Source organism: Anolis carolinensis, chromosome 3, assembly GCF_035594765.1.
Source record: "Anolis carolinensis isolate JA03-04 chromosome 3, rAnoCar3.1.pri, whole genome shotgun sequence".
Taxonomy (NCBI): Eukaryota; Metazoa; Chordata; class Lepidosauria; order Squamata; family Dactyloidae; genus Anolis; species Anolis carolinensis.
This window is the reverse complement of record NC_085843.1, coordinates 208949336-209057794: the sequence shown is the minus strand read 5'-3', so window position 1 is coordinate 209057794 and position 108459 is coordinate 208949336. Positions and strand designations below refer to the sequence as shown.

The window sequence follows — 108459 nt, the reverse complement described above, 5'->3', positions numbered from 1 at the left end:
TGTTCTGATATGAAGCTTCTCTTGCTCTATGTTTTCTGAGAGGTTGTGGGAGGGGCTGCAGACCACGTGATCTGATCTGAGACTGCTCAGACCTCAGATGCCATTTTAGATCTTTCTTAGACTTTGGACTGCTGAGACCAACTCTTGCTTGCTTGATGCTGTAAGAAAGATGCCTTATGTCATCTGCATAGAGAAACTATCTTAAATATATCTGAAACCGAACTGATAAGCTATGTAACTGTGTTATGCTGAACACATGAAGTTGTGAATAAACCAAATATGATATTAATAAACCAAAGACTATTTCATTGCTGTCTCTTGAGTGCATTATATAAAACTAGTTGTTTTATGGGAGAGTAGATATATTTCGGGCACTGAAAAACACCTCTGAAACTCTGCTGCTTCTATGCACTGCTATATTCTCTGTTCCTAACAGATCAGAGACAATAGGTTCAGTCTAACAACTGAAGCCATTGTGTTGCATATTACATTTGGTTGTATACCATATGAGAAGATTCTACTCAAATGGGTTTTTGGCTCTTCTCTGAAAGATCAAACTTATCCAAAAGGTTATGAACTCCAAATGGTTGTGAATGCCATTTTCCAAAAGATTACATAGTATAGTGTTTGACTAGGGCTGTGGAAGACTATGGTTCATATCCCTGCTTAGTCACACAGACCCATTGAGCAAGTCACATTTTTACGGCCTCAGAGGAATAATAATGGTAATAATAGAAATAATAAGAATAATTCAATTTCTTACCCACCTCTCCTCGCGGCTCGAGCTGGGCCACAGAACAATCAAAACACATAAACACTGTAAAAATATCACAAATACACATGTTAAAATGTATTTCTTTAAAAGATACATATTAAAACATATTTCTATAAAATACACAAAAGAGAGATTAAACAAAGGACACAGAATGGCAACCCCACTCTGAACAAATCTTGCAAACAAGCCCGATGATAGTTTTGCCTTTGGATTGCTGTAACTCAGAAATGAGTTAAAGGCAAACAACAGCATTAACAACCAGTTTGGTTAATCATATAAGTTTAAGCTGGGCCACATAAATCAATAATAAATAAAAGAAAAATTAGCAAATTGCTCAAGAAGAAAAATTATACTACTGACAAACAACAAGATTACTTATTTATCTTATCCTGGTGGTTTGACATAAGAAACTCAAGGGACTATTAGTGAATCTACTTAATAAATCAGAAGGGAGGTGTCAGCTTTCTATGGGTGTTTTCAAAATGAGTCAAATTCTGGCTCCTAGGTCAAAATCAGCATTTGGAGAAGTTCCCAGAAGTTGTCACTGAAGATGTTGAAGTATTGATGTAATCAAAACAAATCTACTGCCATGCTATATTATCTAACTATTGTCATAAAGGACATCCCCGCATACAATATATTACAGTAAACTAAAGTTGTGAATGATGTATGAGATCTTGAAATATAAATTAAAAATAGGTCACATAGTTGGGTTGGTGATGAAACAAATAATCAAATCACCATATAAATAAAATGATGCATGTAGAAGCATCCCAAAACTTTAAAAAAAATTAAGCATTAGTTGACTGCCTTTTATGGAAACTATAGTATGAGTAAAAGAATGGGAGGAGATGAACGGAAAAGCCAATATGAGAAGAGAGCAGTACTATGAGTGCTGGCTTTATGATGCCAAAAATAATGCTTGTCTCCACTTCCAAACTATCATTGGTCTGGCATTCCAATATTAGGACTGGGCAACTTGTAGCAGATATATTTTCATTGGCATGGAGCGGGGAAGGCATGTGTATTATGTGGCTCTTGAGAATAAATCTCTGTAACTGTAAGGTCAATGAGGAAAATGGGGTTCATATTAGGACAAGGAGTGAGTTTGGCCATCACTTTAATCACAGCATGGTATGACTTTGTTTTAGCTGGTAGCTCCTGCAGCACATTTTGCATTCTTGGTTTTTTAAAAATCTATAAAGCAGCTATTAAATCTGATGAAACTTACCAATGAAATAGTTAAAATTAGAAACCTTTCCATTTCTAAATGAATAAATGAGCCATGGTGACATAATGGGTTAAATCCTTGTGCCAGCTGAACTGCTGACCAGAAAGTTGGGTTGCTGACCTGAAGGTTGCTGGTTCGAATCCGCGAGATGGGGTGAGCTCCCATCTGTCAGTTCTAACTTGTGGGAACATGTGAGACGCCTCCCAGCAGGATGATAGCACATCTGGGAGACCCCTGGGCAACGTCTCTGTAGACAGACAATTCTCTCATCTCACACCAGAAGCAACTTGCAGTATGTTCTCCAGTCACTTCTGATATGATAAAAAGCATTCTAAACTCAGTAATTTTTTTGTTTTCTGTGCCATTATCTTGTTGGTTTTTTGTTTTACCTACTCATTTTTCTTGGATTGCTCTGACTTGCAGTCATTTTCTTCTTCAGCTTTTCCTTCTCTGTCTCATCCATTAGATTGTGTATTTCATTAAATGTAAAGGTTTTCCCCTGACATTAAGTCTAGTTGTGTCCGACTCTGGGGGACTCCATAGTATATTTCATTATGCACGTGTTTTTTATAAATAAAATTACATTTATATATTTTACAAAGAAGAGTAAAGTTGGATCTACACCTGAAAAATAATCCGGGTTCAATGCACAGTATTCTGCCTTGGCTGGATGGAAATAACAAATGAAATTGTTATAATCCCAACTCAAATTGTGCTGAGAGCCATACATTTCCCCCATCCATAGTTAAATCATTTAAAAAGAGTGCTTCCTCCCATTTCTGAATCAGAATATTTTAGGTCATGCAATTTCAAAGGCTGTGTTGTTTTTATATCTTCCCAGCATGCATAACAACTTCATGTTTTCCTGTCATTCTCACCACCCTCCTGCACTTCCATTGGGAAACTGAACACCTCTTCTTTCAGTTTAGTCCACAACATTTGAAGTTCCCCACATGGATCTCCACTCAACATTAGGATAATGGAACAACTAGTCTGTAAACCAGGGGTCCCCAAACTAAGGTCCGCGGGTCAGATGCAGCCCTCCAAGGTCATTTTCCTGGCCCTAAACTTTAGACTTAGGGTCACCCTAAGTTTGAAACGACTTGAAGACACACAACAACAATCTAATTAACCTGGCTATCTCATCAGCCAAAAATAGGCTGACACTTCCTATTGAAATACTGGTAAATTTATGTTGATTAAAATTGTTCTTCATTTTAAATACTGTGTTGTTCTCTTTCTCTCTCTCTCTCTCTCTCTCTCTCTCTCTCTCTCTCTCTCTCTCTCTCTCTCTCTCTCTCTCTCTCTCTCTTTGCACTACAAATGAGATAGGTGCAGGTACATAGGAATTCGTTCAAGTTTTTTTCAAACTATAGTCTGCCCCCCTAAAAGTCTGAGTGACTTGAACCAGCCCTCTGCTTAAGAAATCTGAGGACCCCGCTGTAAACCTTGCATCTCCAATCCAGAAAAAAAAATCATAGCACTGCCCTTGACATGTTCCACTAAATCTATTTCTTGCTGGGTCTGAAGGAATTTATTTTCCAATCAGGCTATAATCTTCTGCCCTCTTACCTGGGAGTAAGTCCCAGCAAACTCAAGTGGATTTACTTTTGCTTAGGAACATAAAATTAAATTGTTGATTAATTCCAGGGCAGAAGCACTGTTAGAGGTGTGTGACACAAATCTGCCATGTCTAACACGGAGACTCTCCCCTCAATCTCCCTGAAGCTCTGATTTTTCTTGTTGCTCTTGATAGGCAAACTGGACTGTAAACTCCTTGATGATGATGATGATGATTATTATTATTATTATTATTATTATTATTATTATTACTTATAACCCATTTTTCTCTCTCCATAAAGGAGACTCAAAATGGCTCATAAAAAGGAGACTCAAAGTGTTTTTTTTTCTTAGCTATTTACTCTGTTAAATACCTAAGTGATACTTTGTTCAAGGTGAAACGGAGCCTCATCCTCATCCCTTGCCAATGTAGCCCTTCTCCAACTCTCTCTCTTTCTGAAGTAGTAAATTCTTCCCATCCACTGGGCCAAATCAATAATTAAAAATTAATATGGATTACACCTTCACTTCTCCATTGACATCATTGCCACCAGTGATAAGACCCCTGGTCTATCTATCTTAACATGACCTATGGCTGATAGTGAAGATGAGAGAAGTCTTTCTCATCAGCTGTTACTTGATTCTAATTTCATTGGAGATGCTGGGGACTGAAACTGAGACTTGCCATATGCAAAGCAGGTGCTCCGTCCCATAGCTATGGCCATTCCCTTGGAAAGCTTCACAGTTTCAGGCTGGATAAACTGTCAGGATACTCATAGAAAAGCCACCTTTACAATGAATCTTTTTACAAGACTGTGAAAAGTCCTTTCTTTGTAGGATGAACTGAGATCATTGCCCTAATACACGATTTTTGTTCCTGGGTTATAAATGTCATTTCCGAATTGGTTCTATCATGAAAACATGGAAAAGGTTTATTAAACTGCAAAAAACTTTGTTTTTGTGGCACATCCTGCAGCACATTTTGCAATAGCTTTTCAAGGAGTATCTCATTGAGTTTCAACCAATTCAATATAGTTTGTGGCAGCCACAAAAACGAAGTTTCTGGAGTATGACAACAACTTTCAATGTAAGTACTACATAATTAAAGAGGAACTAGGAACAGAAAAATGGTCAAATGTTATTACATAGTGTTATATATCATTCTCTATAGAGTGAAACTGATTGTTGCATTTCATCTGACTATACAGTGTTCTCTCACTTATTGTAGGGGTTAGGTTCCAGGACCACCCGCAATAAGTGAAAATCCGTGAAGTAGGGACACTATATTTATTTTAATATTTATACATTATTTTAGTAGTTATACACTATTTTAAATCTTTATCAACCAATCATGTGTTGATAAATCGCCTCCATCTCCCCCCATTGCCGCTAGAGCTTTTTTTCTCTCCCTTTGGCTTCTCCTTCCTCCCTTCCTTAGGCTGTAAATTGTAATTTTTTTATGATTTATAATACTCTTTTAGAGTTTATTGAAAAACCACAAAACAGCGAATCCATGAAAAGTGAACCACAAAGTAGTGAGGGAACACTGTACTCTTTTCCTACATAGGTGTAGGCAATCTGAGAAAAAGGTTGGAAGTCTCCCCAAGGAAAGAAAATGACAGATGCTCCAAATCAAAGTCTCAAACAGTTTTAAAGTGACAGCGGAATGCACAACATTGACAAATGATGAGAAAGAAGGTGGATCTTATGGTTGCTGGGAACAAGTATATGATTTTCTGATCTTATCAATAAAGTAGCTCAGGAATATTTGACATAGGGGATACAACTCAAATTCATAAAGGATAGGAGCTCTTCCATTTCATTTCTAATCTTTCCTCATGACATTGCCTCAAAACCATTAGCTACAAAACACAGAGATAGCTATAGATTTGTTCAAGCAAGAGCCTATGTCAAATACACTGGTTTATTGTAAACATTAAAGTGATTCTTAAATTACCCAGGATAACACACAGGTTGCTGCTTTAAGCAGTTTCTTAGCTGGGAAGAAACTAGTCCTCTCCGTTCTGGGCTTAAGCTTTGGTAGGAACATGTGTGATTAGAAAAACTCTAGACAGCTGCTTTATTTGTGAAACTATGTAAGTGTTTCTACTGGCCACTTGCTCAGTACAGTCAGGAGTCTGGATAAAGTTGTTTGTTTTACTTTATAAGATTTGCACTTTTTACTCATTTGTCATGGCCCATTTCTGAGGCAGTTTGCAATTTTTTTATAACTTGTTAAAAATATGGATGTTTTTCTATGCACCTTTGCATGCATGAAATATACATTTTTATTTTAAGGGGTACTATTTTTCCCCTAAGCAGTGTCTTTTCATGTGTATGCTGCTTCATAGAGGTATGAACCTTTGTAGACAGTCTCGATACATATTTTTAATGTTAGAGAACTCAACTGCAACACTGAGAGAATAACAAAATTCTAATTATAGTGAATGAGGTCAGTTTGTATTAAAGGTGAACTTAATCTCTCCTTCCTTAGTGAAGTAATTGTTTAATAAATGGTCTTTGTTGAAACAGATGTACACCAGAACTACAAAAGTTAAAAGTAAATACGTTTCTTTTGAGATTCTATAGTTTTGCTGCTTCTTTTTCTGCCAGTGTGGAAGGATGAGGTTAGATTTATTTATTTATTTACATCACTTTTACCCCGCCTTTCTCCCCGAGGGGACTCAAAGCAGCTTAAATAAACAGGCAAAAATTCAAAGCCTAAAAACAATGTAAAAACAACAATTCATATAAAACAATCTACAAAACAACAATTCATATAAAAACAGATACCATTACAAAATAAAATCACATTATATAAAATTTTAAGCATGTATATACTGCTGCTTTTAGTAGAGTTTCATATAGTATATTGGAATTATTTTGATAACGGAGCAAGAGGGCCTTTCTCATCTTAAAGATAATGAAATAATTAAAAAAAAAGATTGGGGGTAGCTCACCAAACTGCATTCACCTGTGTTAGATGAGGTGCAGAGGAACAAGGGAGAAAAAACAGGCAGGAACAGAAATGCAGTTGTATAACTACCATCAAATTACCTTATGGCCTCACTACCTGGTAGCCTTTTTTGGAAATAACATGCTACAAACAATGAGATACTTATAACTAATTTCTTTTTCAATAACCAAGCATAACTAATTTACCTTATCAGTGTAATACAATGAGAGATAATTTGGCCATTCTTGCTTCAAGAAGAAATCATTTTAGTTATAGGGAGTGTAAGTTCATCATATAGAATTACAGTAGAGTCTCACTTATCCAAGCCTCGCTTATCCAAGTTTCTGGATTATCCAAGCCATTTTTGTAGTCAATTTTTTCAATATATTGTGATATTTTGGTGCTAAATTAGTAAATACAGTAATTACAACATAACATTACTGTGCATTGAACTACTTTTTCTGTCAAATTTGGTGTATAACATGATGTTTTGGTGCTTAATTTGTATAATCATAACCTAATTTGATGTTTAATAGGCTTTTCCTTAATCCCTCCTTATTATCCAAGATATTCGCTTATCCAAGCTTCTGCCAGCCCGTTTAGCTTGGATAAGCGAGACTCTACTGTACTTTTGAATATCAGCAGTAGTTTGCAGCATTGTGATACCTGAAGTCCCTCTGATAGACTGGATTGGAGCTCCTGGTGGCATAGGGGGTTAAACCCTTGTGCCTGCAGGACTGATGACTTGAAGGTTGGGTTGCTGACCTGAAGGTTGCCGGTTCGAATCCAACCCGGGGAGAGCGCGGATGAGCTCCCTCTATCAACTCCAGCTCCATGCAGGGACTTGAAAGAAGCCTCCCACAAGGATGGTAAAAACATCAAAAACATCCGGGCATTCCCTGGGCAATATCCTTGCAAACAGCCAATTCTCTCACACCAGAAGCAGTTTACAGTTTCTCAAGTTACTCCAAAACAACTTTGACAGGATTTCTGGATTATGTTGGTGATGCCCTACTCTATTTAACCTTTTTATGTAAATCCAAAGATTCAAGTTCTAAACTAGTGTCTGCTGTTAGTGATAGACTAAATGGGGAAAAACGTACTTAAGCTTAATCCAGACAAGACAGAGGAGCTCTCGGTGAATTAGTAGTTCATCAGTGAAAAGGGACTCAGTTTGTGCTGCATGGTTACACTTTCCCTCAAAATTTAGGTTTGCAGTTTAGATATATTTTAGGGTTGTCATATTCCAGTTTCTCAATTCAGGGCATGTAGTTTGTATTACACGATAGTACAATTGAGGCACCCAAACTACTATGTATTTTTTCCCTTACATTTCAATCTGCATACAATTTTTGCCATTATTTTCTACTGATTATCTCAGAACATTTGTAATGTTTGAAGTGCTGGACTGACAATAGGGAGACACTAAGAAATTCTGCTTATTCAAGGAATTACTCATGACATAGTGGGCCACCACTATCTCTCAATAAATCTACTTTGCAAGACTGCTATGTGAATTAACGGGAAGAAGGAAACCATGTAGAGTGGACATGGACAGTTAGTGAGGGACAAATAAAAGAATAATAATGATAACATGTTGCCAAACATGTCTACAAGTGTTCTTGGTATTCATCAAATACTTTATCATCCTATAGTAAAACTGAATTTTAGACCCTAATTAACTGTTTTGCTAGAATACTGGTACACTGTTTTTTTTTTAAATAAAAAAATCTCCAAGTATATTGCATCAAGATTGAGCAGATTTCCCTAATATGTTTTCAAAATAAAAAACAGCAGCAACAGCAAAAGAGAATTCCAACATGCAACTCTATTTTTAAACAATTGATGAAAAAGCAAGTGTAAAAAATAATTCTGGTACTCTGCAATATCTGTATTTTCTGTAAGCACAGGTTTCATCATGTTGTAGTCTAGCAAGCCAACTGTTTTTCTGACTAGTTCCTGCTTCTGTCTTATTAAAATATATTTTTATTCTTGGTCTTCAATTTTTAGCAATGTGCTAAAAGGGATTTTATGTTCCCTTTTGTTTTCCTAATTTGGGCAAGATCTCTGTTTTTGAAATGAAGCCATCCTTGTCTTTTATTAGCTTCCCCTTCTGCTTGTTAACCACTCTGGCATCCTCTTTGACTTGTTCATACTATTTGCAATCTATGGTGTATATTTTTTTGCTAAGCTTCCCTTACTGTGGTTTTAAATAACCCCCAAGCAACCTAATAATATTTCATCATCTTGATCTTTACTTCAGTTTGTGACTTCCTTTGAACAAAACTTCTCATTTTTATAAGATCTCCTCTTCTTGAAATCAAGTATGTGTGGACATTTTTTCCACTTACACATATGCTGCCTTTGATAGCACATGCTGTTTTGATAACATAAAGGGCCTTTGTAAACAACCCAGTTGTGGCACTTTGATTCCACTTTAGCTACCATGGCTGCACCCTGTGGAAGCCTGGGATTTGTAGTTTGGTGAAGTATTAGAGCTCTCTCGTGGAGAAGTCTAAATAACTAATACGTCTTGTTTACCCTTTGATCTGGTCATTGTTTTAAACGTGTACTCTTACACTCTTACATAATAATGCTAGTGCTCAAAAGCCCAAAGTTTCATTTTACAGCACACAAACAATGAGAGTCAACAATATACAGTTTGCTATGACAAGTTTATTGTTTATGATTGCCAACCTTTTTTATTCTGCTGCAATTGTTAAACAGTTGTCACCTCCAGAAGGGAAAAGGGCTATGGAAGTACCGAGGGGTTTATTGCCTAAAAATGATGAATCAGCATAGAATGGTGTCTATCAGACAATGTCATGCCATACCTGTTGATTGGATAGAATATGGACCAGAGGAGTACTCATAGGACAGTGGTTGCCAACCTTTGGTCCTCCAGATGTTTTGGACTTCAACTCCCAGATATCCCAGCCATTTTACCGGCTGTTAGGTATTGTGGGAGCTGAAGTCCAAAACACCTCGAGGACCAAAGGTTGGAAACCATGACACAGGAAAATATGTCCAATGTCCATCCTCCCATACTTATGTGCCAGCTCCATTACCAGTACCACATTAAACAAGGATCTATCTCACTCCAGGGGATGATTGTGGGACAGGGAGTAATATCATGACTCATCTTCTTGATTGAGAAGATTCAGGCAATAGAGTGAGATTGACAGAAATTTGCAGCTCCTGATGTCGGTGATCTCTCCAGCAGCCTTATCAGATAGGGCAAAATAAATGTCCTAGGACGCTTCTGCCTCAATTCACCCATGGAGCCCCACACTGCCCATCATAGGATGTAGGATGATTTCTGGTGGGGCTCCATTCGTGAAATGGGGTGGCAGCGTGGTAGGAGGCTGCTGATGCCAATACAAAAGCAGCCCTGTGCTCCATAAGGAACAACAGGACTATTTCGGGCATCAGTCATGTGGCAATGCTTTCTACATAGGATGGGGAAGCATTAGCTGCTGGTCGAGGTGCCAGGATTGCGACCCCACTGCCACCCTGATTCGCCACAGAGGCTGGTGAATCATAATGCTAGTAAGGCTGCATGTGATGAGATCCCAAGTCTGAGGAGCTCCAATCTGAGGCAGAGTAGGGTCTACTTTTCAAGATGAAGTGGCAGATGATGAGGACATGTTACCATCATGTGCAGAGTGACAAAGGGACAGGAAGAGATTACACTAATCCAAGTGGCTCATAAACAGGAGATGCTGACTAATTAGGCACCCTGAGGCAGATGTCTATTAATCTCGCAACAGCTCTCTGGTAACTTTATTAATTTCAGTCATTCTATCACAATGACTGGCTGTACTCTTGTGTACTTATATTTTCTTGACTTTAAACTGGCTTCAATTTAATATTCTGCTTTATCTTTTGCTAGCTTTATGCATTTGGACTACTGACATACAATATGACTTCTGGGTTGGCTGATGACCACTCTCTTACTTTTCTCTTCATCCTGCTAGACTGATCTGGACCTTGACTGACAGCCCTTACACTTCAACCACATACTTCTTGGGACACTTGCTGACTGGAGCAGAGAGCATAAATAGAACTCAACCCCTTCACAGCTCTCCAAACCTTTTTTGAAGGTTTCTCAGCCCTTCAGAGCTATGTTTAGGGTATGCTGTGAATCATCATCGTCTTGTTCTGCTGGATGGAACTAGGAGAACCTAGTGGGATTGAACTATTGGACTCCCAATAGGTTCTCCCACACAAACTAATTTAGAATGGATCGTGGCTGCAACTGAACAATTTTTTTCTCCCTGGGATATTTACCCAAAGACTGAAACTCTGTAGGAATGCTTCAGAAGCTGTTGATTTAGCATTATTCTGAATCTACAGCTTCTGTTTACATAAATCAGAAGTCCTACACTGTTTCAGCCATGCCTTCTCGAGGATTTCCAGATGTTTTGAAAACAAACCTCTCCCTTCCTTTTAACACTATTAGGATTGGCAGAATTCACTGGACCTTTTCCTGTGGCTTTTAAGAGCACCCGTACTAAAACTGAATCTGCAACGTTTTTCTCCATTAGTTGTTTTCCCATGCCAGGAAAAGCCTCCTTCACTTAACTTCTGCATGTAAAACTGCCATTAAAAGCACAGGAAGCACTTTTTTAAAAAGTAGAACTTCAAGCAGGACATTTACAAAAGGCCTGGTCATTAGGTGGAGTAGTAAATGCTACAACCAAGGCAAAATGTGCAATGGCTTCTGATATATAAATCAAATCTAAATGTCTTGCAGGTCCCATGGCTGATTTCAATGGCATCCCTCATAATGTCAAAAAACTGCAGTAAAAATACAATCATAACAAATTAAATAACTATATGGTCAATCTTGGCAAAGAAAATAATTTTCTCCTCATTTTTTTTAAAAAAGCATATAGGACATAAAGTGCAAGGTTTTTTTTTGTAGTTTTCTTACATGTTAAGTCCTTCTCTACTTAATAGGGCTTATTCGAAGATAAACATGTACAGGCTGCCCTCAAGTTATGAACAAAGATATGTTCTCTAGGTTTGTTCTTAAGTTGAATTTGTATGTAAATTGGAACAGATACATTTTACAAATGTAATTCCAGATATAGATATATATGCTTTGGATAGCATAGGAAAGGGTTAACAGTCACACCTGTGGTGTTTGTTTTTCTGTCTGTGTTCCTGTTCAGAAGATTTCACCTCACTTTTTGTCCCTGTGATCATTGGATTTTGAAAAATGTGGCTTGTTGTGGGAACAAGGATTGGTGGTAAAGCTTCAGTGGAGACACCACATGATAACTCTACCAGGAGTGAATTTCCCTTCCTAGTAGTAGATTTCTCTAACATCCTGTTGCCTCACCCCTGTTCTTAACTGTGAGTCATTTGTAATGTTTGTAGTATGGCGACTGCCTGTATAAGATTTCAGCTAGAGAAACTGGAATTTGTTTGTTTGGTGATGACTATCTTAACTATCTTAAAGTTCACTCCACATCAACCTATCTCAGTTTTGAGATTGCTCGGGAAAAGTTTTACTTTCATTCCACCATCCTCGCAGGGTGCTTTGCTGAGAACATGAGAGGGTTTTCTTGATGGGGGCTCCCTAGCTAAAGTCCTCCCTTCTACAAAAGGCTAGGCTGGCCCTTCTGTGCTCTCCTTCCACTGACAGGCAGGGTCTTTCTATTCAGATGGCTGTGAGGCCACTAACTCATTTTTTAATCCCAGCTTAGTTTAGCGATTTGAGTGTAAGGCTGGAGATTTGAATTCTTGTTCTGCCATGGAAGCCTATCTTGCTCAAGTCACAGCCTCAGACGAAGGCAAGGGCAAACCTACTCTCAACAAAGAAAATCCCATGCTAAATTAGAAATAACTTCAAAAGGATACAACAATATATTTTAAAGGTCTTTTAGTGAAAGTATTTAAATGTTGTTCTCCTTTCTTGTTATGCTTTTAAATTCTTTTAACTTATTTTAACTCAGCACTTCATTTAAATATGATAGGGGTTCATGAAGCTTTCCTTGATTTGAGTCTACTGGGCGGAGGCTGATAGCCATGAGGAGGATAGCTTTCATAGTGTTCAATCTTATTTCTCTCACAGTTAGCAGCAACTTTCCGTCACACATTGGGGGGAATGCCAACAAGTTTGTAGAGTTTATCAACAGGTGTAGGTTTAAGACATCTGTTCTTCTTAACGTTCCCCCAGCAAGAGCAAGAGTATTCCTCCAGGAAGCTAAACCAGGAAATCCCAAATGGATGCCCCCCCCCCCCCCCATGAAGGTCTGCCTCCAGGGGCAAACCAAGAATGAGCAACTTGGAAGTCCCCAAATAGATTCAGAAGCAGAGTGAGCATATCAAAAGACAACCTGGCAAAATGGCACTACCTGGAAGAATCCTTCACCTGAGTGACTGTGGAGCAGAACAAACAACTCAGCATCTGTATGCTTGCCCACAATGCCTGCCTCATGTACAGAGGAAGAATTGTTGAAAGCTATGACAATGCGATCACTGTTGCCCGTTGGTCAAAAATTATTTAGCCGCTTGTTTTCCCTCTATTTTTACCAGTTTTATACTTATTCATGCAATGCTTTTGACATGAAATAAATAAATATGATAGTTTTTTTTTAAAAAATGACAATCTGAAAAGATTGTAACAAACTTTTAAATCTATGTGATTAGGAAACAGTGTCACAAAATACAGTCGCAGTGACATATTCTTATGTCCTTATCATTTCCATCTCAAGTTTTCATTAATAAAGAATAGCAAGAATTCTATATTTTCCATCCATGCCAATTAAAGTAGGAGTTATGTCCACTCTTTCACTTCTCAGATTGGTTACACTTTTTTGTTAGATCCTTAACCAATCTTTATTAGGTATCAATCTTTAGCAGAATTTAAACCCAAGGTCACTGCGTCCTGAGACTCAGGTAGATCAAGCAATACTTTTTCCATTGTCCACAGGATGTACCAACTACTCCAAACTGCTCTGCTGCCTGGAGGATTCTGGGAATTCTATCCCTTACAAAGAACTTTTTTGATGTTGGACTCAGTTCCTTCATGAGTTATACAGTTCTTTGCATTATTTAAATCCACACAAGTGTGTGATATAATTTGATTCTTTCAGTGTTAACCTGTGCAGATTTTGTGTTGGTGTTTTTAACTGGTCTGAGAAAAACTTACTTGTCATTATTTCCCACACTTCCCTAGTACTTTCCTTGCTCTATTTGGGTAATAGACGAAATCCATAGACTGAAGAGCTTTCCTCACTCTGTTCTAATGCCTAGGCAAAATGCTGAGGACCAGAGCTTCTAAACTTCTATGCTGAAGTATCCATTTCTCTTGTAGAAAGAGATGTTTCTGCACTTGGAAGAGACAGCTTTTGAAAAAGCTGCCAGGAGCTTATGGCCAAATGGGGAGATAATGTCTTGTCCCGCTATTTCAGACCACGTTTTACACCAATTTGGAAAAAACTTTTATACAATATTTTGTTTGGCACCACATTTTCCTTGCCCATACTTTTCTTCTTCTTAGGCGATACTCGTTTTCGAATATGATAGCTTTCCAAGTTCTTGGAAGACGTCTGTGCATGAGTTTTTTTTAAATGTGTGGAGGTTGGTGCACAGTCAATCAACACACAGTCTGCACAGAGTGAGGGTCCCAACCAGTGGTGTGGTTAACACGATGGTGGCTACTCTATCTGTTATAGCTTTCTTTCGTCTTCACAGCTGTTGTAACATTTACCATGTTATCTTCCATGTGATCTGCCATTGATGTATTCAGATTGTGCTCAGTCTGGAACCTCCCCTGCAGCCCTCCCGGGAATGCATGACTGCATTGGTTACGTCTGCAGGTTCATTGGAACACGCAAGCCCCCTCACCATAACATGGTGACAAGGTGATCCTGTTAATGTGGTGAGATCTCCATAACTAGCCACATGTTTTCCCCTTCCAAGCTCACCTCACTGTTAGGTCCACATTTCCCTTCACATTACTTTTGGCTACATAACTGTGAATGTTCCACTTTTAGTGTTTTCTGCCATGTATGCTAAAAAAAAATCTATTAAGTCAAGGTGTGCTAATATTAATACACTGATATGCAAGCCTCTGCACATGAGAACTTCCTTTTTTAAAAGAAAAAAATCATACTGGAAAAGTATCAGCCACATGCATAAAGGCCAAGTTTTTCTCTTAATCTTCAGGGTAAAAGGCAAGGATTTTTTGAAATGGATTAAAAGTCTGAAGAAACACATTGCAAAGGAATAATCACAGACATTATTTGTCAAGATTAGAGTGCTTACCAGGTGAGTATAATTTTCATGTACACAAGCCATAAGGTACCCTCATCCTATGTTTAGACGAGTGACCTTTCCCATGATGAAATTGTGTGTATTTCATCGTCATGGGTTCCCATCCCATTACGCTTCTCCAGTTCCATCTTTAACTAAGGGGTTCTCATTGAAAAATCATGTGTTCACCATTTTCTTAGCAGTCAGTTGGGAACTGGCTTCACCCAACTCAAGGTGCATCATTACTGTTTTCTTTGTCAGGGGACATATACATCAATCACCTTTAATCGTGAGCTCCTTTGGTGTTACCATCTTTGTTGTCAGAATAACATGTTCATGTGGGGGGCCTTCCGCACGGAAGGAAACTCCTCATAGCTCAATTTTTAAAAAGGGAAAGGAAAAAAGCCACTATCCAAACTACTCATATGATTGTCATGTGTCAGATGTAATGTAAATAGATACCTCTTTCATAAGTTAAGGCATGGATGCCTAGGATGGAAAGAGTCAGGCCTTTAGTGTGTGATGGTGAAGAATTGCTTAGGAAAAGGTCCTAAGTGTTGTCCCATATGTACCTCATAACACTAGAGTATCTATCCACTTTAAATCCATTTGCTGCCTCCTGCAGAATTCTAGGGTTTGTAGTTTAGGGAGGCCCAGGAACTCTGACTAGGCAGTTTAAAGGCCCCTAAAATACAAACCCCAGAATTCTGCAAGAGGCAGCAACCAGATTTAAAGTGGATAGATACTCTAGTGTTATGAGGTCCATAGTGAAAGCACCCACTTAGTCTTATATATGGGGCAAGGCAGCCCAAGAAAACCTGCTTACCACCTGCTGCCTCTTGATGGCTTCTGTCCAACAGATGATGAGTTGCTGCTTATGAAATCATTTATTTTTAAAACTCGATAGAAAGCCTGCAGCCTGGCAGAAGTTGCTAATGATCTTGGCCCAGGTATATAACCTCTCCATCTCTATTAGAATCTCTAAAACATTCCGCTTAAGGCAAAGCTTTAACCATTTTTCAGATTTATTTCTAGCCAAACTGTTTTGAATCTGAAGTCTCTGATGATGGCTTAGCCTCTTTGTAGCCTCCACAGCATGGTCTAAAGGCCTACCAGTAATCCAGAGGCATTTATCAACATTTTGCTCTGACAGTTATTTAACCTGGCTCTTGATAGCTTGGTACTTAATGCTGTCTATAATGGCTTGAGACTTAGAATCTCATCACATTGAGGACCGAATCTGCAAGGCAGCGGGGGGAAACTGTTGTCCCACAGCTTGCTTCACCCACTGCACCCCTTACCTCATCCCACACCCAGCTTCTTCCCATTCTTCCCCATGGAACATGGGAAGCCTTCTGTGTTCCCAGGGAAGTGTCCTAGCACATTGACGGGATGCACACTGCCAGGATGCTTTATCTATGGAGTCCCACCAGAAGTAGCCTTACTTCATTTGATAGCATCTGTGGAGGAAGCATCCTTGTAGCATGCTAGGACACAAATTTCTCTCCGTGTAATGAGGTGGTAACACCCTATTTCTGAGCTGGAATTGAATAGAGATGTTTAAGAGAAGAATGGATTACTTTATAAATGTTGGCAACCTGATCCAAATGTGAGGTTTCCAGGTTCTTGTTTCTCTATATCAAAGCTTTCCAAACATTTCATGTTGATGACACACTTTTTAGATGTGCATCATTTTGCGACACAATAATTCAGTTTTACTGGCAAATCAGAGATTAAACCAACCTCTTATAAGAGTCATGGACACATACATAAATTTTGATTCCTCTATAGTAGGCATGGGCAAATGCAGCCCCCTGGGTGCTTACCTCAGGCCCTCCTCATTTTCCCTGTCCTCTTGGCAGAATGATATTTATTTATTTATTTATTTATTTATTACATCACTTCTACCCCGCCCTTCTCACCCATCAGGGGACTCAGGACGGCTTACAATATAAACATACACATTAAAAACAGTTGTCATCAAATTTAAAAATCCATCAAGATTAAAAATTACAATAAAATTAAGAATATCCATTAAAATATACATAATTATACATTTAAATATACATTTAAGGCGCTTTCCATGTTCATGTGGGGTCTGTCAGTAGGTCATATATTCTTATCTCATTTTTGCTGTTACTCATGCTCAAATGCCTGGTCCCATAACCATGTTTTTGTCCTCTTTCGGAAAGACAGGAGGGAGGGAGCCTGCCTGACTTCAATGGGGAGGGCGTTCCATAGGCGGGGAGCCACCACTGAAAAGGCCCTGTCTCTCGTCCCCGCCAGCCGCACCTGTGAGGCTGACGGGACCGCGAGCAGGGCCTCATCTGACGATCTTAAGCTTCGAGGTGGGTCGTAGCGGATATGGTGGCCCACCATGTCCTTATGCCAAAAAGATGGGGGAGGAAGCCCCTTACAGAGAGAGGTCAACCCTCTTGTTCAAGGAGCTCCACTGGCTGCCATTTACTTTCCGAGCCCAATTTAAGGTGCAGGTGCTTACCTATAAAGCCCTGAACGGTTTGGGACCATCCTACCTCCGTGACCGCATCTCCGTCTACGAACCCACGCGTTCACTTCGGTCATCTGGAGAGGCCCTGCTCGTGATCCCGCCTGCGTCGCAAGCGCGGTTGGTGGGGACACGAGACAGGGCCTTCTCCGTGGTGGCCCCCCGACTCTGGAACACCCTCCCCAAGGATCTCAGACAGGCCCCTACATTGGCAGTCTTCAGAAAGAACTTGAAGACCTGGCTGTTCCAATGTGCCTTCCCAGATGAATAGGAAATCTCCAATACCAAGTCCCATAAGCACTTTATTAGAATTAGATTGCATATCACACTCTGCACTTGCCCTATAAGCGTTATATATCACCTGTCACATCAGCACTTTTAATCTTGTACCCATTACTCTGGCCCGGCCCAGTTTTATTGTGTTTTAGCGTATTGTTTATTGCTTGTTGTTTATACTGTTTTAATTGTTTTTAATTTGCCTTTGCTTTGTATTGTTATATTGTGTGTTGAGGCCTTGGCCTTTGTAAGCCGCATCGAGTCCTTCGGGAGATGCTAGCAGGGTACAAATAAAGTTTAATAATAATAATAATAATAATAATAATAATAATGTAGCAGCTGAGAGCCCTCTGGAATGCTCTCAGACACTGTGTGTCTCCCCCCCCCCCCCTCAGCATAAGGACAGTGCAAGCGACTCAGCCCATCCTTATGTCAGGAGGACATTTCAAGGAAGGCATGTGGTGGCTGAGAGCCCTCCAGAGCACTCTCAGCTGCCGCCTGTCTTGCCCTGCTCCTGGGATAATGACAAGAGGGCAGCTTGAGGATTGGGGGAGGAGGATGGGGGGGGGGGAGAGGATCGGGTCAGTTGCTGCATGTCCCGCCTTCCTCTTGGCATAAGGATGGGGCTAATAGCCCCGTCCTTATGCTGGGAGGACAACCTGAGGATGACCCGGGTCCTCCCTTGCCTCCTGCTGGCCTCTCCCTCTCCTGGTCCCTCCTCACACAGCATGTGTCCAGTCCCCGTCCTTTCTGGTCTGGCCCACCCAGCTGGGCCTGCAATACAGCCCCAAGGCAAAACAGTTTGCCCATGCTTGCTCTATAGGCTCAAGTACAACCACCACCACTACCCCCAGTCCAACCTCCAGCCCGGCCACCACTATCTCCAGCTCAACCTAGATATAAGTAAGCTTTTACCACCTGTCATGTGTCTTGGTATTCCCATAACACAAAGAACTTTCCACAATTTATTATGATCCACACAGTCAAAGGCTTTAGAATAGTCAATAAAACAGAAATAGATGTTTTTCTGAAACTTCATGCCTTCCTCCATTATACAGCAGATACTGTATTGGCAATTTGGTCTCTCATTCCTCTGTCTTTTCTAAACCCAGCTTGTACATCTGGCAACTCTCCCTCCATGTATTGCTGGAGTCTGCCTTGCATTACCTTGCTGGCATTTGAAATAAGTGCCACTGTATGAAAGTTTGAGCATTCTTTAGTGTTTCCCTTTTTTGGTATGGGGATATAAATTTATTTTTTCCAGGAGTGGCTGAAATTAGAGAGATTAAAAGGATAGTGGGTTCAGCAAGGGGCAATGGTTTGCGTTGGACTATAAATCTATGAGATCTGGGTTCCAATCTTAGCTCAGCCATGGAAACCCACTTGATAGCCTTGGGCAAGTCACACATTCAGTTTCGTTCCTATTAAGTCGTTTTCAACCTTTGGTAAACTTGCAGTGTGGCAGTTCAAAGTAGATATTGTGGGATTTTCTGCCTTGATATTCCGGGTTTATATGGCTGTGTGGAAGGGCCCTTACAATTCCCCTCAGTTCTGCAGGGCAGTTCTGAGGAGACTGAGGGCAGCAGCAGCAGCTTCCCCGTGACTTCACCGGGCCTTGCTGAGCATGCGCAAACAGAGCAGGGCTCTGGCTAGGCATGAGCGCCCAGGCAGAGAACCAGGAAGAGTAATACGAAGAATTGAGACGGGGAAGGGGACCAACAGCCTCATTAGTTAAAGCAGAGCTTGTACTGCTGTGGCTATTATCACCAAGTTTGCAAACTTGACAAGAGCCCCAGCAGCAGGAGCTCTCCGTTCTCCCGCCCCCCTCCCCTCCTCTCCCAGCCTGTCTGTCAAGCGAAGGCGCGAGAGGCTGTGCCCCAGTTTGCGTCCAATCAGCGCGCGCCGGCTGCGCGTGCAGGGAAGCAGGGCAAAGCGAGGCGTAAACAAGCCGCCCTGGGAAAGTCTCTCTCGCGCGCTCTCCCCGCCTCCTCTGCCTCAGTCGCCTTCCTCTTCCTCGGCATCCTCTGACAGGCTCCCTCCCTCTCCTGTCAGCCGAAGCGCCGCCTCATTCAGGTCCAACAGCTCTCTCTCTCTTTTTTTTTTTTTTGGAGGCGAGAAAGGAAAGGAAGGTAAGAAACCTCCCCCCCCCCCCCCCCAAATATCCCAAACGCGGAGGAAAGTTGCGCGAGGAAAGGAAGGCTGTATTTATCTGTCGTGACAACTTGCTGAATGTGCGGGAGCTTGAGCCTGGTGAGTTTGAAGTGGTCTCAGAGCGGCTTTCGCCCCATAGCGAGAGTTAACTTTCTCCTCAGAGCTGCCCAAGCAAGGCCCTTCTCGCCTTCGCCAGCCACCTTCCTGTTTGTTTGTTTGTTTCGTTTTAAGGAAGCTGGCTGAGACCATGCCTTTCTGTAGGCTAAGAATTCCTGCCTGGGAGAGGAAATGGAAAACAAATATGACTTTGGAAGGCTGGGGCGCTGCGGCTCCCCATCCTCACTTGGCAAAGGCGGCTTGTGTCTGGATCTTGTGTTGTCACCTTTTTTCCCCTTGTAAGAAGCGAACAGGAAAGGTTTGCAGCCTGGAAGGAAAGTAGGATCGGGTCCCTTCTTCAGCTCCCAGTCCAAAAGGCGGCTCCGGGCTTCCGCTTTTGATTAGCCGGGATCATTCTTATATAAGCTGTCACTGGAGGAGGAGGAGGAGGGAGAGGAGGCAGGCAAGCAAGCAAGCAGGCAAGCTCCGCCGGATGTTTTGTGTGTGAGGAAAGAAGGAAGGATTTCCAGTCCATATTCGTGGAACTCGAATTGGGCGTCCGGATCCGGCCGGCTGAGCGGCGCTGTGGCGGACATGGGTCCGTGGATTACAACAACCCACGTGTGTTTTGCTTCTGCCTGTGGCCCGGAGAGGATGACTGAATGGATGAATCATCAGTTCCACGGAATGGTGACTCACCTCCCTCGCCCGCCAATCTCTCTCCTCTCCTCTCCTCCCCCTTCTCTCCTCCCTTTCTCTCTTTCTTATTCACTTATCCTCTCCCCCTCTCTTTCTCTCCCCCCCCCCATATTTAATATTTATTTATTTATTAAAATAGTCACACATCTGTAAGTGTATGTTGCGTACAGTCAGGGCTGTAAACAAGGGGAGTTAGGGGTTCAACTCCCCCTCCCCCCGAAAATTTTCAAGTTTTTTTTTTAAAAAACCTGGTTTACTCATGAATTTTAACTAATTAACCAAATCCCCATGAGTGTCCACTGAAGTTTATCTGTCTTGAGCAGGGGTCCCCAAACTAAGGTTCATGGGGTGGATGCGACCCTCCAAGATCATTTACCTGGCCCCTCGCCCTCAGTTTTAGACTTAGGATCGCCCGAAGTCTGAAATGAATGAAGGCACACAACAACAACAATCATAATTAACTTGGCTATCTCATTGGCCAGAAGCAGGCCCACACTTCCCATTGAAATCCTGATAGGTTTATGTTGGTTAAATATATAATCATAATAATAATAATAACAACAACACAACAATAATAACAACAACAACTTTATTTATACCCCGCTCCATCTCCCAAAGGACTTGGGTCAGCTTACACTGGGACAAGCCCAAAACAATATCACATCAATAATAATAATAATAATAATAATAATAATAATAATAATAACACTTTATTTATACCCCGCCACCATCTCCCCAAGGGGATTCGGGGTGGCTTACATCGGGCAAAGCCCAAACTACATGATCAGATAAAAACAACATGGATACAATTTACAATATAACAAAATAAAAACAAAAAACAATATAAAACAGAGGTATTATAATAAATAATATAAATCAACCATCAATACAATTCCTAGGTGGAGGAACTAAAATATCTATGCAAGAGTACAGTGATGAGATAAAATGCATAGATAATAAAATACTGACCTAATAAATACCAGATAATACCATATGAGGATAACTATCTAATGCTTGTCTCACCAAAGGCCAACCGAAACATCCAAGTCTTTAGTTGTTTCCTGAAGGACAATAGCGAGGGGGCTAATCTAATCTCCCTGGGGAGAGAGTTCCAGAGACAGGGCGCCACAACCAAGAAGGGCCTCTTTCTCGTCCCCAGGAGACGTAGTTGTGAGGAGGGTGGAAGCAAAAGGAGGGCCTCTCAGAAATCGCGTAGGTTCATAGGGGACGACACAGTCACGAAGATAGGCAGTAAAAATAGTAACACAATAAAATCACAGTATAGTAACACATCTTACAAAAGTTAAAATAACTTAAAACATAGACAGTTATCCCAATCAGTAGTCAAGCACCATAGAACATGGGCCATTTTAAGGGGGAATGGAAACCTGAAAGTACATATTCTTCGGTGACTAGGGATGGGAGCTACTAAAGTTAACAAAGTGCATGGAATGGCCAAGGTCTAGGCAAAGATCATGGACAATTATCACTTACAAGACGGCACCTGTGAACATCCACGTTTTCAGATTCTTAGTTTCAGATTGGTTGAAATTGTTCTTATTTTTAAATATTGTATTGCTCTTTCATTGTTGTTTTTGCACTAAAAATAAGACATGTGCAATGTGCATAGGAATTTGTTCGGGTTTTTTTTCAAATGATAATTCGGTCCCTCAACAGTCTGAAGGATTGTGGACCTGCCCTCTGCTTAAAAAGTTTGAGGACCCCTGGTCTTGAATGTCCACAGAAGTTTATCGATGGAGCCTGATTTCTAAATTATTTTGCACTATGGAACTACTCTTCATGATTCGCTAAAAAAAAAAAAGTTTTCAACTCCCCCCCCCCCCATTTTTTTCTGGCTATGGCCCTGCGTACAGTGCAATATTTTCCAGCAATTAGTGTTTCATTATCATTTCTCACATAATAGCTTTCTTTAAGGGCTCACAGTCTTCTATTTAAATAGTACATATAAAGGTATCATCAGCTCTAAGTTAATATCCAATTCCTCCTTGTCTGCAGTGTTATAGAATCCCCTATGTACATTTTTAGTTTACTTACACTTTTTAAATTGAGATGTTGAATCACGGGTTACCAATCATTAACAAAGTTCTCTAATAGTTAAGAGTAATAGTTAAGAGTACAGTTATTTTATCAATTATTAGCAAATCTGTAATGTATTTTTTCCATTCTTCTAAGGGAGGTATCTTTGAGGACCCTTCCACACAGCCCTATATTCCACGATATCAAGGCAGAAAATCCCACATTATCTGAGTGCGGACTCAGATAACCCTGTTCAAAGCAGATATTGTGGGATTTTCTGCCTTGATGTTCTGGATATAGGGCTGTGTGGAAGGGCCCTGAAATTTTCCAATATCCCTCTCTCCTCTTTCTTTCGTTCTTTCTTTCTTTCTTTCTTTCTTTCTTTCTTTCTTTCTTTTCTCTCTCTTCCTTTCCCCCTCTCTTTCTCCCCCTCTCTTTTTTTCTACCCCCTCTCCTTTATTTCTCTCCCCCTCTTTCTCTTTCTCTCCTCCCTCTCCTCCCTCTCTTCTTCTTAGTCTCTATTTTTCTTAGGTGGAAAAGAATGAAAGGCAAAATACAGAATGGGGGACACCTGGCTCGACAGCAGTATGTGTGAAAAATATTTTGGGAGTCCTCGTGGACAACAAGTTAAACATGAGCCAACAATGCAGCTAAAAAATCCAATGGGATTTTGGCCTATATAAATAGGAGTATAGTGTCAGGGAAGTCACTCTATTCTGCCTTAGTCAGACCACACCTGGAATACAGTGTCCAATTGTGGGCACCACAGTTTAAGGGAAATGTTGACAAGCTGGAATGTGTTCAGAGGAGGGTGACTGACCTGGAGACTAGGACACGGAACAATGGCTTTAAACTACAGGAAAGGAGATTCCACCTGAACATTAGGAAGACTTTCCTCAAGTGTGGTGGAGGCTCCTTCTTTAGAGGCTTTTAAACAGATGCTGGATGGCTATCTGTCAGGGGTTCTTTGAATGCAATTTTCCTGCTTCTTGGCAGGGGGTTGGACTGAATGGCCCTATGTGATTCTCTCTCCCTCTCTCCCTCTCTCTTTTTCTCTCCCTGTTCTTTCTCTTGCCCTCTCTCCTCTTTCTCTCTCTCTTTCCCTTCCCCCTCTTCCTTTTCTCTCTCCTTTCTCTCTCTCTTTTCTTTCTCTCCCCCTCTCCTTTCTTTCTTTCTCTTTCCCTCTCTATCTTTTCCTCTCCCCCACTCCCCTATTTGTTGTTCTCTCTCCTTCCCTCCTCCTTTTTTTCACTATCTCTCTTTTCCCCTCTCCTCCTCCCTCTTTCTTTTCTCTCTCCTTTCTTTCCTTCTCCTTTTCCTTTCTCTCTCTCTCCCTCTCTGCTCCCTCTCTTTCCCTGTTTCTCTTTTCTTTTTCCTCTTTCTCTTCCTCTCTCCCCTCCCCTCTCTTTCATTCTCTCTGTTTCTCCAACCTCTTTCATTTTCTCCTTTTTCTCCCTACCTCTTTCCTGCTCTCTCTCCCTCTCCCTCCTTTCTTTTCTCTCTTTCATTTTCTCTGTCTTCCCCCTTTCTCTCTCTCCTGGCCCTTCCACACTGGGTTATCTGAGTCCACACTGCCATTTATTCCAGTTCAAAGCAGATAATGTGGGGTTTTATTCAGCTGGGTGGAAGGGTCCTGAGGAATAAGGAAAGTAGCCTCCTGTTGCAGTCTCATACAGCTCTTGCCTAGGTTTTCAGAAATCAATGGGAGGTGACTCCAGAGGCAGTAGGCATTGGACTACACTGTTGTTAGTCTTGATGGTATTTTACTGCTACAGGTTGAATATCCTTTATTTGATTTTTCTGGTATCAGAAGTGGTTTGAATTTTCATTTCCTCCCAGATTTTGGAATAACAGTCAGCCCTTCACATTTGCTGGTGTTAAGGGGGTACAACACTTCCCATGAAATGTGAATAAAGAAACTGCTTTTTTATCCTGAGGGAACACAACTCAAGGAATTTCTTACAACAGGATCTTATGATAGACTTGCGCGGAAGCCAGCAATAGAATCATATTGCAGGACATAGAGAATCCTGCAAGAGGTCTTCTAGATAGAAAGTTCTCAGCCTATCAGCATGACTGAAGGAACTTCGCCATCAAATCACACCAGAGGGACTAGAGATCACAAAAAAGCTTTTAAATCAAATTTGTCAAAATCAAAACATTTATGTTTCACATATACATAGCCTTTGGGTAATTTTATGCATTTTTAAAATAATTTTGTGTATGAAAGTTTGTGTTTATCAGAAAGCAAAAGTATCGCTTTCACAGCCACCCATGTAGACAATTTTGGATTTTTGGAGTATTTTGGATTTTGGAAGTCTGGATGCTCACCTTGTATTGTTCTTTTGTGTTATCCTCAAAACTGTTTAAATATAATTAGAGTCTGCTTTAATAGCAGTGATTTACAGTATTAGTTGTGGTGTCTTTCTTTTTAAGCTTTTGCATCAGCCTCAGGACATTGCAAAAGGACTTAAAAACTGCTTTAATGTTAACCTGTAGTTTAGAACTGGATGGGTAAATTGTAATCTTCAACCTGCCCAGATCTGAAGTACAGTAGAGTCTCACTTATCCAAGCCTTGCTTATCCAAGCTTCTGGATTATCCAAGCCATTTTTGTAGTCAATGTTTTCAATATATCATGATATTTTGGTGCTAAATTCGTAAATACAGCAATTACAACATAACATTACTGCGCATTGAACTACTTTTTCTGTCAAATTTGTTGTATAACATGATGTTTTGGCGCTTAATTTGTAAAATCATAACCTAATTTGATGTTTAATAGGCTTTTCCTTAATCCCTCCTTATTATCCAAGATATTCGCAGTAAGACTTAAAATCCAATGGCCATGCTGGGTGGAGGATACAGGGAGTTGTAGTACAAATGATAACTTTTCCAATCAATGGTCAAATAAGACACACACCTCTGAAAAAAAATTAAAGGAGGAAAATTTGGAGTCATCACCAAAACATGCCACTTTTCCCTGAGTGAAGAGAACCCTGCCTTTCCTTGAGCTGAAAAAAACCCCAGACAAACATGGCGTGAGAGGCTGCTGCATCAGGAGGCACTAATAGGCCTTACCAGGCCCGTAGCCAGGATTTTGTTTCGGAAGGGGCTGGGATTTTGGTGGGGGGGGGGGGGGGGGCTAAGTCTGAGCGGGAGAGGGTCTACCCTAGCAAACCTTTTGTATAGTTATCCCAATACCCCCATGCATATGGGATATATTGAGCATGGTGATCAGATCATGATATGAATAAACATAACAGTTTAAATAATAAATGTAAGGCCTTCTCACGGACCACCCTGAGAATTTCAGGGGGGGGGCTGAAGCCCCTCAAGCCCCCCCCCCCCCCCGGGCTACATGCCTGGGCTTTACTGATCCCACCAAGCTTCTGCCACCTTTCATTCGAGTCATAATAATTCCACTACTTTCTTCTGCGTGCCAGTGTAGTATTAACAGGGGGAACTCTTTAACGTGTCTCCTGCAGGAGAGATGGTGATTCCTGTCAAAAAGCAGAAAAAAAGACAAATTAGCTTGGTTTAATTCATGGTTTGAATTGGAATGCAAAGGTAAGCATGTGATTGTGAACTAGGATCACAGCTTTTTATGGAAGCTGGGGAAGTCCACTTATCAGTCAACATATATAGGAGTCTTCTCCAAGTCGCCAGCTTCCTGGTATATTGGTTTATAAGCCTCATCACCTACAGCCAGCATGACCTCATGGGAGATGTGGTTGAACAGACATGGAAGGTACTACAGTGAGAAAGGCTGATACTTTCTCCCTAATTCTTAATTCTGCTGGTAGATGAACCCAGTTTTTGCAGCTTACCAATCTGAACATTTTGCAAAAAATATAAGCCGCAAGTTGTTCTGCTAAGAGGACAGAACTACTCACAGGTGACTCAGGAGGCAGGAGTGACATTAAATATTACAACAATACAGGTCTCTTTCACAATTCATAATCATAGCTTTTTGATTTCTGTGGCCTCTGGAAGTTGTTTTCTGGTGAGGCCATAAAGATTCCTGGCAAACTATCCCAAATTCCTCACCAAAAAAAATATCCTTGGATTCCATAGGATGAAGCTGTGGCATTGAAGCGCTATCACTACATAATGTGAAAGAGATCTACCATGTCTGACAAGATGGTACTAAAAATCCTGTTACATTTGCAACATGGACAAGTTTTAGAGTTCTGATATAGTGGAGTCTACTACAATGCTGTTCTTAACCTGAGAGTTCCTCAGGCATATATTCCAGAATCCACCTGCTCTTCCGCTTGTATCAAGCCAACTTCAAAATGTTTTCACATGAGACATCCTCAACTTGATGTCCTTTCAGAGGCCTGGATTCAATTATGGTGGCTAAAAAGGATTTCTCATTGATGCCCTGCAAACTCGCTTGTCCTCTGTAGCCACCATTCAAAACACACACCCTTTTGCCAGGTGCTGGAATCACTGTCTCTAGATGAATCTGATCAAGCTTCAGCTTGTCTGCGGAATCGATCATTTTAACAACTGCAGTATGTTTGTCAATTGTCTCCTTTACCACCGCCTTCCTTTTGTACTATTTCTTGCCAAGTTTCTTGGTAGTGATTTTGACCACAATGTCAGGCTGTAACCAATAGTCTGTTCTGGCCGATTTTTTCTTCTTCAAACTGTGTGATTTTGTCAAGGGCTGATTTTTTTTTCCTTTTGGTCTGCCCTGGGCTGAAAGGAGGCTCTTTGCGCATCACCGTGGGTCCAGTTCCTTCTGCCTTCAGAGCACTGGATCCAAGCAAATAGGCCCCTTGGATATGCAACTGCTGATTTCCTTGCCCTTTTGTTCAAACTTAATACAACTTTTTCTTCCTCATTTTCTCTGTTTAGTTCTGTGAAGACCAGCTCCTCCTGTTCTTCCCCCTCAAAGCGTCTCCTCACTTGTTCCTCATTGAACTAGGGTGTTTTCTCTTTATAGTCAAGGCCCTGTGTTTTTCTTCTTTTTTTTTCTATCTACCAATTATTTCAGGGTCTGTTGATGTACTGCATGTCACCAACCTTAGGGTGTTTCATCCACTACACAATAGGTGTATCCTAATTTATTTATTCTTTATTTTTTTGTGTACCCAAAGGTATATCGGGTCCAATATTCTAATTTTATAGTGGTCAACCAGAGAAACATGGGAAGTCAATGGTAGATTGTGTTCTCTAAAAATTGTACACAGAGGTAAATATCTGTGTGTGTGTGTGTATAGAGAGGGGGGGAGAGGGAGAGGTATATATCTTATGTATTCATGATTGTCGTTAGTAGTCATTATCTTCCTTAAATATATCCACGTCTCTTTTAAAGCTGTCCAAATTTGACATTTAACTATATTTTCTATAGTAAACACCACGGTTTAATTATGAGCCATGTAAAAAAGTGCAACCTTTATCTATGCCAAATTTTCCACTCTCCACCTTGAGTGGATAGCCTCAGATTTTAGTATTATGCGCTTCCTCCACACAATGCATAATTTTATGTATCTCTGTCATTTGTCTCTTTATTCACTTCTCCTATAAACTAAACATTTTAGAACATCGTAATCTTTTCATAGGAGAGTTGTTTCAGCCCTTTGATAACTCTATTACCCTTTCTTGAACTTTTTCTAGTTCTACAATATCCTTTTTATGTACAGTGCTTAGAACTGTACATAGTAGACCCACATATTACATGGGTTTCTGTTACATAGTTACATAGTTTTAATTATATGGAAAGCCCCTCTAATGCTGCTTGGGCTAGCTCATGCTCCTTGTACAATCCTATGTTTAGTGTTAATTGGGTATATGCCACCTACCCCTTTCCTGCACTGTTCACAGGTGCGGCTGGCGGGGACAAGAGACAGGACCTTTTCAGTGGTGGCTCCCCGGCTATAGAACGCCCTCCCAAATGAAATCAGGCAGACTCCCTCTCTCCTATCCTTCCGTAAAAGAGTTAAAACTTGGCTGTGGGACCAGGCCTTTGAACAATAGTAGCAGCATCAATTATAACTACAGTAGAGTCTCACTTATCCAAGCCTCGCTTATTCAAGCCCCTGGATTATCAAAGCCATTTTTGTAGTCAATGTTTTCAATATATTGTGATAATTTGGTGCTAAATTCGTAAATACAGTAATTACAACATAACATTACTGCTTATTGAACTACTTTTTCTGTCAAATTTGTTGTATAACATGATGTTTTGGTGCTTAATTTGTAACATCATAACCTAATTTGATGTTTAATAGGCTTTTCCTTAATCCCTCCTTATTATCCAAGATATTCGCTTATCCAAGCTTCTGCCGGCCCGTTTAGCTTGGATAAGTGAGACTCTATATGTTTCAGGAAATAGTGACAGACCCGGTTCAAACTTGAAACATGCCTAATTGTATGTTTACACGTGTCTTTTATGAATGCTTTAATGTAACTTAATTTTAAATTGTATTGAAATGTTATTGTAATTTTTATATGTGTGCTTCATATTTGTAAGCCGCCCTGAGTCCCCTATTGGGTGAGAAGGGTGGGGTAGAAGTACTGCAATAAATAAATAAATAAATGTTGTTCTTTGGATGCCTCACAAATAAAATGTAATGAAATCTGTATCCTTAAGAAAGCACTGGACTGTGGAGGAATAGTTGGTAGCCAAATTCATGGGTGGTTTGAAGGAATGCCATTCTCTGGGGGCCCTGTGTTAGGCAAAGGGAGGCTTGAATTATAAAAAGGGGCTAGCTTCCAAGTACGAAAACAGAAACTAGATGTCAGCTTGTTGCTTCTTTTGACTTGCGTATTGATATAACAACTGTCACTTATGCTGTGATACCCTTAATGACATCCTGTGTTTGTTGTGTCCTAGAAACAAACTGCAAGAAAGAGAAACACTAAAAGAAATATTAGGTATTTGTGTCTATTCTGCAGATGTCAGGCTATTGCTGATGCATGTTCATACATAGCTGCATGCTCACATGTATATTCCAGCTTCTCAAAACAGAAAATGAAAACTAACTAAGCTCTCATTCCCATTATAAAATGTTTTTCCCCCATTAAAGGTCTTTATTGAATCGGTGGAATGAGTCAAATCAAAGTCTCACTTGCTCTTGTAACTCAGTCATTCAGGGAATAATACAAAGGCATAAAACCAGAAGAACAGGTCCAGGTACCATTTTAAGGTGGCACAGGAAGTATACATAGAATGAGGTGAGCTGGAATTAGACCTATCCAGGGTAAGTGGGCCAGCTGAAATGTAACTCTAGAGCCCTATGATTGTGACTGAACCGCAACTCTGATTAGAAAGTAGTAAAAAAAAACTTGTGAATTTGTAGTTCAAAAAATCTGGAAACCTACAGCTTTCCCACCAATGATTTAGGGGGTTTGTTGGTCAGGTAGTACCAGTAAGAAGAAAAGCTTCATAGGTGAATAATATGTACCATGGCCATGAGAGTTGGATCCCATCCCTGCTTATATTTACCCCTGATGTAATTACAAGTTAGGCTTAGTTTCAGTTGTGTTTCAATATTTAAAGTGTCCATAGAATAAGACTTGTTTTAATTGAGGCTTGTAGAATGTTAGCATTCCTGTTAAGAGATGAACAGTGTGATGAAAAATCCTGCAAAATCCCACATAACTGGTCTTGATTCAAGTATATCTCAATCAGCGGGAAACACATTGCATAATGTAAATCCTACATTTTTCTATATATTGGACTGTATTTGAACTATACTACAATATAGCCTGGAAAATCCAACCTAGTGCCATGGTCTTCAAAGACACTAACAGAAGTAATTGGGCACCCATTCTACTGGTGATAGCATCCTGATTACCTGTCAAATGACAAACACAAATTTTGATGCCTCAGATGTTAGATCTGTTTCTGAGTATATTTGATTCCAAAAATGGCACCAGTTTTCCACTGTCAGATCCAATTTTTTAGGTACAGAACATATGCAGTGTAGCAGTGGTTTTCAACCTCTGGGCTGCTGCCCAGCAGAACAAAAATCTGGTCTGGGGACCTCCTTATTCATTCCTTTCCGCAGAGCTGAGCATTGCATTGGATAGACCACATCAGCTCTAGATTATTAAATATGGTTTTCTGTGGGTGAGCAGATGGTGACTACTGGGTGGCATATGTTCTATATCTGAAACTACAGTGGTCTATCCAATTCAGTTTTCTGAATCAGCAACCCAAATAACCAAACTGAATCTAAAGTTGACCAAAAACTGATTTGTGACCCTTTTGGTACTAATGTTGGAAAGTGGGCCCTGGTCAAAGTGTTCCCTGGTCAAGTGGGCCCTGGTCAAAAAAAGGTTGGGATCCACTGCAGTATACCAATCTTAATTTTCTCGCCTATAAAAATCATGATAACAGTAACTAAGAAACTATAGCTGATGCAGTCTATCCAATTCAATTTGCTGAATCAGTGCCCCAAATAATCCCAGAAACAGGCCTAAAAACCAAGACAGCAAGAATTTTGTTTGATTCAGTTGGTTCTTTTGATAGCAGATAAAGCAGATGTACCAAAGATTATATGGTTTTTAGATTTTGTTCGTCAGATAGCTTATAACAAATAATTTGCAAATAGCAAAAGATATGTAGTTATTAATAATTTGTCATCTGATATTGTGTTTTTAGTATGAAAAATATCTGTGATATCCCTAGTAGTGGGAACTGAGAATATTTCATCAACTGAGTCTGATAATGCTGCATAATCAATTATTTGTTTTTCTTGTAATTGTCTTATGTTCTAAATCAGTCAGAAATTGTGTGCCTTCCCAATGTTGTGGGTCTATAACTCCTAGCATCCTTCATCATTGGCTATGCTGGTGAAGGCTGGTGATATCTGCAGTAAAACAACATTTGAAAACCCACATGACTCCTATTTCTGATATGAATAAATAGTATCATGCTGTTTATTTTGTTCGCATTAAATACAGAAACAGACAAGAAAGGATGATACAGCCATTTACAAGATTACCATGCCCAAAAGGATATAGTTTTTTGTGATTCCATTAAAACAAAGAGGTCAGGGACAATTAGAATAGTAACTCATATCGTGTCTTCTTATATTACTGTTTCATATGCTTTGATGTTGGATGATGCATGACTTAATATTTTTAAGGAATGTTACATGGACTGCACACTGAAAGGTGCAGCCTATCGATAGGGGGTAGTCAGTATTTATGTAGCATGATAGAAACTTGTTAGATGTAATAAAAGCCTCTGAAACGGTCAAATGACTAAACGCTGGTGCATAGCAACTAAAGGAGATGTGGTGTCAACAACATATATATCCAGCAAGGTTCTTTTCTAGGCAGCACAGTCCTGACGTCTGGTGCCTCTGATACTTATGAATGGGAAATCCCTGCTTCCAGTGCTTATGGATGGGATTTCCCCTCCCCAATCACAATGCAGTGCTTTTGCCTATTGTACACAACCAATTCTCTCTATCCTGTTAGAAGTGACTTGAGAACATACTGCAAGATGCTTCTGGTATGAGGGAATTGGCTGTCTACAGACACGTTGCCCAGGGGACACCTAGATGTGTTACCATCCTGCTGGGAGGCTTCTCTCATGTCCCTGCAAGTAGATGAGATGTAGTTGGTGACCCCATGAACTTCCTAGGGTTTTCTGAAACAGCAAATGCTCAGAGTTGGTTTTGCCAGTCCCTTCCTATGAAATATAGCCTGGTATTTGTTGGTGATATCTATTCCAATATTAATGCTGCTTAGTTTCCAAGATTAGATGGGATCTAGTGCTTCTAGAGTATCTGATATTGATTTTTATACCAGATAACAAACATCTCTGATCAGTGCAGGCTAAAGGAAGTTGCTCAAAACAGGTAAATTCCACATATAGGTTTGAATGAAAGGAATAATGCAATATAGTGTTGGCAAGTGTCTATGTGACAGGCCTGGAAGTTTTGCAAAAGTCACAATGAGTGGTACTTTCAGGTATCAGCTTTAAACTTACATTCTGGAAACCAAAATAACATCGTAAGGAGTAGTCAAATGATTTGTTGGTTTCTAGCATCGTTCTTTCAAATTATCTTGTGCCTCATGAATTAGGGGAAAGGCTAATCTAAATATGCATGCAAAGTTCAAAGATTCATGCTCCATTCACCATATATGCTGACTACATGTAGCTGGAAATACCTCAAGGGAAAAACCCTTCTAACAATTATTCATAAGTGGCAATAACTACTGTTGTTCCCACCAACTTTCTTTATTAGAAGAAACAGTTGCTCCTTTAGCACAGGCAGACTTGATCTTACATTTTGAAACAGGTCTTGTACCTTCCCATACTTAATGAGATAAATTGATTGGATTGCAAATTATTAAGAAAGCACAGGAGTATAGACATAGAGACAGCCAAAAAGAGGGTTCCTCCTATAAGAATATTGTCTGAAATTAATTTTAGTGAAATTTCACTCCCTAACTTTCTAGCATTTCAGAAAGTGAGACATTGAAAATAATTCATACCTAGAGCTATATTCATGTTCCATTGGTAAATATGATAACCCTTCTTCTTTTGGTGTCTAAACTATATGTCTAAATGCTCAACTGAAATTTTAAACTATTACAATGCTAGAAATTTGAAAATTGATGGAAAATTTCATGGGAGGGAGCAGAATTTTTATTGCAGAGGCAATGCTGTGATTTCTCCCGACACCTTCCATAGCTACACTTCTTTGTAAGCTTGCATACTTCATTCATCTATATTTATTTATTACAAATATTTATAACCCATCTGTCATTATACATGCCCTTCGCAGTCATTTACAAATAGCATAAAGATGTGTTCATACAAGAAATAATGTATAGATACAGTAATTCCCATGAAACAGTAGGTGCTAATGTGGGAAAGAACATGAATCTCAGACTACATGTGACCTAAAACTTTTTGAAACTGCATGAGCTGCTGCCGTTCTGGCTTCAAATAAAAGTTGTTTACAGACCCTTCCGATGATGTTTAACATTAAAATATCAGTTTGTCAAAACCAGTTATAGTTTTCCTTTTTAATCTGTGGGCATTTCTAACATTCTGTGTCCCAGAGGGTTCCTGGCTGGACCCCTACTCACACTACATTAGTCCACATACTTGTAGCACACAATGGTAGCCAGTTTCATGATAACTTAATCTGTATAGGGTTTTTTTACATCAAGTCCAGCGAACAGGCCAATCAGGGACATGGGTCCACCACTCAGCTATTGACAGTCAGTCAAGCACAAGTAGTGATAAAGCTGGAAAGTATACATTTAACTATATTGTCTAAACCAGTAGTGTCAAACTTGTCCAGGTGTTTTGGATTCCTGATCACTGGACAAGCTGGCTAGGGCTTCTGGGTGTTGGAGGCCCAAACATCTGGAGCACCACAAGTTTGACACCTCTGGCCTAAAGGATGCATATTTTCTTACATGTGGTTTTTGGTTTTACTAAGTTTGCTCATACTTACAATTCAGTTTCAGTAGCCTATAAAATTCAAAGCATGAGTTCTTCCTGCCTCATTAACTTGAAAGTACTTTGACAAAAGATACTCTTCTCTTTGCCATTTTCTTCAGCACTTTCATTCTGTACTATGGAGACATAGCAGCACATTGTAAAGATTCTTGTTTCAGGATTATAAAAGTATCCAAAGTACCCAAAACCTTGTGTGGGAGAAATGTAAGCAGAGAAACTTTCCCTGTATCCAGTGCTCTGTTCAAAAACAGCCTTAGCTAAGGATAATGTATCTCCTTGGAATGAATGCTTGAAATAAGTAATGGACTGAATGGAGAAAAACAGATTGAAACTGAATACAAACAAGAAGGAGACACTCATTATTAAGGATCCTAACCTGGGGCTGGAGATAGGTCAACCAGTTCTGGATAGGGTTACATTCCCCCTGTCTGAATTGGTCTCTCCAGATGCTGGCTCAGATTGATCTAATGATCTGGAGTGCTTGTTATCAACATTGGTTAATACATCCTTTGTAGTACTGGAACACCCAAAGATACACGTGCAGGTAATTCCAGGTTGGACTTCTACAGTGCACTGTACATTGGGCTACCTCTGTAACAAGTTTGGAAACTCCAATCAGTCAAAAAATGGCAGTGAATAATGCACGCAGATCCAAATAGGGTGGCCTTTTGCAGCTGACAGATGGTAATTGTGTCCGCGTGAATTGTTTTTAAGTGCTGGCCAAGGTCTTTAGGCATTGCACCCAGTGTGCCAATCACCACTGGGACCGCCATTTATTGGTTTGTGCCAGTGGTTTTATAGTTCGATCTTTAAATCCTCACATCATGTCAGCTTTTCCGGTTTTTTCTTGTCAATCCTGCTGTTGCCTGGGATTGCAACATCAACGATTTATACTTTGTTATTTTCCACGATCATGAGGTCAGGAGTTTTGTGCTCCAAAACTCTGTCAGTCTGAATTTGGAAGTCCCAGAGTAGTTTTATGGGTTCATTTTCTGTAACTTTTTCGGGCTTGTGATCCCACCAGTTCTTTGTCAGGCAGATGGTATTTGTGGCACAAATTTCAATGGATCATCTGAGCAATGGTTTAATGCCTCTGCTTGTAGTCTATCCACACGATCTTCTTGCAGCAGCTGAGTATGTGAGCCCTCGTTTTGTCGGTTTCCTTGCAGAGTCTACACTTGGAATCTGTAGTCATTATTATCATTGTTGTTATTATTATTATTATATTATATTTTATTTTAAAGATGAAGAAGTCCAGGACAAAATGTTGATTTTGAGGCCTTGTGGTGTTATATATTTGTTTCAATATGTTACTAAATGTATATAGAATAAAAAGGTGAAGTATGTGGTCTGTTGGGAGAGAGGGAATAGATCATTAGAGGAAACTGGTGAGTGACTGAGTTTGAATAAGATTTGGGTGAATTTGACAGTTAATTCTGTTAGACATGGGCAGTTGCTTAATTTAAAGATGTGTTAGAGTTGCAGTTCAGTTTATACTGAGTTAGCTATCAAGTGTCAATCAGGTTTTGATCTGTTTAATTTTAGTCATAAAGGATATGTGATTGACATAGATTAATGGTTTAAGTAAAATTGAACTGCATGCTTCAGTTCCGAAAGTAATCTTGGCTTGTACATTTATCTTCTGTTTAAAAATATTTGTTAATATAAAGACATGTCTCTTGGAATCAGTGCCGGATTTAGGACAGATGAGACCCTGTGCTAGTTAAGTTATGAGGCCCTTTACTTGGGGCCTGAAGGAGACTGATGGTTACATTTGATGGTGATTGAGAGAATAGGACAAGCAGAGATTCCCACATGTGGCATTGGTAGTGGTGGGACACTTAAAGGATGTATCCTCCAGCACTGTAAAACTGATGGGATGAAATGTTTAAAAATTCATCTCATTTAGTGATAGTTGACAGTGTGGGACAAGTAGTGGTTCTCACAGACTTCTTACCTGCAGTCAGTGTTGTGTAGTTTGAATTCTGAACTGTTGTGTGGGAAATCCAGGTTCAGATTCTTGCTCACTGTGAAGTCCTAATCTAATCTTCCTCTCAAGGTTGTTGAAAAGGTAAATGTAGAACATGTTTCATGGATTGCCTAGAAGAGGGTAAGGAGGGAATATAAATATAATAACTATAAAATATCTAAATACGGTTAGGCTAAGTTACTACTTATTAGCAGTTCCTGAGGTTATAAAATCTTTGTAATACTCTTGTGACAAAAGGACCGTAGCACCAGGGGAGTTCAATTAAGTATATGGAGTTCAAGTTAGTGTGATTATGGAAAATTAATTAGCAACAATACAGCAATAGCAATTGATGCTGTCCATTCCATGTGTGAGGGCCACTCATTTCTGCTTCCCACCATATGAACAGTATCAAAGTATGGCTGCCTCTTGACCTGTTGAAGTAAAAAAGTCTCTTTCATCTGGTTGACCCGTCAGCCATATGGCACGAGTTATTTCAACTTTGAAAATACAGGCAGCCCCCAAATTACAAAAATTTGACTTGCATATGACTCCTAGTCAAGAAAAGGGGTGAGACAACAGGAAATGAGGGAAAGCTACCCCTAGGAAGGTAAATTCACTCTTGAAAGAATCATCATAGGAAAAAGGTGTCTCCACTGAAACTTTCCCACCAATCCTTGTTTCCAAAACCAGCCCAATTTTTCAAAATCCAATTGTCACAGGAACAGAAAATGAGGTGAAATCTTCTGAACAGGCACACAGACAGCAAAACAAACACCACAGGAGTATTATATATATTTGGCTGAAGTTACACTTAAAAATGTACCTATTTTTACTTACAAACAAATTCATCTTAAGAACAACCTATAGAACCTATTTTGTTTATAACTTGGGGGCTGTCTGTTTATGCCTAAGGATGTACAAACAAGTCAGTAGCATAAAGTGGGTTATTGTGTAGGCAGTAGAACTGCCAAGATTTTATGACTTTTATGATCTCTGATATGGGCTAGCCTTCTTTGCCCAGTCATCTTAAAGTTATGCATTGCATTTGAGCTCAGAAATCTCAAGAGAGATGCTCCTCTCATCCGGTGAATCTTATATGGGGCTGCCATACATATGCCTATCTTAGTTGCCTGCACGGTTGAAAAAACTGGTGCCAGTTGCACTCACAGTACAAGGACCCTATCTGAAACCATTTAGCTACATACTAAATGTTCTGCAGTAGATCTAGTGTCTATTTTTGAATGACCCCTTTTGAATGACAGAATGACCCGAGTATTTGCTCTGTGGTAAATGGCCTCAGACTGGGATACCTCTCTTGTAAGTGCAGCTGGCACCTTTTCTTCGCATCCTTGGCTCTATTGATACTGAGAGATGAGCCAGTACGCATAATTTTGGGCTGCTCTGCCTTGCTTGGTATGGTTAAGGGGGCAGGAAGAAGAGCAGCACCAAACTACTTGTAGATCCCACCATGTAGAACCCCAATTAGACCACTTTGTTGCATCATCAAGAGTGCAATTGGTACTCACTCACAAGTTAATAAAAGATTTTGAATGCTCCAAATGGCCCCAATTTGGGGCTGGACTTCACACCTCCACATATGGCAGTGGTTCTCAACATGTGGGTCCCCAGATATTTTGGCCTTCAACTCCCAGAAATCCTAAGAGCTGGTAAGCAGACTGGGATTTCGGGAAGTTGTAGGCCAAAACACCCGGGGACCCACAGGTTGAGAATCACTGACATATAGGAACATCCCATAAAAAATGGAATGCTTGGAACCCTAGTGAGAAGCTATAGCCCGTGCCATGCTCCTTATTTTCCATTTGCTATATGGAACGCAGCTGAAATGCTGAAGCAGTAGTGTGCTTAGTCCCTGATGGGGAAAACAAAACTTAACATTGCTAAACAACACTGTCGCTACTTTGGGATCAGTTTTCTCAAGGCTCTGGGGACTGTTTGTGCATTCATGTTTCTTCCGTAATGCAAAAACGGTTTAGCATGAAAGTGCACATTTTTCTGCATAATTCTGCAAATTCCAGAAACTATAGTATCCTAAAGACCAACTGTTTTTAAAATGACCAAGGTAGAAATTTATTCTGATATATTTGTTTTAAGATGTTTAGGCTGTCACCATTAGTTATTCAGATTGTCATCATTTCTGTAAAGCACATTCTTTTCAACACTTAACTATTGAACAGTCCCAAGGGTTCTCTCTAGCTTTGTTACTTCTTTAATTAATTGTGATGTGGTGTCTTTGAGAGCTCAACATTAATAATTATACCTATGTTTCACCGCACCCTCCCCAAAGAAGTACTGGTATGTTTTTATAACTTACACCTCACAAGGTGAAAGCAGAAGGAGGGATCTTGAGAACACAGACTCGTACAACCCCTAATAATTAACTTTTCTTCAAAAGCCCCAACCCTTTTCTTTTCTCTGTTCTCTCTGCCTTTATACATACTTTTCCCCTTGAGCTATGGGAAGCCATTGTTCTGAAGGTCTGACCACAGAAATTCTAAGGGAACAAACATCTAAGTGTAAAACAGGGGAATGAACCACAGATGTTCCTGTGCAAAGCACATCAAAATTCAACTTTAATGAACTTCCTTAGATAAAGTGAGACAGAGCATTAGGCAAAGGGAGGTACAGAACAGGTATGGGAACAGTGACGTCAAAACTTCTTCAACATTCCCTAAAGTCCATGTACCTCCATTTTTTTCCTCTAAATCACCCAAAATCTGATAGAAAAAGCAAGTGATTAGTCTTGGAGCAGCAGTTTACCCTTACATCTACTATTCGCCCACCACAAAACAAGACAGTAAGTTACTTCTGGTTGTCATTCTTAGCTGAAGTGACCTGGTGGGAAGGTGCAGGGGTAGGACTGGCTCCCACTGAAAGTATTCTGTATTTACAATCATTGTTGCATTATTTTCTTGTGTAATGTTTTCTTCTGGACTATTGTATCTTAATAATAATAATAATAATAATAATAATAATAATAATAATAATAAAACTTTATTTATACCCCACCACCATCTCCCCAACGGGGACTCGGGGCAGCTTACATGGGGCCATGCCCAAAACAATACAATGTAAACAGCATATAAAAGAACAGCACAACACAATACAATAAGCAATACAGTAAATAATATCCATTACAAAATAAAACAAGGAGACAATAAAAACAAGGGCAGACCACATGAACATTAAGTTAAAACTCGGGGTGAGAAAGACATAAAAATAAAAACCACAGCGAACAGGGTCATAAGGGAGTGGGGTATTCTGGAGGATAGATATTAGGGGGAGCAACGGAAAAGAAATATAAAATGGTTACTCTCCAAAAGCACAGCGAAAGAGCCATGTTTTCAAGTCTTTCTTGAAGCTTGCTAGTGTGGGGGCTTGCCTAATCTCCGCGGGCAGAGAATTCCACAATCGGGGGGCCACAGCAGAAAAGGTATCTTGCAAACCTGGACACATTTTCTAGCTAGTAAGCTCCAGTTAACACAAATGAAACTTACTTCTGAGTAAATATGCATAGATTGGCTCTGTCTGAACATATTTGGGAAGCCATTCAAATTAGTATGCAAGTAGTGCAAAGGAGCCTTGGGCTTTTCTGAAACAAAAAAAATAGTTGGAAAGTCATATGGGAGCCTTATGTTTTTTAAGGAGAAAAGGTAACAAAGGGTGGTTTTCCTTCTCTCCATTTGGAATGAACTTATCTCCTCATTACAGGTTTTATCTTCATAAAAGCCCTGTGAGGTTGATTAGGCGAAAGATTATGACCATTTCTGGTCCAGCAACTTCATAGCTGGAGATGTAAACCAGGAGGGATGAGAAATTGCCAGCTTTGCTTTCTGGTGCTTTAATGTACACAAGTGTTGTTTCATGCACTTAATTCAAAAATTAAAATTATTAAAAATATAATATATAAAATTACCTTCAGGTTAGTGTATAAAGCTTAAATAAAAGATACATTGATCTCATGTTTAAACCTGGGTCCCATCTCCAAGATACCTTCTTATGTTTAGGTATGTAAATACAAGTATCCCAGAACCTCCTTCTCCCACCCTCCAAAAATTCCAAAATCTAAAAGACTTCTGATCCAAACATTTAGAATAAGGAATATCTAACAAATATGTCCTCAGTCAAGTTTATTGCGTGAAACTATCACAGTTTAGTGTGTCTCATTCACATCTTGGCAGGTGTTTGCCGTTGGGTAGCATAGACAAGGAGCTGATGGTGGTGCCAGTGAGCAGACGACTCATTCTGACCAGCCAACCACTTGCACTTCTCTTTTCCTGGTGATACAAAAATCTCCACTCCTGAACCTGTATCTGCCATCCAAAATGTTGCTTGCACTTGACATAGTAAGAGCTCTGTATTTCCACACACATTGTCCTTCATAACTGCTTCATATGTGTTTAAGACTGAGTCCAGAAAAAGAAACACGACATAGGAAGCTACAAAACAAAGAGACTTTTGGGAAACTGTCCCTTGGCCTCAAATCAGAATTGGCGGGGAGGGAGACTGTGTGACACCGAGTAAAGAGTTTCCCTTTCTCTTTCACTGGTAGAAGAAACTTGTGAAAGTTGGAGACTGACAAAGAAAGGCATGCAGGGAGATGAAAACAAGTGAACAACATTTCTCCCAGTGTGTCAATTTACACTCACTCTTCATCGAGGAGAGAGACAAAATTGGTTCTTTCCTTATGTTGCTGCATGCTGCAGCTACCCGCTTTCATGAGGCAAGAAAATGCAGTTTGTTCCTCATGTCAATTCATACATCTTTTGTTTTTGTTGTGGCATCAGACATTCATTTTCTGTTGTTGTTGTTTGTCTCTGTGTGTGTATGTTACAGGGCTCAAAGATGCCTAACTCTAAAAAGAAGCAGAGGTTAGGAATCATCACCCCATGAGAACCTTTGGATTTTGATCAAATGCCTGGAGAAGTCCAGCAGCCTAGAGCAGGTCACCATCATCCGCTCCTGTGATCCTGTCATCTCCGCCTTCTCAATTCACAGCTCGGGTCTAAATCGTTTTACTGCCACAGCTTGTGCCACGAATGGCTACCCAGAGGAAGCACTCTGTGAAAGATTTCAATCCCTATATCACTTGTTGTATCTGTAAAGGATATCTTATCAAACCAACAACAGTAACTGAGTGCCTCCATACTTGTAAGTAGGACTTTTTTTTAAGGCAACTATCTTTGGAACAAAATGCTGTTTGCTCTATTAATCCTAATGATAGTCCTGGGATTAAGGTGGAAGGTGTGTGAATCATTATGATAATATATTGTAATTATACTGGAGGCATTCACAATATTAAAAGCATTAAAATTGACATTATTCCATAATATTTGAATTTGACAAAAGCTTAAGTAGTTAGGCTATATCATTGGCTACATTGTCTATCATCACTGAGTGGAATTTAAATAGCTTGGATTTTGTACATGTTGCCCTTTTTCTTATATTTGCACATTGTTAAAGAGAGACCAAATATTTCTTTTTAAAGAGGATTACACAATTCTGACATTTTAGACACTACTGGAGTTTACAGTAAAGGCAAAAAAGTATACTTGGCAGATGAATCCTGGATAAAGTTAACTATGATGGATTATTTTAATAACATGTTTGGTCCTAGTGATGTATCTAAGAACCTCATGACATTTGAAAATGCTCCGTTTTAATCATTGTGTCCCATTTTATTATTATTATGAACTGGATGCATACTGTATTCTTGTGGAATGCATGCTCTCCCCCATCATATCTGATTACTATGATTCTTAAGTTTAGAAAATACTGTGCTTTGACTCATCACACCACAGAAGGCTGGCTCCTGTCAGTCCATGTGAATGCCTCCCTACATCACCTTTCCTCCCTAATATTGCACTCTGACATAGCCTGGAAGTCTCAAAATACTTGCGAGATTTTAGCTGATGGAATGCATACCGGTTTTCTGATCACATGTAAAAACAGCACTACAGCAACGCATAAAACAAAAGTAAATTAAAAAAACATGTTTAGAATCCCATGTGCGACTCCTTTCTGCGACATTTTGCAGATGGACTCCCAACAGATTACTGATGGAGTAGGATAAAACGTCATGTGATAGGATCTGTTTGAAATAGTTTTGAAAGAGTCTCAAAAACAGAGTATTTCTCACTTGTGACACGGTTCTAAGAAAGATCCTCCTATGAAGTTTTCATTCTCAAGTCTGTCATTTTTCCACTTTATTCAGAAAAGTAATGTCCTTGATCTGTAAATCTAAACTTTCAGCTGTCTTTGCACAGTAATCATGCTTTCCACATGTATACCAGTCTGTCACAATAAAAACTTAATAAAGTTGAGAGAGAAAGTATGTACCTCAACAGTTGGTTAAATATGCATGGTCTTATAAGCTGACTGGATGAAAAGTTGCATAGGAATAATTTTAAAATTTTTTAACTCTTTAGAGGAAGAATTAAGTCTACATTTAATACACGTGAAAGGGCAATACAAATATATAAAATGTCAGCAAATAAAAGAGTTAAGACTGAGAGCTTTTCGGTACATATTTCATGCTGGATTGCAAGTATTTAGAAAGAAATTTCTTCTCTTCACATTTGGTGATATCCATTGCAGCAGACACAGAGATGTAGACAAATCTTCTTTCTAAGTGTGTTCATAGAATAAGCATGAAGTGCTGAAATTGTTTTTTTAAAATCTTTAAATAAATTACGTAGGACCACCTTCCCTATAATATGTGTTTTTCCTGAAGTTACTGTAACAGAAGTTAGTTTTTCCTCTTAGTGGTCTCTTTGCCTCACACAAATGGACTCAAAACTTTCTAGAGCTGAACAGCTTGGTAGTACTTGTTCCTCTCTTTACCAACCACACATGCTCAAGCATCCCAGACTAATGTTATCTCAGTTTCTTTCTGTCTGTCGTATGGGTCTCTCTCATGCTGATTAGCTAAGTTTTAAACACTTTCTTTCTCCTCATTTCTTTTGTTCTCCTGTTTCTAGATCACTCTCTTACTGTTAATATACAGTATACAAAATATTTCTCTCTACTTCATTCCTTGGCTCCCTCCCTCTATTTTCTTATGGCCTCTTCTTTGTCTTTGTCTAAAGTTTGTGTCACATATGGGTTCAAGATTTCCATTTATGACATTCAGAATGTTTATCTGGGAGAAGAACATAATGTACAGAAGGGCATCATTTCCCAAGGGTTCACCTCTCAGGCATTGAAAAACTGTCTTGAAAAAACACTGCAAGTGACTAAAAGAGCAATGTTGATCATTCTGTTTCTACAACCACACCCTCAGAGCCATGAAAAACAATCTCGGTACCAATTTCTTATAGATTGTCCAATTCCATTATGGTACCAGCATTGACATCCCTGGTTGCACCATCCCAGGTTGCTTCAGGCTTGCATGCACCAGTTCCACATGCTTTAGCTGTATCGGAGACAGAGGATTCTTCACATCAGGCCAGAATTTGTATCAGATCAGAAACCCAGGCCTCGATGCAAATTGCAGAAATTCAGTATTGAAACCCACTAGAAGACTTGGCTTCACAGGAGTCACCTTGTATTCCACTACAGGGAGAATATATCTTCCAGAGGGGAGAGCTTCTGCTCTTGAATGTCCATACTGGTTAGTCTTCACCATACAAGGATTGATGGCAGCAATGTTGGCAGTCACTTACCTTTTTCTTCTAAAGTTTCATCTACCTCAATTATCCGATAACACTTCAGTACTCTTCAGGGTACAATACAAGCAATTGCTACTACCCAACCTGTTCTCAAGTCACCAATCTGGTGAATGAATCCATCAAACCTAACGTCTGCAACTTTCTGGATCCATTCTGTTTTGTCAACAGTGGTGTTCCATAGATAGGGAAGGGTGCTCACTGTGCAGACATGATGGTCCAAGGGTATTAGACACAGAAGTAGAGTATTTTCCTCAAGAACACACTAAAATTACTGACCATGATTATGACTTTCTGTACCTCTGACTGTCATGTATGAGGTGGAGCCATGCAACTATTCTCTGAGGATAATGCTTCAGAAGGCAGATTCATCCAATAACTATCCATTTAGCAAGGGCAGACAATGTCCTGACAGATGCTCTGTATTGGGACAGGGATCTTCAACTTGGATGACTTCTTTTGAGTCAGGTATTCCTATGCATCACTGATACTCTTTGCCACACCCTATTGCAGAGCATGGAGAGAATGTGGCTCCCTAGGAGACACATTTTTCCAAACATAGTCTGGATGTCTTCTGTATAAATTTTCCTCATTTACAAAATTGATGTTTCCAGCTTGCAAAACTGATGCAATTGCTGTAATACTAATTATAATATAATAAAACTTTATTTATAATCCTTCCTATCTCCCCTAGAGAACTCAGGGTGAGTACTGTAGTAGCCAAGGCAATCTTGGTTTGCTCTTCACCCACAATTCATCAAGAATCTCATTGTAGAATTTCAGCAATATCAGAAATTTTAATCCACTTTGAAGATTAAGTATTTCATCCAGATCTCTGAATGTTAAGATGGACAGTGTGAAGAGTGACTGCATGATTTTGCCTATCATCTGTTCTATATGCCTCTAGGAAGGCACAACTTCAGTGTTCTTATAACTACAAATTTTATTTCTTTGCAACATCTAGATCATAAGAACATCTACGAACATAATTTCTCCCTGTATTACATTATTTATTTTACGTACATGAGCAAGTTTGGCATTCTCGTTGCTTAAAGTGCATCTTGCTCCAGTAATGGTCAGCCAGCCAGCTTCCGCATCATCAGATACTTAGTTTATGAGTCCAGTGGTGAAAAGTTCGTAAAAGAATTACAGCATCTGTATTCTACTATCAAGCTGCCAACTCCAATGTGGTCATTCCCATTGGTTCTGTCACATTTTTGGTGAAAACGTTTGAACTTCTTGCTACTCTTATGAACAGACTAATCACCTTTAAGGTGGTTTTTCTAGTAGCAACCACTAGTGCAAATAACCATGTGAGCTTGTTACACTCAGATGTGACAAACCCATTTTCAATTTTCATCCCAATAAAGTAGTATTGCCTACCTGTCTCTCAACTTAATCTCCATCAACATCTGTTCAATGGCTATCAAAATGGGTTGTAGGTAGCAGTGGTAAACAGAACTGATGCCCAGTTTGAGTCTTATTTCTGTTCTTCAGCACTTGGTCTATCATTCTTGGTAAAGCCTTACAATCACTCAGTTGTGGGAGGCACAGATACCATTAAGAAGGCGAACACGTTCTTTACTTGTAACTGCGGTTCTTGAAGTGGTCATCTGTGCCCTCACACAAACATATCTAACAACCCCATTTTCATGCCCCATCATGTTTAGCAGGAGACTTGAAACTGGAGCAATGGTAGCTTGGTGGGTTTCAAATAAGGTCTCTGCAAAACTCAGTTGGCTACTTAAAGAACCACAGTTACAAACAAACGGCTGTACCATGAATTAACCCAACAGTCTTCTGCATAATTGTGAAACCTGAATTTTATAGTGTTCTTGAGCATTATTCAGTTGACATTAATCTACTACTATTGCTATACATCCGTATCTATAAATCAGTAATAATAATAATAATAATAATAATAATAATAATAATAATAATACTTTATTTTTCTATCCCGCCACCATCTCCCCGGAGGGACTCGGGGCGGCTAACAGAGCCCAACACAGAAACAAAGAATAAAAAATTAGAACACATATCAATAACTAAAAACAATAGTACAACAATCAAGTAAAATAATCAGTTAAAAACATACCATCTAATAAAACATAGAATAACCAAGCAAGTTAAGGCAATAATATCAACATCACCACTGTGGATAAAAGGATCGAGCGCAAGAAAATACATAATTCCAAGAGCTTTTGATAAAGTGCATAGACAAGTGTCAGGGAGACGGTTGGGATAATGCGGGGTAGGATAAATTGGAAGGAAATAAAGTGCTGCAAAGTATGCATCAGTTGTAGGGGTCTGTCAAATTGGTGGTTATTCAAACACATGCTGGCTGTGCCATGTCTTCAGCTGTTTGATAAAGACAGACAGGGTTGGGGCCAGTCTAATCTCCCTAGGAAAGGAGTTTCAGAGCCGAGGGGCCACTACAGAGAAGGCCCTCTCCCTCGTTCCAGCAAGCCGAGCCTGCAATAGTGATGGGAACGAGAGGAGGGCCTCCCCTGAAGATCTGAGAGATCGTGCATAGAGGGAAAGGCGGTCGCAAAGGTAGACGGGTCCCAAACTATTTAGGGCTTTATAGGTAATTACCTGCACCTTGAATTGGGACCGGAAAATGAAGGGCAGCCAATGGAGCTCCTTGAACAGGGGAGTTGATCACTCCCTGTAAGTTGCTCCAATAGAGGGAAGTAAATGGATTTTTCTGTAGTGTTAATGATGGAATGCTAGCAAATGACAAGAGTAAGATTTCCAACATTGCATAAATCAGGAAAGGAACTTTAAATGTACATTTGAAAGACAGCTTAATTGGATATGCTCTTTTAAGTGATAGTGTTTAACAGTCATTCCTCCACTTTACATTTAAACCTATGATATATATTTTTATCTGATTTTGCAGTTTGCAAAAGTTGTATTGTACAGCACTTTGAAGAGAGCAATGACTGTCCCAGATGTGGCAATCAAGTCCATGAGACAAATCCATTAGAAATGTTACGGTAAGAAAATTTTATATGCACTATTTATAATTTTTATATGGACAAAGTTTCTGGAATGTTAGATAACTAACATCTATTCAATTAAACAGTTCTTTGCTATATTAAGGAAGTGCTCTTAGCTAAGGCCTTCTGGTTAGTTACTGCTAGATCTACATTTTAAATTGCCAATACTTCATTTTACTTTACAATTTGACTTTACTGAGAGCCAGTATGGTATAGTGATTTGAATTTTGGATTAGAACTCTGGTAGAGTCATGGAAATCCACTGGATGATCTTGGGCAAGCCACAGGCTCTCAGCCTTAGAGAATAGCAATGAGAAATCTATTCTGAATAAATCTTGCAAAGAAACAGTATAACAGAGTCACTGTAAGACAATCTTCCTGCACTTAACAACAGAGAGCCTAAGAATCTTTGTCCGCATTAATAGAGTTCAAAGTGTTTCCCTGGATTTTGAATGTGCCCAAAAACATCTCTGTTTCAACAAATATTGGAGAAAATATTCCTCTACCTGTCTACTGCAAATGTTATTCCATAGTGCTTTGCAACTATAACTATCCCTTAATCTGATGCATAATCTTTTCCGCATTCTCTGTTTGTCCACTCCTTTGTTCTTACTATTGTAAAATAATCTTCTGCCTTAGTGAAGATTGCCTTGCATAAATGTCTAAATATATTTTATTCTTAGTGTTTACATATACACACATAAGTGTTGAAAAAGACAAAAAATCTTGAATGTGATGAGGGACTGAAGGAAAATGGGATGGAGTAATTTAATCTTAAGGATTCGTACTAAATTATCAAGACCATGTGAAGAAGTGAAGTGCCTGTTCGCAGTCAGAGAACAAATGGAGGAAAAACAGAAGAGAAAAAGAAAACAAACTGACTTAGCAGAAAGATGGATGTACCTTCTTGTTTTTGTTTCAGTTGATCTTAGTAACAGCTAATTTTAATGGAATAGTGTCCTTGGAGAAGAAAAGATTATTAGAAGTCCAGTGATGTAAGGATGTAGAGAAATTATCTGCATATGAAGTTCAGGGGAGCACTGCTGTATGCAGAGTGGTAGCATAGCTATTTGGAAAAGGTACACAAAATAACAAGCAGAATCGGGAACTTCTAAAAGTCTAATGTCAAAACTGTGTGCTGGATCAAAACAACAGTCTTGCTTGTTCCTAGTTTCCCTTTATTTACTGTGTTACTTGCATTTCTTCCTTAAATGTGCCAAGGATGTGGGATTCACTTTGTGAAATATATCATTATCTGTATAGGTTAGGAGGAATAATCCACAAACCAATGGGGAGATGAAGGCAGGTTATACATAAAGTTTTATTTATTTATTTATTTATGTCGTCTTTCATATTACTATGGTCTTAATTAATATGTAACTTTATCTGGACAATATTATAACTCTCATTTGAGAAGGCATAGATGGAATATTATAATTAAATGAATTAAACACATGTGCATATAATTAAATGAATTAAACACATGTGTATAATTTTAATCATATTTATAGCAGATAGTACTATCCGACCATGAATACTATTCTTTTAGGTTAAATTTAGTGGCAGTTGAAGCCATATACCTTCAAAAGATTTCTGTGTTGCAGTACCTTGTAACAAAGATTGACGATGCTAGTAAACCATCAGTAGACTTTTTGTGGATTGCTATTCTAGGATAGTGTTCCAATCTGATTGTTTTGAGAGGAAATTCTACCTTTTAGCTGAAAGAATTGCTCATAGAGAGAAATTATTTGGTCTACAATCCTACATTCATTCAACTAAATAGAAATCACCGTGAAATCAGGGGAAAGAGCTGTAATGTAGTTTAATTACAGATTATGACAACAATCTTCTAAGAGTTGACAAATTTGATAAGTAAAGAAGGACATTTTATAGCTAAACTACACATTATTCTTTTGTATGTTTCTCCTGCATGCTCCACCTGTTATGTTTTGATTTGCAAATTGCAACTATTTTGTAAATCAAAAACCCCTATTAAATGTGGGAAGAGTGAGAATGTTAAATTCTTTCCTTTTGATCTTCTGAAAGTCATCTTACCCAAATGAGTTTTCCTATTGTTGGAAAAATGTGTAGATATAATGTGTAGATATATCTGGTAAAACAAATGTGATTTGTTACCACTGAAGAAAAAAAATTCTGTTGAGTGGAGGGCTATTATAGCAGAAAAAAGTACAAAAGGGAAAGAGTTAATATAGTTTCCATTTTTCCCCATGTTGTTTAGAGACAGAGATGCAACCAACAACTCTGGAAAATTTACATGTGAATTTGTGTCACATATAGTTTGATTCTAATATAATGAATTTTACCTAAAGCATCTTGTGTATGCGTGCTTTATCATAAAGAAGGAAGAATTACATAAAAGCTGAATACTTCAGCCCATATAATTAAATGAAATAAACACATGTGCATAATTTTCCTTGTTTTACACAAGTCATTGTGCTAGTTTTACTGTTCTGAAATTCTTCTGAAGCATAGGCTTTGCAACCAATTATACAGTCTCTGATTCTGTTGTAGTATGAATAGTTTAACGTACATTTTCAAGTGAGATGATAGTCGCACTCAGTGTACACTGATCAGGAAACTTCAGACAGATAGAATTAATAAAATTAATATTTATGGTCCTGATCCATCCTAGTGCAGGACCATTGTTGATATTGCCATAGGGTACAAAAAGCCCTATTTTAACTCCTTACTTCCAGTCCTGTGTACACATTTTTCAAATCACCGCTTTGTTCTTTTTCTACGGTCAAGAATTTACATCACCAACAGATTGTCCGTACTGTCAGAGGTTTCATTAGTTATGATAATATGTTACGCCAAGTATTTCATCAGATGGTGGTCCTTAAGCCCAACAGAAAGTGAGGCCAACTGTGGGGCAGTGGGGCAAATCCAGTGGGCAGCAGAGTGTCCCACATTGCCTACATTGCCCCCTTCCCCATCCCACGGGGGGGAAGCGTCACTGCTTGGCTTCCCCCATGTTTTCCCTAGCATGTCCTGTGAGAACACGGGAAGCCTCCTATGTTCTTAGTGCTCCGTCGTAGGATGCTGCCAGGTCCCTGGATGAACAGAGCCCCACCAGAAGTAGCTGTGTGTCATCTGATATGATCTGATAAACTCTATCCTCCCAGTTTCCTGTAAGCATCCTAGGGCACTAAAAAAATCAAGTGTAATGAGGTCCCTAAGGTAAAGGTAAAGGTTTCCCCTGACGTTAAGTCCAGTCATGTCTGACTCTGGGGTTTGGTTCTCATCTCCATTTCTAAGCTGAAGAGCCGGCATTGTCTGTAGAGTCCTCCAAGGACATGTGGCCGGCATGACTGCATGGAGCGCCATTACCTTCCCACCGGAGCGATACCTATTGATTTATTCACATTTGCATGTTTTCGAACTGCTAGGTTGGCAGAAGCCGGAGCTAACAGCGGTCGCTCATGCCACTCCCGGGATTTGAACCTGGGACCTTTCGGTCTGCAAGTTCAGCAGCTCAGTGCTTTAACACACTTCGCCACCGGGACTCCTTAATGAAGTCCCTAGAGTGAGCATATTGCATCCCATGGATCACATGCCCCTTGGTCCACGATTTAGTGGGTTCTTAAGTTTCAGCATGATATTCAGGCAATATTTCAAGCTTTTGAACCATACACAAATAACCCCATTTTTTTTCTTCGTGTACTCTGTGAATTCACACTAATGGAGAGGCTGCGCCTGCGCAGGTCCCAACGGAAACTCTTCCCAAGCTGAAGTTTAAATTTTGGCGGTAGCCACGCCCCTCCGTCCCCGGAGGGCATATAAGGCAGCCCTCGGCGTCTCCTCCCCAGTTCCTTTTTTTCCGCCGCAAGGTTCACTTCGGATTCTCATGTCTACGACTCGCTTCAAGCGCTGCACTCAGTGTGCCGCTAAAATTCCTGATTCCGACGGCCACGCCAAGTGCCTCTACTGCCTCGGAGAGGCACATGTCGTCGGTACCTGCCGCTTCTGCCTGGCCCTAACGGCTCAGGCTAGAAAAAATAGAGCCGCGAGGCGTAGAGCGGCGCTCTACGAAAAATCGCTTGCCCCTGAACCCGCTCCGTCGACTTCGGGCACGAAGCCGCCGCTTAATCCGGGTTCGATGTCGGCTTCAACAGCTAAAGCCCCTTCGGTCTCGTCTAAGGCGTCCAGAGCCTCCAGATCGTCTAAGGCCGCTAAACCACCGTGCACACTCACCACGGCTACGGTGTCGACACGTTCTGGTCGGGTCGGCCCTTCCTCGACATCGAGCTCGGTGGCTTCCGTATCTTCGGCCCGATCCCATCTTGGGGCTCCTCCGTCGACCTCTGCGATGAAGATCGCCCTTAAAAGGGCTCACGAGGAAGCTCGTCGGACCCAATCCGACTCAGCAATGGTCCCTCCCACGCCGGGAAAATCCCTGAGGGTTCCATCAAAACAACCACTCGCTAAGAAGAGGGCAACCCAACGTTCTTCCTCTTCTGCTTCCTCCAAGATGGACGTCCTTTCTTCGGCGACTTCTTCTAGAAGGTCCTCTCCGATCGCTCCTGCTCAGCGACCTCGCCAAACTTCTCCTCAGCAACTTTCTGATGGCGAGTTACAGGACTCACCCCACCACTCCACTCAGACAGTGGTCAGGGTGCCATCTCCTCGACCTGCTGTCTCTCATCGTCCGTCTCGCCAGCAGCTTTTTCCCCCGACCTCGACACCGGAACGGGGTAGACAGACCACTCGCCTGGCTCGAGCGGCCCAGGCCTCGGCCTCCAAAGATACTCGGCCACAGATGGCTTCTGCTCTTGAGGTTTTGCCGCCACCAGAGACTGTGTTGTCATCTCCCCCCCAGTCCCCTCAAGGGGCTGGGGACGATGAGATCGATATAGATCGCCCTGATTCCGCTCTCTCGGCCTCGGTAGTATCCTTAGGCCTTGATCTCTCTCCTCCTCATGACGCCTATGAGGTGGACCCTCCTTCGCCTACCGACAACATTCGGGCTTTCTCCGAACAAATGATTAGAATGGCCGACGCCCTGGGTCTAGAAATCAAACAGACTTCCAAGGCAGTTACTGACCCAGTCTTCAAACGGGTCCAAGCCCAGGCCCCTCCAGCCACGCTGTTGCCGTTTTTACCTTACCTCCTGGATGTCATCCAGTCTTCGTGGAAGACCCCTTCCTCGATCCCTCCTACCTCGAAGAGAATCGAGTCTTGGTATCGTACGGACGACGACTCTTTAGAATGGCTTAAACACCATCCCGACCCAAATTCCATGGTCGTTAAAGCTTCTCAGTCCTCCGGTCGTGAATCCACTACCCCCGCAGACAGAGAGGGCAAGAGGTTCGACGCGGTCGGCAGGAAGCTCTATTCCGGAGCCCTTCTACTTTGCAGAATGGCGAACTATGGGGCCTGTATGGGGGCATACCAGCAGATTCTTTGGGAAAAAGCTCAGCCCTTCTTCTCGAAGTTGTCCGACGAAGACCGGTCGGTTATGTCTACCCTCCAACAAGAGGCCGATTCGTTAGCGCATCATCAAATCCAGATGGCTAAGCATACGGGCGACACGGCCGGCAAGATGATTGCCCACGCCATTGCTATTCGTCGCCACGCCTGGCTGAGATCTTCCGGTCTGTCTTCCTCCTCGAGGCAGGTCATCGAAGACCTCCCCTTCGACGCCATGGGCCTCTTTAACTCTGGCACCGACGACAAGCTAAAAACCAACCACGACTTTAAAGTTCTGGCCACTAAATGCGGCGATCAACCCCAGGTTCACCGCACCAAGTGGTTTCCTCAACGCTTTCGACGCTTCCCGCCTCCTTCTTACCGCCATCAATCCTTCCGGCGTCCCTCGGTATCAAACAACCAAAATCGCCAGCAACCCCGTCGGGCCGCTCAGCCACAAAGACAACGCGGCCGAGCCACCCCCACTGCTGCTCAACCTCTCCGGCGTTCCTGACGCCATCTCTCTTTCCAAAGACTCTTTCTACGGTACCGATGCAGCTCTCATGCCTCCACACCCCTCCCCTTCACCAAATCAGCCTCATGGTCTCTTTCTAGACCGCCTGGCTCCCTTCTTTCACCGGTGGAAATCTATTACTTCAGATGCCTGGGTTCTAAAAATTGTCCAAGAAGGCTATGCCTTGGAATTCGAAGAACTCCCGCCCACGGGTCAAGTCCTTCTCTCCAACCCTTCTCAAGAAATTCTCGCAGAGGTCGACGCCCTTCTCGCCAAGGGGGCTATTCGGCCTTCTCCATCGGTACAGGACCCTCAAGGCTTCTTCTCCAGATACTTTACGGTCCCGAAGAGGGGTGGGGGCCTCCGCCCAATTCTGGACTTACGCATGCTCAATGTCTTCATACGTCCAACCAAGTTCAGGATGGTCTCCATCGCCTCCATCCTCCCGATGCTTCAACGCGGAGACTACTTCGTGTCTATAGACCTTCGAGACGCCTATTTCCACGTGGCGATTCGAGAAAACCACAGGCGCTTCCTTTCTTTCAAAGTTCTCGACCAGACCTACCAGTTCACCGTTTTACCCTTTGGCCTCGCTACGGCCCCAAGGGTCTTTACCAAAGTCGTCGCTGTCGTGGCTGCCCACCTCCGGCTCCAAGGGATCACAGTCTTTCCGTATCTAGACGACTGGCTTCTGGTCGAATCCGACCCTGCCCTTCTCCGACGTCACGTCGACTACACCCTCTGTCTTCTAGAATCTCTCGGTCTTCAATTAAACCACGACAAATCTCACCTCACCCCGTCGAACAAAATCTGCTTCATCGGTGCCCTGTTCGACTCAATTGCTCAAACTGTCTCCCTTCCGTTCGACAGGTTTCTAGCTCTTCGCCAACAAATCATCTTCTGCGAGACCCACCGGAGGGTTCGGGCTCGATCCATCCAAGTACTGCTCGGCCACATGGCCTCCACAGTCTTCACGACCCCGTTCGCCAGGCTTCATCTCCGGCCTCTTCAAAGGTGGTTCATAGACGCTTTCAAGCCATTCCGCCACCCCAACTCGAGGTTTCTCTCGGTCCCGCCTCACGCTCGTCGGTCGCTTCTCTGGTGGAAGTCCCTCTCCAACGTTTGCAGGGGTCTTCCGTTCCACCCGATTCCTCCCTCCACTACCATAACCACGGACTCATCCAACTTCGGCTGGGGAGCCCACATGAAGGGTCTCACTGTTCGGGGCCTTTGGTCTCCCTCCGAGAAGGCAAATCACATAAACTTTCTCGAACTCCTTGCTATCTTCAAGGCTCTGAGGGCCTTCTCACGCCTGATCTCCCAGAGATCTGTACTCATACAGTCAGACAACACGGTAGCAGTCTTTTACATCAACAAACAGGGTGGCACGGGTTCAAGGAAGCTGATGCTCCTCTCCTCCCAGCTGTGGCATTGGTGCATAGCCCGCAACATCCAAATCTCGGCGATTCACCTTCCCGGGATCCAGAACAACTTGGCAGACGCCCTCAGCAGGATGACGACTTCCTCCCACGAGTGGATGCTCGACCCCGAGACTCTTCTTTCTCTTTTTCTCAAATGGGGCTTCCCCACTCTAGACCTTTTCACTTCTCCCGAGAACGCTCAGCTGCCTCGATACGGGGCAAGACTTCCCCCGTCCTCCTCTCCAGGCTGCCTGGGAGACGCCTTCCTTCTGGACTGGTCGGCGGAACCGATCTATCTCTTTCCGCCCTTTCCTCTGATACCGAAGGTCCTGCAGAAACTCCGGTCGGTACCTACGTCGGCGATCCTGATAGCTCCAGCCTGGCCTCGTCAGTCTTGGTTCCCGGCTCTTCTTCATCTCTCCAAGGCGACCTTCTTCACTCTACCTCTTCTGCCACACCTCTTATCCAGGGAGAACGGCCAGATCCTCCACCCGGATCTCCCCTCTCTACATCTCACTGCTTGGAGGATTCTCGCCTGACCTCCCTCCCGCAAAACCTACAGGAGGTCCTCCGCGCAGCTCACAAACCGGCTACAACCAGGGCCTACACTTATAAAGTCTCTCGCTTTCGCTCCTTTCTTCGCTCCCGAGGAATTACTGTTTTCCCAACCTCGGTACCGATTGTGCTGGACTTCCTTATGTCTCTGGCAGACCAAAAACTTTCTCTTGCTTCTATGAAATCTTACCTGGCCGCTCTATCCTGGTGTTTTCAACAACATGGTAGACCATCTCTATTCTCCGACCACCTTGTCAAGACCTTCTTGAAAGGGTACAACAACATCTGCCCACCGACTCAACCTCCTACTCCAGGGTGGAACCTCGAGCTTGTACTTTCCCAGCTTACTGCCTCTCCCTTTGAACCGCTGGCTTCGACCGACCTACGTCTCCTTTCTTGGAAAGTTGCCTTCTTGGTGGCCATAACCTCAGCGCGCAGACCCTCGGAGCTGGCGGCCCTTCGGGTCGATGAACCCTACCTCCGCTTTCATCACGACCGCGCCGTTCTCCGTCCGGACATCACCTTCCTTCCCAAGGTGGTCTCGGCTTTTCACCTTAACCAGGACATCGTCCTTCCCGCTTTCTTCCCAGACCCCTCGTCTCCCCTTGAGCGGAGACTGCACCTCCTTGATGTGCGTAGAGCACTTCTGTTCTACCGGGACCGTACTAAGGACATTCGAAAGACCCCAAAACTTTTTGTGGCCCATGCCCCAGATAAACTGGGCAATCCTATTTCTTCTCAAAGACTGTCCCACTGGATTGCTCAGGCCATTGAACTGGCCTATGAACTAGCCAAACGACCTCCTCCCCCGTCGGTTCGCCCGCGTTCGACGAGAGGTCTCTCCACGTCGACTGCCTTCCTAAGGGGCATTTCCCTGGACTCCATCTGCAAGGCAGCGATCTGGTCCAACTCCCTTACATTTGTGTCTCACTATAGGTTAGACCAAAAAACTTTGAAGGATGCCGCCTTTGCTAGGGCAGTTTTATCCTCATGCTTGTCCTAACCTTCTGCATTTATGACTTCTCTGTGGGTGTTTTTTCTCATGCGACCCTCTTGTTGTTTTTTCCTGTTGGTACATGTTTGCACTGCTCTCCTGACGATCCGTGCCTTATTGCTACTGCCTTCCCCCTTAGGGGAATGATGTTTTCCTGTTTTTTTCACATGTGCTCTTAAAGGGTTATATCATGCCTTACCGGACTGCTCTCGGTGTTTGGCGTGTGTTGATGCAATACCTTAATGGGTCCTTGGACCATGTTTTTTGATGTTTTCATGTTTAATAAACATATGTTTGGACAGTTTCTCGTTGTCAGGGTTTGCTTAGCCCGCCTCCGAGACCTAAGCTTGCTAGTCTCCATTAGTGTGCATTCACAGAGTACACGAAGAAAAAGGACAGGTTGCTTACCTGTAACCATGTTTCTTCGAGTGTACTCTGTGAATTCACACAAGCCCGCCCTTCCTTCCCCTCTGGCAAACCCTCTTCCTTTCTCGTTGCCTTTGCGGCGTAGGAACTGGGGAGGAGACGCCGAGGGCTGCCTTATATGCCCTCCGGGGACGGAGGGGCGTGGCTACCGCCAAAATTTAAACTTCAGCTTGGGAAGAGTTTCCGTTGGGACCTGCGCAGGCGCAGCCTCTCCATTAGTGTGAATTCACAGAGTACACTCGAAGAAACATGGTTACAGGTAAGCAACCTGTCCATCTCCACACCCCCCCCCCCCCACAAAATCCACATTGTCTTAGCTTTCCTCTACACTTCCTTTCAAAAGGGCAACAGAAAGTGATGACTTCCTGTTTCCATTTTGAGAAGGACTTCCAGGGGAAACTGAAGTATTGGGTCTTGCTGTGTGGGTCTGGGAGGGAAATTGAGTTCTGGCCTCATAGCAGACAGAAGGGAGGAAGCGCCTAATTGAAAGAGAAAGTCTGCAGAAAAAGCCTGAAACATATCTTTCTGGGTTTGTGATGATAGTGCTTATTATTAAAAAATCCAAGGATATTATAATCTAGAATTAAAACAACAATGTTATATCAGATAATCTAGGAAACCTCTTTTGATTTATATATGACCTGCATTTAAGGATGAAACTAGAGCATCCTTGAGATGCTTGTCCAGATTCTGTTGTAGCATTTCCAGCAAAGGAGTACTCAGTGCTTCCTAAAGCAATTTATCTCACTGTTGAACAGCGTTTATAATTAGGATAAAAAATTCAAACCAGAATCAGATGGACATGTATTGAAACCACTAAAATGGCATAAAAGTGTTGAATACTTTAAATGTTACGTTTGGTATTACTGAACTTGACATGGGGGAAAATGGAAAAGTGTCTCCCATTTCTGAAGGTTTTTTTGACACCCAGCTTGATAAAGATTGCAAATACTTTTTCAACTGTGCTTCACAGAACTTCGTTCACAAGCCTTACCACCCATGTCATCCAAATTGTCAGAGCCCTCCTGGCTCTACACCAAGTACAATCTGACCAGCAGAAGGTGGAACAGAACTATTAATTCCCAACATGTTGAAACTATGCTCCTATTAATGCTACATGAGGTTGTTTTACTGGTTTAACAGCTGTATCACATTGCTGGCTCATCCTGAGCTTGTGATCCGTTTAGAATGGATCACAAGTACTGCAAGCATTTTAATGTTTCTTAATTATTTAATTTAAAGCCATTCAAATATGAGCAAAAATCATTGAGTTTGAAGCACTGTGATTTCTGATACTATGTAAGAAATTGTTTTCAAATACAAAGAGTATTTCTAATAGTAAGTTCTTCTGCATACGTCTCTCAATATGAATTAACTTATTTTTGTTAAATAACAATTGTGTGGTGTCTCTGGCTGGATGAGTTATATTTCTTTAACTGTTTCTCTTTTAATTTCTGTAATGTTTAGTGTCAATAATACTTGTTAGCCAGTTTAAAATAATTAAGTAAAGCTAAAATCTTTGGACTCCTTACACCGAATTATCTTCTGTTTTTAAGGCTCGATAATACATTAGAAGAAATCATATTTAAGTTGGTTCCACAACTTCGTGAAAGTAAGTTTTTTCCTTTCTTACTTAGATTGCTACCTTTCCCCTCCTACAATCATGTTTTCATTCCAGCATTCGTGATCTGAAATACCACACTCTTATTTTTGTTGTTGTTGCTAACTAGAGGAACTGCACTGTGAAGCTGAATTCTGGAGGAAAAACAAACCTCAAGAAAACGGAGAAGGTATTTATGCTCTTCGAATAATATAACACCTTCTAATATCTGTTGAATTTTTTTAAAAAAAATGTTGTAATGACTACAAAACTAAAGCTGAAATTCTCTCAGTTGCAGTTTTACCTGCATCACCTAGCAAATGTTGAAATTATCCTTTGGAACATTGCACATCTCTTACATATACCTGGCTATTTTTATCTAGCACAGCATATAGTAATGTAAAATTTGTAGAGTTGATTGTCTAATCCAGAAGCTTCATACATGCTTCACCAACACTGTTGGATTAGCTAGTTACAGTAGAGTATCCAACGTTCTGGATTGTCCAATGCAGTCCGCCTCCTGTCTGGATCCACAGGCAGCAAGGATTTAACTTTTTACAGATTTAACTTCCAACAGTGTTGTTACTGCAAGTTCATTTAATCAATTCTATTTTTATTTGTAGTCAATTTTTGGTAGCCAATTTTTTGTAGTCAATGTTTTCAATACATTGCAATGTTTTGGTGCTAAATTCGTAAATACAGTAATTACTACATAATGTTACTGTGTATTGACCTGCTTTTTCTGTCTGTTGTAAAACATGATGTCATAATGCAATTTGACATTTACTAGGCTTTTCCTTAATCCCTCCTTATTATCCAACATTTTCGCTTATCCAATGTTCTGCCGGCCCATTTATATTGGATAAGTAAGACTCTACTGTATATTTATATCCCATGATATAAAGGCTGATAGATAGCAGCTGACTAAGTTACCCAATAAGTTTCATGACTCAGGGGCTCACCAAGATTCCAGTCTTATACTATAAGCTCCATAACTTTCTAGTTCTCTTTGTGCATTACCTATTTGTTTAGTATATATACTAGTTTTCACCCTAGCCATAGTATAACACTAAAAGAAGATATGATTAAGGCCCTATATTGTACAGAAGACATCTAGATTTCTTAATATTTCTATATGTATAAACTTTATTCTCCAAATAAACTTCAGTTTGTAAAATTGTATCTAGTTCTGATCTCAAATATCAGTGCAGAATGTATCTGTTTCTTTTACATATAAAAAGGGAAAATGCTATTGGGTTCAGATGTTCAAATAATGTTCCATGAAGGTATTTCGCAGATATTGAATGCCAAAGCACGGCTCTGGTCCAACTTACCTCTCAGAACGTATCTCCCCCTACGGGCCGTCCCACAGATTAAGATCTTCAAGTGAGGCCCTATTATTGGTCCTGCCACCATCACAGGTGCGGTTGGCAGGGATGAGAAAAAGGTGGTGGCTCCGTGGCTGTGGAACTCCTTGCCAAGGGAGATTAGGGAAGCCCACTCACTCATGTCTTTTAGGAAGCAGCTGAAGACCTGGCTGTGGGACCAAGCTTTTGGCCCATCCTAAGATATGAGTTGATACAACCTGATGGATTCTGTTAATTAATATTAAGTCGAACACGGACTGGCTCTGACTTTGGCTCGAAACTTCCCTGTTATAATGGTCAAATGGTTTAAATTGTTTTAATTTGATTTGGATAGCGGCTTTTAATTGTGTTTTATATTTGGTTTTACTACATCTTGTATTATATGTGGCATTTAATTCTGCCACATATAATTGTGTAAGACCGCTCTGGGTCCCCCTGGGGGAGAAGAGCGGTATATAAATTAATTAAATAAACAAACACAGATGCACAGATGATATTGTTTAGAGCAGAAATCCAAGATCACCTCATTTAGAAATCCCAGTTTCAATGAATCATTTAAAAAGGCACACTCTAAATTGATATATTTAGATCATTAGGCTGAATAATATGTCACCTTTGTTTTTATTTTGCAGAAGAAAATCCAAAATCCCCAAATCCCAAAGATAATAAAGATGAAGATGAAAATCAAGAGGATAAAGACTATCACAGGAGTGACCCACAGATTGCTATTTGTTTGGATTGTTTACGTAACAATGGCCAGTCTGGAGATAATGTAGTAAAAGTGAGTTTTTAAATCATTTCTGATGCTTCTGATCAGGATCGGGGTGGAATTAAGGGGAAGGAGAGGTTGGGGGTGGGGTTACCCAGACACCCATGTCAATTTTCATTTGGGGAAGCCAAATGTAGTCAGACGCTCATGGTGAGAAATGCTCAAAGTAAAGGGAGTTTGTGGTTCATGGGAGTTTTTAAAGGATGCAGTACTAAAGGCACAGTTGCAAAGAAGAAAGTAACGTGAGAGATTTCTATAGAAATCAGGGTGGGTATATAATGTACTCTCAGATGACCTGAGATTTAAGAGATATGCCCAAGAAACAGAAGAATGGGGTACCATCAAAGAATAAAAGAAATGGATAGCCACTATTTGCATGAGGAAACGCTGAAGAAATGTAACCTTCTATAGAATAATCTTATTTCCCGCTGCTCTAAAGATTAGAATATGAACTAATGGATTCAAATTTCAAGAAACGAGATTCCATATTTCCCCCCGACTATAAGTAGTTGTTTGATCTCCATATAAGTGTTATACTGCCAGACTTGTGCCAAGAATGTTCTTTTATATGGTAATCACATTGATTTCAGTTTGCTGTTATCAGGTGCCTTCAGGTAATTTTCAGTTTACCGTGACTCTAAGGCAAACCTATCACGATGTTTTCTGGAGTCAAGAGTATGTTTCCAGACTTTCTACAGTCAAGTAGGGACTCAAACCCTGGTCTCCAGAGTCGTCCATTGCCTGAACTACTTCACCACAGTGGTTTGTACTTGCTGTACCAGCTAAGATTTGCTGCCCAAATCAATAGACCCCCCCCCCCCCCGACTTTCCAGCATAGGCAGAAATAAGCCACAGCAACATATTGTCTCCAGCATTTTGTTGATTGCTAACACAACCATCTACATTCTCTTTTTTTATTTTACCTGCTGATTTTTCTTGGATATTTTAGTAGATCTGTGTTAAATTTATTTTGAAAAAAACACATTACACTTTGCAGCAGTTTGACAATCTAAAGTTCCTGTTTGTTGATAAGCATATTGTTTGACCTTCAAGTGCAAGTGGGGAGATGGGTTTAAAGAAGGGCCAGACTCACCTGGAGCGTCCGTTGCGGGGGTGGGCGCTCCCATGCTTCTGGGGGCCGGAAGGGGCCTTCTCCTTCCCAGAGCCCCCCTTTTCTGGCGGGAAAGTTTCCCGCCACGGCTCCCCCTTGGCCTATCAGCGGCCGGGGCCTGCTCTTTCCTGCAGGCCAGGGTTCGCCGCTGATTGGCCAGGGCAGCCTTTATTAGGCTGCCCTAGAGGCCTGGAAAGCACTGGGCCTTCGTTCTTTGGGTGGGTTTACAATTTTCTCCACAAAACTGAATTTATGGTGGTTTATAATAAGATTAAATGAAAAGCCTAGCTCTCTTGGTGTGGAGTCCCAGAGTCAGGGAGCAGTAACTGGGAAAGCCTTCTGTCATATCTACTCCTTATGTGTCTTTGAAGGTAGCAGTCCACAATTCATAACTGAGATCACCTTTCATTGGTAATGAAACTTTTACATGTATTTGAATACAGACTGCAGCTGAAGTGTGATGTGGAGTTAAGCTATAATATTATCAGCCACTGTAATTTTGTTTTCTTAAACTGTTTTAAACCTCTACAACTAAATTGTGCTCTACTCATCTAACAATTGTTTTTTTTAAAAATTAAACAGATGTGTCCGTTTTCTTCAATATAATCCCAGCTATCTGAGATGTAAATATCTAAGCTTACCTGGTTTTGTCTCCTTTCTTTTAGGGACTGATGAAAAAATTTATCCGGTGTTCTACACGTGTGACTGTAGGAACCCTAAAGAAGTTTCTAAGTTTAAAATTAAAGCTTCCAAGTTCTTATGAGGTATGAATGACAACAAGCCAAAGTTATACACATTCCTAGATTAAGTATAAGTGGATTTAAAATATCAGAACTTTTGATGTGTATTTCTTCCCCCCCCCCCCCTCTTTTTTAATGCTTTTAATGCCAGACATGGAATGTGATACATTTATAATGTGATATTTTGCATTTTTTACTTAGAAGATAGTTCCTATATGTTAAGTGAAGCTTATTACAATGGTATGCACAAAAGTCGACAGACAACTTGAAGGCACATGCATACACACTTGTGTAACATTGCATTTTAATTATTATAATCCAGGGCAAAAAAAAATTAAGATTACTATTTGTGAAAAATAAAAATATATTTGATGTCAGTGAAAAACATTACTGTTTGCACAAACATTTCAACAATAAAAATGAGAGTTTGAAAAACTGTGCTCCTAATTTTTGGTGTTATGAAAAGTGAGCATAATAATGGAATAGGAAATACCTTCTGAAACTGTCAACAAGACATTAACAATCTTAATTGTTTCCAATAGCCAACAGGGTAAAGCCAATGGAAGATTTTTAAAAGTGAATGTTAGAAAAGAATATTTAGTAATAATTTGAAGCCACCTTCATGCTTTATACTGTGCACATAGGCAAGCAGAAATGGTAATTGGAGAGGCATCATGGTACAGTAGTTGCAGGTCTGGACTCGTTATTAGCCTCAAGTGATGAGGTGACAGATATGCCACTGCCCACCCAATAAGGAACACTGTTGGAAATCTGCTGCTGATCGATACAGTTGTTAGAATCAATAATTATTTAGCTCACAACTTTGGCTTCCCCCTCAAGAATTAGAAGAGGGTTATGAAAATAGCTTGAGCTCGTCTAGTAGCAGCCAACTCTGGACTTAAAACTTCCTGAATGCCTGGCTCTGGGTCTTCAGGATCACACTGTATGGAAGGGGCACAGTTGTCGGGGGGGGGGGTGAAATCATCTGACTTAGGACATGAGTGACTTCTCTGCTACTTCTCTTGGACTTTGAAGACTCATTTTGGGAAACTGTTAGTTTATAGAGCCAGTCATTGGTAGAAGTCTGAAGGCTACAGTGGGGGGTGCTCTGTTGCACTTTCCAGCCCACACTGTTTAATCCTCATTCTTCTGTATGGACGGATGTACAGTGAACAGATGAACGGGCAAGCCAGCTCTCATTATAGCTCTCCTTTATCTGGAGTGGGCAGCTACTGGCAGTGCACAGAGGGCAGTATTTCACTCCTGCATCACGCAGCAAAAGAGCTTTGATTGCATCTGGTAGATGGATCACTTGGTTTTCACACAGAAGGTTCCAAACTCAGTCCCAATATCTTTGGTTTATAAAACAAATCCAGTACTAGGAGAGTGAGCTCATGCATCCTAGAGTGCTACCAAAGTACATAATAAGGGAATAGGACAAAAGCATCTTCCTAAAATCAAGCTGCAGTTTTATGTTTTGTTTCATTTAATTTTGAGAAATGTATTTGGACTATTTATTTTATTTGTAGTTTTCATTTTTTTTAAAAATCACAAGTGCATGTGTTTTATATACATGTTAAAATGTCCTTTTCTAATTTGCTACTAAGTCCAAAAGGAATAATAATAATATAATGCTTTATTTATTGGCTGCCCTATCTCCCCGAGGGGACTCAGGGCGGCTTCCAGCAAAGTAAAACACAGTGACATTAAATGCTAGTAGTAACATATAACAAAGACAAACTCAATAATATTAAAGTAACAAGTTAAAATAAACTAACGTAATACATATTAAACTTTACACATAATAAGTTCTTTAAAACACTTAAAATTTGACTAAAATAATTATTTGAGCTAAGATGGTTTACAGCTTACAAATGAAGGTAGATGTCCAACAATTTGGCAGAGGTATATATCAAGATGTAATTAAGGAACTCAAGTATGTTGTGGCTGATCTTGACAGTTAGTGCTAAAATCTCATATATGTCATCTCTTCAGCTACTTCTATACAGTTATTTAACTTTAAGTAACATATTTAGCTGGGACATGTGAGAAAGTGAAAATACGTATAAGCGTGTAAAGGAGCCCATTTTGTACATGAATAATGTGTTTATGTTTCTTATATTTTCCCTCTCATATAATATTTAGTTGTAGAAATCATTACAGGGGTTTCAGGAAATTAGTTTTCCAATTCTAAATGTTATGCTATGATTTGTGGTATTTCTCATTTTCTCTTTAAGCTGGATGTACTATGCAATGGAGAAATCATGGGGAAAGATCATACTATGGAATTCATCTACATGACAAGATGGAGACTACGAGGAGAAAATGTAAATAAAATCCAACTCCTATTGTTTTTTGTTTACTGTTTTTGTGTGCATTTATAGCAGGAGTGGGCAAGTGTGGGTCTCTAGTAGTTTTTGAACTACTGTCACCACTGATTATGCTGTCACCACTGATTAAGCCAAAAACTTTTGTCCACCTATGATTGGTATTTTTTAATTGTAATTTTAGGTTTCTACATCGCAACACATAAATAATTAGAATGGAAAACAACACCTTGATTTTTAGCAAAATTGTGGAGAGCATACATTATGCATTCTCTAAGTTGTGCTCTTTCTATTATTAGAGAAGGGCTTCTTGTATGCCTATAGTCATATCTCACACTGTCTTTCTAGCTTTCCTCTTTTTCCACTATAAATGATAATTCTTAGGCCTTGATTATCACTGTAGCTAAGCAAATACACCCTATAACCCCAGAAACTCTCGGTATCTGTAGTTACAGAGAGTTACAGAGAGACACCTCCTTCTCAGTTCCTTCTCCTTTCTTTTTTGACAAAGGTGATTATTAGTCATAATGCCATATTTTTCCTCTACCTGAAACTCTTTTCTTCTTTGTGAAATGTTTAAAAACCTAATTAACATCAAAGCTGCTTTTTGCCAGAAGAGCAGAAGGAAAAGACCTGGGGTTGTTTTTTTATTAAAAGTTTCTGTACTTGCACAAGAAAGGCACTTTTTAAAAAAATAATAAATTCTGATTCCATTTTGGCATAGTTTGTAACATACCTAGAAATACTATGGTTCATTATTCTACCAATATATAAGGCACAGAAAAAGAAACTTAAAATTAACTTTTAATAAGGCCTACACCGAGTTAACACTTTGTAAAGTTAATCACAAGCATTTGCTACAGTCGAATGTAAAGTTTTAAATAAGTGTATATGTTTTCCGTTTGAATGCTAAGTTCTTCGCATTCTAGAAATGATTTGCAAGTTTTATATTCAGTCCTGTTTTCTCTGGCTAGGTCTGGTGTCTCTGCCTGGCATTTAAAATACTATCAGCTATCAACATTGTGGTTTATCTTGCTGCTGTTTTGGCCTGAATGTCCCCAAGAAAATGTACAACAATTTTGCTCATGGGGTATGGGAAGTCCCTAATTTCTCCATCCTTCCCTCCTCCATTCACTTGCAGTCTTCATAAACATATTCCGAGGGGAGTTAAAAATCTATCAAAAGTACTCCCAACTCTTTGCAGATAATTCTGAGTTGTGGATAAGTTGTAGTTAAGTGGTAAAAGAGCTGGTACAAAATTTAAAAAACAGAAGGTGTTGTTTTTCTAGCATGTGGGAGCTTGGGATCCAAACCTCTAAGTCTAAAGATCGTGGTACCTTTCCAGTTCTCCTAATTTTTCAAAAAGATACTGTCTATAACTGATCTTGGTCCAACAGAAACTGTAAATTGTTCTGTTTGTCTTGTATAGCATACAGTACTGGTCTTAATATAAAATAATTAATTTGTGAAACAAAAAAAATGAATGACTGATAATCATTGTCCAGTTGTGGATGCCTCTTATCTGATCAGAAAATCATCTCCTTCGCAGTTTCGGTGTCAGAACTGCTCATCTTCACAAGTCTGCTCACAGGATGGCTCTTTTTATCAGGTAAGAGGCACTCCCGACTGTACACATTACAGTCATTAAAAATATCCATTGTAATTCAGATCAGATGGGAGGTGGGTATCGTTCATAATCACATACAGGCAGTCCCTGAGTTACAAACATCAGACTTACAAACAACTCATAGTTAAGAACTGGGGGTGAGACAACAGGAAGTGAGAGAAATCTACCCCACAAAAGGGAAATGCCCTCCTGAAAGAGTTACCGTGGGAGAAAGGTGTCTCAACTGAAGCTTTAGCAGCAGTCCTTTTTTACACGAGCCAAAATGTTCAAAATCCAGTTATTACAGGGACAGAAAGTGAGGTGAAATCTTCTGAACAGGGACACAGACAGCAAAACAAACACCACATGAGTGTTAACCCTTCCCTATGCACTAAATATAATTTTAGAAAAGTGAGGGATATTTATTGAGGAATCGTGGACACAATGCAGTTTTCATATTGGGGATGATGTTTTGTAGAGAGAGGCATGATAAAAATGAACTCATAAATAACTTAGCCAGCATCCTGTTCAATAGTTACAACTTGGGCTTATGGTTTTGTAACTCCTGGGAATCCATGCTTATAGCCCCTAACAACTGAACACAAACCCTAAAATCCACCTTTTTAATCTGACCTTGCTCCCTGTCTTGATTGCAAAGAATCATTGAGATAAACAGTTGAAGCAGGACCTTGAGGGGTCTCTCCAGCTGCCTATTTTTGGTGGACGAAAAATGACTGCTGAATTTTGGAGCCACCACTTTCATGTATATAGAAAGGTAGGAAATACTTTTTATTGCCAGTCAGTAGAGCTCTGTGATGCTGAAGGGTGGTATTGTTTTGCTTTTTGGACCCTTCTGTAGCATAGAGAACTGCTACAGTTGTTGCCAAATTAAATCAGCAACTGCAATGTGAGATCAGTGGTGGCACCAGTATAGCTCTTGGTAGACAGGGAATGCAGTCCCATACAGCCAGTCCACTGAAAGTGAGAAGTTGCTCATTTCCAGTCTGACTTACCAAGCCTATGTGATAGGAGATGAAATGAATTCTTCATTTATAGAGGCCCAGCCTTTTGATTGATTCCTTTCAATACGTGTAAGTTGATAAAATAGTGATAACTGAATATATTTTAATAATCAAATTGTTCATGTATTTGTGTCTATGTGCTGTCATTGTTTTTGTTTATTCTGTTTTCATTGTGGTTTTAGTCTTACCCCATGGTACTCCAGTATCGACCCAGAATTGACTTCGGTTAGACCAAAGGGCCAGATCCCACTGAGATTAATACTGCACTGTGTTTACCCATCGACAGATTGCACAATGAATGGATGTGCCTGGATTGGGGGAGGAGAGGTACATAGCCGGAATTTCGGCATGGAAACGTGGACTTTTTCTTCTTCTGATCAACTATTTTTTTCTCCTCTTGTTAGAATAAGCCAAGTGCCATTCTGCTACTGAAACACTCATGAGATATTTGTGGCATCAAAGACTGAAAATTGTAGCCAAACTGTTAAATGTATAGTTAAGAGTCTCAATCTCTGAATATTTTATTTGCCTGTTAGAAAGCTTCACTGGTCCATAACATTGGTTATGTTAGCAGAGATAGCCATCTGCTCTTTCACATGTGATGTTGCGATTGTTGTTTTTCACTTGTATTATTTTACTGAAAACATTGTTTAAAAGAAGTACTGTATAAAAAGGTTATACCTATACCTTAAAATATTTTGTATATAATATATGTTTTAGAAATGTGGTTATTGTGCCACTACCTTTATCTCGTTCAGTTTCTCATAGAATCAGGTATAGCTCACTTATTAGTATGCAGCAGTGTTTTTGTAGCATCTGAAAACTTAGATTTTGTGTCAGCAAAAGTGAAATACAGTCCATCCCATCAACATTGAACAGAAAGGGTCTAATGTATCATAGCCTTTATTCAATTGCACAATATGTGACTTTATAGATAATTTTGACTTGGAGAAGTACCAATTCAGCAGGTAAGGTTGCCTTTTCAGAAAGTTTACTTCAAAAACAAGGAAAAGCAGGAACCTTCATGATTGATTTCTTCCAAATGGTATCTGTCTCTCAAACTATTGTCAACACAAGCTTCCCTTTATGAAAATCTCTTTTCTTCTGGTTTTTTTTTAAAATTTGGCAACAGTGAAAAAAGAACATAGGCTGAAACTGATAGTCTTAATTATGGTGGGTTAGGACTACAGAGTTTTAAGTACACCTCCCTCTGACCATACTGAGTGACGTACAGCAAGATACCATAAAATGCAGTTTTGTGGCATTCACAACCGCATATTATGGTCAGTTGGAATTTAGCACCATTGTAGATCTTGTTGTGACATCTAAAACTGAGATATATTTAGTATGGTTGACTACCTGATTAAAACTTCTGGCCTTTTCAGGGTTTTCTTTTTCATAGAAATCAGTAACATTACAAAAACGTTGATGGTTGCCTTAGTATTCCTTCTAGTTTGAAACATCTTGTATTATGGATATCATTACAGAGATCATAATGTACATTATATACTTTTCTGTCTTCCATTATTTTTCATAGTTAATAGCCAAAATAACAATATAGTTCAGTAGTCCACACAGCTCCCAATAAATACATTCATTTGTGTAGTGAACCAAACATAAGTAATTTAATTTACCTTAACAAGCTATGGTGTAATTAAGGTAGTTTAGGAACTATGACACAACAACTGAGCTTGCAAAAGAAGGGGTGTGAATATAAAACATCATAGACTGTTGTTCCCGGAGGAATAGTGTGAAATTCTTGCAAGATCAAATGTTCCCTTGAGGCTTTATATGAGAGTTCCAGTCTAGAACAATTTAAAAAAGAGCAGACTATTTTGTTTCAAATGCAATACTTGTATAGTTTCCTCTTCCTGCACAGTGTGGTCAGAGCTGAGAAATGCAACAAAGCAGAAGGATTGCAAGGATGGAAAATGCTTCTTTAGTGCTGAGCCACTGTGTAAGATGCAATGTAAGGGTCTGCCCTCCTGTGGTAGAGAAGATGCAGTTGTTTAGTGGTTGGGTTAATGGGAGATCCTGTACAAAAGATCCTATCAACCCTGGCTATTGGGCATGCTGTCAGTGAATGTCAATTTGCATTCAAACAGCATGTTCCCTCTTCCTGGTCTGGGCTTCTTGAAAGGATGTATGCATATCCAGCAAAATCGCATCACTTTTTCTGCCTTTGGACAGTGCCATGTCTAAAACTGTTTCTGCAGTTCCTTTCCATTTCCAAGATATGTGCTGTTCTGCATGTGAAATTACTGTTTATAAACACCAGGTCTCCTGTTCCCTTGGGCTTATAAAACTAAATATGTGGATCTTAGTCAGCTGTTTGCACATTCATGTACACATCAACTTGCAGTATAGACTTGATTTGTTACAAAAATGTTTTCTATCTGCATATTAGCATTTATAGAATGTGTGGAAATTCCCATTTGTATGAGAACTAATTTGAACTTTATCTAGGAGCCCTGCTAACTATGTATATAGTCAAAGGATACACAAATTATTTCTGCATCTCCTACAAAGAATATGGACAACATCCAAAGCAGGAGAAATACCTGCTGAATTCCATTACAGAACTTTCTCATAAGAAATATATGTGAGTCATCACTTGAGATGTTCCCCCAGAGTTTGAAAACTAGATACAGTCACCATACTTTTCAGGACTTCTGAGTAATAGTCAAATCTACTCCTAAACCTATTTTGAGGTGTCCTATTTTCAAGTGTAGCTTTTCATTAGTATTGGAACTAGTTTCTCAATATTGATGCTGTGGAGGGGAATTCAGTTGGCTAGAAGGACATATCAGTTCGTTCCTACCAGTGCTTTGTGAAACTCACATTCAATGTTCACATTTCTGCATGCACACAAATAGCAAAACAGTCTTATTTCCAAATAGATGTATTTATTTTTTAATTTCTTCAGATTTCCTTTGCAAAATTAAAGCTTTTGTTTGACTCATAAGAGGAAATGTAACATTTCAAAGCTTCCTTTCAGCTCATTTCAAAACATTCTAGAACAAATAAATTTTATACTATGTTTATTTTTATTTAAACTTTTTATAATCTCATAGATCAGTAGCTTTTCTTTTCACTGTACAGAAAGGATCACATGAAACCAAGCATCTGTGGTCAAAATACAAACACTTTCATTCCATTTTAAACTAGAACCCCATATCTATGTCATTTTCCTTGATTAATGAGAGTAGATTTTTAAAAATCAGATTTGTCAACTGTGAAACTAAGAGCCTTAAAAAGTTTATTGCACATGTAAACTCCTTGTGGCCTACAGGGTTTCTTTTCTGTTTGTTTCTGATACAGTTGCACAGTGCCTCTGCCCATTTGGAAAAAGGCCACCGCTAGATGTCTTCAATAGAACTTTGTAATGTCTTTATGTACGAATGAAAAATTCTACCCATTTTCATTTTCCAGAACTCATAAACATTTTATTGTCCCAAGAAAAAACTGAAAGCGAAAGGTTAATAATCAAGCTACTGGGCCAGGGAACAATTGCAAGTGAAGACATTCGTATTCCAGTCAAATTATGGATGGGGAGATTTGCATTGCAAGGTGTAAAACAGAACTAGGGGGCACAGTGGTTTCACAAGGTAGGTGATAGCATTGCTATTTGATCTGGATCACTTCTTACAAGCCGAGAATGTCCTGAGGGCTTTATATTCCAAATCATGACTTCTATCACTGAGTTATGAGATGGAATCATAACTCAATGGTAGACCACAAGCATTGCATTCAGAGGGCTTCCTGGTCAGCTGCTGGCATGTTTAATTACAAGGATGCTAGTTACCAGGTAATTAAAAATGATTAAATGAGACAACTGCTGAATGAGTAGACTGTACTAGAATTGAAGGACAAGCAGTATGAAACAGTATAAAGTGTTTTATTTATTTGTTTACATCTAAAAAATCACTCCATGTACATAGATTTGTTTCCTTTATAGCAAATTGGGCATTTTCCCCTCACAGAAGTAAACTGAAAGTTTTGAATCTCGCCTTCGGAATTTGAAGCTACTGTTCTGCATGTTCTGTTCAAAGATTGTAGTAGTGCTGTAGTACTGCTGTGCCTTGGTAATCAAATTCAAAGCACCAAGGGATTGCAACAAGCCATAGGTTATATATGTAGATGGCATTGGTTGAATTGAAGCAGTAGTCTTTAACTTAAATGCTAAAATGTTCCCACTTTTACTTCCCAGTAAAGAATTTTTAGCAAGTTGGTACTAAACAGAATTTTTCCTGTGCCAAATGATTTGCTTTTTTCTTTCCCTGTTTGTCTTTTCTTCTTTGGATGGTGTCCAATTTCCAATGTCTATATAATACAAATCTGTTAAATTAGCATAAATTATATAATATTAAAACATCCAATAGTTCATATTCAAAAAGCCCGTCATCTTAAACTGATTATTAAACTGTTAGATAGAGAAAATGTATAGGAAGAATGCTCTTCTGAATTTTGGGGTGCAAATGGGCAGCTGTTGAACAGTAGTCGCCACTTTGAGTCTCATTTAGGGGGGGTTGATAGGATAAAAATTACGTAGAAACGATAAGAAAAAAATTCAGTGGCTGCTCTTGTCTCTTGCTGAAGCAAAGCATTAGACTAAATGTGCAATTTTATGCTGCATTTATTCATATGTCATATTTTATGTGTATATGTGTTTCTAGAAGTGCAGGCATAGTACCTGAAAAGAGTAAATTCAGACAAAAAATAAAAGCAAGCATATATAGTTTATATGTATTCGCTTAAAAGAACAGAATGATATAGACAGAGGCCAGAATCCTACCGTGCAGTTATAGATCCATAACTAACTATGCAGTGAATTCTGACCCAACTTCCCAATCCCCATTTACCTGGAAGCAGATGATGCAATCAGAGGGGGTCTATTCTCCTGTCGCTTGGGAGGCCGTTGTCTGACATTCCTCCATTGCAACAGGCAGAAGTGAGGCTCCTGTGGCAATTCCTCCTCACCCCAGAAATCACTTGTAACAGGTTGGGATGGAATAATCCATTAATTCCTAAGTCACAGAGGAATGGATCACTGTGAATTGAAGTGGCTTCTTCCTGGTAAGTAGGGATTTGGAGACTCTCCCAGTCCCAGCAAATTCCCTAAACTAGGGGTTGTGTGTAGGGATTTGAGTACCACACGGTTATGAACTCAGAGGTTACACATTCATGCTATGTTTAGCAATTTGAGAGATAAAATAGGAAACCAGTTTCCATATTATTTGTAATGTTAAAGTTTATGTAAGCAAGACTCCTGGGGACTGGTTTCCCCTAAGAATGGAATTAATCTTTTGCCTAGAATCAAGTTTTGTTATTTTTCATCTCATTTTAAAACTGTTGGGGGTTTTTTACCTGCATTATTTTCAATCGATTTAGAATTTATCTCGCAACCCTTAGAGTATATGTTACAGAAATCTCCCTTTCTTCTTTTTCATATATTTGTGTGGGTGCCCTATTAGTTACTTCTTAGTTAAGCGTTTTCTCTGATATCCAGAGGATAATCAGCCAGAAAATATTATGAAATACAGAGCAGCAAAGGCGTTCTGAATAAGACCTGCTTTAAATACATACATTAAATCAATAAAAAGGTGTTTTTTTCCTTTTAATACTGAAGGAACCAAAATCAGTGCTTTGTCAACCTTGTAAATCTACATAGCACAAAATACTAAACTAACTTCAACCTTTTAAAAATAGCTAAAAAATTTAATTTAATCTGATCGGGTATTAATATAGTAATAGATACTTATAGACATGGTTTAGTTTTGCAGCTTTTATGCACTCCTTTAGTAGTTTCTGCCCTTTAGATTAAAAATGAGGCAATGTCAAGTGATGCATTATATATCAGTCAGTTGATTTGTTACATCTTTTTCACACTAGTTACTAATTTCTTTTAAAAACTTTAAAACTACTGAATTTAAAAATTTGCCTCTTAATTGACCAAGAGATTTATTTGTTAAGTTTCAAGAAAACAACAAAACAGATTCTCCTACAGTACACCATCCAAAAGAAAAACGATAATTTATTGAAATGTTTATATTTACATATACTGACAGAGGCATTGTATGCATACTTACGAGGATGCCAGTATCACTGCTATTAATGGGATTGACTTCTGAGTAAGCATACATACCATGGACTTAAATATCCTTATAAAATGTGATCCAAGTAGTTACAAGAAGAGAAGAAAATGAGTAGTGGGGTTTCTGTATTTCCTTGTATCTGGTTGGTGATTTATCAGTTTGTACTGCAACAGATCTTGCCATTGGTATAGTTCTTGATGTGTTATAGCCCATTGCTGATTTTGTTTTAAAGTATGACATATTTTAAGCTTTTTGTCAAAAGTGGTAACATCTTATAAGAAACCTTTTTGTGGTTGTAAAATTTAGCTTATAAATCATTCAAATTGAAGTGAAAAATACCAAGTCATTATTAATGACATAGTATATCCTACTTATTAAAAATATATGTATTTTTGTAATGGAAATGCACTTGTAAATATTTAATTTGTCTATTATCTCTGGTTTGTTCTGGGGAAAATGCTGCTGTTAAGGGGAATCACCTTATTATGTTTAGTTTTGGGCTTAAATGTATTTTTGTTCCTTTGCATTTGTGGCATGTTCATTCTGTACAAAGCTAAGTAGTTACAACTGGGCTAAATGCATTTTATACCTGGGCATAGCCAATTATGTCTTGTTCATGACAAGTCTCATTAAATCCTACCTGAAAGCAGAATATACATTTGATGCTGTTTTCATCTTTAATGTTAGCTTCCTTCTACTTAACAACATTCCTGCTTTTGCTACTCTGTTACAACAAAGTTATAATTTCATTATGAAGGTCACATTCCTGAGAGATCTATCAATGCCATTTACAATAGGTTTGCCACTTATTTGTAACAAAAACATTGGACTCTTTTGAATGCATATGAGGCACAGCTTTGTAAGGCAGGATGGGCCATAGCAAAATCTAGTGAATCAGTGTAAAATGTGAAATAATGTGGCAGGAAAGAACCATAATAAAAAGTAGAAGTGGGCCGTCATGAGCTGGTAGCTGGCAGGCCCGTGGTCAATTTGTTTTTTGACTGATTACCTTGCCAAAGACATTGGTTGGCTCACTAAAATATGGGCTGCTTGACAACCTGGTTCACAAATACATTTGCATGTTCCCCCAATTTTGTTTGTGGAGAAAGCACGATAGATAGGTAGGCAGGCAGGTAAATACTAGGGTTGTGTATTTTGGGTGAATCGTTATCCATTTCTGCTTGCTGGATACTGGAAGCCCCCCCATATCTGTTTTCCAGTGCCTCCCAAAAATTGGTGCGCTGACAAATAGGGGTTTTTGTTCCGCATTTGGAAAAAAACTGTTCTTTTCGGCCCATTGGCGGCATTGGGGGGAACTTAGGCCCCCTTTCCCCGGGAGCCTTTCTTTTCTTCCTTCAAGGGAGCCTGGGTGTTAGCAACGGGGTTAATAAAGAACTCTATCCAGCCCATTATGGGGGGGACTTCCCACAGGCTCCTCTTCCATATCCTTCATTAAGACCTGGATTTCAAAAAGCATCACAGTTACCATGCTTTCTGGATCCTTTCCCTTCTGTTTGTAGAAGAGGAGACTGGGGTTACTGCTTTTAAAAACTGTTCTACTATAGAGGAGAGGCAGGTGCACACGCTTTCTCTCCCAGCACCAGCAGCACATCACACAGGTTTCCAGGGCATTTTAAGGAGACCCACGGAAGGAAAGGATCAGTGGAGCTATCCTCCCTGGACAACCTTAAAAATCCCTCTCTTGCCCGCAATCTCTTTCTGCTTGGGGTTTTGCTTCCTTAAAGCTGTTTCTACTTTCTACTCTAGAGGAGAGGTAGGCTTCTATTTATCTTTGCTGGGATTACTATTATTAATTTTTATCTTTTAGAAGTATTTTCTAAAGGAGAAGAAGGGAAGGAGAAAAAGAAGCTAAAAGGGTGAAAATTCCCAAACGTGTGCGCAGCCCACACAACATCCCTCAGGTCTCCAACTCCCAGTCAGTCCCTCAAATAAAAAAAATCAGGAAAATAAAGGAAAATCAAAAAACCAAGATCGGTTTCTGCTTGCTTTCGTTGTGAGCGGGTTTTCGTACTGGGAGAACCCTTACCGTTGCTCCCAGGGTACTGAAGGTACCGGGGGGAAAATCTGTGCACAAGTCTAGTAAATATTCATATTCCAGATGTAGGGAAGAATGTGGGTTTTTATACCTGCATATTTTGAAAATCTGTTCCCTTGGAAACTGTTCTTGGGAACACACAAGATTTCAGCTGTAATTAGTGTGTGACACATACAAAGTGGAGTTTCCAGCTGTTCTTTTAAAATAGTAAAAGCCACCTCAACTAAAAATGAAGACTAGAACTAGCCTTTGAAAATTCTACAGTAGGAGAATTATTTCTTAATATTTCTTTCCTGAGCCACTCATGAGCCACTAAATACTCTAGAGCAGTGGTTCTCAACCTGGGGTCCCCAGATGTTTTTGGCCTACAACTCCCAGAAATCCCAGCCAGTTTACCAGCTGTTAGGATTTCTGGGAATTGAAAAACATCTGGGGACCCCAGGTTGAGAACAACTGCTCTAGAGTAAGGGAGGAAAGGTGAAATACAGCTGGAACTAAATCTAATGGTCAAAAACTGATACCAGGTAACTTGTGATTCTGAGATTTTATTTAGCTTGAATCCTTGTAGACCCATAGTAGGACTCCATACATGTAAACACATCAGTGGAATACAATAGCAATGGGTCCATCTGACAGCCAAAGTTCCCTTCTGCTTTTTAAGTAATGTCTCTGTATTTTAATATTGTTTTTTAATCTTAACTTCCTTTGAAGCCTAATATATATCTGAAGATAGATGTTAATATTCTCTCACATTTGCTGAAATATGCTGTTATAATCAGTCTTAAAAGGAAGTACATAAAAGTTTGCAGCCAAGAAAAGAGTAGCCAGGTGAAAAACAGAATGAGGATCCTGTACCTTTAATGGTTGTGCAGCTACTAAAGGTACAGAAGCTTTCTCCTAGCCCAAATACATGTACTAGTCGACTTGTCCAGAGCTACTTAGCTTAATAATTTTAAGAAACACGTAATTGACATAATTATATGTCACTTCTGTGACATAATGACTGTTTTTCGAATACTGTATGCAATACTAATATTAATTATGTCCACAGCATCACTGTAAGCTTCTCATAGAAACCACATCCTGTAAGTCCATATGCTGCAATATGCTTCTAGCCCAGTTGGACAAAACCCTATAAAAATCAAGTTGGGCAAGTTGTATAAATAATTTGCTTGTTAGCACTGACTTGCTATTTTCTGAAAGCAATAAATATATCCATGTTGTAACATCTGTTTTTGCAACCTATGTGAAGAGGCATTTTGTTGCACTTTTGTTTTTCTATATAATTTATTTTGTGCTATAAAAAGAATGATTTGGTTCATCTGGAAATTCGTCTCATTTATAATGAATGTGTTTTCTGAGATCATATTATGTAACGTAAATAGCAAACCAATGTCATGCTAATGATGTAAACTTTAACACAGAGTTCACTGGAATGGAAGTTCAAGCTGTGTCCATATTTAACACCAGCCATTTTTACTTGCAGTCCAAATCTTTGCACATGGAATGTATATTAGGGGTTGAATCCATACTAGGGCTATATCCCAGGTCCTGCCCTGGTTTGATCCCTTTAGTGTCACACTAACTCTTTTTAATCTGAACTTAAATTGGCATTGGCAACTATACATTTTCCCCACTTGAAGCCATATCAGTACAAAATACATTTCTTGTCATAGTCATATGTTCACTATATCAGATTATTTTAGGTTACACAGCCGCACTGAAATGTAGACACATATATTCATATCAACCAATAGCATTCCTTCCTTTCCTGTCATTCTGACCTCCCACCTGCACTTCCATTGATAGCCTTGTATATGGTTCCCTCAGGAGGATCCCTTGCCTGCGTTATTCTATTTTCCCCAAGTGACCCATGACTCCTCCATCCTCTCAGTGTGTCTTTCTGTCCGTCACGAGAATTAAAGAGCTCCTCATTAGGCCATGATCTTTAAAATTTACTCACTTGCTCACTTTGGCAGAAGAAGAGAAATGTGTACTTGCCAAGCTGGGTTCTAGGTAACTGGAGAGGGGATGTCCCTTCCTCCTATCCTGTCCAGAAGGTCAGAAGTTGAAAGATCTATCTTTCAACTTTGCAACAAAACATGGTGGAATCTAAAAAAGGGATAAGATGAGGAAAGCAGGAGGAAGGATAGGTGCTGCAGGATGTATATCAGTGATTGATTGAAGAGATAAGGTCTCACTTGCCAATTTGCTGATATTTTTGTATGGAGGTTAATTCCTAGCTCTCACGCACATGTAAAATTGTTATCATGCCTGTGGAGTCCAGGATCTAGTACAATTCTACCCTAGTAGGTAATACAATCCCAATTAAGCTTTGATCCACCAAGGACACTGCAGTAGGAGCAGTTGCCCTAGCCACTTCCCATTGTCTTTGCCCTCCTCCCTCCACATCCATCCTCTACACTTGCCTGCTCCCCCCAGGTCTCTTCTTATTCCCTCCCCTCATTCTGCTGGAGACCCATAATCCTCCTTCCACATACTTGCTCCCCCCTCCCACCACCACCACCAGTCCATCTCCTTCCAACTAATTCCACCATGCTCTTGCAGCAAAACCAAAAGGAGGGCCTTCAGTCAACTTTACAGAACCTACTAGATGGGGAATAAGAAGGCCTTTTCTCTCCAGTCACCTAGAACCTAGCTTGGGAAGCACACATTTGGAGCAGGCTTAGTTTAATCCAAATTGAACAACGTTCAACATCACATTTCCTCACCACCACCCTAGTTTCCTACTCCAAGCTCCTTCCCATCCCAATCAATATACTCCATGTCTTCCCACCCCTCCACACTAGAATCAGCACCCCGTGAACCCATGTAAAAAGTACATCTTTCATGTACACACCCTTACACACAAAGGGGCTGCAAGGTAGAAAACAGGGAAGAGGTACAGGTAATCACCCATCTGTTCAAACATTAATATTAGTTCTGAAAGTGCTACTAACTTTCAATTATTTGAATGTGCAGTTAAGCCATCAAGCATCTAAAATAAATGCTTTCTCTTCAAAAACCAGAGGAATGTCACATGTTCCAACAGAACTAGGATCAAGGTAAGAACAAATTATTTTCCAGGTGTGGATTCAGCACTGGTCACACTGGTTGTACACCTGCATAGTGACTTTTCAGATCTTCCAACAGTAAACTGCTCCTGCACTTCAAAAACTATCCCTGGAGGTCAGAGGACACTTGAGAGCAGCATTCCAGAAGTAATGCTACAAGAGAAAAAATATGTGTTACACACCATTGAAATGCCCCACTGTACTTTCTTTTAATTAGGCTTCTGAATGATTGTTAAGTAGTCTGTTGAACAATCAGAAGGAGGACTTGCCAGTTCACCCTCTGGAATTCTGTGCTTAGAACCTGCATTAAGATATATAACTATGACAAAGTAGTTGTGATGATACATGTATGCCTGTTGATGCTATCCTTCAAAACCCACCATTGAAGCCATACAGTACCACCACCTCCCAAAAATGCTGAAGAATGGGAGAGTCATAATGCATCTAGGGACTTCGTCTGACAGGCAGAAGAGAAGCAGGGGAAGTCTTGGGAAGAGTGGGGAAAACCTTACCCCGATCTCTCTCGGCAAGGTCTATTTTCAGGGATGGCCAGCGATCCCACAACTTTTCTCTCATCTTTCCGCTTTCCCTTGCCTCCCCCCACTTTTTGGAATCAGAAGTTAGTCTTCTCTCTATTTTTGTACCCTGGGAAGACGAATTCCCACGGGTGGCCACCAGAAGTGGTTGTGCATCATGGGATAGCCACCATGGGACTCTGTGTTGCCAGTGTGCGGAAACGGAGAGAAAACGAGGAAAACATCTATGTGATAAGGTCCCTCGTGCTCTCTTGATTTGTTGTTTTTTGCTCTCTCTCTCTCTCTCTCTCTCTCTCTCTCTCTCTATATATATATATATATATATATATATATATATATATATATATATATATATACACTGTGTGTATGTGTGTGTGTGTATATCACGATACAATTATGCTCCCCCACCTCACCCCTATCATACACACAGCTTTGTACAAATACATCTCTGTCAGTTCTCTTGCTTTTAGTTAGTCTAATTTTAACCATTACATACAGTTCTTGGGGGTATGTTTTTCTTAATTGTTCGACCATAATTTTTCTTGGTCATTTGGTGGTTTAAATTTGCTATTACTTCTGCACATGTATCTAATGAATGGCTTCCATGTATTTTCAAATAGGTCTTCTTTTGTTTCTCCTTTTGCTAATCTTGATTTATAGATCAGCTTTTCTGATAGTGCAGTAGCCCATATCCTATTTAGCCAATTCTTTATTAATAAATTCTCTAGGTTTTTTTTCCATGTTCTATTTCGAGCCTTGCAGTACATAGCAAGTGTGATGTAAGATTTTTATTTTCAAAGTCCTTATTCTTATTTTCAAATATAGAGATCAGTAGTAAAGCTCCCCTAAAGTGTATTGTTTCCCCCACTATTTGTTTTATCCATGTTTTATCTCCTGGCTTATTGTTGTGTGCCTTCAAGTTTTTTCTGATTTATAGTGACCTCAAGGTGGGCTTTTCTGAGGCTGAGAGTGTAAGACTTGCTAAAGGTACACCAATGAGTTTTCACGGATGAGTAGGGATTTGAATCCTAATTTCCAGAGTCATATTTCAACACTCAAACCACTAGCTCACACTGGTTCTCTCTGCTGGTACTGGGGTGCAATGTGACATTCAACAGCATAGATTCATACCTTCTGACTGGAAGATAGTTGGAGACTTCATTGTTTAATGCCCTACTCTTCAACTCCTTAGAAATTCCTGTCGGGTGAGCGGCATGGCTTAAATGGTAGGTTTGGAGGGGTACTTAGGATATTTGCAGTGGTGCAATACAGTAACTATACAAATGAATTAAAGCTACAGTGCCATAACTACTGAACAAGATGGTAATGTATATTGGCATATTCGTGTTACGGATTCAACTGAGAAAAAAAGAGAAACTAGGGCTGTCAGAAGAATAGCAATATGAAACTGATCCTACTTTTCTTATTACAAATGACATGTATGCATATGATCTTCCAAAAAGAGAGAGAAAGAATTAGTGTAAATCTAAAGGAATAAAGCCAAATCCACGGATGGGTAATACTTTTGGTAGAATTAATTATATATTCTCAAAATGTGCAAGGTAGCATAAAATAGGGTGTGGACATGAAAGCTTTTAAAAGTTAAGATTGAGAGCAAGAACTTGGGGGTGGGGTGGGGGAGCACTTTGGAAATGAGACAGCTAGCCAAATAAAGGGATTAGAGCCCTAAAATAGTTATGAAAAGAGGTTCCTTTTGTGTGAGACATCCTGGCTTTGCATTGTAGCAGATCAAAATGGGAGGAAATGGTGGGAAACCTGTGAGGGTTGCCCAGTTATCGCTGCCACCCAATGTGCAGACCACCTGTCACACCAGTGTGGTACCAAATGTGGGATCTTTTCGGTAATGTCATGGTTCCTGTGCAAGACTTTAATTATATAATCTGACCACCATTCTTGAACCGCTGTTGACACCAAGTATCTGAATTCATCCACATCAATGACACTATTGCAGCATTCCCAGAGACCAAAATGTATAACAGAAACATTATTTTATAAAAGAAAAGTTCAATATACACGAAAGTTTTGACCCCATGTGGTCATGGAAATCCACTGGGGGACCTTGGCAAGCCACACACTATCAGCTTCAGAGGAAAATACAGGAAAGGCCCCTCTGAATAAATCTTGCCATGAAAACTCTGTGATGGATTTGCTTTAGGGCTGGCATAGTAAGTCGAAAATGACTTGAAGGCATACAACAATTATACAAGAAGTATAATTAACAACTATGACATTTAGTAGAAATTCACTATGGGTGCATTTTCATTTGCTGTTTATGACAAAGAAAAGTGTGTGGCAACGGAGGAGGTTTTAAGGGAGAGACATCTACATTCTGTGAGCCCTGGTGGTGAAGTGTGTTAAAGCGCTGAGCTGCTGAACTTGAGGACCGAAAGGTCCCAGGTTCAAATCCCAGGAGTGGAATGAGTGCCCACTGTTAGCCCCAGCTCCTGCCAGCCTAGCAGTTCGAAAACATGCAAATGTGAGTAGATCAATAGGTACCTCTCCAGCAGGAATTTAATGGCACTCCATGCAGTCATGCCGGCCACATGATCTTGGAGGTGTCTTTGGACAACTCTGGCTCTTCGGCTTAGAAATGGAGATGAACACCAACCCCCAGAGTCGGTCACGACTGGACTTAATGTCAGGGGAAACCTTTACCTTTACCTTTCTACATTCTACTCCCTTTGGAACATTTTTATCAAAGCATCACAATACAAAATGGGTGTGTGTGTGTAAGAGAGAAACACAGAGAGCACCACCAATATGCCCCCTTCACAACCACTGAGGTCTTTGGGATACTTGCTCTATGCACACGTTTTATAACCCAGTCTTGTCCTGGTGCTTTCTAATTTGGGATTCATTTGAACATCACCTCTCAGTAGCTTAAAGACTTCTTAAAACTTCCATACTCTCCTCCCCACTCTGTTTTTTTTTCTCTAGTCATCTAACTTCATAAAGTGTATGATTTATGCAGGAGAACCAGAAAGAAACACAAACAGATGATTCACAGGATGCAGAATGAATGAATGGGTTATTTGACTTTTTGTAAAGTAAGAGAAGCAGATTTCATAAAAGCCCTCAGGTGCAGACATAGGCTCAATTACATGCCTCCAAACTCAACTACTTCCTGGCAACAACTTAAAATGTTTATATGAAGAACACATATATATTTCATTCCAGACAAGAGATTTTAGTGTGGTTCACACAGGATATTTTCCTGGGCAGTGCAGATCTGTTTCTCTTGCTTCACATGGACTTGCACAGCAAAACTGTGCCAAAGCATACACTTGTTTCCCATATTCCTTCATTTTTTTCCTGAGTTGCCCTGCTTTGTGCTTTCTTGGCTGTGTGATCTCTGCCACGTACATTTATTTTATTTTATTTTATTTATTATATTTTTACCCTGCTTTTTCTCACCCCGACTCAGAGAAGCTTCCAAGTCGGCAATATTCAGTGCCATACAAACAACAGACAAATACAATATACACAAGCATTAAAATCATTATAAGTTAAAAATTTAAAAATCATAACATAATTATTAAATTTCATTAATACATAAAAAACAGCAATTAAAACCATGCAAATCCAAAGTCATAGTCCAGGAGCCATTCCAGTCATATTACACTTACTTCATTGCTGCTGATTGCACTGTGTATTCTCCAAAGACTTGTTCCCATAGCCAAGTTTTCAGTTTCTTTCTTAAGGTTGGGAGGGAGCTGATCTAATTTCATTGGGAAGGGAGTTCCACAGCCAAGGGGCCACCATTGAGAAGGCTCTGTGTCTCGTCCCCGCCAGTTGCGCCTGCGAAGGAGGCGGGATCAAGAACAGGGCTTCTCCAGAAGATCTTACATGGTGGTTCGTAGAGGGAGACGTTTTGACAGGTAAGCTGGGCCAGTTCTCAACCTGTGGATAAACTAGATGTTTTGGCCTTCAACTCCCAGAAATCCTAACAGCTGGTAAACTGGCTGGGATTTATGGGAGTTGTAGACCAAACACCTGGGGACCCACAGGTTGAGAACCACTGGTTTAGGGCTTTATGAGACTTTGAATTGTGCTCGGTAGCAGACTGGCAGCCAGTGGAACTGGCATAACAGGGAGTTAACCATTCCCTGTACTCCATTCCAGTGAGCAATCTGGCTGCTGCCTGTTGGACTACTTGAAGCTTCCAAACAGTCTTCAAAGGGAGTCCCACGTAGAGCGCATTGCAGTAGTCTATACGAGATATAACAAGAGCATGGACCACCATGACCAAGTCTGACTTCCCAAAGTATGGGTGCAAGTTTTAATGCACAAGTTTTAATTGTGCAAAAGCTCCCCTGGCCACTACTCACCATTGTTAATATATCAGCCCCATTAGTTTATTTATTTACAAAACTACGAGTACACATTCTCTGTTTTGTTTAGCAGCTCTTCTGCTCCATCTAGTCTTTTTCTCCTGCTCAGATTAAGGCCTACTTTCTTTAATTAGCTTTAATATTGCTTGCCAAAACTCTTTGAAAGCACCTATTATTAAACCTGGCAAATATGCAGAGCATCTCTTTGTTAATGTGTCTGTTTCTTCATCACTTTCAATGAGTGATAATTAAGCATTTGTAGAATGCGTGATGATAACAAATAGTTCTACAGGACATTCTTTTTCTAAAAAGACTTGTTAAAGCTGTACTCCTCCACATAGCTATATATATATATGCATTGTTGTTATATGTTTTAATTTAGAAAATGAGAGACCTTTTGTATAAATAATTCCGACAAGCTGGGGAAGAGTGTTTTTGAATGTAAGAATATTTTCTCTTCCTCTGTTATTTTAATGGGACACATGCCAGGCTTTTTATGAATTATGAATGCAGAAGACTTCTTTCCAAATGAAGTTGCTGGAAGCTTGCCACCAGAATGAGGCATACACATTACAGAATGCCAGTACTTTTTTTAAAGTCACAACTGAATGATTAAATCACATTTTTCCATCAAAGGGAAAATTCCATTGTGAGAAACCGGAGACACAAAGAGCTGTTGCATTAAAAAAAGCACCTGTAGATGTATAAAACCATTCTATTATGATTGAAAAGGGTAAGTAAAAAGAAGCCCTTTCCCAAACAGATTTTGAATTTTGAAATAACAAAGAACTAATAACTAATTAAGGAGAGGGAAGGAAGAGAACATTATATATTCCAAGTAAAAATGGTTAAAATGCAGCTTATGTTTCAATATAAAGATGCAATAGTCATAAGAAAACATATAATAAATCAAAGTCTTCGTTCACTTCATGCTTCCCAAGAAGAGAAGCTGACAAATGTCAGCATTCTGGAAGAAACAATGACCACCAGCATTGAAGCAATGCTCCTATGCCATCAACTCCGCTGGACTGGCCAGGTTGTCCGAATGCCTGATCACTGTCTCCCAAAGTAGTTACTATACTCCCAACTCAAGAATGGAAAACAGAATGTTGGTGGACAGGAAAAGATATTTAAAGATGGGCTTTAAGCTAACTGTGGCATAGACACTGAGAATTGGGAAGCCCTGGCCCTTGAGCGCTCTAACTAGAGGTCAGCTGTGACCAGCAGTACTGTGAAATGGGAGGGTGAAAGGGAGAAACGTGCCAAGAGGAAGGCGTGTCAAACCAAACCTGACTGGGACCACCTTCTATCTGGAATCTGACGTCCTCATTGCGGAAGAACATGTGGGTCAAGAATAGGGCTCCACAGTCACCTACGTACCCACCACCACCACTTGGAAGACCATCATACTCAGACAACAAGGGATCGTCTAAGTAAGTAAGTAAGTCACTTCATGCAGTCTGGAGAAAACCTGTATCCTGCCAAATGTTGCTGGACTAAATTTCCCATCAATGCTGCCCATTGGTCATAGGGACGGGCTCAAAGAAGTTACAGCCCAGCAACATCAGAAGACAGTTTATCTGCTCCCTGCTACAAATTGTGTAAAGGACTGAGAAATGGTACATGATCTAGTGTTCTCCATATGCTTTGTACTATAACCCCCAACATCGGTGATCAGTGACCATACTGTGTAATTTAAGATCAAAGCATCCAGAGAACACCATGAGGGAAGGCCAGTCTAGATTCAGATGTTTCCTGCTAATGGTCTCTAAAATCACTTTGGGCCCATGCAGAGAATTTATTTATTTATTTATTTATTTATTTATTTATTTATTTATTTACAGTATTTATATTCCACCCTTCTCACCCCAAAGGGGACTCAGGGCGGATCATATTGTACACATATAAGGCAAACATTCAATAACATAGAACAGAGACGGAGACAGACGCAGAGGCAATTTAAACTTTCTCCAGCTTCCAGCTTCCTGAGCCACAGGGGGAGCAGCTGCTTCATCATTCACTGCAACAGCAACTTCCTCATTCCAACGGCAGTTGGATGATTTTTATGGTGCCGTAAATTAGCCTTCCCACATATATGTGGTACCTAAATTTCCAACTTGATAGATGCACCTATCTTTCGGGTTGCTTAGGTCAGCAACGAGCAGGGGCTATATTTTATTTTTAATTGTTGGGTGCTCAACCCGACACAGGCTGGCCTCGAACTCATGACCTCTTAGTCAGAGTGATTTATTGCAGCTGGCTGCTAACCAACCTGCACCACAGCCCGGCCCCTTCTGAATAAAGAGAACTAAAAAAAGCCTAGGACTTTTTCCCATACTGCCCCCTGCCCCCATTTCTAAACCCTTAGAATCTATTGAGGGTATGATTTATGGCAAAGCCCTTCCTACGATGCAGGGGAACTTCCTGCTAACTCTGTCATGCTTTGTTAGGGATAGATATGAAACAGTCCCAAAAAAAGAGGGGAGGGAGAAGACAGAGATCATCTTCTGGACTCCAGGACCAAGATAGAAAGGGAGAAAACATCCAAAACACATGGAATAGGAGCTGTCAAATTTGCCCAGGTTGAATCGCTTCAATGACCGGGAGTCAGGAGCATTCCTGTAGGAGCATTGACATTTCTCTCCCAAAATCCTGCTTTATGGGCCTGACATGGTAATTTTTTTAATTAATGTAATCATTCGAAATACTGACATTTCAAAATGTCTTTGTTTTTCCTGTCTGTACTGAAAGCTTCTCAGTCTTCTTCAATAGAGTGCTATCTCTTTAAATCAGTGCCTTCATTCTACTGCAGAGCAGCAAGCCACTTTGATTAGCACTGAATAGCCTTGCCGCTTCAAAGCCTGGCTGCTTCCTTCCTGGGGGAATCCTTTATTGGGGCTTGTTAGCTGACCCTGATTGTTTCTTGTCTGGAATTCCTCTGTCTTCTGGGAGTTGTTCTTTATTTACTGTCCTGTTTTAAGAGGGGTTTTTTAAATACTGGTAGCCAGATTTTGTTCATTTTCATGGTTTGAAAGCTGCAAGGCTATTCAGTGCTAATCAAAGTGGCCAACTGTAATATTCACACTTGCATCGAACAGGCAAGAGTTCTTTCTCACACCCTGGACCTTCCACAGATATATAAACTCTACTTACCTAGTTTCCAACAGACCTCACAACCTCTGAGGATGCCTACCATAGATGTGGATGAAACATCAGGAGAGAATGCTTCTGGAACATGGCCATACGGCCCGGAAAACTCACAGCAGTCCAGTGATTCCAGCCATGAAAGCCTTTGACAATACATTGAAACTATGTGCTTTGTAACGCTACAAGACTAAACACCACAGAAATATGACCCCCCCCCCCCCAATGGGATAGAATCCATAGCCTGTATCAACAGAAAGTTAGTAGTTTGAACAATATTCTCCACCCTATGTGACCCTACTATGACATATCCACAAATTATTGGTTTCTTCTAACCCTCCACGTTTACTATAGTTAGCAGCAAAGATCCACAATGAAAGTGGGATAAACACATTATCTATCTATCTATCTATCTATCTATCTATCTATCTATCTATCTATCTATCTATCTATCTATCTATGTTTGAATGAACACCTCTCTGGGAATCTTTAGGTCCTCCAATGCCACACTATGTTCAATTTCCATTAGAAGCTGACCATAGAATAGCACTATAGCCCGGGCTGTGATGCAGGCTGGAGAGCAAGCCAGCTGCAACCAGCTGCAATGAATCACTCTGACCAGGAGGTCATGAGTTCGAGGCCCGCTCGGAGCCTATGTTTGTCTTGTCTTTGTTCTATGTTAAAAGGCATTGAATGTTTGCCTATATGTGTAATGTGATCCGCCCTGAGTCCCCTTCAGGGTGAGAAGGGCGGAATATAAATGCTGTAAATAAATAAATAAATAGCACTGAGGGACATATAAATGCCTAGAGAAGTGTTCTCTCTAGGGATCTCTAGATCTTCCAGTGCAACAAAATAACTCCTTTGGTTATTTTGGGGAAATATGTTCCATCTGTCTGTTTGAATGACAATCTGTGAGCAACTGTGGTTGGTATAGCTGACTTGGAAAGCTCAGAGAGACTGAGATGGTCCTGAACTTTCGATCTTATGTGTCAAATGTTACAGAGGTGCAACCAATAAAACTGTAGCCTATTTTAGCCCAGCTGCTGTCTTTTTCCGTATCCTGATTCATTCCCCATTCAGTGTACAATCTTGGTAGACCAGCTGGGTGAGAGGTAGAAAAGAAGAGAAGTCACTTTATGCGGATGTCATTGTCAGCTTTATTTATTTCGTGTCAAAAGCATTGCATAATAAATAAGTTTAAAAGTGATACAATAAAGGAATCACAAGCAGCTAAATACAGTAGAGTTCCAATTATCTGAGTTCAGTTTATCTGACACTCCATATTATCCGAGGCGCCACCGGTGGGCTTGGCAAGGAGGGAAGGGACTTTGGCACACCATACATGGAGGAGCATAGAGGAGACCCTCCAGGGGATGCAGAGGGGACAGCCAAACTGGAGAGGAGCCCTTTGAGGAACTTTTGAAACAGACCATTAACAGAGCATCAATGTCATTGTGTTGTCACTGTAGTATTCATCCATCCAGATTTCGTCGCAATTGCTTGTGATGTGTTTTCCTGCAGCATTTTGAGTCCTCTGAATTTTGTCTTTGCTTGCATGACCTCTCATATGTTTCTCTGGCAAAGCACAATGACATCTGAGGCATCCATAGTCTCGGAACCAGAAGGGATATTTATCAAAACAAAGTAGCGGTAGTTCTCCCCAGAATGTGCGCAGAGGACATCAATCTGCACCACATGACTTCTTCTGTATTGCACAATTTCTGGAAAATTTAAGTTTTTTAAAAAAGGGGAGGGAAGAATACTTGATTCCATCACAGAAATTGGTCACCATGCAATAACAAAAATGCAAGGTGGAAAATTGTAGATGGGAGGAGATAGCCTTGTATGATGGGGTACATTAAATCTCTATCTGTAAACGGTGTTGAAATAAAGATTATACATGAAATGCATATTCAATGTCCTGTAATCTAATGAAGTCCAAGGACTTATTTTTAAGTATATAGGTATAGGATTGTGTATGTACAGTGTTCCCTCACTACTTCGTGGTTCACTTTTCGCAGATTTGCTGTTTCACGGTTTTTCAATAAACTCTAAAAGACTATTACAATTTACAGCCTAAGGAAGGAAGGAAGGTGAAGCCAAAGGGAGAGAAAAGGAGCCCAAGCGACAACAAGAGGAGGAGCCGATTTATCAACGCACGATTGGTTGATACAGACTTAAAATAGTGTATAACTACTAAAATAATATATAAATATTAAAATAAATATAGTGTCCCTACTTCACGGATTTTCACTTATTGTGGGTGGTCCTGGAACCTAACCATGAATTCCATAGGGTTTTCTTAGGCAAGGAATACTCAAATGGATTTGTATAGTATTTACTCAGCTAGATTTTTTTTTCTTCTGGCTGGCACTCTGTAACCTCATCCCATCATATTGCATCATATCCTTCTAAAACAGCCCTAAGAAAAGAAGAGATGGTCCTTAAATCAGCTGATAAATATGGTATAAAGGGACATCTTTAAATGCTTGAGATGCCAGAAGATACACTAACCTCTCAAGCATGCTCTCAAAGCAGCTCTTATTGCTTTTCCAAAAAAGGAATAAATGAGTTAAATATTGTTCAATTAAAATAAAAATGTCAAAAGAAAATAACTTAGAAATGAAATTGCAGATGTTATGAGATGAGGTGAAGCTTCGGATAGAGTATGGAACTGCTTTTTTGGGGACAACTCCCAGAATTCCCGAGCCAGCATGCTCACTTCCATGCTTGTTGTATTCTGGGACAAAATGTAACACCTTCCAGCATTAGAGCTTCTCTATTCAATGAACTGGCAACGAGAAGCAGACCTCTCCCTTGCAGAATACACAAACCAGGGAAATTTTTATTCATATTTAAAGTGTTTAAAGGGATAGTGCTTGTGAATGTTTGGAAGTTAATTTCAAAGCCCCAGTCCCACAATATTTTGAATTATTACACTATTTTCCGGGGGGGGGGGGCATGGACAAACAGAGGCAATGCATAGATTTGGAGGAGACATATTCCAGCAGTTGTGGTATACTAAAAGCACTTGCAAGTTGGATTGATGTGAGTTTTCTGAGCTTGCATGTTTCTTCAAGCACTTAGGAAATTGATTGGTGTGATAAGAGGGTCGGCTATTTTGGCATGCTCCAGCTCAAACTCTAGACAGATTTGCCACAGGAGACCCATTTTTGGAGCCATGTGTGATAATGTCCTAAGATATACATGTTTGCATTCCTTACCGTAAGCAATCTCTAACATGTCTTAAGGTGCCAATTACAATCTTCTGTATGTTGTATGGATACCAACAGGCTTGAGTTGTTTCAAGCTTATTAGACAACAGAAAATGCTCTTATCTGGCAGAAAATTCCAAAGCAGAAGTGGATTCTTGTGTCTGGAATGTGTCCAGAGGACGACGACTAAAATGATCAAGGGTCTGGAGAACAAACCCTATGAGGAGCTGCTTAAAGAACTAGGCATGTTTATCCTGCAGAAGAAAAGGCTGAGAGGAGACATGATGGCCATGTATAAATATGTGAGGGGAAGTCATAGGGAGGAGGGAGCAAGCTTGTTCTGCTGCCCTGGAGACTAGGATGTGGAACAATGGCTTTAACCTACAGGAAAGGATATTTCACCTGAACGTTAAGAAGAACGCCCTAAGTGTGAGAGCTGTTCAACAGTGGAAAACTGCCTCAAAATGTGGTGGAGGCTCCTTCTTTGGAGGCTTTTAAGAAGAAGATGGATGGCCATCTGTCGGCGGTGCTTGGAATGCGATTTTCCTGCTTCTTGACATGGGGTTGGACTGGATGGCCCATGAGTTCCCTTCCAACTCTATGATTCTATGATTTCCTTCAGATATTTTTGGTCTATAATTCCTTTGTTCCCTAGCCTACATTATCCAATAGGAAATGACTGTAGGAGCTGTAGTTCCCAAATGTCAGGAGAACCACAGTTGCCCACTCCTGCTCCAGAGACATGAACACAGTTTTATGTATGCTATTTATTAGAACTTCAGTTGAAATCAGTGGTTTTTACTTCCAAAGAATTCAGCTTTAATTAACTCATTTCACACTGAGTCAGCTGTTTGAAATGCCCAGTCCTACGTGTGTTTAATCATCAATAAAAGATTATCCTCCTTTCATTCTTTAGCTCATGCATCAGCAAATGCAGGCAAATTTAACTTATTAAAAAGCATATTAAGTAATCAATTAAGATTTCCTGGATGGCTCTGCTCAAATTCATTGTTTAAAAACCACGCACTGGTGATGCATTTGCTGTTGCAAAGATGTCAGCAATGATCTCAGGGCTTCCTCTGCCAACAATGCAAGCCAAGGCCATTGAGTGAAAGAAAGAACTATCTTGCTGGCTGACACTTGTGATCCAAATCATCAGAGCGGTGCAAGTGTAAATTATAAGGAACAAACAGAGAAAACAAATAATATTGTGCTTCTAACTCTCAATTCAATAATATTTTCAAGCAATGGATGGTTGACTCCATGGATGCAGAATCTGTGAATACGAAAGGAAGACTATACAGTTTTGATAAGCTGTTGGAAACTCAGCCAAAGATAGAGGGCCCTTCCCCACAGCCATATAACCAGAATATCAAGGCAGAAAATCCCACAATACCTGCTTTGGACAGGGTTATCTGTGTCCACACTGCCATATATTTCAGTTTCAAGTAAAAAAGGTGGGTTTTTATTCAGCTGTGTGGAAGGGGCCATAGCTTGTCTTAGCTGTCCCACAGGAGTAGGGGAATAGCTAAATCTCATGACAGCTGTCTCAGGACAAGGAATTAAGTCAGTTGTTTGGACTGGTTAATGTAACTATTTATAATTATTATTTAATTATAGTACAGTAGAGTCTCACGTATCCAACATTCGCTTATCCAACATTCGCTTATCCAACATTCTGGATTATCCAACGCATTTTTGTAGTCAATGTTTTCAATATATCGTGATGTTTTGGTGATAAATTCGTAAATATGGTAATTGCTACACAACACTGCTGTGTATTGAACTACTTTTTCTGTCAAATTTGTTGTAAAACATGATGTTTTGGTGCTTAATTTGTAAAATCATAACCTAATTTGATGTTTAATAGGCTTTTCCTTAATCCTTCCTTATTATCCAACTTATTCGCTTATCCAACGTTCTGCTGGCCCGTTTATGTTGGATAAGTGAGACTCTACTGTAGTTATATTCCACCCTTCTCACCCCGAAGGGGACTCAGGGCGGATTACAATGCACATATACATGGCAAACATTCAATGCCATTATTAGACATACAACATACAGAAAGAAAATAGAGGCAATTTAACATTTTCCAGCTTCCGGCTTCATGAGGGTATGCTCAATTCCAGCCACAGGTTGTAATTAAGAGGTGAATGTATAAAGGAACTGAGCTACATCAAGCTTTTTTCTAGAATGGAAAGGATGCCTATTAACTATAGGTAAAGGTTTTCCCCTGACATTAAGTCTAGTCGTGTCGGACTCTGGGGGTTGGTGCTCATCTCCATTTCTAAGATGAAGAGCCGGTGTTATCCCTAGACACCTCCAAGGTCATGTGGCCGGCATGACTGCATGGAGTGCCATTACCTTCCCGCAGAAGCAGTACCTATTGATCTGTTAACTATTAACTGATGCACAGGAATATTCTAATGCATAGAACCACTAGTGATGTAAAGTTATACTAGAATTAAACAAAAAAAGGGGTGGATTAGGAATTCTTAACTTGTACCTTTAGCTTGTCTAATGAAACATATTGTTTGACTAATGGAAAAATATTCTGTGCAAGGTTGGCTCTCCATATAATTTAATACCCCTTCAAATTTACTAATAAGGGACTCAATAACCCAATGAGTTTAATATTCCTCCCAATTTCAAATGTATCTCTCTATTGATTGGAAAATCTCTTTTTAATGAATGTATTGGAAATTTGGAATACATGACAAAAGAAATCAATTGCAAGGCCACATTTAAAAAAAACCTTTTCCTCGTTTATGATGGAAATACAAGGGTTTACTTCAAGAACTGGAAAAAGTTTGTTGTATATAGAATTCAATCTTTATATTTTGGTCTTTCAGATGAGCAGATCAAGGCCCAATTAGAGAACAAACCAACCCAATGGCTGCAGAATTTAAAATCTCACTTCTCTGCCCATCTTCAAATTATTTATATGTGGCCTTCTGGAGCCTCATCTACACCGCCATATAATTCAGATTATCAAAGCAAATTATGCACATTATGTGCTTTGAAATGGATTATATGAGACTACACTGCTGTATAATCCAGTCCAAAGAAGATAATCAGGATTCTATATGGCAGTGAAGAAGGGTCCCAGTTCAAAGCAGATAATGTGGATTATCTGCTCTGATAATATGGATTATATGGCAGTGTAGAAGGAGTCTGAGAGTTACAAGAGATGTAATCTAGATCCCTTCCACAATGCTCTGTATCCCAGGATCTGATCCCAAATTATCTCCTTATCCCAGATTATCTGGCACTGGAGACTCATATAATCCATTTTAAAGCAGATAATCTGGGATGAGATCCTGGGTTATAGAGCAGTGTAGAAAGGGCCTTAGTGTATGAGAAGGATCTTCATACGCAAATCAAGGATGTTAAATGGAATCTGCTTTAATTATAGGACTTCTTTGTGCAATCTCTGCTTCTGTGAAAAAGTACAGCCGGACTCCTGTGACTACTCCTGACTGGAGTAGACTCACTAAATCAGTGAGATATACCTATGTGTTTACTCAACCATTCAACAGTTGATTAAATGGCTCTACTCTAGTCAGGACTAATCAACAGGATACCAGCTCATGGTAGATTCACATGTGGCAGTATATGTTTCTCAGATTACAGCTGGATCTCCACTGCTCTATATCCCAGGTTCTGATCCCAGATTATCTCATTTGAACTGGATTATATGAGTCTACACTGACAGATAATCTGGGATAAATAGATAATCTGAATTATAGGGCAGTGTAGATCCAGTCTAAGATGCTTTTTGGAATTTGTTGAGAATGTTAAAAATGATTGGGAACATATCTTCATATCTGGTGGTTGTGGTCTATAGTTTTTACTTTTATTCTTTAATTTTAAATAAATAAAATCTTCCACTGCAAGTGAAGTAGTTTCGGAGAGATAGGGTGGGGTACAAATAAACTATTATTATGATTATGATTATTAAATCCAGCTATACATCTGTATGATGTGAAGCACTGAGCAAGCCGAGTTAGTGCCAGCCTATCACAACTCACGGTGAGTTACAGGAACTCAAGGGCTGGAACTGCATGCAGGGAAAGTCTGGAGAAGGAATCTGACACAGTCTCTTTTTTCTAGAGAACATGAAACTCTCCTTCATAAGGATCCTTTGTCTGCTGGCCAGAATAGTTGCTGCTTAACATTGGAGGGAATCCAAGGTGCTTGGCTTTCCAACTGGCTAATCAATTTATGAAAAATTGCTCCATGGAGAAGCTGAGATTGCAAGTTAAGGAAGCAAAGCAAAACAAATGAAACAATAGCTTTGTTTATTAAATATGACAGCCTTTTACTTCTTATGGAAATAGAAATATACATATTCTGTATCCTCCATCAATGCAATGAAGGGACCTAACCACAATTGCCCTTTTAAACGTGCAGGTGGTAATCTGCACATAGATTACAAATATAATACAATATACTGGTACAGCATTTTGTCACTCTTTCTATGATTTTTATCATATCTTCTTGTATTTTTATTATCTGTAATTTATTATGTTGGAGACTCAGCCTGGTGTAGTGGTTTGAGCATTCAAATATAACTCTGGAGACTAGGGTTTGAATTCCTGCTTGGCAATGGAAACATTCTGTGATAGGACAGAAGCACAACAAACTCCGAAGGTTTGTGTTTCACTTACGGAGGACTACAATACACAAAGGATGAGTAACCATCAATTCTAAATAACTAAATTAATCGATGTTTGGAACATTTATTTTGCAATCCCAAGTGTTATAGATTGCTACATGAAGCCAGAGATCATGATTTGTTTATTTCTTGGTGTATTCATGGCATAAATTAAACTTGAATTTCATAGGTTGCATAATCAAAAAAGAAGAAAAATTTCTGGAACGAATCTGCCATTTTTCATGAATTTTATTATAAACAGAGAATTGTTAGAACATTGCAAACAGCATAATGAGTCCTAGAAATAAATAAATACAGATTTAGCACCCTTCCTCATTAAAGAAAATTCTGCTCTCTATCCCTAATCATTTTCTTGATACTCTTATCAGAATTTTTCATTTGACCTTTTCCAGTTTGATTTTTTGTCTGCTACTAAAACACATGAAGATAGTTGCTTAAAATCCTGTGTGTGTATGCGTGTGTGTGTGTGTGTGAAGAAGAAAACACTAAATGCTATAAAAGAAGGAATATCAAATTGCTGAGCTCCTTTATCTGCCTACAGCAAAATTAGCTATACTTGCCTTCCAATTGTATTTGAAAGAAAACAAAATTCATATTTCTGACTCCTCTTTTCAGCAGGGGCTGTTTGTACTAGGTTGGACTCTCCTCCTTCACAATGTATTGATCCCAGAGGCTGAAAAAATCGTATTTTGACTTCACTTCTCAGAATCCCCCACTCAATGTGGCACCTAGATATGGATTTGCATCTTAAATAAATTAATTTTCCAAGTACCGATGTATAATTTGGGTGGCCTCAGGGTACAGAGAATTGTTGGGTTCTGTGTTTTTGCAGCCGCATATGTCTAAATTTCAACAACCGCTTGTGTGGCATTTGATCATGCAGGAAAATGGCAGGACAAAAATCCTACAACAAAATAAATATCTCTTAATGGCTATTCACTAAGATACTGATAACTGGAAAAATCATCCCAGTGATAGTCGTCACATATTATGGATGGCAATAACAATACCAAACCAATGGCTATGCTGGCTTTGGCTGACATTAGTTGGCCTGAAACATGGAGAGAAGACCAGGTTGAAGAAGACCAGATTAGACAGGCCTCCAACTGATGAGAGTTCTTCCCCCACCCTGGACCTTACATAGATATATAAACCTTCTTTTCATAGTTTTTCCCATATACCTCACAATCTCTGAGGATGCCTGCTATAGATGTGGGTGAAACATCAGGAGATAATACTTCTGGAACGTGGCCATACAGCTCGGAAAACACACAACAACCCTGTGATTCCGGCTATGAAAGCCTTTGACAACACAGTGTTAGTAATAATCCTTTGGCTGATGGCAGTACTGGGCTGTGTGATGTGGAAGTGCATCTCTGACATTTGGCAGGAAGGAATGGTGCCCTGCTGCTGCTCCTGGAGAAATTACAGGGCGGGGCCAGTGGGGGGGATATCTTTTGGGAAATTTTTAAGAGGATTTTATTTCTAAACAGAAAAGAAATTTCTAAAAATCAGAGGATGGCCCAAATATTATGAAACTTGGTGCACTAACAGTAGTTGATGTGTCCTCCAAGTGCAGTCATTTTCATCCCGATAGCCTTACAAATGATGGGAAGAGGAGCCTGGGAAGCCCTCCCCCACTGCCGCCAATGGGCCGGATCTAGTCACATTTTTCAGCTGCAGACTGAAAATGGCTATCTGGCTACCCGCCTGTTTTCAGGAGGTGTGTGAAAATGGATCCGTGGATCTCCCGGAATTTGGCCAGTAGAAACGGATCAAAGTTCAGTCAAAATGCACAAGCCTAACAGAGACGGAAAGCAGAATTATTCCATTTACCATTTTTTATTGTTCCTGGCAACACACACACAACACACAATACCCAAATATGCAAAATGTACATCAGCTTTTTCATACTGGAAAAATGTAAAATGTTTGTCAGCATATGGCTAATATGATTTGTTATGTTTTTCTTGCTACAGGAAAGGACACTTAAGAAAGTGTTCACATATTGCTTGGAGTGAGTAATTCCTCAAAACAATGACCATTCTTTGCCACAGATGGAAAGCTGATATACCACTTTTTCAAATGAATGGAGTTCTTTCCATCTGTATTATTTCACACAGAAAGTATTCAAACTATGTTACCAGTAGAGAACTCTGCCTTATTAGGATGAGGCAGACTTTTCAGGGAGGCTGCATTTTTCCATATCTGTCAAGACCCAGGCTGCGGAGCACCAATAACCATGCACAGAGGCCAGAAACTATCTAATATCTTTATTAAAGGAATATATAAAGTCAATAAAAACAAGTGAAGAATATAGTTCAGAAGTAGTCCTTTCAGGAAAGGTCAAATATAGTCCAGGAAAACAATGTCCAATATGTGATATTAGAGTCCAAAGTTATAATCCAAAAACCGAAACACACACTTTGCCAAGCAAAGTGTGGGGAAATGACAGGGTCCTTTAGTCCAATGGAGCTCGACAACAAGGCTGGAAGCAAACTAGATTCTTGGCAAACAAGGCTTGATACGTGGCAACAAGAGGCAAGAAGCAAGAACGAGGTCCGTGGCAAGATCCGGGGACAAGGCAGGCTTGGAACTAGAACAAGGTCCGAGGGAACTGGAGTAGCGTAGTCCACACACGATCTTACTCCCGAAGCTGACGAATTGACTCCGCAAGGATTTCTTTGCGGGTAAATACCTATATAGGATCTTGTTCTCCCGCCAAGGAATACTTTCCCTGGGGAACAAGAAATGAAACCCATACTGTGTCCAGATGCACGACTCCTTAAGATTTCCCAAGGGAAACCCAAGTTTTCCTCTTCATCTGCCACAATAGTACCAGGAACGGGACTACATGGCCCATGAGTCATCACAATATCCCAGTGAGACAGTTAATAGTAAACTCTCCGATCAAATATACCTTTTTAGGCCAAGCTAAACTACAAGATAACACTTCTAGTTTTAAAAAATCCAAAGTGCATGACCTGTTATTACAAGAAATGTTTCATAGCAAAATGCTGAGTTTTCTGAATGATGAGAGTGAATCAATTTTGCCTTATTCTCTAACATTTTTAAAGATGAAAACTGAAACTTGTGTTTGAGCAATATCAAAGAACCAAGCTAGGACAGGCTTCAGTAGTTTGCTTTTGCACAAGCAAGGGGAAGAGGGGAAAGGGGGTAACATCTGCATACATAAGCAGGTGGTGCAATTATATAATTGAATTCTAAAGTTTGAATTCTTCATGCCATTATATAGCCAATTTCTATCAATGGTTGGAAAGGTGGACAGTGAAAAAAGGTGAAAGACATAAACACATTGAAAATGTTGTTCTAGAGCAGGATACACTGGACTGTCAAAAAGACAAGTCAATGGGTCCTAGAACAAATCAGACCTGCTATCTAATCACAGTACAAAACGAGGATTTTATGGCCCCTTTTTCCTCTTTTGGCCTGCCAAGCACCATCAAGCAATGCTGGCTTGGCCCCAACCCCATTCCTACAGAAGTGGAGGGGAAGCATTGCAAGACACTTCTGCCAGAACAGAGGGGACCATATATCTTGGTTAGATCCAATGAAGCTACCCAATTTTTTTTGCCCTTACCTTAATATGATGGGGAAAGCGCAAGACGCCAACACATGTTGCCGCTCTTTCATTCATATCATGGAAACAGGGATAGGGTGCTAATGCATCTTGCCCCATCCCCACTATATGATAGGGGAAGTAAAGAGGGTGTGGGTGTGCCATGAGGTGCCCCATGCGCCTCCCTTTTTGCCAGTGACTGCCGGTGAAACGGCATGGCTCCCCAGGGCCACGTGAAGAGGTCCCTGCACTGTTCCTAAAGTCAAAATGACTAAATTGAGGCTGCAATTCTTTGGACATATCATGAAAAGACTAGAAAAGACAACAATGCTTGTTAAGGCAGAAGGTAACAGGAAAATATGAAGACCACGTGGGTAGATGCAGGTGAGAAAGCCACAGCCCTGAGTCTGCAAGATCTCAGCAGGGCTGTTGATGATAGGGTGACTTGGAGGTCTTTTATTCATAGGATCACCATAAATTGAAGTGGACTCGATGGTGATAACAACAACAAATCATCAAACACAGCAACAACAATGGAGCTTTGATGCTGTAGTTACATCTGACGATGCAGGAACTTGGCCAGCATTTATTATGATTCTATCTTATTCCCTGCTGTAATGTAAAGCATAACAGGGAAACAAAACAGTTGCTATGGGGTGGGTTGGGGAGTAGGAGGTGTTTATTTTGAGAAGGGGAAATAAAATATGGGAGGGTGATGTTAATGGGGAAGTGCAGGTCTGCCACATTGCATAGTCACTCACTTTGAGATTCTTACACAAAGGAGCATATTTTAGACTTTTAAAAGAGGCAGCCATGTTTATCTGTTGCTGGAAAAAATGGCAAAAGAGTAATTTACTCCAAAGATTAACATGCTTTGACAGTAGCTATAAGTGATGGTAATAGCTCGGGCTCTCCTTCTGCTTGACATGGGGGAAGAGGTGTTGCAATTGGCCTCTATTTTGTGTGCCCATCCATTGCCTCTCTATTCTTTTTTAAACTGTTTGCCTTGTCCTGCTGGTTTTGTGCAGATGGGGTGGCAAGAAAGAGAAGTAGCTGCCATTCAGCTGGCAGGTAAAAAACAGAGCAAAAAGAAGCAGGGGCAGCTGCTGTCCACCTGAGAAAATGAGCAGGAGATGGAGGGAGTATCAGGCAGGTGCAGCCTGCAGTAGGAGAAGCTGTGGTTGTGTGAGTGAACAGGGGTACAGACAGGAGATGGAGGACCGGGAATGACAGAAGAGAAAGGGTTCATCAGCATGTAGGAATCAGGGAAGGGAGGGAATGGAAGTAGAGAAGCTCCGCTAGTAAGATGACTTGAGACACCAGCAGCAGGACTTTAAGATGGTGAGTCACATTGAACTGCACATTTCACTAGCTTTAGCATTCTACTGTCTGAGGCAGATACCTTATACTGCTTAATGATAACTCTGTGCATAGTCTACAAGCCATTTCATCAAGCCTCTAGACCCTTGGTTGAGTTTACAGATTTGTTGTTTCTATGTTTGGGTGGAAGGTTATAATCTGTTGGAAGAGAGAGAACTAATACTCAACAGTACAGGCATTGATAATAGTCTTACTCAGGGGTGCTCAAACCTTTTAAGCAGAGGGCCGATTCACAGTCCCTCAGACTGTTGAGGTCCGGACTGTTTTGAAAAGAAATGAAGACATTCCTATGCACAGTGCACATATCTGATTTGTAGTGGGGGGGGGCATGAACAAACAATACAATATTTTAAATGAAGAACAATTTTAACTAGTATTTCAATGGGAAGTGTGGGCCTGCTTTTGGCTGATGAGATAGTCAAGTTAATTAGGATTATTGTTGTGTGCCTTCAAGTTAGTTTCAGATTTAGAGTGACCCAAAAGACATTATGCCATGCATCCTCCTCGCCCCAGTTTTTAAATAGCTGTAATCCAAACTAAGTACTAGGCTTGATCGATCCATGAAAAATTTGATTCTAAACTCGTTTCAAAACTAGAGGGGGCAGTTTTTCGTTTTTGTTGCTAATAACGAATTTGGCCCCCAAAATTTTTCGAAATTAACGAAAATTCGTTATTTTCTAAATTAATTCGTTAATGGCGGACGCGCATGCGTGGTGGCCCAAAAACAGCCCGAAGGGGGGGGGACTTAGGGGGCTCTCCCGCCCTCATTTTTTGAGTGATCTTCTTCAAACTTGGTACAGTGGTAGAACACATTTAACACTGATAGCTCTCCAAAATGTGGAACGTTTCCCTTATCCTCTGATTTTTGGCAAATTTTCATAGCTTTTATAATAAACCATTTTTTAATAATTGCAGAAATCTGTTCCTGGTTTGAAAGTCTTATTTCCTGTTAAATTGGGTTGTCTTTACTGTGAAAGTCATTGCTCTACTTCAGAAACTTTGTTTTTGTGGCTGAAACTTTGTTAAATTGGTGTAGTCCCTGCATATGTGTGTGTGTAAAGGTATCCCTTGACGTTAAGTTCAGTCATGTCTGACTCTGGGGGTTGTGCTCACCTCCATTTCTAAGCCCAAGAGCCAGTGTTGTCCATAGACACCTCCAAGGTCATGTGGCCGGCATGACTACATGGAGTGTTATTACCTTCCCGCCAGAGCGGTACCTATTCATCTACTCACATTGGCATGTTTTCAAGCTGCTAGGTTGGCAGAAGCTGGAGCTAACAGCGGGCGCTCACTCTGCTCCCGGGATTTGAACCTGGGACTTTTCGGTCTGCAAGTTCAGCAGCTCAATGCTTTAACACACTTCGCCATTGGGGCTCATACACATACAATGTGGAGATGGTCCTGGCACAGCACACTTAGGCTTATCAGGAAGCGTCCCCGGCTGAGACACAAGCAGCCCCGCTTGTGTTTGAGACTGGGGAAGGGACAAAGGCACCCCCTTCTTTCCCCAAAAGGAGTTGTATTTTGTACAGGGAAGTATGGGATATGCAACTCTTTCCCAAACTTGGCTTAGGATTATCAGGAAGCGTCCCCGGCTGAGACACAAGCAGCCCCGCTTGTGTTTGAGAGCGGTGAAGGGACAAAGGCACCCCCCTTCTTTCCCCAAAAGGAGTTGTATTTTGTACAGGGAAGTATGGGATATGCAACTCTTTCCCAAACTTGGCTTAGGATTATCAGAAAGCGTCCCTGGCTGAGACACAAGCAGCCCCGCTTGTGTTTGAGACTGGGGAAGGGACAAAGGCACCCCCCCTTCTTTCCCCAAAAGGAGTTGTATTTTGTACAGGGAAGTATGGGATATGCAACTCTTTCCCAAACTTGGCTTAGGATTATCAGGAAGCGTCCCCGGCTGAGACACAAGCAGCCCCGCTTGTGTTTGAGACTGGGGAAGGGACAAAGGCACCCCCCCCTTCTTTCCCCAAAAGGAGTTGTATTTTGTACAGGGAAGTATGGGATATGCAACTCTTTCCCAAACTTGGCTTAGGATTATCAGGAAGCGTCCCTGGCTCGGATCCCTTGTTTCCAAAAACACTTTTGCGTGGAAAAAAGAAAGGAGAAAGCCCACCCCGCCCGCAAGAGGAAAAATGGCGCAGCACCAGGAAAAAAACACCCACAGGACAGCCCTTTGCAAAAACAAAAGAAAAAGAAAGACCCAACTAACACACACCACCCAAACTCAGCCAGCCACCCCACCTTTTCTCCCGGTCTTCACACAGCCATGCTGTGACGCAGCAATCTTTCCTGCCTGCCAGTGCCTGCACCAAAATCTCCCTTCCACCCTCTCCAAAATTCCCAGTGCGACTGAGCCACGAGGCGTGTGCAGTCCTACCAGCCCCTCCCCCTGGTTAAACGTGCTCTCTGATTGGCTACAAGGTGCAAACAACACGCTAGATTGCCCCAGTGGACTTAAACAAGTTTGGATGATTTGCCAAAGCATTTTTTAAAAACGAAAAAAAAGGCGCCATAACGGAAAACGGCCAATTGCGGTTCGAAACCGCGATATCCAGGCGTGTGGACAACCAAGGTTCGATATTGCTTCAAAACAAACGAAAATAACGAATCAATAACGGTAAACGGGGAAAACGAATTATTTGAGCAAGCCTACTAAGTACAATTGAGCCCATCTCACGACGTAAGGAGACTTCCTTTCTCCATCCATGATGCTTCATTGAAGAAGTGTGTTAAAAGTGTTAAGAAACTGCCTGGGGGGGGGGGGCAGAAAATGGGGAGAAATCATCTTCTGAGTTCTGGATCCTCATGAAAATGGTATGGGGGAAAGGAGGATGTGATCTACCAGAATCACACACATTGAATCGTTTAGGTGACATTGGTGAATGGATGTTCCTATAGGTGGTCTCCTACAAAGCAGCGATGTCCTGGCAACCTTCTAAAATCCTGCCACCTGATCCTTACTAATTAACACATTCAAGTTAAAATTAAATACTTCATTTTGTATCTTTGAAGGAAACTACAATTGGTTTTCGCTATTTGGTTTCATTTTATTTTGCCTATTTCCTATGAATCAGGTCCATTAGATCACAGCCTTGCATGGCCTTCTGCAACATTCTCATAGTTCTGAATGTTTTCACCACCAATATATAAACATTGTGGCCAAAGGCAACAAAAAAGGAAACGCCTCTGCAATTCATCATCATTGCTATCATCATCTATAAGGTAAATTTGACTGAAGGAGTAACTCAAAGACCTTCTGTAAGCCATAGGTAAGAAATCTGGTGCATGTGAATCAAAGGTATTTTTGAGTACCACACTGCTCAGTAATTGTCCTTTAAAGAGTGTGGTGGGTAATTTCTTTGGGTTTTTGCCCAACCCTAGTGATGCTTTAAGCCAAGGGGAGCTTGTTTTCAAAACAGGAAATGACCTCCAGGCTACCTTCCAGCTTGAACGAGGCCTTTCATTGGCCTTAACCATGTTTGCATAATGTATTTTATTTGCACATATTTTTTGCATAGTATATGAATTATGCCACCTGCCTTTGATAAACTGAAACATAGCAACTCTATCCCAAGGCCATTTTTGTTTGTGTCTTTGCTTCCTTCCATTTGTTGCATTCACAGCTGGTCAACTGCACAACTGAAAATAGTCCATTTAATAAACCAAAATGAGCATATGACCTCCTCTTCCATTTTGGAAGGAAAAGAGATACACTGCATTGAAAAGACTCTGTGATGCAGCTGGGTGCTTGCCATCCTCTTATATCATAGAGGAGCAATTGCAGCATCCAAATTTGTATACTCGTAAAAAAAGTTGTTTTCTAACACTGTGTTTGGACTTAGGTTCATGACCATCAATGTATCTAGCAGTGGCTATTTCTGCAAACCTTGCTTTGTCGTGTCCTTCAGATGCCTTCGCATGAGTTAATTTCCTCCTAAGGGAGATTACTGTCCCACTCCATTTGACATCACTCTGTGTGGCTATTTTGAGACTACTTGTTCAACTGATGATACACCAGGATTCCTCACCCTCATTTTGTTTCCAGGAAAAGAACAGTGGCATGATTCCAAATGGATTCTGGCATGTCTGATGTCACGGAGAGTGACATGTTGATAGGGATCTTTAGCAAAAACCAGGACTGCTGTCTTCACTTTTCCATGATCTCTCCCTCTCTGTCACCATCCTAAGTGGTTAGCAAGCTGAAGTCACATTCTTCTGCAATGTTATACATATACAAAGAGCTAAATTATACCTATACAAATAATGGGAGGAAACCTTGATGGTTTATCCCAAGGATGTAAAATGTTTGACCCTCCATCTCTTTTGGACTACAACATGTTCCCAGAAACCCACAGGGCTGGTATCCACAGTTTCACCTACCTTCATATGTTCATATGTGGAGCCTCCGATGGCCTAGGGGATAAAAGTTGTGACTTGAAGGTTGGGTTGCTGACCTGAAGGCTGCCAGGTTCGAATCCCACCCGGGGAGAGCGTGGATGAGCTCCCTCTATCAGCTCCAGCTCCATGCGGGGACATGAGAGCAGCCTCCCACAAGGATGGTAAAACATCAAAACACCCGGGCGTCCCCTGGGCAACGTCCTTGCAGACGGCCAATTCTCTCACTCCAGAAGCAACTCCGGTTGCTCCTGACACACACACAAAAAAAAAAACAATGTTCACTCTATGAATTTTCAAAGTCCTCCAGGTGATTCCATAGTAATAGTTCCATCAGATGTTTCTAGAACTGTATTTTCTAGGTTCTCTAGGGGTGACTTTATGGTAGTTGCTAACAGAAGTTGCACATTTCAGTAGGGTTCACTCTAACCAAGGTTTGTAAATTCAGAAATATAGTATATCCACCACAGATACTAGGCTTGCTCAAATAATTCGTTTTCCCCGTTTACCGTTATTGATTCGTTTTTTTCGATTGTTTTGAAGCAATATCGAACCTTGGTTGTCCACACGTCTGGATATCGCAGTTTCGAATCGCGAGAGGCCGTTTTTTCTTATTTCTTCGTTTTTTTCGAAAAGAAAAAAAAGCTTTTGCAAAGCACCCAAACTCCTTTCCTTTTGCCCCTCAGCCAATGGGAGGCTCAGCCAATGGGAGGGGGCGAGGGGGAAGGAGGCCGAGGAGGAGGAGGAAGACGGAGGGGGGAAATGGCCGCCCCCGCCGCCGCCTCGCCTCAGCTCAGTGCATTAATTAATTGGGCCTTAATGAGCCCCCTTCCAAGCCAAACCCACCAGAGAAACACCCTCAATGCAAACCTTGCAACGTCCTTCTCTCCTTCTTGGACACAAAGGCAAAGGGAGGAGGCACTTCGGGTTCCCAAGCGACCTGAAAAGAGCCATAGAGAAAGGGAGAGCCAGTGCGCATGCTCCACCCTCCAAGGCACACAAGGGGGAGTTCGCATGGGAGCCGGAAGTGTTGGGGCCTCCGTCCCTCCCTTGCTTTTCCTCTTTGGTCTCCCTATCTTGAACACAGAACACGCATGAAAAAAAACACACCATAATTTCACAATATATAGTTTAAATAACAAAAGGAAGAGGAAGGAAGAGGCCCGGGATGCGAGGGGGTGTGGGCCAGGCCCGTCCTCGGCTGCTCCCAGGGGCCCAGATTCGCACCCTCCCTCCCCCCAATACAGGTCTCCATTCCATACTACGCTACATGAACTTGAATGGATACTGTGGTTGTGTTGTCGAAAGCTTTCATGGCCGGGATCACACTGTTGTGGTATGTATTCCGGGCTCTATGGCCATGTGCCAGAAGCATTCTCTCCTGACGTTTCACCCACATCTGTGGCAGACATAGAGGTTTTGACGTCTATGCGAAGCTAGGCAAGTGGGGTTTATATATCTGTGGAAGGTCCAGGGTGGGAGAAAGAACTCTTGTCTGTGGGAGGCAAGTGTGAATGTTGCAATTGGTCACCTTGATTAGCATTGAATAGCCTTGCAGCTTCAAAGCCTGGCTGCTTCCTACCTGGGGGAATCCTTTGTTGGGAGGTATTAGCTGGCCCTGATTGTTTCCTGTCTGGAATTCCCATTTTCTGGGTGTTTCTGGGAAGGTAATGGCACTCCATGTAGTCATGCCGGCCACATGACCTTGGAGGTGTCTATGGACAACACTGGCTCTTGGGCTTAGAAATGGAGATGAGCACCAACCCCCAGAGTCAGACATGACTGAACTTAACGTCAAGGGATACCTTTACCTTTACCTACACACACACACACACACACACACACACACACAAGCAGGGACTATATATATATATATACACAATATATATCACACACACACCAATTTAACAAAGTTTCAGCCACAAAAACAAAGTTTCTGAAGTAGAACAATGACTTTCACAGTAAAGACAACCCAATTTAACAGGAAATAAGACTTTCAAACCAGGAACAGATTACTGCAATTATTAAAAAAAGGTTTATTATAAAAGCTATGAAAATTTGCCAAAAATCAGAGGATAAGGGAAACGTTCCACATTTTGGTGAGCTATCAGTGTTAAATGTGTTCTACCACTGTACCAAGTTTGAAGAAGATCACTCAAAAAATGAGGGCGGGAGAGCCCCCTAAGTCCCCCCCCCTTCGGGCTGTTTTTGGGCCACCGCGCATGCGCGTCCGCCATTAACGAATTAATTTAGAAAATAACGAATTTTCATTAATTTCGAAAAATTTTGGGGGCCAAATTCGTTATTAGCAACAAAAACGAAAAAACTGCCCCCTCTAGTATTGAAACGAGTTTAGAATCAAATTTTTCATGGATCGATCAAGCCTAACAGATACATTTACAATGATTCACATTTCTGTAAAGTGTTTTGAATCCCAGCCTTGGAGAGAAGTGGAATATAAATTCTATAAATAAGTACGGTAAACACAATCAGAAGTAATTAATAGTATATCCCACTTTTCAAAGCATTTTACATTGTGTTAAAACGAATGAACTAAAATGATCTGTCACTATTTTTTTAAGTATTACGCAACAATCTGCTTCAAACATGCCAGAGGTGACAGTATCATATAGTACATGTTGCTGTGTTCAGTACATATTTAAGAACGGATGGTTTGTACAGTAATAACAATTTTCTTGTTCTATAGGACAATTTTGCCTTGCCTCTCCATTCTATCTATTGTTTTCAGTACATATTTAAGAAGAGGTCGTTGTGCAGTAGTGAAGATTTTCTTGTTGGTATAAGACAATTTTCCCATGCATTTAGTGATATCTTTTTGAACAGATTAATTGGAAGATAACAAAGGCATTCTTTTGCAGAGAAATATAATTGGGGATGAAGACAAGTTTATCGTAGTGAATATGCATTCCCTATACCAATGGTTAGCAACCTGTGGTCCATGGACCACCAGTAGTCCCCAAGAACTAAAATATGGTCTGTGGCCTCACCATTTCTACACCGTTGCAACGAGAGTGACTGGTCTCACGAAACCCTCTCATAGTGCTGGGGCAACGGGGTGTCGTTGGGAGAGGCTGACTACCCATGAAAGGCATGTCAACAAGCCTCCTGACAGCTGCTTCTCCTCCTCCCCCCTCCCCCTGAGCGGAGCCATTCCATGCGGCACCTGGAAGTCTTGGTGTCTTCATTTTTAGGCCTGTTCCTGGGGTGATTTGGGGTGCTGATTCAGAAAATTGCATTGGATAGACCACATCAGCTCTAGATTATTAAATATGGTTTTCTGTGGGCGAGTAGATGGTGACTACTGGGTGGCATATGTTCTGTATCAGAAACTAGAACTGATGTGCTCTAGTCAATGAAATTTTCTGAATCAGCACTTCAAATAACCAAACCAAATCTAAAGTTGACCAAAACTGATTTGTAACCCCTTTGGTACTAATCTTGGAGAGTGGTCTCTGGTCAAAGTGGTCCCTGGTTAAAAAAAGGTTGGGAACCACTGCCTTATATAGTGTATCTTGACCACCACTTACATCAGGCAGCAGAAGGAGATCCCTTTTACTTGTCCTGATTATAGCTTCAGTTCCGTCCAATGAAGTGATATAAAGTTTTGATTATTTGCTTCAGAAACATAACTTGAACAGATGCTAACTTGCAATTTTACAGTTTCCATACAGAAATTGTGAAAAATCAATGCAAAACTAGATTTTGTGATGTGATGACTTGGCAGTACATCTGTAATGCAGCAAAAGATGGTTTTTAATTCATAGGAATGACTGTTATAACAAAGGTTTTATCATTTTTATTGTTAATTTTGTTTACTTGTGTTTTGATTTATCTTGTTTGCTTTATATTGATTTGATGTGTTATTCATTTTAATTATTTTTATGTATCTTATTGTATTTATTTATGTTGTGAGTCGCCCCAAGTCCCTTGAGGAGATGGGGCGGGGTACAAATAAAGTTTATTATTATTATTATTAAAGTTATATCTGTCCTTCTCTTCCAATTGACAGCCTTTCTCCAGTGTTTATCTGCTGAATGTTTCAAATCGCACAGAAGTGAAATCCAATCACATACTTGTCAGCGCTCAGGCAAATGACTTCATGAGCATTTTTTAAAATAACTGTTTGCAAGGGCATTGAATGAATGAGCATGGCAGCCTTTTGAGGGAAAGTGGTTTGAAGATGACTGAGATGCCGAACCCTGGAAAGTGCCAGGACTCTTGAACTTGCACAGTGGGAGCTAATAATAAACAGCACTTGTCCTTTCACTTGAGGTTACTGACATGAAGCTAATGCTCACTTTGGCTTCCATGAATCAAATAGGCAAAGCCTTCCAAGTTCATCATTTCACCTTCTGGGATGAGCAAAGAAGAGGAAAGAAATAAAAAATTACAAGTACATCTACTCTAAATGGTTGATGAACATTGAACCTGTCACCTTGAACATATTTTTACCATCTGCTAAAAATCCATATTACCGTAGCATGGAAAGGCTCTCATCATAATTTAAAAATTAATTTCTGATTTATTATTTACAATGTGTGGCTTTTTTCCAGGTGTGTTAAAAACTGCACTTGTTGTGACATTCCACTGGGAATCAGGACAAAAGGAGAGAAGCAAAGCACAGCTATTCCGTTGCTTCTGCTGAGAAACCAACTTCATTTGGCGTTTTCCTGGGGGTCTCCTTGTGGGGGCCATTTTGCCAACCTGAAGAGTAATGGTATGGTGGAGCCTGGGTTTCCAGCCTTTTTGGCCATCAGGGTATCATGAGGAGCATTTGGATTCCTCCCCTTCCTCTGATTTCAATTGCAAATCTGTCAATTAATTGAGAAATAATTAATTTCCTGACTTGTGGAAGGTAAAACTGCTTCCACCACATTGAGAAAAGTAGAATAGGGCTGGGCTGTGGCGCAGCTGGTTAGTAGCCAGCTGCAATAAATCCTACTGACCGAGAGGTCATGAATTTGAAGCCAGCCCACGTCGGAGTGAGCGCCCAACCATTAAAAATAGCCCAGCTCGTTGTTGACCTAAGCAACCCAAAAGATAGTTGCATCTATCAAGTAGGAAAACTTAGGTACAGCTTATGCGGGGAGGCTAATTTAACTAATGTATAACACCATAAAAATTGTCCAGCAGCATGCAGAAAGGAATGAGAAATGTGTTGTCGAAGGCTTTCATGGCCGGGATTACAGGGTTGTTGTATGTCTTTCGGGCTGTGTGGCCATGTTCCAGAAGCATTCTCTCCTGACGTTTCGCCCACATCTATGGCAGGCATCCTCAGACAACCTCTGAGGATGCCTGCCATAGATGTGGGCGAAACATCAGGAGAGAATGCTTCTGGAACATGGCCACACAGCCCGAAAGACATACAACCCAGGAATGA

At 40.4% G+C, this 108459-nt stretch overlaps 1 protein-coding gene and 1 pseudogene across 5 annotated transcripts; one reads left to right on the top strand and one right to left on the bottom strand.

The window, feature by feature from the left end:
• The first annotated feature begins 19563 nt into the window (after positions 1 to 19563).
• Positions 19564 to 76013, top strand: pcgf5 (polycomb group ring finger 5). 5 transcript variants are annotated; one of them, XM_008115310.3, is made up of 10 exons: positions 19564 to 19701; positions 40827 to 41141; positions 46560 to 46656; positions 57556 to 57611; positions 57730 to 57789; positions 59599 to 59747; positions 61512 to 61610; positions 63824 to 63913; positions 65463 to 65522; positions 66724 to 76013. In XM_008115310.3, exons 2-10 carry the CDS (start codon positions 41030 to 41032, stop codon positions 66769 to 66771), a joined length of 771 nt encoding a protein of 256 aa, XP_008113517.1. In that variant the 5' UTR covers positions 19564 to 19701; positions 40827 to 41029; the 3' UTR covers positions 66772 to 76013. The 5 variants fall into 5 exon arrangements, with proteins under 5 accessions (XP_008113517.1, XP_008113518.1, XP_062832250.1 ...); XM_008115311.3 differs by lacking the exon at positions 19564 to 19701 and adding an exon at positions 19719 to 19822; XM_062976180.1 differs by lacking the exon at positions 19564 to 19701 and adding an exon at positions 19878 to 20509 and having other exon boundaries at positions 66828 to 76013.
• On the bottom strand, positions 26837 to 32572 carry LOC134297952 (DNA/RNA-binding protein KIN17-like; annotated as a pseudogene).
• Positions 76014 to 108459: the final 32446 nt, after the last annotated feature.

Bases quoted from the DNA above. Each gene is read 5' to 3' on its own strand.
- pcgf5 (XM_008115310.3), top strand. From the start codon at position 41,030: ATGGCTACCCAGAGGAAGCACTCTGTGAAAGATTTCAATCCCTATATC. The intron at 41,142-46,559 runs GTAAGTAGGACT...CTGATTTTGCAG, and splicing joins AACTGAGTGCCTCCATACTT to TTTGCAAAAGTTGTATTGTA. The intron at 63,914-65,462 runs GTAAATAAAATC...TCTCCTTCGCAG, and splicing joins GGAGACTACGAGGAGAAAAT to TTTCGGTGTCAGAACTGCTC.